The 106,331-nt window shown below is 35.1% G+C and overlaps 5 protein-coding genes and 2 long non-coding RNA genes across 10 annotated transcripts; 4 read left to right on the forward strand and 3 right to left on the reverse strand.

The window, feature by feature from the left end:
• Positions 1-15,517: 15,517 nt before the first annotated feature.
• LOC130013206 (uncharacterized) lies at positions 15,518-18,264 on the forward strand. The gene is made up of 6 exons (XR_008788568.1): positions 15,518-15,704; positions 16,179-16,256; positions 16,533-16,590; positions 16,953-17,049; positions 17,467-17,575; positions 18,138-18,264. It is a non-coding gene; the product is annotated as an uncharacterized LOC130013206 (long non-coding RNA).
• Positions 18,265-18,689: 425 nt separating this feature from the next.
• On the forward strand, positions 18,690-24,144 carry LOC126824404 (xanthine dehydrogenase/oxidase). The gene is made up of 12 exons (XM_050553626.2): positions 18,690-18,743; positions 19,113-19,181; positions 19,422-19,484; positions 19,766-19,910; positions 20,257-20,424; positions 21,262-21,338; positions 21,510-21,603; positions 21,706-21,818; positions 22,109-22,293; positions 22,556-22,718; positions 23,175-23,385; positions 23,960-24,144. Exons 2-12 carry the CDS (start codon positions 19,125-19,127, stop codon positions 24,142-24,144), a joined length of 1,461 nt encoding a protein of 486 aa, XP_050409583.2. The 5' UTR covers positions 18,690-18,743; positions 19,113-19,124.
• A 580-nt stretch (positions 24,145-24,724) lies between these two features.
• Positions 24,725-41,777, forward strand: LOC126825127 (xanthine dehydrogenase/oxidase). Of its 4 annotated transcripts, XM_056101935.1 has the most exons (18): positions 24,725-24,837; positions 25,937-26,155; positions 28,462-28,525; positions 28,609-28,678; positions 28,831-28,918; positions 29,237-29,323; positions 30,508-30,699; positions 31,560-31,705; positions 32,106-32,187; positions 33,228-33,323; positions 34,174-34,302; positions 34,528-34,599; positions 35,043-35,095; positions 36,423-36,537; positions 37,246-37,332; positions 38,225-38,392; positions 39,016-39,183; positions 40,279-41,777. In XM_056101935.1, the coding sequence occupies exons 4-18, from the start codon at positions 28,665-28,667 to the stop codon at positions 40,327-40,329; spliced, it is 1,548 nt and encodes a 515-aa protein (XP_055957910.1). In that variant the 5' UTR covers positions 24,725-24,837; positions 25,937-26,155; positions 28,462-28,525; positions 28,609-28,664; the 3' UTR covers positions 40,330-41,777. The 4 variants fall into 4 exon arrangements, with proteins under 4 accessions (XP_055957910.1, XP_050410577.1, XP_050410578.1 ...); XM_050554620.1 differs by lacking the exons at positions 24,725-24,837; positions 25,937-26,155; positions 28,462-28,525; ... (3 more) ...; positions 30,508-30,699; positions 31,560-31,705 and adding an exon at positions 31,463-31,559; XM_050554621.2 differs by lacking the exons at positions 24,725-24,837; positions 25,937-26,155; positions 28,462-28,525; ... (2 more) ...; positions 29,237-29,323; positions 30,508-30,699 and having other exon boundaries at positions 31,479-31,705.
• Positions 41,778-57,708: 15,931 nt separating this feature from the next.
• LOC126823771 (PAN2-PAN3 deadenylation complex catalytic subunit PAN2) lies at positions 57,709-72,386 on the reverse strand. The gene is made up of 15 exons (XM_050552741.1): positions 72,336-72,386; positions 70,917-71,385; positions 69,713-69,882; positions 69,141-69,261; positions 68,436-68,513; positions 67,558-67,676; positions 66,739-66,883; positions 65,731-65,872; positions 64,733-64,809; positions 63,690-63,817; positions 62,219-62,391; positions 61,062-61,222; positions 60,114-60,242; positions 58,581-58,730; positions 57,709-57,942 (listed from the first exon to the last, which is right to left on the reverse strand). Exons 2-15 carry the CDS (start codon positions 71,172-71,174, stop codon positions 57,709-57,711), a joined length of 2,085 nt encoding a protein of 694 aa, XP_050408698.1. The 5' UTR covers positions 71,175-71,385; positions 72,336-72,386.
• Positions 72,387-74,572: 2,186 nt separating this feature from the next.
• On the reverse strand, positions 74,573-76,857 carry LOC126823568 (uncharacterized). Its single transcript, XR_007681222.2, has 3 exons — positions 76,679-76,857; positions 76,132-76,207; positions 74,573-74,945 (listed from the first exon to the last, which is right to left on the reverse strand). It is a non-coding gene; the product is annotated as an uncharacterized LOC126823568 (long non-coding RNA).
• Positions 76,858-81,881: 5,024 nt separating this feature from the next.
• LOC126824162 (uncharacterized) lies at positions 81,882-90,491 on the reverse strand. The gene is made up of 6 exons (XM_050553344.2): positions 90,338-90,491; positions 86,539-86,663; positions 85,354-85,468; positions 84,925-85,058; positions 84,144-84,220; positions 81,882-82,987 (listed from the first exon to the last, which is right to left on the reverse strand). The coding sequence occupies exons 1-6, from the start codon at positions 90,401-90,403 to the stop codon at positions 82,890-82,892; spliced, it is 615 nt and encodes a 204-aa protein (XP_050409301.1). The 5' UTR covers positions 90,404-90,491; the 3' UTR covers positions 81,882-82,889.
• A 3,481-nt stretch (positions 90,492-93,972) lies between these two features.
• LOC126824405 (synaptonemal complex protein 3) lies at positions 93,973-98,624 on the forward strand (the record flags this gene model as incomplete). Its single annotated transcript, XM_050553627.2, has 7 exons — positions 93,973-94,136; positions 94,422-94,456; positions 94,750-94,867; positions 95,474-95,573; positions 96,729-96,827; positions 97,509-97,613; positions 98,270-98,624. Coding segments are annotated over 7 exons (675 nt in total), but the record flags the coding sequence as incomplete, so codon positions are not given.
• Between the last annotated feature and the right edge of the window lie 7,707 nt (positions 98,625-106,331).

Raw genomic sequence — 106,331 nt, forward strand, 5'->3', positions numbered from 1 at the left:
GCACAACACAGGCGGTTGTGGCGCGGACGATGAATGTTTTTCAGTCTGTCATAAGCAGGCTATGGTCCAGATACCGTGATACACAATCTGTACAGGACAGACCACGCTCAGGTCGACCAAGGGCGACAACTCAAGCCCAGGATCGATTTATCCGTACCTTGGCCTTGAGAAATCGTGTCATCACAGCAAATCAGATCAGCGCTCGTCTTCAAACAGACACTGGTGTGAGAGTGATTGGCCAGACGATTCGGAATCGACTGCATAGGGGTCACCTTCGCGCCCGACGTCCTCGCGTGATCCCTTGTTTGAGAGATCATCACATTCAGGCAAGACGTCGTTGGTATAGGGATCGTCAACACTGGGATAATCGACGCTGGAGCAATGTGATGTTTTCAGATGAGTCAAGGTTCACTGTTGATTTTTTGGACAGACGTAGGAGGGTGTGGCGTCGTCGAAACGAGCGCTTCCAAGACGTTAACGTCATCAGACATGATCGATTTGGGGGTGGTTCTGTTATGGTGTGGGGAGGCATCACTGTTGCTGGAAGAACGGCTTTACATGTTGTTGCAGGGCGTGTTACAGGCCAGTACTACCGGGACAATATCTTGGCAGTCCATGTTGTGCCGTTCGCACGACGTCATGGCCGCCGTTTCATCTTCCAGGATGACAACGCAAGATGTCACAGGGCCAGGATCGTTACAGGTTACCTCCAACAACAGAACATCACCACATTACCTTGGCCAGCACTGAGTCCCGACCTCTCCCCCATCGAGCATGTCTGGGACATGCTTGGACAGAGGTTATGTCAACGTCAACAACGTCCTGCCAATGTCCAAGAACTTGCTGCTGCGTTGCAACAGGAATGGGACAATCTGGACCAAAATGACCTTAGACGTCTCATTAGGAGTATGCCACGTCGGATCAATGCTTGTTTGGCAAACAGAGGAGGATTTACCCGTTACTGACTTGGTTGTGATGCTGTGGTAACTTTGCTGTTTGACCCCGGGTATCATTTTACCCTTATAATGGTCAGTCTGTGCCTTACTTAGTCTAACGATCATTTGGAATAAATCGATGAATGTGAACTTCATTTCATTTTGTCATTTGTTTCTTCGTCAGTTTCATTAGGTGACTTTAATAACACTTAAAAATCAAATATCCCCTACTTTTTTTGAATAGTATATATAAATAGATATTATAAACCAGTGAGAATGGTTTTAGAGTTATGTATGTTTTGTATATAAACAGATATAATAAACCAGTAAGAATGGTTTTAGAATCATGTATGTTTTGTATATAAACAGATATAATAAACCAGTAAGAATGGTTTTAGAAAGAGATGATGATATGATAACGACTGGAACCAGACATCCTTTCCTCGGAAAATATAAGGTAAATATTAATTGTTCCCACACCCTTAAGGACTGTAGAATACAGTAAGTAATTGAAATCTTACAGAAAACAGTACACCATATTGATACAAGATTGGATTAGATCAATAATGTGCAGTATCATCCTCCCTAAAAGGCTTTCAAATTTAAAATCCATGACAAATTAGCATAATATACCGTGGACATCACCGAATTATATTAATCAAACTAGGACGGTATTTAGACGCAAATTTTAAAAAAAGATTAAAATGAATGATACAAAACTCTAAATTGATTTCGGCAAATATAAAATATGAAATGAAGGGCAAGGGTTGGTTTGTTCTTGCATTCAAATATCCCAGCTGCTTTACGTCAAATTGTATATGTATACGTGTATTTTTAGGTTGGATTTTCAAGAGAGGGTCGTATCACGTGTCTTGAATTGAATCTCTATAGTAATGGCGGTAATTCAATGGATCTTTCAGTTCCGGTGAGTATGGTGGAAGGGAATACACGAGACAAAAATACACCCATTTGTGAGCGATCATCCTGCGTATTCCTTAGTCTTATAAAGTTATATAGAAAACCTTGACAAACACGTACACATACTCTTATGAAATGAAATACATAGATTATTTTACTTGCCAGACAATTACACTCGTATTTGGGTTAATATATATTTTAGAATTCAGAACTTTCCCTCCAAATTAGTCATTGGCTGATTTCTCATTTTGTAGAGGAGCACATGTTGCAAATTAGATGCCGCAATTAATTGTTACAAATAAGAAATTCCAAATTTAGGGCGTGATCGGATTCTTCAGCCATCATTTCGGGTAGCATGTAGCTATCATCTCGTATAGCAAGGCATCACTCAGAAGTGGTATTGAAGTTCACATATATGTATTTCGCCAAGTCAAAACATATTTAGTGTTCTAATGTAAAGACAGTTATCATATAATTAAGCAAAATTATACGATTTAAGCACCTTCATGAAAAATGCGCTGACTGGTGCTAAAAAAAATCCATTATAACGTGTTCGGGTATCTTCGGTACGAAACACAAATTGTTTTGTTTTTTTTGTTTTTTTTTGTAAGAGTTTTTATTATTACGTGTTTCGGAACTTCGGTACGATACACATTTTGTTTTCTAAAGTTTTTTTTGTAATTTTAGAGTTTGCAGCCAAAACGTTGCGTGATGTAAACATCCTGGCATCGTACCTTTTTTTAGGACTGATCTGAACTATCTATTAAAGTAGCTAAATCTCTAACTCAATATCATCCAAAACCTTCGACAATGAAAACACGAATTATTTGTCAATTTTAATCAACATTGGTGTTGTGATCTTACCGGGAAAAGATGGGTTTCTGATATCCAATATTTAAGACAAAATTTTACAGTTGGTACACGAATCGTGTACCATAATGCGTCTCAGTGCAATTTGTGACAAGCGACTGGGAAGAACGAGGTTAGACATATTCCACAAGTCATGTCAAACGGTGACCTCATATTCTTCTCTGGAGAGCATGCGCAATAAATACTATCGGTGTAGACAGGAATAACCAGACGCTAGAGATTGCCATTAGATTGAGACTTCTGGCGTATTTCGCCGAACATAACTGTTTTGAAATTAGAGTAAAAACGGAAACGATTGAATGTAAATCAGTTTTTTTACATTCATATTACATTATTATATGTGTTGCCACCCATTTGTGCCAATTTCTAGGCCCAAAATATTAGCGATTTAGCTCCTTTACATATGAATTGGGTCATTTTTGACAAACCGAAATGGTTTTACGGATAGGTCAATACAAATGGCCATATATCTGTTATTTCAACAGATTTTCGTCGGGTTTTCAGTTTTGGATTCTTTGGACAAATCCAATGGCGGTTTTTCGAAATTCGAAAGTTTGCTAAATTTTAGAATCAAAGGCTTTCGAAGGCCATTGGTAGGAATTAGGAACACATAAATGCCTTCAAAATGGCATTTTACAATTTTTTGTGATGGCTTCCGGAAACTTCCGGTATAATTCCGAGGCCTTCTAATTTTTCCTGGACATGCATAGTTCTCTCAATTTGAAAAACAGACTAAAAATGACATAATATGGTGGTGTTAGCTCCAGATATTATATTCATTTTTCAGGGACCTTGTTCCATAACATTTTCAACCGTCTGGCCACCATATTGGATTTTACAAAAAAGCTTCAAATCGATATTTTGATTTAGATTTTGAAACCCCTTTTTTTGTTTTGAAGTTTACCGACAATAAAGCTTGCGTCTGAACACAACTCTGTAGAGCGCTTGATAATCCCACATTACATCGTCTGTTTCATCTTACACTCCATGCAGTGCGCTATAAGGGAAATTTCACCCCTAAATGACATATTTTTAAAGTCATATAAATGGCATATTGTATCTTTCATTATAAAATACAGTATTTTACTTATAACTTACAGGTTTTAGACGGTGCTGTATTTAAATCAGAGAATGCTTATAAGATTCCAAATTACCGAGTTACAGGCCATGTGTGCAAAACAAACATAAGATCAAATACAGCTTTTAGAGGTTTTGGTGCAGTACAATCAATGTTTATCATGGAGAATATAATGCAGCATATTATTGATGAAAATAACCTTGAGTCAACTAAGGTATAGATGGTAACTTTATTTTTTTTTAACAAGATTTACAGGTTGTGGGGAAGCGGGACGCAACAGTTACAACGCTTACAAAATTCCAAATTTTAGAGTTAGGTGTCTTGCATGCAAAACAAACATTCGATCTAATACAGCTTTTAGGGTTTTGGTACAATCTGTTTCACAGAGAATTACGAGTCTTCTCTAATATCTCTGTAAAAGATGACTGCCTTTAACACGTGCCCTCACAGCACGCGGCGTCCATCATTGGCTGAATGATGCGTGTATTGTTTTCATAACACGTTACTGCTTCGGGCAGAATGCTGCCTTTTAGTCATTTTAATACCACATTAAATAGGAAATAATTTTTACCTACAAATACGTCAAACGTCTTTATTTGTTTTTCTAATACATCAAAAAAATATTTTAGAATTTAATTTGTCGGTGGAAAAAAGTTAATATTTGAGACTCATTAAGTCGCATTGATGTCATCCTTATCAGTGATTGTAGCGGCTTAGCGATTATTCCCTTCTGATCAGTGTGGTTTTGGTACAGTACAAGGAATGTTTATTATGGAGAATATAGTACAGCATTTTATTGATGAAAATAACCCCGAATCCACCAAGGTATAGATAGTAACTTTATTGTTCTATCCATGTTACAGTACTTACAAGATTCCAAGGTTCGCTGGCTTATAGATAATGGAAACGGTAACGCGAATCATAAAAGGACATAATCTAGAAAATTTAAATATAATTAATCTATAAACCAGTAAGTGGTAATATTCTACTATTAAAGCTAGATCTCGGTATTTAATATAGGACAAACATATGATTCGTTCGTCATTTAAAAGTGAATATTTAGTAAAGATCTGACATTTTTGTATTATCTTTGTGTAATTGCTATTACTGGTGAAAAACATTTGCTGCCTTAAAACAATAATTTCAAGGCCGCAAATGTATTAATGCAGCAATTGTTTTATGCTGCCATTGTTTCAAGGCAGCATTTAAACAATTGCTGCATTAATACATTTGCGGCCTTGAAATTAGCTTTAAAGGACAGTTCCCCAGATATGTTTGCTGAATTAAATATGTGAATAGTTTAAACCTCTATCCTCTATCCTGGGTTTTCTCCGGGTTCTCCGGTTTCCTCCCACTGCTAAAGAACCCTACTGAAATAAAATTAAACCATATGTTAGTCCCGAAATGACCTAGTTTGTGTCGAGTGGACGTTAAACCCCCCCCCTCTCTCTCTCTCCCTCTCTCTCTCTCTCTCTCTCTCTCTCTCTCAGTAATTGTCCTTACCGTATGTAATCTAACGTGCCCGTACAAGTTTTCCTTATCGTATGTATTCTAATGTAGTCGTATCATATCAGTACTAGTTTTCCTTGTCGTATGTATTCTAATGTATTCGTACCATAGTAGTACTAGTTTTCCTTATCGTATGTATTCTAATGTAGTCGTATCGTAGTAGTACTAATTTTCTTTACAGTATTGGCACTATATAATGTAGTGTATTCATATCATACCGGTAGTGATTTTCCTTTCAGTGGTATCATATCGGTAATAGTTTCATTTAGCTGATCTTTCTTCCAGGTTCGTGAATTGAACTTTATTCGAGAAGGAGATAGGACTCACTATAACCAAATCGTAAAAGATTGTAATTTACGATCATGCTGGGAGGAATGTTTACGACAGAGTGATTATTATACACGTAAAAATCAAGTAGGAGAGTTTAATAGGTACAGTATATAAATACCTAGTGAGTATTGATTATGAAGACAGAGAGAGAGAGAGAAAAATGGGGTTTAATGTCCACTCGATACAAACCAGGTCATTTCGGGACTAACATATGGTTCAATTTTATTTCCATAATTCGCTTGCGCGTAGGGGTCTTTAGCAGTGGGAGCAAACCGGAGGACCCGGAGAAAACCCACAAAGTTGGACAGGCGACCCTACTCCTTGTCACGTACAACCCGGGATTCGAAACCACGCCAGTTGACTCAATGACAGGTCTTATGATACAACCCGCACGTGCTAACCATTCAGCCATCCAACCCCCCGATTATGAAGATTGTTATAGTATTGATACTGCACATTAATATCAGAACAGTACAGTCTATAACTATCGTTAACAGTTATTATTATTATTTACATTACAAAAGAGTATAATATTGTCAACAGTTATTATTTATACTGCCACACAGTCTATAACAATATCGTTAACAGTATATTGTTATTATTTACATGACAGTACAGTCTACAGATATCAGTGTACTTTTATATTAGAACGCTGAGCTGGTTATTCTGTGATTAATCTTCTATCCAGTCTCATTCGGTTTCTGAAATCAAGTTTCAAACCCATTGGTGTCATGCATGGACAGTGTATACTAAGTCTTTATAAAACACCTAATTACAGTTTTTATTCGATGAAATCTCATAGCTTACAAATTGTTGCTGCACTGTTGTGTTGTAAATGTTTTTGGTTTTTTTCCTTTAGAGATAACCGATGGCGCAAACGAGGAATTTCCATCATACCCGTCCAATATGGTATTGGGTTTGACATGGCCTTTCTGAATCAGGTCAGTTTAGTTGTAGCAATAGTCGAGCAGTTAGAGGACTGGCCCCGGATTCAAATCTAGATGATTACATCCCCCTAGTATTTCCACGTGCGATCACAGGAAATAATTAACCGTATAACTGAAATATTTTGTGGAAGAGACGTTATTGTCCTCGCAGAATTCATTTTTGGAAGGTTGTTCTTCTTGTTCTTTGGTGCGACGCTCTTAAAAAAAAAGGCCTCATGCTCCTCCAATTCAAGTACCATCGAATTGATAAACTTCTACCTTTGAAATGAAATCACAATTCCAAGATGCTGGGTTATTTTATTCCCGTGGTTGGCAACCTTTATTTAAAATAATTCATGATTTTTCTAGGCTGGCGCACTGGTTAATGTTTACACTGATGGATCGGTTTTGTTAACACATGGAGGAATAGAGATGGGACAAGGTCTTTATACCAAAATGATACAGGTGCAACATTCTTTTGGATTAAATGAAATATTATATTTTGTGATTTGTTAACTCCTACCTTTACAGACAAATGAATATAGTTAATTTCATATAATATCATATACAAAAATAACCTCTGGAGCTAATTATCCAAAATTCCAGAATCAGTCAAAGTTCTCTCCATTAAGACTTAAGCGCAAGAACAGAAATGTATTTTGATATATATAATTTTGATATACATAACTTGAATATACATAATTTGGATATCCACAACTTGAATATACATAATTTTGATATACATAACTTGAATATAGATAATTTTGATATACATAACTTGACTATACATAATATAACATGAATCGTTTTTGTCTTCAAGGTTGCAAGTGCTGTTTTAGGTATCCCTATGGATAGGATACATACTAGCGATATTAGCTCCAGTATTGTTCCGAACACTTCACCAACAGCTGGTAGTATGGGATCTGATCTAAATGGGATGGCTGTTAAGGTATTTGAACATCCATTTTAATTGTATTAACTTCGGCTTAATAAAGATACATTCCCGCGTCTTTTTCAGTCATTTTTATCTTAGAAAGTGTTGTGCGTCTAACTCTTCATAAAGTTTATCAACTTGTACATCAAGCGCTCAATGTTCGCGTGTGACCCTTGACATCACGCGTGCAGAAATTCCTAATCGTCGGACTGTCGATTAGGGGAACCCTTACATTTTTGTCCTGTATACGCCCCATGGGTGTTTTCGGGAAATCCAGTATTTTTCTAGTAAGTTTGGATATCTCTACTTTCCATATATACCAAAATTGCCATACTTTTATTGGAAATAACCACCCGATAAATACTTTTCTGGGAACTCGTCTTTAATATTTAAAAACGGAAAAATAGTGGTATAGCTTTTGTCCCCCACTTATCGAAAATTACATATTAAACCAACACAGTTTTACCAACACTTCATTTTACCTAATCAAAGATGTTAATCTCCTGTAGATAACAAGTTTGATCTTAAACAGTCATGCATTCTAATTATATATTATAAAATGTATAATTTAATATATATAATTTTATACGTGTAGGGGGGGGGGGTGGCCGAATGGTTAACACTTTCACGCTGTATCGTAAGGCATGGCATACTGGCGTGGTTTCGAATCCCCGATTGTACTGGACAAGGAGTAGGGTCGCCTGTCCAACCTCGTGGCTTTTCTCCGGGTCCTCCGGTTTCCTCCCCCTGCTAAAGTGGACGTTAAACCCCATTTCTCCCAGTCTCTCTTTATGCGTGTAATTTTATATGTATAATTTTGATAGATAGCTTGTGAGAAGATAAGTAAAAGATTAGAGCCGTATAAAAATGAGAAAGGATCAACTTGGAATGATTGGGTAAGTTACAATAACTGTATATAGGTATTCTCAAATTCTGTAAGTTTGAAAAGCAGTATATATATTATCATACTCTGTAAGTTGAATATCAGTATATATATTATCATACTCTGTAAGTTAAAAGTATTATCTATTATCATACTCTACAAATTAGAATGTCAGTATAATTTTTTTAACTTACTCAGTTTTATTGAATGACGTAAGCATCAAGATGGAATGCTTTAATTGGATTACAATTTAGTGTAAAGTCAGAAAGCATTACCGAAAAGAAATTATATTTTAACTTTAATTAGATTGGGTATTGTCACGTTCTTTAGACATATATAGAGAATCTCATACGAGTCTTTTTTGATATCAAAAAAGACGAATAGGAGATTTTGTTTATCCCACAATCCTTTCTTACATGCACAAATAAATATATATAATTCTTTGCGATAGATTTCATTTTTACTGAACCTGATTACATTACGGCGTAGTAATACATCATTTTTTGACAGCAATTCAACCATTTGCAAAGTCCTTTATATTGACCCACATTTTCACGTGGACGTGTATTGTCGTCGTCCCTGTCCGTCCACAATTTGTTTGTGAACACTCTACAGGTCACAATTTATATCTGATTTTGACGAAACTTGAAATATAGGTCTATATATCCCAAAGATCTCCGTTCCTTTCGATATTGGCATGCATCGGACCATAACTTCATTATGGCCCCTGATTGTACGAAAAATCACGTTTTTAGCACGTGGACACGCTAGAGGTCACAATTTTCATCCGATTTTTATGAAACTTGGAATCCATGTTTATATTCCAAAGATCTTGGTTCCTTTCGATATTCGCAATTTTTATCTGATTTAAAAAACACGTTTTAGTATATCACCGTTACACTTTAATGATGGTTTATGAATTTTGTGAAAATCGGACCAAAACTGTCAGACAAAATGGCCGCCCCATGTACGCAAATAGTGTAAACATCTGGTATATCAAGGTTGTGGAGATCCTAGAGGTCAAAATTTTGATCCGATTTTGATGAAACTTGAAATCCATGTTTATAACACAAAGATCGTGGATCCTTTCAATATTTGCGCATATCGGGTCGTAACTTCCCGACCTTGTACAAAAAATCGCGTTTTTAACTTGAGGTCCCTCTAGATATCACAATTATTATCCGACTTAAAAAAACAAATTCTAATATGTCACTGTTACACCGTAATTTTGGTTGAGTTTGAAATTCTTGAGAATTGGATCAAAACTGCCGGACAAAATGGCCGCCCCTTGTACTCAAATAGTGTAAAAATATGGTATATCAAGGTAATGGACACTCTAGAGGCCAAAGTTTTTATCCGATTTGGATGAAACTTTAAATATATGTTTTTATCATAAAGATCTTGGCTTCTTTTGATAATCACACATATCCGAACGTAACTTCATGGATTATGGCCCCGGATTGGCCGAAAAATCGCATTTTTAGCTTGTGGATTCTCTAGAGGTCACAATTTTTTTCCGATTTTAAAACCGTTTAGATATATCACCATTCCACCATAATAAAGGTTGAATTGGAATTTCGGGAAAATCGAAATGAAACTGCGCGACAAAATGGCCATGTATAAGTATGCAATACAAAAGCCACAATTTTTACCCGATTTTGATGAAACTTAAAACATATCTTTATATTCCAAAAATGTCAGTCCCTTTTGATATTTGCGCATTTCAGACCATAACTTTCTGGATTATGGCCCATGATTGTACAAAAAATCGTTTCTGTTTTTAGCTTGTTCTCTGTCCATCTCTTGCAAAATGTATGCGTATCCAGCCTGGCAACCGCTGGCAATATAAAGAAAGTTACTGTAGAATGTGTTATTGGGTGATAAATATCTTTATTAATAATCTGTCATTATTATCACCATCGCCTATTGGCCAATATTATAACGGTCCCATATACCCATAAATCTCTTTATATTTCAGGTAATGAAAGCTTATACTGATAGAGTGGGATTATCAGCAACTGGCTTTTACAAGTAATTTTTTATTTTATTTACACTAACATAAGGAATTATAGCCGCGGAGCTTTAGAAGCAGCAAATGATTGAATCCCACTGCATATTGATGCGGCAATGATTTTACCTATTTTAGATTACCCAGATCACATTGTTTTTGATGCGGCAATGATTTTACCTATTTTAGATTACCCAGATCACATTGTTTTACCTATTTTATATCAACAAGATCATTCAGATCACATTGTTTTTACCTACCTAATTTAGATCACTTTGTTTTACCTATTTTAAATCACATAGATAACATTATTTTACAACATTTGTTTTACCTATTTTACTTAATTGAGATCACATTGTTTTTACCCAATTAAGATCACATTGTTTTTACCCAATTAAGATCACATGTTTTTACCCAATTAAGATCACATTGTTTTTACCCAATTAAGATCACCAAGATCCCATAGTTTTGACAACCTATTTTAAATCACCTAGATCACACTGTTTTACCTATTTTGAATCACCTAGATCACACTGTTTTTACCTGATTTAGATAACCTAGATCACATAGTTTTTACCTATTTTAGATCACCTGGAGCACGTTATGTTTACCTATTTAAGATCACATAGAACACATTCATTTTTTTTTAACCATTTTAGATCCCCTGGTTTAGGTCATGACCCAACCACAGACAGCAACAATACATATCTCTACCAGTCTTATGGAGCTGGTTGTTCTGAAGTAGAAATTGACTGTTTAACGGGAGATCATGCGGTAAGAATGTAATTAATATAACTTATACCATTCTTATGGAGCTGGTTGTTCTGAAGTAGAAATCGAATTTTTTTAACGGGAGATCATACATTACAAGGCTTGTAACAGAAAAGTTATAATTAAGCTTTTTGTTGTATACAATATTTTCTTGAGACCCTTTTAACATATAATATTTGACCAAATTGTATACAATATGTAATCTCACTTTGTTCGACTTGTAGGTTTTATAAGAGCAACATCTCTACAATTTTAAGACATTGTATTAACTCATTTCAGGTGCTGAGAACTGATATTGTATTTGATGTTGGTACAAGTCTAAACCCTTCTATTGATATAGGACAAATAGAGGGCGCCTTTGTTCAGGTATCTCTTTCTTCACACTTGTCGTTCTCAATTTTAAAAATGTCTAAACAATTTTAAAATTGACGGCCCGTATAAACTTTAAAGGAACAGTGAAAGGTGGTTAATTTTTTCTGAAAGTCTCCGAGAAAGAATTATCCTAGTGTTGCACACTGTCTGAATTTCTGTGGTACTTTTATTAAGAAAGCTTTATTATAGGCCAAAACAAAAGTAAACTGTTAAAGTCTCGGTTTCTTTATCAATTTAGCAAATTCCATACTATTCTCTAGTGCCTTGAAAACCATGTCTATATCTTTGTCCACATTATAGTGATAACCGATGGCAGCGAGTATAGCAACTCATACAATTAAATAGTGGAATTCTTTAAATGGGATATGTAATCACGTTAAGCAATATACAGATTATTTTCGAAGGGCTCAATATTTTGATCTAAAACTTGCATACACGTCCTTCGGGCTATTAGGCTTTTCTCTCTGAAATCTGGGACAACTGGTTTAAGGTTTCGATTGATCAATAATATCATTTTAATAACAAAAAAAATGGCGGTAATCTTTGCCCGATTTTTACATACATCGTAAGTAATGTAGTCGACTTTAACACAGATTTAAATTGCATTTTCCAGACAGTTTTTTTTTACAGACAATGATAAATGCTGTGCTCGATGGGATTAATTTCCAATAAAAGCGAACATCTGAAATTGGATGTAAATATAGTCAATCATGTTATAACTTTTCTGAATGTAGACCGACTTGATAAGACATACATTTTATTAGGCGTTAAACCCCCTTTTGACACATCTCATGTCTTGGGGGATTATAAGCCTTAATAGCGTTTGTTTAACATCAATGGCGTATAATGGTTTATACATGTTAAGATTATGTTATTAAATATTATATGTAATAATATTTACAGGATTACGGTTAATGTTATTAAACATGATGTATTATGGCTTATACATGTTAAGATTATGTTATTGGACATTATATATAATAATATTTGCAGGATTACGGTTAATGTTATTAAACATGATGTATTATGGCTTATACATGTTTGAAGATTATGTTATTAAATATTATATATAATAATATTTACAGGGTTATGGTTTATACATGCTAGAAGATTATGTTATTAAATATTATATATAATAATATTTACAGGGTTATGGTTTATACATGCTAGAAGATTATAAAATATCACCATCTGGAAATTTGATAACTAAAGGACCTGGTAATTATAAGATACCATCTGTTGGTAATATACCACGACAATTTAATGTTTCTCTGCTTAAAGATGCACCGAATACTAGGGCTGTTTATTCTTCCAAGGTAAGTAAAGCACACTGAACTTTTTTTCATTAATTAAATGTTGTATATTTAGTAAGGATAGATACGAAGTCAGTGGTCCTTTTTTATCCATACATTTGTAATAATTTATAACATCTTGATCAAAGAAATAAAAAATTATTGACTGAAAATATATCAGTGAGAAAGGCAAATGTTCTTTCATCCGTCTATATTGGTGGTCTAAATGCCCATACTCCAAAACCTATTTGCATCGCTCTGTCCGCTGCCATTTTGTTCTGAATAGAAATCCGCGTTTGCATTTACTTATATTGCAAAGACCATTCACGCTGATGCCCTATTTTCTCGGCTTGGTTAACTAACTGTTTGGCCATGCTGAAAAATAAATGCCATCATCTGAACCAGCATTCATTAAAATTTTTCAGGCCATTGGAGAACCACCATTACTCTTGTCTGTGTCTGTTATCATGGCAACCAAATCGGCCATTATGGCTGCTCGACATGAAACTGGAAGGAGAGGACACTTCCGGTTAGACAGTCCTGCTACTCCTGATAATATTAGAATGGCTTGTCAAGATGAATTTACTAAACAGGTATGACATCCACATACGCGTGACCATAAGAGGGTTTCTCCGTAGTGTTAATAGTACTCAGTCATGGGGGTACGCGGGTCAAGCTGCAAAGACCTACGTAGATAGTAGTTTTATCATTACTCTAGGGGGAAAAAATGGAATAAAATACTAATAATATTTAAAATCGTTTCTGAGGGTCTGAACACGTTACCGTAACTGAATAAACATATATCACCAAATTTTGTTTTAATTATGGCCTGATAATATGAATATCTGACTTATGATTTGCATACAATTAATTTCATGCCTTAATTTAGTTTTTTTTCTATGATTTTAAACTACAGTAAAGTTGTGTTGACTAACTTGTGAAAATTGAATTTATATATAAATTTTCTGAATTTTAAATGTTCATATTAGAAATGTCCAACGATTGCTTATTTCGTATCCTTTTTTGTTATCAATTTAGAATTTATTTTTTGGCGCTTTATTTCAGTTTCCACCAGCTGAAAAAGGAACCTACAGACCCTGGAGTGTGAAGCTTTGATTATTTTAACATTGTGCAATTATTCTAATTTCAACCAATGAAATCCAATCTATCTCTTGGTATGGGCTTTCACGATGTAATTAATTTGTGCAAAGTCATTATTTAAAGATCATGATTGGTTTGTTTGATCTGTATGGTTGTAGATCATATAATAGAGATCTCCAAATTAAATCATTACTCGACGATCTAGGTTTGTTTTATAAAAGGACTAATTGTATGTTGCTCATCTGTTCCAATAATTACTTGATCAATATAATACAATCATGGGATGTTAGTCGTAGAACTATATCTAAGTTAAAATATATTAATTTTTTTAACATGAATTTTATTTTGAATATCATTTTAATTATTATGTTCCAAAATATCGTATATATATCGCTATTCAGAATTATGTATACTTCACTTGACCTGTTTATTGATAAACGGTCAATATGTGTAGGATAAAGCACGAGACTGAGGTTATGCTGGGGAAAGAAAGGCTGAAGAAAATAACCCGAGAAAAAGAAAAACCGATGCCGGTAGGGTTTTTTTTCTGAAGTCTTTTTTCCTCAGCATAACCGAAGTCGAGGACTTTATCTTGCTTATAAACCGTCTATGTTTACATGTACGCAAGATGAGAATATCCCAGAATTCCCGCAAGAAAAACCTTAGATCATGTTTTCTTATGGAAAAAACCTACCCTGGAAGAATAACCCGTTACAGGTTTAAAGAATAATTTGAAGAATAACCCCAAATTTACCTGTATATATAAAAAAAAAACCCGACTTTCAGACCGCAAGTTATTCCGGGCATAGAATATACCCCAAAGGTCAAAGAGATTTACCGTTACAGGTTTATAATATAAAATGTTAGCACAAAACAGAATATATGAACAAAATAATGAGTCTATGAACGATGAATCTTAATATAGGTGATGCCGTAGATCATTAACTCACCTATAAACAAAATATGCTCCCACAGATTATCAAGATCTATGTCACGGGTTGTTTTACTATTTGCAACGTGAAGAATAATTTGTTTTGTATACAAGCAGATTTATAATTGTTTTAAGTTTATAATAAAGATTTTGATAGTGGATAATAATTTGATGTACACGAGTTAATTTTTAATTTCACTCAAATGTGGGGTGCAGCAAGGTTCGGCTCTATGGTCACTTAATTTAAACTGCCCGTTTTGTGGTGCTATCCAGTCAAAAGGGTAATCAAACTACAATGTGTATGCATTGCGTGTATAGAAAAGTGCTATTAACTAGCACTGACTGTTAGCTCAAAAGCTCTCGACGTGATTTAAGCAGTTGTATTAGGCGACTCTATTTATGTAAAAATGACCGGACTAATCGTGGCTGAATTTACGGGTGCAGTGTGGTTTCGAACCCAAGGAATAGGGTCGCTTGACTGACCAACCTCGTGGTCCTCCGATTTCCTTCCACTGCTAATGACCCCTATTCCCCAGTGAATCATGGAAGTAAATTGAACAATATGTTAGTCCCGAAATGACCTAGTTGTGTCGAGTTGACCCCCCCCCCCCAGCACACACACACACACACCAACACACACAAACATAACACACCGTATATCTACGTCCGTGCGACAATAATATTATAAAATTGATTATATACATAACAACACAACAACCCGCTATGTCATACTTAAACTAAATGTCAGACCCTCCGGGTGACAAAGTCCAACTACATGAATTAAAAATGGAGTAAGCAATAAGGCTAGCTGTAAACTATACAAGGCTTGTACATTACTGATTAAGGGTAGGGACTTTTTGTTTTTAAACCTTTAATTGCATACTATAGGTTGTATCGATTTAATTTGATGCAAAATTTGAATAAATAAGTTTTACATGCTTGACCATTCAATCAAATGAAAACTTATCACCGGATTTAACATCATGGCATTTATATGAAAACATTAAAATGACACGATCCCTTTGGTTTGGATTTAGAAGAAGGCGTCGAATTGTGTTCGCTGCCAAGTTAGAAACCTGTTTGCATTAAAAATGGTACATCTGCAGATAAAAACCAATTTTGTGTTTTGTCAACAACCAAACTTCCACTTTTATTCTGATGAAATCGTCAAATATTTTACAGATCAATAATCAGAGTAACACAAAAAATATCAACCCTTTATTTTGGAGTAAAATAATCTGGACGTTAAACTCCGTCTCATTTCATTTCATTTCAATCTATGCAAGCTCTGTATAGTTTTGACTATTATTGGTTATACAGATCCTGTCAAGAACAGAGTAAATTGTTATGGAGAATCAAACAGGACATAATCTGGTTTTCTATGTAAATGGTGAAAAGGTAAAACACAAATATACTATTATCATGTCCACTAGATACAGACATTTTAGACGTGAATGGCATGGACATACTCCAATAGCTCTCAAATACAAAAACAACAGATAAAAGTACAGTTTAATATAGGGAATTGTGAAATAATTGTTAAGTTAAAAACTAAAATCTCACATTCAATTCACTGCAAAGAATTTGTCAAGTAGGAATGCAAAATCTCATCTGTTCCACCCAGGGCTACTTTTAAGAATATTTACATCTTTGTTTTGAATTCAAATTCTTCAGATAACGGAAAGTCATCCAGACCCAACATGTACCTTATTATACTACCTTAGGAAAAAGTGTATCCTTTTCATACTACAAGTTCCAGTAGCGGCGAAAGGATACTGTGCTTAAAATGTCTTACTTCTCAAGACATAAGCCATACCAAAATAAAACAAAGATAAAAAAACGTTGTTAAAGGTTGTTCTTCATACAATATGGCAACGCCCAAAGAGCAGACATATGAGAACACGCTATCATCCATTTGGAAATAAGCAACACAAATAACAAATATACTAGTATTAATTTGTCTGATCAGCACGACACCAATTTGTAAAAAGACATCACTGATATCAGGATCTAAACTCAATAATGATATGAAACATCAAAATGATATTTAACCCATAAATAAGAGCAGGTAAAAAGAATCCTTAATATAAGCAGTAACTCTAACTGGTACTAAGTTAGTTTGTGGTGAAGGAGGATGTGGTGCCTGTACTGTTATGATATCAAAATATGATGATAAAAACAGCACAATTCGGTATCCTTTTTTCAAAAATACTATACTACGCCTCCAACCGAATTGAATCTTGTAACATTCCAAATAAACATGCATACCTCGGAGTCTTTGAGCGGTCAATTGTAAAATTTGAGTTAATTTCTTATCATTTCTCCATCAATTACAATTAAAAGACACCGGAAGAACTAGTCTTTGCTTTTTATTAATTCATTTCTTTTGAAAACTTATGAATTTGAGATACGAATTAGTTTCACCCTATAGGAGCATTTTTACATGAAACAATGCAGCTTGGACTGGAATGGTGTATTTGTTTTTTCAAGATGTGAATGATCAATTTCATCTGAATCCATGTACATTTATGTTGCAAAATGAATAGTTTAATTTGATGAATTAGTTTACCGTTAATTTTATTTCTAAGTCCTTATGAAAGTGATTCAGACATTTTTCAGTAAATGCGTGTTTAACACCAGTTTGTGCTGTACATGGTTTAGCTGTTACAACTACCGAAGGTATTGGTAGTCTTCGTACACGATTACATCCAGTACAGGTACGATATAACATTATTATATACTAGTATATAATAATATTACAAGATTACATACAGTACAAGATTACATACAGTACAGGTACGGTATAGCACTAGTTTATAATAGTATACGATTACATCCAGTACAGGTACGGTATAACAATATTAGATAGTTATAATACGAAATTACATCCCGTACAGGTACGATAAACCATACTAGTGTATAATTATACTACAATATTACGCCCAGTACAGGTACGATTTTCAAATAACTTCCTAACAACCAATTTTTATAAGGATATTAATGGCGTCCTATATTTTGTGTTTGGTTCAGTATTTTGTCAATAAACTATTAATGCTTATTGCGTTATTATGGATGTAATGAGGAAACATTCTAAAAGCTATCATAAATTTGAAGACTGAGTGGTCGATTACCTTAAAGAAAACTTTTCATTTTACAGACAAAACTCATAATCTATATAAGACCCCCACCCTCCCCCGTGCAGTAATTGAGCTAGATTTGTAGAAACAATCGACGTGGTTCATAAATGTATTATATGTTTATATATTATATTATTTATAGGAACAGATAGCTAAAAGTCATGGATCACAATGTGGTTTTTGTACACCTGGCATGGTTATGTCTATGTACACTTTGTTAAGGAATAATCCACAACCTACGATGTTACAGATAGAAAAATACCTAAAAGGTAAGTTACTTTATAAGATAATATTCTTAGATATGAAGTTATTTTGTTAAGCCACCCTAAAATCACTACAGCTGTAGTTATATGTCTTAGATTTAATGAATTTACAATTTCACTTTATTTTTGCGATAAACACCAAGTTAAAAAATACGAAATGAAAGCGCATAATTATGAATCAGAATGTTGAATCACAAGCAGTTTTTTTTTTGTCGTAGTCCTGTGTGATTTATTGTTTGAACCAAAAGAATAGGACCCAAAAATTATCCTTGTTAAACCCGGTGTTGAGTGTTATATTTCTATAATAACAGTTTTGTACGCCTTTATATAAACTTTTATGCAAATTGAAACAGAAATAAATTAATTTATGTCTGTCTTTTACTGTAATACAGTCGACATATTAGGTTTTTGTTTGTATTATAGGAAATCTGTGTAGATGTACTGGTTATCGGCCAATACTAGATGGCTATAGAATATTTTCTAAGGTGAGTAAACAAAATCCATATTACTATTTACTCTTTCGAATTCATTCTACTCAGAAGATGTTATTTTAAAAGATGATTACAACAAATGCTTCAAATGAAATGAAATTGGGTTTAGCGTCCTACTTTTCTACTCCAGCATTAAAAGAAGACGAAGGTAATGAAATTTCTTTGAGTGGCTATATATTAAAGACGAAAGAATGACGAATAATTTGTCATTGGTTTCTAGAGTTTTTTTAACTCTGCGTGGATTGTGCTAATACTTTGACAAGATTTCGCATTCTTATCTATATCATCACCACTACATTTCAATTTTTAAAAGTCCTATATTGATGGACATGATATCGATAATTTGCTGTGCTTTATTTCTAGGATAGATGTGGTATGGGGGAGAACTGCTGCCAAAATAAAGCCAAAAACGATAACAAAACAGATCAGGATGTAAGTAAATGTAGACGTGATTAATCCAGGTAGAGTATCCATGTAGGGGTATATACGAGCGTATATCAAGCTTCTCTCATTTGAACATCTTACATTTCTGTCATATTGATATTTTAAAATGCTACATCTGATAACGGAAGCTTATGTATAATTTTCTGTACCAAATTTTAAAGGAGGGCCAGGTGACAACAGAAAGTTGTTCTGTCTAATAATGGACCAATGTATTATCTATATTTTCAGGCTAATGTTTATACATCACCTTATGATCCTACACAAGAACCAATATTTCCACCTGATTTAAAGGTCAGAGGTCTATTTTTTTTTTAAAAAAAAAATTGACAGTGGAGACGACGTTTTTGTTTGGGGTTGTAGACATACCCTATTCAGATTAACCTAATTTAGTGAAAAAACACAATACAGGATGTTCATTGGTCGAAAACTAACTGCATAAAAATAAAAAAGAAATGGAAATTTAAACGTGGGGATCTAGAAGAGGTTGTGGGGAAAATATATACATCATCACCCATTTCGTTTTGATAAAAAGTATACCATTTGATTCGGGTTTATATTTTATGTTATTTAAGATTAATTTTGAAGAATATAACAAGAAAGCCTTGATGTTTAAAACTAACGAAGTGAAATGGTATCGACCGGTGACTTTAACTGATTTATTAGAATTAAAAGAAGAATATCCTGATTCTAAGATAATTATAGGCAACACTGAAGTCGGTAATTATTTTGAAGTTACCCTTATAATATAATGATTATTATTTAAGAACGAATACGGAATATTACCAATTAGTGTAAATTTCATTTCCATCTTTAGATGTTGGAGTAAGTAAAACATGTTTTAAATCATTTTAAAACTCAGTGGCTCTAGAAAGCGGGTTGTTCTTTTTTTTTACTAAAATATGCAATAAACCGAATCTCCAGAAATTAATTGAACTTTACTGTATAGTACTGTAATTTGTACATAGAGGTATATTTATCTACATAATTACACAGTTCTAAATTAATGATATTGTTCTTTACGTTGAATCGTATATTCATATACCTACGGGTGTCTTTTTTCAAGGTATAGAATCTAGGTTTAAAAATATGAAGTATTCAGTATTAGTCAACGCCAGTCATGTACCTGAATTAACAGATATAAAATTTACTGAAGATGGAATTAAATTTGGTGCCTCTGTTACATTATCTAACGTAGAAGAGGTTCTGGAAAAGGCTAAGGGGGATTTGCCAGGTATTAAACATTTTGCTAAATGCAATGTAACGTAAGTACAGTGAGGACGGATGTTACTAAGATGTTCACCATGAGTAATAGATTTTTTGATGTTTCGAAGAATTGCGAGGAAGGTGGATGTGGAATTGAATACCTACCTCGAATTTCTTTGAGTCGCAAATAGTGTCATTAATCCTAACCAATATCCTAAAAACAAATTTTAATGAACGATGAACGTCTTTTAATAAGGCCAATAACCACTATAATTTAGAACCATAAAATTGCCAACATAAACCATTAAAGTAACTCTCTCTTCTGTAACATTCTTATGGATTTTGTGCCAGAGACTGGGTATGTTTATTCCTTCCAGAACATATGATGGTACTTGGCACTGGACTAATCTGGGGGAACCTCGGATGATGTCCTGTGGTATGTCCAGCACAAATTATTCTTGAATTTACTTTGAAGTTGTGATTTAGTGTTGGCAGTTCGTGTATTGTTATGGTTTTGTTTTTAAGTAGAAGGGGGGTTGGATGGCCGAATGGTTAGCACGAGCGTGCTGTATCATAAGGCCTGTCATTGAGTCAACTGGCGTGGTTTCGAATCCCCGGTTGTACTTGACAAGGAGTAGGGTCGCCTGTCCAACCTCGCGGGTTTTCTCCGGGTCCTCCGGTTTCCTCCCACTGCTAAAGACCCCTACGCGCAAGCGAATTATTGAAATAAAATTGAAACATGTATTAGTCCCGATATGACCTAGTTTGTGTTGAGTGGACGTTAAACCCCATTTCTCTCTTTTTTTAAGTAGAAGTATGCGTAAGTATCACTAAACTGACGTGTGTTTGCTGCTATTTATTTCAGAAGAGAAAACAAGGGTTTTTACAGCCGTAATTGAAATGTTAAAATGGTTTTCTAGTAAACAAATAAGAAACACAGCGGTAAGTTTGATCTAAATCCATGAATCGTATTATTAATTGTACGGTATATATTATTAGTCTTTGGAGAATAATTGATGGTCATATGAATACCAGTTACTAGCTGGAATATCTTGTTACTGAATTCTACTGCATTTTCCGTAATTTGATATTATGTATATTTTATTTTACAAGAGTATTGGAGGAAATATAATGACAGCAAGTCCTATTTCTGATTTAAATCCTATATTTCAAGCCAGCACCACTAGATTAGAAGTTGTTTCTAAAGGTAAGATAAATTATAACAAAATTTATACTTTAATTTTCCATTTTATATTTATTTATTTTAAGTTATATTACAAAAAACTTACCATATGTTTTAATTTTACAGGTTCAAAGTCAAAAGAACTTCTTATGGATAAAGATTTTTTTCAAAGCTACAGACAAACTATCATCTCAGCTTCTGATGTCTTGCTGTCTGTGACCATTCCCTTTTCTGGAAAGGTACTATTAAATCTAAGGATGTTTTTTTTGTAAAATTGAGGAATGACCCGTTATTGCTAAACAAAAATAAAAATTTTAGTGGGCGGACATTTCCCATGTGTGACTGATCCAGAGGATGCACATAAAGCATTCTTTGACAGCTGAAATTAGAACGTGAATTAGCGGAACACGCGACTCTAGAAATAAAACCCGGTGTTTTGTTACACTTAAAATGTCTTAAGTAATGCATTGACTGGACGTTGAACCCATAATGAATGCAATTTTAACATTATTCATAATGTTAATTTTAGGATGAATATTTTGAAAGTTATAAACAAGCTTTGAGAAAAGATGATGATATTGCTATAGTTAATGCCGGTATGAGAGTAGTTTTTGAAAATGAATCCGACATCATCAAAGAACTCTATTTATCCTATGGGGGAATGGCAGCAACAACAGTTATGGCGAAAACCACAATGCAGAAACTGATTGGAAGGTAATTAAGAAAAGGGTGTGTTTTCTGTCAGTACCTTGATTTGTTTAGGTTAGGAAGGCAGAATCTACCAATTAGTTAGTTATAAGAGCACATTTTTAAAACGGATTGTTTGAATGACTTGAAAGAGTACTAACGCTGTTCGTTTCCATGCGTCTGATTGGTTAAGTGGTATACGGTAAAATAGAAAATGGGTAATCACTAAACCATAATAAAAAAAGCTATCAATTTTGATTTCACAGGACAACCCGTTTTATTATTTCAGAAAATGGGATAATAATTTAGTACAAGTAGCCTGCCAAACTTTAGAAGATGATTTACCTTTAAATGCTGATGCTCCTGGTGGAACAATAGAATACAGAAGAACTTTAACTACGAGTTTCTTCTTTAAATTTTATTTAACAGTCGCACAACAACTATATAATAAGGTGACCTTTCTTAGCACTCATAAAATGACAAATTAATACTAAAGGTTTCATAAATATAGTGGGGCGGGGGGTCACATTCGCCTCAGTAATCCTAGTGTGTGATACATCCAATTTCATGTTTCATAACGCATTTATTACGTTCGCGCTTCTTTCAAATATGTGCATGTCCTTGTAGAATAGAATACAGTAACATGATTTAATGATCTCTGTATCCTAGGACCTGGAAATATAGAACGGTCGGTCGATTGACAAGCAGACATGGGGATTTTGCATTTGGTATATTTCATGATGATTCTCACATGAAGGTATAATCAGATGGTTTATTTGTAATTATAACTAATAATACCAGAATAAAGACAGAATCCTGTTGAACACCATATTCAACCTGTCATATAATTGATATACTTAGATCTTTAATAAGCTGTAACCATAGTAATTAATGTTAATATCACCCAGGAAATCATACACAATACCCCAATACCACGATCACATCTGAGTGCCATAGAAACACCCGAATTAGGACCAAGTACGGGAAGCCAGGTTTATGAATTAGTTGGTGCTGCTCAGAAAGATGATAATCCTATAGGACGACCTATTGTGCATACATCGGCTTACCAACAGGCTACAGGTGAAGCTGTCTATGTTGATGATATGTTACCGTTAAAGGGTAAATATTAATACATTATTTTAATATTAGTTCCTTTAATTAGGACCGTTACTTTCAATTTAATTAAGTGCGACCTTAGTAATGATGTACTGTCACTGTCTAAATCTGATATAACCTAGTATGCTTAAACAGGCATTATGCAAGTGCTAAGTTTTTTTTAGGCCTTATATAAATTATTAATTAGACATTAATTAACTTACCAAGACCATAATCAACTCTCAATGCCATGGGATGACTCTGATTTTAAGCAGATTTAAATACGTTTTGTGGTTGATGATTTAACGTAAAAATGGATAATCGACTTTGTTTCTTATCTTAACAACGGTAGCAATGGCATTCGAGGCTACATTGTAATTGTATCGCCGATAACTCAGTTCACAATGAGGTAATTTGACTGAAATTTTCAACATATCCCCTTTTCATTATCTATTTTTGAACTGTATAATAATGTTATATAATGTTATGTAATGTCCTTTAATTAAGTTGAATTTTATTGGTACTAGTATTGCTCTTCACTTCAGATTATCTTCATATACAAAAAGTATGCATCCCAGATATCTTGATCTTTTTACAGGAGAACTATTTATAGCACCGGTTTACAGCTCTAAAGCCCACGCTACCCTACTGAACATTGATACGTCTGTTTCATTGGAAATACATGGGGTCATAGGTTATATAGATCATAGGGATATTAAAGGTGTCAACTACCTGGAAGTGATTGAAGAACAGTTCCTGGCAGTCGACGAGGTAATTGTATAATACAGTAAAACCTCGTTATTCTGGATGTTAGGGTACCATGGATAACCAGGCTGCTAAAGCTGCTTCATCCTATGGAAATAATATGAGTAAATTTAATACTAGTAATTTTTTTGAACTCACATTTTCCATTCATTTTTGTTCTCACATTTTAGTTGGTTTAATTTTTAATCTCGGAATAACTGGACAGCTGAACCGTTCTCTCGTTCGTGGTCTAGTAAACTGACTTTTTGAAAGAAATGTCATCATTTATCTGATGTGTATAATATTAACGAGGCATTAATGTTCTATTTGACGTGATTTGCCGATATACATACATCGTACATGTTCAGATTAGATTGTATCCAAAATTTGGGACCAATCCATCACAGAAATGTAAACGTTTTAGTTGTCAATTTACGAGTCATGCAAATGATCTGGTGGTTTTCAAAGAAAATTGTCCCAAAGCACATAAAGTTGCACCCATATCCTATCAATTCATTTTAGAAGTACCTTACTCTAAGTGCTTGGGTGTGTGGTAAGAGTGATTATTAAAATCTACATCAAATTGCTGTATTGTCTACTTGTGTTTTATAAATAACATGTGAGGGATGTTTAATTGGAGGTATTGTAGCTACATCAAGTGAGATCGCCCGGGAAGCTAGTAAATGTGTTATAATAGAATATCAAGATTTACCAGCCATAATAACTATAGAGGTAATATAGCTTTAACCTTATTTAACTGTAGAGGTAATATAGCTTTAAACCAGTTAAGGTGTTAAAGGAATTAAGGAATAACGGTATATCAAAGCTGGATTGTAGAAAGAGGTGTAAAATAGTCGTACGTCCGTACTCAATATTTAAGGTAACTCAAAGTCGGTCAAACCATTAACCAGGTAACCTATTTATTGTACATGTATAAGTATATAAGTAAAACAATAGGACTTTGTATTCAGGCCCTCTAATGATTGACGATGATGCAATCAGTCAGTTCTCGCCTTTTGATCTTGACCTTGACCACACGATGTCCTCCGGGCATTGTGATGATTCGAATTGACCTTTTAAAATATATCCTGTATTATAACAAAAGAACCTAGTTTATTATTCTTACCTTCTCCCGTACTACAGAGATTATGGAGGGAAAGTAAGCCTAATACTCAATAGAGGGTGTTATTTTTATTCTAATGATCCCAGACTTTAACACTTCGAAATGAACAGATAGCTCAAAGTACATACAGCCGATGACGTAGTTGAATTTGCTATGGAGGTCGCCAAAGGACCGAGTTTGCTGAGGATAGCCGTGGCATGCTACGCTTAGAAATCTATTGTAGGGGGTCTGGAGCGATCACACCTTTTGTGACCTAAAGTTAGGGCATGGGGTCAGGAGGCTGTAGTCTCCAGTCTCTTAGCCCAAAACCTCACTGGCCAAATAATTATGCAAGAGCTAACTCTGCCAATTGGAGGTCTTTCTTTTTACCTCAAATGTTATCTAAATTAATAATTAGACATTAATTAACTTATCCAGACCATAATCAACTTCCGATGGCATCGCTAGCCTGCGATATTTGCTGCTCGACTTTCATTAGTTATTTAATAATGAAATGGATGATCGAGACTATGTTTTTTTTATCGTACAGACTTTAGTAATGATGATCGAGGCTAGGCCGAAATTACAATCGCTTGATTCTCGATTAATAGTGGTGGATAAATTTGACTGAAATTTTCAGGAAATTGCCTTTACATTATCTAGTTTTGAACTGTCAGCTGTTTATCTAATCTCCCATAATGTATCTTTAAATAGCGTTTTGTTTTGTAGGATGCTATAAACAATAATTCCTATCTGAAAAAGTCACCCGTGTATATAACAGGGAATATAGAAACAGGTTTTGATGACTGTGAAGAAATACTGGAGGGAGAGATACATATAGGAGCACAGGAACACTTCTGTCTTGAAACACAAACAGCCATAGCTGTACCTAAGGAGAGAGACGAAATCGATGTGTACACAGCCTCTCAAAGAATAACTTTCACTCAAGTTAGTTTCTTTAATTCAACCTGAGACTTACATTCATTGCATATTTTCGGGACGATTTCATAATGTATACTGCATATCTTAATTAAAACCACGTTCTACAATTTGAGATTTTGAAGTAATTACGGCTGCTTTATATCTGCGTGTAGGCGTATTCCGATTAGTAAAATTTATTCGTTAAATAATAAGAAATATTTTATTCATTGTTTATAAACTAATGCTAACTCTCGTGAAACACTACGTGTGGAGATACATGTTATTTATATACTCTTTAAAAAAGTAGGAGATATTGAAATGCAAATACCTATGCAGGTTGCGATATGATAAATAGTCATGGAAACTTGACATGCTTTGAGAGTATGTTCACAGATGAAGAACTTATCGACCCAACAGAACCACTGAGCAGCACATGCGACACGCAATAGCGCCATACACGTGGGAGGGGTTCATTGTCAAATTGACAGTTCAAGGAAGGGTTGATGAAAACTGCCGCTTTGCTTTCCTATCGGGTCTTGCCTAACATTTACTGTTTAGCGTATCTTTGCTTTAGTGTGTTACGTTTATTTTGCAATGAGACGTCTTCAACACGATGAAGCTCTACGTGCTATTGGCATGCTTGAAATCGGTTCTACACAGCGAGCAGTAGCCAACATGCTTAATGTGTCACAGTCTGTGATCAGCAGACTGTGGAACCGGTACCAATAAACACACAATGTTGATGATAGACCTCGTTCAGGTTGTCCTAGAGCCACTACACAAGCCCAGGATCGATACATCCGTACACAGGTCCGGCGAAATCGAGGAAAAATTGCCAATCAGCTTTCTGTAAACTTGTACCAAGTTACAGGAATTCGAGTTACATCCCAAACTATTAGAAACCGGCTTCATGCAGCCTATTTGTATGCGCAATGACAGCGTGTTGTGCCTCCATTAACTCGCCAGCACATGGCAAACAGACGTCAATTATGTAGGCAGGGTAGAAATTGGGGTGATCGTCGATGGGCGCTTGTGATGTTCTAAGATGAGTCCAGAATTACTCTGGATTTCACCGATAGGCGTGCTCGCGTTTGGAGGCGTGTAAATGAGCGTCATGCTAACGTTAACGCCAGACAGCATAACAGACTCGGGCGTGGGTCTGTTCTATATGGTGTGGGGAGGAATCAACATGACTGACAGAACGGACTTGCTTATTGTTCAAGGAAGTGTCATTCGTGTGTGCTACCGTGACCACATCCTGGCACCGATAGTTATGCCCTTTGCTCAACGTGCAGGTCGACGTTTCATCTTTCAAGATGATAATGCCCGTGCCCACCGCGCTTGTGTCGTGAATGACGACCTCTAGCGTCACCATATTGTGCATATGCCTTGGCCAGCCATGACTCCTGGCCTTTCCCCTATAGAGCATGTCTGTGACATATCGGGAGGCGTGTTCGTCGACGTCAACGTCAACCGACAACACTGCAAGAATTGGCCGTGACACTGCAAGAGGAGTGGGCCAGATTGCTCCAAATCGTGATTGGACGGTTGATTAGGAGCATGCCACGACAAATTGCCGAATGTTTGAGGATTGGTGGGGCAATTACTCATTATTAAGACAAAAATCAAAAACGTCCATTTTCACTTTTGACTGTGTATCTCTTTGCGAGTGAAATGGGGCCGCCAGATAAGCCGCCCATATGAACTGTTTATGGTCATGTGTGGGCAATTGGCCTGTTTTTAATATACACTGGTTACCTCTAATAAAAACAGCAGTGCATTTCCGCAGTTTTATATTGTTTCTGAATATCCCCTACTTCTTTTTTTGAAGAGTATATTATAAAGTTAGACATCGATAAACATATTCTATTAGCCTGTAATAACTCGTATAATGAAAATATATATTTTGAACACAAATAAAATAATATAAATAAATCTTTTGTACCCCAGTAATTTGATATAAATATAAATTTTGTACCAAAGTAATTTGATATAGATATAAATTTTGCACCCCAGTAATTTGATATAAATATACGTTTTGCACCCCAATAATATGACATAAATATATATTTTGTAGCCAGGCCATAATATGATAAAAAAAAATATGTATCTTTTAATTCAACGATATGATATAAGCATATAGTTTGTACCCTAATATATGTGATATAAATATATATTATGTACCCCAATAATACGATATAAATATATATTATGTACCCCAATGATATGATAAATATATATTTTGTACCTCAGAACATATTTTGTACCCCAATATTGTGATATAAACATATATTGTACACCCCAATAATATAATATAAATATATATTTTATAGGATTCGGTTGCTGATGTTCTTGGAATCTCTAAAAATAAGGTGAAATGTTTCGTGAAGAGATTGGGTAAGAATATTTATTTTAACAAACAGATTCATCAGTAATATCAGTATTATCACAATCTATCATTGGTCTTTTCTTACACCCAGGTGGAGGATTCGGTGGAAAAGAAACACAGAGTGGTCATGTAGCTGCATTGGCGGCCATGGCGGCTACAAAGTAAGTTTCCAAAATCAAGTTTATAGTGTAGTCAAAAACATTGTAAATATGTGGCGATATTTTGTGGTCTTGTGGCTTTTTGAACCATTTTTGTTCCCATATTTATACAATAAATAAACCAATAAGAATGGTTTTGTTTTGTATATAAACAGATATAATAAACCAGTAAGAATAATTTTAGAAAGAGATGATGATATGATAATGACTGGAACCAGGCACCCTTTTCTCGGAAAATATAAGGTAAATACTATTTGTTTTAATATGGGTACCATATACCCATATGCCTGTCATGTTCATCTCAAATGTAGTTAACTGAAAAAACGATTGAAAACTAAACAATTTGAAGAAATGCGATCAAATGTAACGTCGAAAACATGGACCAGTTTGGTGGACTATGGCTAGGTTTATAACATGAAAGAAGCTGGAGCGATTTCGTCGGACATAATATTCTTTTTCGATGTAGAACCAAACAGGAATCTCCACCACTAATTCAATATCAATTGTTAAACGCTAAGAACAATAGTAAACATATATTATTGCATCCATTTCTTTTTAAAGGTGGGCTACTCACGAGATGGTCGTATCACCTGTCTGGATTTAAATCTTTATGCAAATTGTGGAAATTCTTTAGATATGTCAGCTGCTGTAAGTATACAATTCCTTTAATATAGCCGAGGTTCTCTTTTTTCAACTACTGCATGTTCTACAATTCTACCATACAGAAAAATAGCACCTTTAAAGGCGAATGTTGCTATCCATCAATTTTACATATGTGATAGAATTGGTTAAACACATTTCAAATATAATTGCACAGCCGTAACAAAGATTTGATATTCTGGAAGTGACGCAAAAAAATAATCAGTTATTGAAAGAAAGATAGGCAATAGCTGCAAAGACGATTCTCGGCACATTGATAATTCCTCTCAAGACAAGAATTGTTATATGAATATTCAAGAGGATATATGTTTATTTATAAGAAGAACTGAATGAAGTGAGTTGGAAAACGAGATAAAAAGAAAAGGTATTCAGTACATCACCGCTAGTTATAATTTATTAAGGTATAAACAAACTAAAGTCATAATGAAATCGTCAAATCTTGTCTACTGGTCAACCATGGCACATATTTCTATGTTATAGTTATATTTGAAATCTATTTTAATTTGCCATTTCTATTGCAATGTTAAATTGATAGACAACAACATTGTCCTTCGTTATAACGTTTCATCTTAATAGGTTAAAGGTCACCGGAAAAGCATCAATTTTTTTTTTAAATAATGCAAGTAATAATTTTAGTCATTTTAGTCCTTCTGCTCATATTCTAGTCTATATTTCTATGTGCAGAAGGACTAAAATGACGTCACGGATTGCTTATTGACGGAAAGTTACGACTACCCACGGAGAACGGCGGAAATTACTAATGTTGAAATTTACCTTTTGCAGCTAATATTGACATTCGGGTTATACTTATGGAAAGGATATGTTGACATTATTACTTGCATTATTTAAAAAAATTATGAACCTTTTCCGGTGACCTTTAAGTTTTCAGTATGTTAATTCAATTTCGAAACCAATCTTTATAATGAAACTATGAGTGTAAAAGTATATAATTATAATCTGGATAAAAATCATTCTTTGTTAGAATTTATGATTTTTCAGTTAATAAATTTATATAAGTTTGGTATCCATTGATTTTATTCAATGCTATGAAACGTTTCCCCGGTCCACTCCACGCGGATTGCTCAAATTTGTGTCGTTATTTATGGCCTTTCAAATCGGTTGCACTTCAGTGGCCAGTGGTACTATATTTTATTAAATTGTTGATGTTTCAGATGTTGCAAGATGCCATGAAAAAGTGTGACAACTGCTATAACATACCAAATTTTCGAGTAACGGGACATTTATGTAAAACAAACATTCGATCAAATACAGCATTTAGAGGTTTTGGTACACTACAAGGAATGTTTGTAATGGAAAGTATTATACAGCATATTATAGATGATAACAAACTCGACCCAGTAAAGGTAACCCGATTTTGTACACATAAACAAAGTCTCGCGTCACTCAGTTTTAATTTGATAAATGTTATGCTTAGCCCATCATCCGGTCTACAAGACTATCATGAAATAACATTCGTCCAGGGGTCATAGTGGCTCGCTTGATATTATGGCACTAGCCAAAAAACCAAGTAAAAGATCCCGGTTGCGATTAGGTATTATCCGCGAACGTTCCTGGAAAAAACTCTCATGACATAACAATCATCCAAGGGGGTCATAGTAGCTCGCTGGATATGGTACTGGCTCAACAACCAAGTAAAAGATCCCGGGTACGATTAGGTATTAGCCATGAACGTTCCTCGACATTTTTCAGCCTGGTTTCAACCTGTCGGTGATGCAGAACAAACGGCGTGGCTCGCAAAAGCGTCTAGTCGTTTGGATTGCTCGAAAAATCTTTGACAGCGCCTGTCTAGACAAAACTTCCCCCATAGCACACTGCGGGGCGTATGCGCGTCTTTATTAGTCCGGTTGTGACAGAAAAGTAAAACGTTAAACCAAATCTCATTTCACCGCCTGTCATTTGTCCGATTACGTTCTACAATTTCGACATAACCATCTGGTAGGTATGATGTTTTGGATGGTATGCAGTGGTAATTGAAAGGGGAAAGTTCACACTTTTCACGTATTATCGACTTGAAGGATTTCAACATAATATAAGGAGGGAGGGGTGGGATGATACAATTTAAAGTGTCAAATGTTGACATTTTCGACTTCGTCTCCACACCCATGCGATGTCCCGAACAGCAGCTGTTATGAATATGTGTTAGATCTTTTAAAGCTACATATGAGATGCTGGGCATAATTCCTATTCATTTTGAATTACTCAGGTACGTGAACTGAACTTTTATAGAGACGGAGACCGGACTCACTATAACCAGATCATAACAGAGTGTAATATAAATTCATGCTGGGAAGAATGTTTAAAACAGAGTGATTATTATACACGCAAATCAAAAGTAGAAGAGTTTAATAGGTAATATTTTAACATTGCTTCTTAAATTTGTACGCTTACATTCGTACATGAGGCGGAATAGGTGATCATATATAGTGACATTCAATTACTTTTTTGAATTGTCAGATATCCTCTCACGGTCTCACATAAAAACTTTTGGTCTTCGAAGGAATTATTAGTGAGCAGAAATTTGCCCATGTATCTGTTATCACTCTTCACTTCGGTCAGTTATATAGCAGGATAACTCGCGTTTCCCTTTTGCGTTCCTCAACTTCCTTTTCTTGAAACCTTCATTACACATCTATCGCAGCAATGATCTCTGTATTAGCATTATATTTGGAACGTGTTTAACGAGTTCTATCACATGTTTGATAATGACTGACACCAATATTGTCCTTTAAGTGACATACATTTATTTCAGGACAAATCGTTGGAGAAAAGGGGGATTATCTATTATACCTCTAAAATATGGAATAGCATTTGGGCTTAAAATGCTGAATCAGGTAAATATTCCAATACGATAATACCCATTCCCAAAGACAATGGAAACAGGCATCGACGGAAGGAAAGGGGTAGACCTTCTGTAAGTAAGAAGTATACTTAGGTATGGAAGCCTATTCCGGCCAGTTCATAATCTTGACGTTCTCGCCACGAGAAGGCGAGATTATGAAATGGCCCAATAGTCTTCCATACTTAGGGTTATCGGTGTGATCGTTAAAAGTTTCCTTCCGTTTAAAATCCGATATATGCTGGGAATTAAAGATGTGAAATTGCGCATGGGAATAGATTCCGATACGTTAGTCTCCTCTGCCCAATTACACGAGCTTGCCTGGAGAATTTATTGAGTTATGAACAACAAGCCAAGATGACCCTTCTAACAGGGGATGTAGACAGGCCCCACTACTTTATTATATGTGTAGACTTGAAGCTGCTGGATATTTTATTAGCTTGTGTTGATGTATTTGATTTTGTAATTTTGGTGCACGATAAATTCCCATTTTAAGTTCACAAGAAAGGACAAAAGTTATAAGATTATAGGTATTCAGTAATCTGTTAAAGAAGCTAAGTCTCTAACTCAATACTTTCCATAATATTCGAAATTAAAGCACGAATAAGAATTCAATATAGATCAATATTAATCAATATTGATGTTGTTATCTTGTCGTGAAACTATAGCATCCTAATATCCAATATTTGAGACACAATTATGGTTCCAGGTGCCATTTTGTAATGAACAAACAAAAACATATCCTACAACATGTGGAAGTTATTAGTAATGGTTGTTTCACAAACGACAAAATAATTTAACATACGAGTAGAATGCACTAAGCAGGCGTAAACCACTGCCGTTCAATCTGAACTTCACGTATTTCACCGAACATAATTGGTTAGATATTGCATATAAATCACTTTACATACATTACTTTAATATATGCTTTTGAACCGCTTTTGTCTATTTCAAGCTTCCAAAAAATAGAGCCCTGCACCCTATAAATTAACTTTTTAATAGGTCCAATTTTATATATTTTTTTATCTTTTATAGGCAGGTGCTTTAATAAATGTTTACACTGATGGCTCAGTTTTATTAGCACACGGTGGGGTAGAGATGGGACAAGGTCTTCATACTAAAATGATACAGGTAACGAGAGTTATTATCACTTCAATAGTTACCCCGATTCAGTGATGCAGGACGGAGGGCCTGACAATGACAGCTGTCTAGTCGTTCAGATGGGACGAGAAACCAAGGTCCCGTGTACACATTCGCATACACGTAAAAGATCCCTTGACAGTTGGAATTCGATATAAGAATAGACCGTAGTGCCGCTGTCCGGGCAAAATTTCCCTAATAGCACACTGTATGGCGTATGTCCGTCTTCGTTAGTCCAGTTCGGAGCAGAACAGTTAAACCCCATTTCATTTCATTTTGCAAGTTGAAATAAATAAATATCATTAACTCTGACCTGTAAAGAATTTATAAGTTTCAGTTACAGGTACGAAAACTTTGCGAAAAATATTTGCACGACTCTGAATTTCGACAGGGTTCCACATAGCAAGTTTGAAACAACCCCAGCTAATCTCTGACCCTGAGCGTTTACAAATTTCGGCAACAGGGACAGTTACAATATGATTCGTCCATGGGTTAAGCTGAACAATCCCGGCAAGATTGTGCGTTTACAAGAACGACTTGACGGACAGGGATGGCAATAATATACCCCTACACCAATTTTGGACGTATAAAAAGCACTAGCGTATCATATGGAAATGTCTAGAACTGGCCAACCATATATGTATATAAAGGTACAACAAAGGTTCCCCTTTTATAGCATGCAAAATCAGGCTTTTTAAGAAAGTGTAAGCATGCATTGCCTTGTGTATGACACCCTTGTATTGGATTCTGCAGCGTCATAACTTTGTTTTTCTTGGCCCTATTGGGTACCTATAAACGATACCTTTAAATAAATAAAAAAAACAATCATTTCTCCCGACAGGTGGCTAGTGCTACATTGGGAATTCCAGTGGATAGGATACATATAGATGAAACTGGCACCAATACTGTACCAAATACATCAGCAACAGCAGCAAGTACTGGTTCTGATCTAAATGGAATGGCTGTTAAGGTATTTATAATTACTATTAAAATATACAAAACGTTTACAATTATTTAAAGTTTTAATTCAAACAAGCTTCAGTCACTATTAAGGGTTTCGAGTGAATAATTTTATATATATAATTTAATATTATAATTTGATATTGTAATTTAATATATTATATATAATTTGATATTATAATTTAATATATTATATATAATTTGATATTATAATTTATATGTATCATATTAATAGATTGCCTGTGAGAAGATAAGTAAAAGATTAGAACCGTATAAAAATGAGAAAGGATCAACGTGGAATGATTGGGTAAGTTAAATTTGTTGCTTAATAAAGTCATTGGTCTCATTTTAATGATTATTTAATCCCTTACAAACTACAATACTGCAAAAGCTGAATCTCTAAAATGAATATAAGTTTAATAATGAGTCAATTCTGTTCAGAATGGTTTGCGCGTGCGCGTTGTATCATAAGCTCTGTCATTGAGTCAACCGGTTGTACGTTACAAGGAGCAAGGAGTAGTGTCGCCTGCCCAACCCCGTGGGTTTTCTCTGGGTCCTCCGGTTTCCTCCCACTGCTAATGACCCCCTACGCGCAGGCGAATTATTGAAATAAAATTGAACCATGTGCTAGTCCCGAAATGATCTAGTTTGTGTAGAGTGGAAGTTAAACCCTCTCTCTCTCTCTCTCTCTCTCTCTCTCTTCAGCGATTTTAAGTTCTAGCTTTGACATAAGGTTTTATTTGCTTGTAGGTTCTCAAGGCTTATTCAAATCGAGTCAGTTTATCAGCCACTGGATTTTACAAGTTAGTTCTGTTTTATATTTTAACAAGTGTGGCGGCTGTGCAAAAAAATTATGTGTCAATCTGATCTATATTTCGTTTCGTTTTTTATACGCCCACGTGTATCCGTTCACATTTTGTTTGTGGAAAATCGGACTCAAACTGCCCGACTAGTCGCTCCCCTGTATGGAAATACTGTAAAAGTATGTAATACCAAGGTTGTGGGTCCTTTAGAGGTCATAAGTTTTTTCCGATTTTGATTAAACTTTAAAAAAAATATCTTTATCCCAAAGATCTCGATTATGTTCGATATTAGCGCATATCGAACCGTAACTGTCTGGATTATGGCCCCTGATTGTACGGAAAATCGCGTTTTTAACTGATGAACCCTCAAGATTGCACAATTTTTATTTGATTTTAAAAAAAGTCCATATACTATTATCACCGTTATAGCATAAGGTCGAGTTTTGTGAAAATCGGACCGAAACTGTCCTTGAAAATGATCGCTCCACATTACGCAAATAGTATAAAAGTGTGAAATACTAAAGTTGTCGACCCTCTAGAAGTCACAATTTTTATGAAACCTAAAATGAATGTTTAAAACCCAAAGATCTCGATTTCTTTCGATATTGGTGCATATCGGACCGTATCTTCCTGGATAATGGCCTCTGATTGTGCGAAAAATCACATTTTGAGCTTTGGACACTTCAGGGGTCAGAATTATTTTTCGATTTTGATGAAACTTAAAAGATATGTTTATATTCCAAAGATCTCAATTCCTTCGATATCGGCACATATCGGGCCGTAAGTTCGTCGATCATGAACGCTGACTGTACTAAAAATCACGTTTTTAGCTTGTGGGGCATCTAGAGGTCACAAGTTTTATTTGATTTTAACAACAGTTTAAATATATCACCGTCACACCATAATTACGGTTGAATTAGAATTTCGTAAAAATTTTGATGAAACTTAAAATACATGATCTCGGTTCATTGTGACATTGACACATGTCGGAGCGTAACATCCTGGGTTATGGCCCCTGATTGTACGAAAAGTCTCTTGCAAAATGTAGGTGTATCTTGCATGGCAACCGCTTGTTTATACTTTCGAAGGCCCCATCTACATGAATTTCCTGGTGCAGTAAAAACAAGTTAAACAAAAATTTTAACTATATAAAAAGAAATGAAATAGGATCTGCGTTTTAGTCAGATCGATTATATGTTTAAAAATATTGATGATGAATGAATGAAATGAAGTTTAACGTCCTACTTTTTTGCAAAAAAAAAACAATTGATTGGAATTGTTGTAAAATAATGAATAAAAATAGTTTCTGAACATTGTTATATTTCAGGTCACCTGGTCTTGGCCATGACCCCGATACTGACAGTGATAATTCGTTTTTCTATTATTCGTATGGCGCGTCTTGTTCCGAAGTAGAAATAGATTGTTTAACTGGTGATCATTCCGTAAGTCAATAGAAATTTTCGTTATCATTAATTTATTTTAAAGCATTAATGCCGTGTGTTAAAGGCAAAAATGGAGTATATTTGAAGATGATGCAAATTTCCAACGACATCAATAATCAATATCTCTGTAAAGGATGACTGCCTTCGACATGTGACGTCACATCACGCGGCGTTAATCATTGACTCAATGGCGCGTGTATTGTTTAATTGAGATATTACTGGTTCGGGCAGTGCATTTTACTCATTTTAATACCCATTTACACTAAATAGGAAATATATTTTACCTACCAATACTTCAAACGGTGTTACTTATTTTTCTAATACATAAAAAAAAATGTTTTAGAATTTAATTTGTGGGAAGAAAAAAGTTAATATTTGTGGCTCATTAAGTCGTGATTATCAGTGATTGTAGCGGCCTTGCGAATATTCACTGCTGATCAGTGTGCAACATCAACAGAAGTGTTACTCTTTCTCTCGGGACTGTGAAATTTTGTTAGACCAATAATAATTATACCCAATGCCGTGCATGGCAACTGTCGTACTTGCAAGTAAAATGTTATTGACGTGGATTTCGAACACGTTCCCGCATTTACATGTATATGGAATGGACATTCATTTCCCCTGGAAATATTATTCTACCGCATAATCCATATACTTTCTCCATCTGTACTGAGAATAGAAACATTCATATTTTGTTTTATTTTAAAGGTGATACGTACTGATATTGTAATGGATGTAGGGTCAAGTTTAAACCCAGCTATTGATATAGGACAAATAGAGGGCGCTTTTATACAGGTATTTTAAGACGATCTAAGATAATTTATTACAACAGGAAAGTTCAAATTCGACATATTTATGGACAAAGGCGTGTTAGTTCACGCCCGTCGGGACAAAATTCATATTGGGAAGGGGGTGGGGGCGGAGCAGCACTCCATCCCCTCTCCCGGTTTCGATCACCAAATGATACGAATAAGACACCTCAAGTATTATTTGATTATTTTTAAAATTAGATATAATAAAAAGTTATTGGTGATAGTCATAAACCTGTTTTAACGACAGGTTTTAAGTTAAATGACGATACACATGTTTTATATTTGTGCGTTTCGTGTATTGTGTATAGAAGATGGAGTTTTAAAGTAAGAGGTAAACTAAAGTTATTGTTTTCAAAATTGAGTTTCTTGAACAAGTTTAGATATAAATACTTATCAAGTTAGCCATATCTCGGCTTTGTGCTATTAAATATTACGTATAATAATGTTTGAGGGTTATGGTTTATGTATGTTATATAATGATACTATTTCCAGGGTTAAGGATTATCCATTTAATTATATATAATAATATTTACAGGGTTATGGCTTATACATGTTTGAAGATTTTGTTATTAAACATTATATATTATATTTGCAGGGTTATGGTTTATACATGTTAAGATTATTTTTATTAAGTATTATGTGTAATAATATTTGCAGGGTTATGGTTGATGTTATTAAACATTATGCGTAATAATATGTGCAGGGCTATGGTTAATGTTATTAAACATGCTGTATTATAATATCTGTAGGCTTATGGTTTATACATGTTAGAAGATTATGTTATTAAATATTATATATTATAATATTTACAGGGTTATGGTTTATACATGTTAGAAGATTATGTTATTGGACATTATATATAATAATATTTACAGGGTTATGGTTTATACATGCTAGAAGATTATAAAATATCACCATCAGGAACTTTGATAACTAAAGGACCTGGTAATTATAAGATACCATCTGTTGGTAATATACCAAGACAATTTAATGTTTCTTTACTTAAAGATAAACCAAATACTAGAGCTGTTTATTCGTCAAAGGTAAGTTATTGTGTGTTTCAGATATTGTGTTTATATAGCGTGGGTGAACCTTTCGATACGTCTCTATAGGTTAAAGATATGGGGTTGTCAATTAGCCATTTTCGATACAATTTTTGCCTTTATGAAAACATAGACCACAATAATTAAACAATAAAAACAAGTATTTCGTACAGGCGCCGTAATGCCGCGATGCCGTGTGAAACAGCTTACGAAATATATTTACTGATGTCGAGGATTGTTTAACATTATATCAAATCACGAGCTAAGCGAGAAAAAGAACCAAACATGCCCATACAGGCCCTCCATGGTCAGACGTTCACAAGATGGGGACGACAATGAAAATTAAGAATGGCCAGTAATGATTAAATTTTGGGGAAGCACCACTCGTCAAGCTTAGAAAACCTGTATTTTCATGACATAGTGAAATGTTCAGAAAAAAAACCCCATGATTTTTTTAAAAAGAATTTAGCGCCTTTTGGTTGTTGCTTGGTCTATTCGACTGATTGTATCTCATGTAGTCATGTGTGTTCGTAGTTAAAGATTGCTGTGTTAGTTCTGTGGTATTTCACCGAACTCGCGACTTTTAACAGTCACTTAATATTGTATAATTCTATTCCACGCAGGCTATTGGAGAACCGCCATTGCTACTCTCTATTTCTGTTTTCATGGCAACCAAATCGGCCATAATGTCTGCTCGATATGAAACCGGAAGGAGGGGTTACTTCCGGTTGGACAGTCCTGCCACTGCTGATTGTATTAGAATGGCGTGTCAAGATGAATTTACAAAACAGGTATTAAATTTGTTGTAATGGTTTATTGAAATATATCTACTGTCCAAGATACCTGGACAGGGGTCTTACTAACAGAAGCATTTAGTTTATTTTTAAATCAGATGTCTATAAAATTTAACATTTAGACCGAAAAGTGATATCTAGATTAATTGTCTTCCTTTGGCCTGACGGGCTCACGGTGGCTAAGTGGCTAAGACGCTGGCTCGCTAGCCCGGAGGTCGGTGTTCGGTCCCTGCATTGGCCGATAAAGTTCATCCATATTTTCCGGCGTAGTTCCCCCTTGTCAGTGATGCAGGACAGAGGGCCTGACAAGGACAGCTGTCTAGTCGTTCGGATGAGACAAAAAACTAGGTCTCGTGTACGCATTGGCGTGCACGTAAAAGATCTCTTGACAGTTGGAATTCGAAAGAGTAGACCGTAGTGTCGCTGTCCGGGCAAAATTTCACTCATAGCATATTGTATGGCGTATGGCCGTCTTCATTAGCCCAGTTCGCAGCAGAACAGTAGGACGTTAAACTCCATTTCATTTCATTTCCTTTGGCCCGAGATAAATTTACTACCAATTATTTCAGAATTATTGGGCGTTGAATATTGTTGCTTTAAGTAGAAAAAAATACAGAATAACATAAACACAATAAGTATTCTTCCTCATTTAGCTATAAATTAGGAGCCACAGTGACTCAGTGAGAAAGACGTTGGGTCGCTAACCTGGATGTCCCGTATTTGATCACGGTGTTAGCCGAGAGAGTTCATCGGGTTTTTCGGCGTTATCTTTGCCCATCCTGGTCAGAGGGCCTGGCAAGGGACAATGTCTAGTCGTGCGGATGGGATGACAAACCGAGGTCCCGTGAACAAATTGGCTTGCACGTAAACGAACTCTTGACTGTTGGAATTCTCAATAAGAGTTGGCCGTAGTGTCGCTGTCTGGGCAAGATTTCACTCATATCACACTGTATGGCGCATGCCCGTCTTTATTATCCCGATCAGTGCAAAACAGTGGGCCTTTAAGCTCCATTTCATTTCAGCTATAAATTAGTAACCTTCCCCGGGGGAAATTAAAATATTTCTTTAATAATGATATTCTGTAAATTTCAGTTCCCGCTATCCCAAGAAGGAACACACAGTCCGTGGAGTGTTAGACTTTAAAGTCCAGATAATATTGCTTAGCTAGATATATGCTATTGTATAGTAAATTTGTAATATAAGTTAAATTGTTCCAATAGTTTAGATATGTAACCTAGTAATTCTGTAAATATATATCGTCAGTACTTATGCCTACCATTTTACTTGCAAAACTGTAAAGACCACTTGCCATGTTTTTTGAGAATATTGTACCGGATCAAAACGCAACACTGGTGTAATCTACGTGGTGCGATGAAATGGGGTTTAACGTACGACTTGCCGCACACGCCGGAATAATGAAGACGGACTCGTGGTGCACCTAACATTTAAAAATAAGCGAATGTACTTCGTGTCCCAAGTGTAAACAATTGCATTCGTTCAAAGATTACTCTCAATTACATATAATGTTTTAAATTCGAAATCACCAACATGTACAGATCGCACGGGGTTACTTCCCCTTGATTGTGCTATCATGCTTTTTTAACCGTATTTCAATGTGTTTCAGGACGGCATACGGTCCTAGATCATTCGTCCAATGAGCCTCAGTAACATCGCCAGGAATAACCGAAGTCCCCATCCTTCCATTAATATTACACAAGGCACACCAGTTGTACCAGAAACCGACACCGTAAGCATGTGCACAGTTTGTGGGACTTTGGTCGTTGTCATGGTCATATGTTGTAAATCCCTGACCTACAAGATTGTACAACGAATCTCCGAGATCGTTGAACCCGCTGACGGCTTCGGAACTAGAATAATACAAAGCATATTCCATACTCTCATTTTCAACTCGAAATTTCACGAACTTTCTAAGGTACGGTGTCATAGCCATTTCATCAATCATATAGACATAGGCATCATGGGATCGACCACTTGTTATGTCATGAATGTGGTCTAAACCAAGCCAGTGGGTGTGATTTAAAAAGCCAAACCCTTGCTTATATTCTTGCCAGCTTTCGTTAAAATTTTCATTGTTATATTCATCGTTAAGTTGAATTAATGTATAGCCACCATCTTGCATTCGGCAAAAAACCTCAAAGGACGAGGGAGCAGAAGTGGGTTGAATCTCAAAGATACCAATCTGATTTGTATAGTGACCGGACTCAAATCCCTCGGAACAATCTGTAAAATAAATAAAAACCAATATGTCCGATTTAAACTAACATGATTCATGAAGCAGTGAGTGGATTGGGGCGCACTTTGGAATATACCTCGGATAAGGAAATGTAAAAAATGAAATGATGTTCTCCTCCGACTGGGTTAATGAAGACGAACATACGCCATATTACAGTGTGCTCGTACGTAACTAACGTACGAAAATAATTGGTGGCTAGCTTTTTTTTCGCACGTATACAGTGAATGGCCATTTTGCTCAGTAATCCCAGTCAGAATTTGGCTTTTTTCTAAATTTGCGTTAAAGTTTAAAATATTTGTTTTAGAACTGAAATAAATTAATTATTAGTCAATCCCAACGCTAAAAACATCAACAGAATTGATTGTGTATATCTGAAATAGACACGAGCGACGCACAAAATAGTGCCAAGATGGCAGCTACCATTTGCAGACGCTGTCATTGAAGACGTCAATTATATGAGTTGTAGTGTTATTTTTGTGAAAAATCATTAGAAGAAGAGAGAACATGTTGGGACTGGACGAATTATATAGTCTTTATGGGTGCAAAGGAAACAATGCTGAAGATAAACCTATTGTTTACAATGTAACGTGTTGACGTCATTGACGTCAATGGCATGACCTGTGATGTGTAGATCATGCGATATGGATATCATGGCTATTGACTGCGTCTGAGATACATCTCCGCAGGTAGCGTGTCTCAGATGTTCAGAATGCAGTGTGTTATGATTGAAATTTTGCCCGGACAGTAGCGCTACGGCCTTCTCTTAGTGATAGTTTGAATTGGAAATAAGAGTAGGCCGTAGTGTCACTGTCCGGGCAAAATTTCCCTCATGGCACACTATATGGCATATACCCGTCCTCATCATTCCAGACCGTGCAGAAAAGCAGGACATTAAACCCCATTTCATTTATAATATAATAAACTGAACAACAGTTTAATCCCGAACCAATATCTTATTAATGATAAATTCCGCCGGCAGTCGTGATCCAAAATATATAGATACCTTCATACGTGAAATGGACAATCGATGGTGTTACCTAAATTAACGCACACATTAAAATAATTATGGTGGTTGACGCTCTGTAATAATTAATTCGTTTAATTTATGGTGGGCTTATCGGGAAATTTGAGTCAGAAATAGAAAATCCAAATGAGCTCTCCATTATGACTGGTCGCATTAGGACACATTAACGAGATAACATTCTAGAATAAAGGGCAAATCTAGAATTAAAACTACCAAAACAAACCTAATCCAACCATCATGTTTCATAAATTACCCAAATGGTTCAATCCTATAACGTAAGTCACGGTCATTTTCGATTTACAGTATATTAATTTCTATTTCTTCTTTGTGCGTCTACGCCCGTCCATTTTAAAGGGACAATAACACTCTTGCTGCCTTGACAGCTCCAGAAAATAAAAAAATAGCCTTATTGTAAGTACTAGATGTGTTAGTGTCCTACCTGTTGTGTAAATTATCCATTAAATCCTATTTTACTTATCCAGAGGGTTTAAAAATATATTTAAATCCAAGTCACATTTGAAAAGCTTTACGTCAGGCTTTTCAAATCATTTAGTTGAATTTTTCCAATTTTTAAAATTAGATGTGTTAAGATGAAATTTGTATCATCAATTAATTGGAATATTGTAAAATAGTACAATTTGTTGACCAGAATAAAGATTGGGACATATTATTCAGTTACAACAAGAGTGAGCCTTTAAGCTACACAGTTTTAATCCAGGGGTGACCCTGTGTGATTTTTTTCAATTTTGTTTTGATTTTCTGGTTTAGTCTTCCTGGGTTTTCTACAAAATTTTAGTTTTCCTTTTTGTTCTTTCTAAATAAAGACTCAAACATCAACGATTTGTAGTAAATATTACATGATTTAGCAACAAATTTAATAGGAAGAAGAAAAAGAAAATCAAATTTTTTGAAAAATAGGAAAAATAAAATAGAAAATATTTTTTTTTCTCAAAAAATCACATTCAGAGGTACCCATGTATTTCTTAATCTTTTAATCTGACATACTTTGAAAATTAGAGCTGTTATTGATCCAGCTGACACTGTTTGGAAAAAAAGAGCTTTCATTTGGCCGTAAATAATGAACAATATATTTTTACTCACCCATCATTAGTTTCTCACAGTCAGATCCTATATACCCTCCAAAACAAACACAATTTGAGTTAATTCTAGAACCACCATTTTGACACGGAGGTGGTGAAGATAGCTGTGGAAATACAGATTAAAAGAATAAGGTTTTAATTTGTGCTAGAATTGTTTTAGTGTACAAACACAAACTCGACTAATATATATAACTACATGGACAGATTATCCGCTATGCTAGAGCCTAAATATTTATAGCCAAATCATCTTTATACGACTAGTTATGACAACATATATCCAACTACTGTCAGAAATCTTAAATGGACACCCCAATACTGCGACGAATGAACTCCTCGGTTACTAAAAGTACAGTAGTGATCCCCAAGCAACAAACTTGGCAAGACTGTAATGAACAGTTTTTTAAAGTCCAGGGCGCATTTCAGATGGCAGCCCTCTATTAACAGGTTACCATATATAAATTAACAATTAGCTTACCTTTCTCATATGACGAACATCTGAAGGGAGCGTCACAACTGAAGTATAGTCGTATTCATCCGGAGAAATTTGATAGAGCCGGCAGCTGTTGGTGGTTTTGTCAAAAGCAGCGGTTTTACACGATGCTCGGCGATTACACTCATCAAAACAAGACATCAGACTCGCAACTTGATTTGTCCAAAAAGCTTCATTTACAACATTCGACGAAGTACGGTTACAAAATGGCGATTGATCAAAATACGATGAAACAACTTGGCCACTCGACCAATGAACAAACGCAGTAAAGATAAATCCAAGCAAAAGCAACATTTTCCTTGAAAAAATAGGAACTTCGTTAGTTTCTGCTGATCTAAAATGTTGTTCTGGGACAAAAAGACGTCTATGGAATATAAGTCCCTTTGAACTGTTTTTATCCCGAAGTCAAATAACCCTTTCATATATTGCTCGGGATAAAGAGAGCAGTACTTAAAGCATCCATATTCAATATTTCATTTGGGCGATTCGTGATCACCGATTCGATTTATTTTAAAATAGTCTGTAAAAAATGTTGACCAACACGTTTAGGCTATAATACAGAACCTACTCTTAAGGATATTAATAATTGATTGCTTACAAATGCAAATAAAACACTGTTTAGTACTATTTTATAATAAAGGGTATAATACTAGGTACATGTATCGTCATTGATCTCAGTTATTGGTATTCTATGAATAGTTTATACAAATCAATGGTTGAAGCTTATTGTCTTGTCATCTTCCCTTCGGCTGACAAGATTTTGTAACAAAGGTTTCTTTAAAGTTTTTAAAAAGTCAAAAACTATGTTCTACTGTGTTTAGGTATCTGAACGTAAAAGTGGGAATGTTTCTAAATAGGATAGAGTCGAATAGCCAAATAATCCATGTCTACAAATTGAAAAGCAATCACTAAGGCCTCTACCTTGAACCCAGGACAAATGGATTGGCTCACAATATTCGTGAACGAGTAAAAAAATATAATTTGATACGTTTCATAAATAAAATATTCTTCAACGCCCGAGTTCAATGGAGATGGGAAAGAATTTAAATAATGTCAGAAGGCTTGGTTCGTGTCATCACCAAGTTAAGTTGCCCCATACTCCTCGCAGTGTTTCGTTTGATTAGACCTAATCTCACTTAACACTGCTGTAATGGAAGCAAATTCCTGTTCCAAACTATGACTGGTCAATAGTCCAATTAACAACCAATAGCTAACTGCATAACTATATCATTACGCTTTAAACAGAGCTCCAAATTGGACCAAATATGTTTACATAACGTTACGACATGACTCACGATTTTATTACGCCCAGTTAACCAGTGCGTACAGAATATTGATGAAAAACTAATTGCGTGACAAACGAGACTATCAAAACGGATACAATGTAAACAATACTGTTTGGAGACGAACGATGCTTTAACCGTTTTTAATACTTTAAATCACTGTCCAAAGCTTTAGGGAAGACCTCAGATTGGACGGGAAGAATAGACACACTCCCTTAAAAACCCAAGTACCAGAAACCAATCCAGCAATGGCCAGAGAGGGATTTCTCGGGCCATTGCTCCGGGAATATGAGTTGCCCCTGTCCTGACTTCACATTAAATGAGGGCGAACAAATATAGTAGCATACGAACACGCCAACACTTGAGTTGCAATACTGAATATTTGATGACAGTTTGTCAAGCGTTGACTACAGTTTGGCCCTACGATATTTTCGGTGCCACGGGTTGTAACGTGGTGGGCGGCAGTGGGGTATATATGGGCAGATTTTTTGACACGATTAGTTCGCCACTGACAACTGCAACGACTAGACGTTTGTCTCTACAGCAGATTGCAGCCTCCAGGAAGACTGGGCCCTTGCAATCGGCCAATCCATGAGCGCCCCCTCGCTCTGTAGATAATGGAGAATGTCATCACTCACCTCGTGGCCCAACTCCAACTCCTCCAACTTAGGACTCACATGCTAGATGCTACAGAAGGAACCCACATCAGTCTGTGCCGCTTGGAAAAGTTGGAGTGGCTACATGATGACCTGGGCCCCAGCTTCTATGCTCAGTCCTTCAGTCTGGCGATGGGATTGGTGGCCGTGACAAACCGTAGTTCAACCATGGCAAACCTTTAGCAACCGTTGATCTCCGTAGTGGAACTTTCATGGTAAACCGTACCAGATTCTCCAATGAACCTAGTGACACCGCAATATTGCCGTGAATTAACCTAGCACGGCAGACCTGCGTTACCTTACAGCAGTGATATGGTCTTTTCCCGGTGATGTTAGAGTGGCACGACAAATAGCTCTTTTGTCATTGTTTTCCACAGTTCGCCCCAGTGATTTTAAACTTTTTTAAAACCTATGGTTGGCCCCGGGATTGTACGGTCTTGGAACTGATACAAGCGGTTGAACCCAGTCCATAGCACCACCAGGACCAGGTATGAATGGGGCTTAACAGATAGAGGTGTCAACAATATAAGACTCAATTAACATGTGGACATTTAAAAACATTTCCGAACATTCATTTTTTTTTATTCTTTTACAATTTAAATACCATGATACAATGTGTAAGAGAAACTTTTATAAATCACCGCTCCATAATATCATCTGCTCCACCATACCTTCCACGACATCTTCTCAGGTACTGATAAATGCTGGATAATGGGGAATGATTATTTATAAGTTGATACTTTATAACAATAGAGCCATCTTTCACAAATGGTGGACCTAAAGAGTCCATTATCTGATAAAATAATTTCTTTGATAAACAAATTCATTCAAAAATGAGAAAGGACACTTTGGTGAAACATGATGGTCTGAATGAAAAATTACATGAATGATAATTCAGAGAGGACATACTAACGAGGCAGATTTTACATGAAATATGAGAAGCACTTATATGTAGATTCTATTCTTAACTAATTACATCCTGAAGTTACTCAGAGAGGACACACTAACGATTTGACATAATATATGAGAAGCACTTATAGGTAGATTCTTGTCTTAACTAATTACATCCTGAAGTCACATGAAAACAACTGTCATAACAACATGGACCACAACATGAAATGGTGACAACATTTAATTGATACTTCTTTACAATAATATCTCTGATCCACAGAATTCTTGCAAATATCATGAGGAATAGGAATAATTCTGAGGTCCTGACCTGTCCACATAGCAACACCTGTCCCTCGGGTTTCATTAATGTTTGTGACTAAATGTCACTTTTATTCCCTGACAGATTTTTGATTCACTTTAATCAGGTTTTCGATTCTGACCTATGATAAGCCGTCACATTTGTTTTTTCTCCATCTTAGCTAAGCTTTAGCTACCCGAAAACTTTCATAGCAAAGGCTTTACAGTTTGAATTCTATTTTCTATAACAATGCCACTGTCGTATCTACAGAGTCTTCTTCGATATCAGGAATCTTCCATTGTGTCTTCCGTCCTACTTCATACATTTCTTTGATTGATGCCTGCACCTTTTCTTTACTTTCATCGTCAAGTTCTTTATATTTCAAATACAGTCGTAGAGCTGTACGGGCATCTTCTACAGAATCATGGGTAAAAGACTGGATGTTTAGTTCTGAAATATAAAATAACCAATTTCTTGAAAAAGCAAATCTGTATTGACAATAAATGTTTGACTATTCATGTACGAAAAAAGTTATATTGTGTTAAATTCCTGACCATCATACATTAGACAATATGTAACCAAAGCAAATATTTAGGATAACCAGAAGAGTGAATATTAAAATTATTGAGTATTATATCTTTTAACAGAGAAATCAATAGATCTTTGCAATGTTACATTAAGACCATAACCATTATTTATGAGCCTCTTTAAAAGTGAGTTACTTCCCTTTAAATTAATTATCAATTATAAGTTGTCTCCCTTGAATCATGTCATTTTTTTTGGCCTTAATTGACTGTAGACAGGTCCTACCAGTATAATTTCTATTTTTTAATTGGCCTTGTAATGATTTGAGACATTTATGACTATACTTACTAAGATAATAAGAAGCCAGGAACTTGAGTGATATCATTCTTTGTCTAGGTAAATGAAATAATTCCACTGTATCAATAACTTGATTCTTTGGAACCTGAAATAACAATAATTACATCAGATATCCTCCATGAACTACTTTATGTTAATGCCTAATTGAGGGTTGTGACCTGTTTAAAAAAAAGTAGAACTAACTACTTTCCAGAACATCATTAACAGAATAGTGAAGTTACAATTAATATAACGAGAAAGAATTATTGAAATAAAATTGAACCATACGTTATTCCCAAAATGGCCTAATTTGTGTCGAGTGGACGGTAAACACATTTCTCTCTCACTCTCTTCAAAATGTACACAGGTGGCCCTAGGTTTTTCATATCTTCGGACGGACTAGGCATTACTTTACTTGTCAGTCCTGATATTTTTCTCGGCACACACAGCAGCATAGGCCATTATTTAAAGGGCCAATCCTGATAATTTTTTGGAGAATAAAACCGCTTAATTTTGTGTTAAAATGCCTTAAAACCCTCTACCTACGAGACGAGCAACTAACTAAATATTTGTGATACGTTTGCAAACAACTTAAACCCATCAGTCTTCATCTGGAAATGGAGACCGGAGTCCCAAACTGTATTATACGGTGTCTGGATAAAACCATACCTTTTGTTTATAAAAATAATGTGTAGGTAAAATTTACCGTCCGCTATCAAGTACAGCACATGGGTCATTCACTGTATAGACCTCTCAAGAAACGGGAATCGATTATCACGTCACCCAACGAAAAAATTGATCCGAAATCTTAAAGGGTTACGTGTCCGGATAATTTTGAGCTGAACTTTTGAGACAAGGTCAATACACCATTCCTATATATTTTGGTGCTTAAATTTCATGCCTACTCGGACTTTAATTTTTGAGACTCTTTTCTAATCGGGATAGTCCCTTTAAATTTATCCTAGTCGATAGTCAGCACTCCGAAAACCTATCAATACTTACTAAAATATTGATAACACGGAAATCTTTCTTTAATCCATGTCCTATAAATATAACGCCCACATCAATTAAATACCGCAGTTTCTGGTACGTTGATTTTAATGTAGTTAAATGCTTGGTGGAAAAATTGGGGTCAAGGTCGCCTGGCTTTATTCCTGAATATTGGGTCAAGTAATCAACAACCTGTTACATAAAAAAAATAAAAATAAACATTGATTAAAATCTTATAAAAAATTAAACATTTAAAGAGCTCTAAAATCAATATTATCCATAATATTCAACATTAAAAACACGAACCAGAATTCAATATTTCAGTCAATATTGATGTTATCTTACCAGGAAAATATGGGGTTCCTGATATCCGATATTTAAGACACTAACCAGTACAATGGTATGGCATTGAATTACAGTTTAACCCCCAATTCGAGTGATGTTTCAACTAGGATTATCTGGTCTTCTAGGAGTTTTATAAAGACTAAAGAATCATGTTTGAAATGCCAACCAGTAATAAACAGTAATTTTACTACATAGAATTTGGTCCTCAATATTCTAAAACATATTTTGTCCTCCCCAGAATGTTCAAATCTTGTCAGCATATATCGGTGTTATATTTCTTCGAAAAAACTGGTAGTCATTAAATATTAATCATAATATTCTTCATGTCTACTTTAAACATATAGATGTTATATTTCTCTCTTCACGAAAGTTGCCCTTCATTTAAAATCTGAACATTAGTTATTTAATACTGGTTAAATCTAAACACTGGTTAAATCTAAATATTGGTTAAAATCTGAATATTGTTTAAATGTGAAAGATTACCTGTTCCAGATTAGTTATGTGATCATCTATAAATGGTGTACTCTGTGAAGGTCCTTGTCTGAAATCAAACATGATATTACAATGTTAATTACAAGACAACAAGTATTAATTAACCTTTGTAATCAATAACTGAGGTTAAAATATGTCATCAAGAATATTCTATCTTACCCATGTATACAAGTTATTCTTGCCACTGACATATGAGATGGTTTAATCGTAGATTTCGTTCCATCACTCCTTAATTCAGCTTCTTCCTGTAAATATATAACAAAAAAAAAAAAATAAACATAACATAGGACGATAATATCTTCTATTTGTTTGTTTAAATATTTTGATTTACAGGAGAAATCCAAAAATAAAACTTGTTAGTCAGGGTTGAAGACTCTTGCAAACCTTTACCCTAGGCGTGAGCCATGGTGGTTCAATGGATCAGGCGTTGGCTAGCTAACCAAGGGATCCCAGATTACATGGAAAAACACATATTTACAGGCAATTGTAAAGACCAATTAAAAGGCTGTAGAATGATGGTGAAATTACCCACATTATCTAACATATGTCCATGATGTTGGTAATTGTGACTGTTTTACGCCTAAAAAGAATGTGTATAAAATGAATCTTTTACCTCTTTCAGGGATATAAATTCAGCATCTAAACCAATTAAATCACCTTTTTTAGGTAATTCATCAGGTTGTAGAGGACTGAAAGTTATTTTACGTCTTTTAGGATTCACTAAACCATGATCATTGAGTAATACATCAGCTGTTATGGGATTTACAACTGTAAAAAATAAAATCAAACATAGGTTAAATTCTAATATTTTAGATCATCGACTCATCGAGTAAATGAAGATAGTAATTTATTCTGGAAGTGGAATATTACTGATGTGAACTTCAAGCTGATACGTGAATTTAATATGGAAAATTTTCAAAAGGTGTACATATTTGTCGTTGTTTTTGTGGTAATCACATACCTTAAAATACGACACTTCGTAACAAATTACCAAGAATTATTTTTGTTGAAGTCAAGTTATATTAAAGGGAATGGAAACTTATAATTAACCGATTTCCTACAGACCTCATTTGACCCAATTTTGGCTGGTTCATTTCAAAATGGATTAAGAACCCTGGTTAAAACATGTTTATTTTCACTGTTTTGGCACTGTTGATATGCAAGATATATCCTCCAATATTTGTATGTTCATAATGTCAGTTAATATAAACAAAAGTCACTTGGGTTTTGCCAACTAATGAGGTTGTTTATGAGAAATGTGTGGTTTTGTAGGATACAGTAAGTAGATGGCTTTACTATGATTACACTTAATATAGACAAGACTAGTTTACTGAATTATTGAATTAATCACAATAATGCTACTTTTACATAGTGATGCAAGTAATGATTTATTTACGACCTGAAAAGCATGCAACCTACAGACATATTCTATCCAGACATGCTCTATCCAGACAGCATATCGTGACAGCATCGTTCGTATGGGACAAGATGGGTGGGAGGGGGCACAGGGTGGTATTTATAGTGCTACCTCAACACCCAAATATTTGGGTGACTGAAAATGCGGAAAATTACTACACTTCTATCTATTCGGCTGAACACTTTTTGAACATTAGAGGTCAAATTCAAAGAACAATCCCCAGGAATAAAATAATATAAATGTCAGTTTCTAACTTCCTAGATCTACAAAACTTGTTCAAGTATGCCAATCAATCTTACTAAAATTATCAGTATTAATATCCTTCAAAAAAGCTGTGAAAGTCATTTTTTGGTTTATTTAGCTAAAACTGTGTTTGGTGATATTCGGCAAAAATAGAGAAATTCAGGCACTCAGACCAGTGCTCCAGCACCAATTCTCACCACCAAATCATATACTACTGTACGCATATATACTTGAAGACAAATCTAAAATAAATGTGTAATCAATATTTACCTTTACATTTATGGAAATCAGTGATATTACGTCTGATAAAGTATAGAACACATGGAATCTTCCAGTCTAAGTTCATCTGTGTTACTTCAGGCTAACAAATAATAATACAATTCATATTTAATTTATAGTTTATCTATCACCATGACAGTATAATGAGAATAAATTAAGATATCCTGTGGAACATTGGTCAAACACTACCCAGTATCCGAACTGTACAGAAATAAAGGATTGACAATTATCAAATATTTGACTTCAAATCTTATTTTTAATACATTATTTTTGTATTGTGCTGGAGCCAGTGTCAGCCTAGAAATTTACAGGGGTAACTATCAACTTGAGTGCAGAGAGAATCAAAATTTTAAGATCTATATGACTTACAGCTGCCCTATTTCTAATACATTTCAGAGAACGTATGGCTCCTTAATAGGGAGGAACCCTATTTTAACAAAGTGAGACAAGTGGCTTCGAAGAAGTACTTAGTATAGATTAAAAGAGCTAAACCTTTCTGATTCAGAAATAAAAAGTATGAAATTGGGTTTCTTCGAACCTGATGTGTTGTTTTGATTATTGATGGGCAAACCCTAAACAAGTACATTTTTCATTTTAAAAAATGGTGCAGAAGTAGGCCTATATACTAATTTTAGTCAATTTTTGGAAAAAGCGAAGTTTCATGGAGGATTCTCTTAACATTATCAAGCAAATTAGTTGTTTTGTGTATATGACTTTACAAGATTTTATTCCTTCTGATCGGTAAATTTAATTGATCTATTTAAATGGTTTTTCCCTACTGATATATGATTAATTAGTTGTTACTTGTTTTTGTATATAAACCTTCTGTATATTATATTCATTATCATTTGCTTGAAAACGTTGAGAGAACCCTCAATGAAACGTTGCTTCAATTAAATAGTAAATGTGTTCCTTATTATGTTTATTATTATATCTTATTCTGCTCAAAGATGTAAAATTCTCACCCAACAAAACAAATCCACACATAAAATCTAAAGAATCCAATTAAATCAACAATGTTATTTTGACCAAAATCAAAAGAGATTTTAAAGAATTTATACATGTATCAACTGTGTTCCAGTTTACATTAAGAAAAAAAAAGGAAGTACATGTTAACTTACTCTTTCAACTGGTTCTATACAGAAGTCATTAATATGATACCACTGTGTACAAGGTACTCTTTCTTTACGCATGTGATATGGTTCACCCACTTTAATATGGCTGACCAGATTACCACCTGTTGTTTCATCTTTTATAAGAGAAACAATTGCTAGTAATTCATAATATTTGGTAAAATGATCAATTTTCTTTGGCAAAGTTTCCTGAAAAATGTTAATATAGAGAGTACAAATTGTTTAAAATTTTGATAAAATGAAATCTGTACATCTAAACTGGTCCTATAGTAAATCTTACTCAATCTTTATGTAATATGATAAGGGGAATATATATGCATGCATATGAATTTTCATTTTAAAAGCAGGTTTAATAATACATTGCCTGTCTGACAATATCCATAACAGTATCCCCCCCCCCCCCCCCCCCCCGAGCTGCTACCAACACCTCAGTCTAGTTTCATGGAAGTCTTGCACATGTTGACATGAACGTAAAAGAACCTCTTGACAGTTGGATTTCGATATTAGAGTAGGCCATAGTGCTGCTGGCCGATCAAATTTTCCAAAATAGCACAATGTACAGTCTATCCCCCTGCAGAAAAGTAGGACGTTAAACCTCATTTCATTTCATTTCTGTAAACACATAACACACTAGAGTGTCAATTTCTTAGAAGGGCCGTGTCAGAAGTCATGCACATACGTTTATATAACAACAATAGTACAGGGGACATTACTGAATACATGGTAAATATAACAATGTTTTTTATTGTCATTACAATACAGGTGAAATTTTTTATCTAAATTAGAAAATAAAATAATTACCTCATCTGTTATTTGTGTAATATCCAACTTCGAATTCTCTAGTTTTATTTTTAAACCCAATGGTATCCAGCTGACTTGATTCTCTTCTTGTTCTAACTGATCTAACCATTCCTCCATTGGATCACTTAATAAATAAATAATAACAGACTTTGATTAAAATAAATAGATCTTAAAGCAATTCTTTTTTAATACTTAGTTTCAAACGTTAAAATTTAAAATCACTAGCAAAAATAAATTTGTTAATTTCACAGGATTTTATATGTTGATACTTCCTGTTGGATGAAAATCTGTCTTCATTGAAAATTTACATCCAGTGTAACTGATTTTATACCAATAATTTTACAACCAGTGAAATCAATTTTACACCGACAATTTTATGTTCAGTATTGAGATATAACCGATTTTATACCAACAATTTTATGTTCAGTGTTGAGATATAACCGATTTTATACCAACAATTTTATGTTCAGTGTTGAGATATAACCGATTTTATACCAACAATTTTATGTTCAGTGTTGAGATATATTGTGAACACACTAAGCCACAAATTTGAAGTCCAGTGTAGAGATATAACTGATTTTGTGCCCCACTGTAAACATAGTAAACCAAAAATAGATCTAATATTAGTAAACCAGGCAAAAGGAACTTCAGCTGTTTTTATTTTAGATATAATGTATAAACTTACTCTGTTTCAGGATGTCTAAATTTACAATCTTTACGGAAACAAGCTCTTCCATATCGACATCTTGTTTTATTGACCGTTGCTCTAACCGGTTCATGGGGAACTCCTTCTTTCTCACCATCTTGTTCGGGACTCAACAGCTAAAACAAAACAGAGAGCAAAAAATGGGGTCAAATGTCCATTCAACACAAGTGGATAATTTCATGAATAACATACTTTACATCTTTATTTCATTAAATATGCATGGACACGGCACATCCGTGACAGGGGAAAAACACAGAGAACATAGAACAAAGTTAGACAGACAACATACAGTCATGGTATCAAAAGATTATTCAGCCATCTACTATGGTAGTTTATCAAAACTCGCAAATATGATAGTAAGTATACATAGACAATTCAGTGACTCAATTCTTGCTACTGACATCACAAGACATAGATCACTTTGAGTTCAAAGACGTCTTTGAGGAACAGATGAATTCAGTGACACACATCATTTTGGGACCAAAGATGTCTTTGAGGAACGGATGAAACAAGGCTTGATGACATTTTATATTGCAATCACTCAGTGTGGTGTCAATGATTGCAAATATTTAGACTAGAATCTGACGGTGTTGGTCTGAACGAATGAATACAAAGTTGAGGATGAGTACAGACAGATCCATGCTAGGAGAATGAGAGAGCTGGATGATAGAAATTACTTGAGGCAGGATCAGATACCAAATTCTGGGATATACCAGTACAATGCACACACATGTAGTTCTATACAGGACAAGAAGTTTATAATTGATATGATAAGAGTTTCATCACCTCTTTCTGTATGTAATTATGTTAAACATAAATTTAAATACCTTAATTTGTGTTTTCCAGAACTGAAAATCTCTTTTATTTTCCATCTGACAATTTAAAGCAATCACGTCAGGTACATTTTGTAGAACTTTCTTCTGAGTCTGTATAAAGAAAAATTCAACACAAATACAAGTCTCAAACAGTTTCTTTTGTCTAATCACACATTCAAATCTTTGGATATGTATTTGAATTTTGGCTGGTACATCTGATTTCTCAGTGGAGGAGAAAACGACACATACGTTGCATTTCCCATAAAGGTGTTATTGAATGCATGTCTTCATAGGTTTTTTTTGCTGATCATTAGAAATACCATTTGGAGATCAAATGAGTGAAATATACTTTTAATAGTATAGATAAATTGGACTAGATACAGATTTACATCTTTATAATAGGAAACGACACGTATAACTTCACAAAGTTAAATTGTTTTTAATAAATACATACATGTGGTTGATATTTATGACATTCATTACACCATGCCTGCATTACATTCTCTGACATCCAGCTATATTTCAACACATCAGACATAGTGTAAGATTTGGGAGGATCATTTGGACCTGAAATTAAATGTTTGAAAAAAAAAAAATATCATACGATTCCTAATGATTGTTCAGACGTCAATTACCCAAAAGGGTGTTACATAACTGTATGTAAACAGTATTATATAGTTGCGCTATCCGGAAATGAGAACTACGCCATCAACTATTCAAAAGTTCTGCTTTAAATGTACATGTGATATGTAACCGTGATAACTAACTAACCATGACTACAAATGAATGAGAAAGTGAAAGAATACAAATTGAAGAACACACAAATTTGAAGACCATTCATGGTTTATTTGTATAAATAAACAACTTTAAGCTATTTTTTTAAAATTAAACCATGACAATAAAATGGAAATCATATTTGTATCGGCGCCATGGTGGCTCAGTGAGTAAGACGTTGGCTCGCTAACATGGAGGTCCCCATGTTCGATCCCTGCACTGGTCGAGAAAGTTCATGGAGATTTTCTGGCGTTGTTCTCACTTGTCAGTGGTGCAGAACGGAGGGAGTGGCACAGCATATAGTTGTTTGGATGAGACAAAAACCTGAGGTCCAGTGTACACATTGGCATGCACGTAAAAGAACCCTTGCCCATTGGAATTTGATATAAGAGTAGGCTGTAGCGCCGCTGTCCAGACAAAATTTCCCTCATAGCAATCTGTATGGCGTATGTCCGTCTTCATTAGCCCAGTTGAAACAGAACAGTAGGACGTTGAACCCCATTTCATTTCATTTCATGTCTGTATCAGATGTCGGTAGAAAATATAATCATGATCCATATTTACCTGCCGGAGTAATATCTGGATATGATAAATTAGTCAAAGTTGTATTAACATCTCTACTGGTCTCCACACCACATCTACATGTCAATATAGTCCGAGTGACCATACCAAATAGTTCCGTTATAATCGATTTCTCTTCTACTTTTCTGTAAGAACATATTAAAAACAATAAAGTTTATTTTTGCAAAACTTAAGATGAATTTTCTATATGAAAAAACACCATAAAATAAAATGAATCAATTTGTATACCATATATATTAAGTTAACACTGACAACTAAGACTGAAATGTGAAAATGGGAGTCCCAATATTTAACAAAATAACCCACTGCAATGACAGATGTAACTTGAGGCTTTGGTAATGGCAGTAGTGAAATCAGGACTATTTTATGGTGGTGTATTTTCAAAGCAAGTAAGTATATTAGTTTTTCTTAAAGAAAAGGTGTTCTTTGTGAATAATTAATGAAATCTTGTTACAATAGATCCTATACAACCACATTAAAAGTGAGCATATAAAAATGATTGTGACTTACTTAGGTTGGGTATTTTCTTCAGCTGTCTCACTACCAACACTTTCTTCACTTGTTTTACTCCTAAAATATACAAAATACACAAAATGATTTCAGACCAGAATAACAACATCAGCTAATCTTTGCTTGATAAAGACAAGAGAACCTTCGTCGAAACGTCACCAGAAATAAACTTCTAAGTAACTTGTATCACTATAATTTGCATTAGGTATCATGTAGTCGAGCTGTTTTAGCAGGAGTTGTAGAGTATTCCATACTTGGATTCAATCAAATTAAAAAAAGAGGCCAATCAAAATGATGAAAAAAAAATTTCAATCCATCATATCTTTGTGAATACTCAACATAATTTAACCATTTAGATATTCCTTTTGGAAACACATCTTCCACAATATTGTATTTTGTAATTGTTAAAAAGTATATCCCTCAGATGGCATCGCGAGTTATTTATGGTCTTGTCATGTTAATAAATGTCTAATTAATGGTTTATATAACATTTAAGGGCCTAAAGAAAGACCTTCAATAGGCAGATTTAGCTCTTACATAATGTATGTTTAATTCATTTCATTAAATAAAACAATATCTTACGTAGCTGTAGCGGTTTCATCACCATTGCTTTCAGCAGCATCACTCTCTTCTTTCTCCTTTTCTTTTAATTCTTCTTTTTTCTTTCCCTTTTTTCTCTTTTTTCTAGATTTACTACTGCCAGCTGGCTTTTCTTCTTTTTTTTCAACTTGGGGTGGTGAATGGGCCTGAGTCTGAGCTTGTGGCTGCTGTTCTTCTTCAGGCATTATTGGCTCTTCCTTGTAACAAGTTTCCTGAAAAACAATGTCACCAATCATTAAACAATTAAAATATGTGACAAAAACATTTTTACTACTGATCGTCAAAGAATTCTACCTGCCATTTACTAGAAAGAGTTCTTTAAATGCTAAAATCACCATACGTTAATCCAATTCTTCAACTAGATTTTTATGCCTTACGGAAATGTTCGCCATGATATTTTCTGTTACTGGGTAATCTGGCAAAATTTAATCCTCATATAATCAACTGGTGGATTAATGATATGACTTCCATCAGATGCTTAAAACCAATAGCTTATGGACACCTAGTATTAAATTTGGAGATTTTATGTTATGGAGACTGTATATAAAGACATTACAGCACAAGATGAGACCTTTGGCAAAAAACTTAATATAAGTGGCTGATATATATTTCTAATAATGCCAGTATTTATAATTTCTAATAATGCTGGTATTTAGAATTTCTAATAATGCCAGTAGTTATTATTTCTAATAATGCCAGTACAGTACTTATAATTTTATAGTTTTAAGTCAAAAGTACTTTTTATAAAAGCAAGTCAATATTCACACTTTAAGAGCTATCTCCCTGCCCCAGCAATATGTTTTGTGTTATATTCATTTTTCATACATAATTGTTCGTAGATGATCCTTACTGAATGTATTTGTTGATGGACAAATCTCTGCCAACTCTGTATTAATCTTGATAGATTAGCACGACCAGCTGACTCATCTGCTTCACTTAAAACAAGACCCAGTGCTGCTACTTCTGGTATCGTACGGAAAGCACGAAGAAAATTACTTGCCTGTAATCAAACACCAAAACTAAATGATATATGTCGGTTTATTACATTTAGAGGTTACCTTTGTGTTTATGTGTAGTAAAAATTTATTAATGATGTACAACAAAATTCTTTAAAGCCAAGGTTTAAAATAGAGAGAGAGAAATGGGGTTTAATGTCTACTTGACACAGACTAGGTCATTTCAGAACTAACATATGGTTCAATTTTATTTTAATAATTCACTTGCGAGTAGTCTTTAGCAGTGGGAGGAAACTGGAGGACCCAGAGAAAACCCACATGGTTGGACAGGTGACCCTACTCCTTGTCAAGTACAACTAGGGAATCGTAACCACGTCAGTTGACTCAATGACAGACCCTATGATACAAGGCACACACGCCAACCATTCGGTCATCCAACCCCCCAGGTTTACAATAACAGACGAATGCACACCCCACTAGCCGCTTTCTGAACATGTTCCTGAAACAACGACTGCGAGTTTCACAACATCTGACCGTTGCTTGTTTACTTCACAATTCCCGAACTTATAGCTATGTTATCTACAGACTCGTGAGCAGTAGCGTCCAATCAGAGGTTGTGACATCGCGACCTCCACGGAAACCTTGACATTGAATGAACCTTGAACTTTGCAACTCGATTATCACAGGTAGACATTTTAGCTTGAAAGCGCGAGACCTGGTATTCGCGACGATCGAGGAATCTGATAGGCTCACAAGTTGGGCTTGTACCCAATCGAAATTAGTGCTGAAATATGTAGGGTATTACGTGAAGGCCTTGATAAGATGTACGTAGTTAAAGCGAGATCAGGCCTTCTATTGTAGATGCTTTCTGAAGGACCACATAGTGATGATCAGTGAAAGAAGCTCTTAAATCTTGTACATGACTACCCTAATATTCCCAGACAAGGGCAAAAACTTTATAGAAAATCGATGCACAACTTTGAATTTCAATAGAAGAACAGCTAAATATTCTCATAAAATAGGGTATGTATGAGATGCTGGCATATTTAGAAATTTCTGTTAAGAGTTATGTTGTTAAGAAGATAACAAAATGAAATGTGGTTTAACATCCTACTTTTCTACACCAACATGGCTAAAGAAGACAAGCAGTGTGCTATGACGGTAATTGTACCTGGACAGCAGAGTTTCCGCTAACTCTCCATTGAATCCTAGTGTCAATGGTTCCGTTTTTCGTATCCATCCTAATGACTAGATATTTTTTGACCTCTCTCCTGCACCACTGATAAGGGGCAAATATGCTGGAAAATTCTGAGGAACTTTCTTGGCCAACACAGAGATGGAACATGAGACCTCCTGGTTATAGTGAGCTAGTGATTGAAGGATTAGGATAATATATAAATAGTTAATAAGTACATATAGTTATTTACCTGACAAGTCTGACCAGCTTGACAATCTAACATATGGAATAAAAAACCCAATTCACAGGCTAAACAAAATTCTTTCTGACATAGATGACTAATTAACGCACATCTTAACGGTTCAATAAAATATAAAACCTGAAATATATAAATAACACCAGTAAAAGTAAAACATAATGGGCAGAGTATTCATTTTTATAAGATTAAACTTGTCTGTATAATAATAGCATTTCGAAATTTAAGAGTCATTAGCACCAGTCTTCACCAGCTGACACAGAAATAATGCTTGATTTGATGTCATTTAATTTGACTTAAAAGAGAGAAAAGAAAGGAAATGGGGTTTAACATCTGACTTAAAAGAGCAATCAAATTAAAATTATGGTTTAAACAACACATGAAAGGAAAAGAGAGAGAGAGAGAGAGAGAGAGAGAGAGAGAGAGAGATTAACACATGGTTCAATTTTATTTCAAAATTCCCTTGCGAGTAGGGGTCTTTAGGAGTGGGAGAAAACCGGAGGACCTGAAGAAAACCCATGAGGTTGGACCGGTGACCCAACTCCTTGTCAGATACAACCCAGGAATCGAAATGAAATGGGGTTTAACGTCCTACTGTTCTGCTCCTATGGTGGACTAATGAAGATGGGCATACGCCATACAGTGTGCTATGAGGGAAATTTTGCCTGGGCCGCGGCACTATCGCCTACTCTTATATCGAATTCCAACTGCCAAGGGATCTTTTACGTGCATTCCAATGTATACACGGGACCTCGGTTTTTCCTCTCATCCAAAGGACTAGACAGCTGTCCTTGTCAGGCCCTCCGTCCTGCATCACTGACAAGGGGAAACCACGCTGGAAAATCTGGATGAACTTTCTCGGCCAATAATGCAGGGATCGAACACCCGACCTCCAGGCTAGCGAGCCAGTCCTGAGGTATAAAAGATAAACTACGTATATACCTGTAACATAGCATTACAATAAGCATTAGGAATGTGAGTCTCTAATCCTGCAAACTTTGTTTTATTGTAATGACGGAAATCAAAATCAGCCAATCCCAGTTTAGAATACTTCATCTCTAATTTCTTGTATGTTCTTGGAATCAAGACAAAGGCTTCCTCTCCTAAAAATACAAAACATATAATTAATATACTTACAATAATTTACAAGAATTTAGAACTTAAAGATGGGTTCCCAGAAAAGTGTTTATCGGGTGGTTATTTCCAATAAAAGTATGGCAATTTTGGTATATATGGAAAGTAGAGATATCCAATCTTACTAGAAAATACTGGATTCCCCAAAAAACACTCATGAAGCGTATACAGGACAAAAATGTAAGGATTCCCCTAATTGACAGCCCGACGATTAAGAATTTCTGCACGCGTAATGTCAAAGGTCACACGCGAACATTAAGCGCTTGATGTACAAGTTGATAAACTTTATGAAGAGTTAGACGTACAACACTTTCCGAGATAAAAATGACAGAAAAAGACGCGGGTAGTGGATAATCCGAGAATTTAATTAGGATTCGATATTTGTAAGAAACAGTAAGTGATTAAAGACAACATCGTCTTATGTATGCAATGAGTTCTCCTCTGACTTCCAAGAGAGGTAAGTCACGTGACGTAAACATGACCTGGTTTGATCGCATTTTTATAGCAGGGCATTCCTTCGCAATTACAATGTTTGAGAAGGATTTGAAGCATAATTATGACAAATTAATTAGTTTGAATATGTTTTGGGTCCATATATGCCATTAAATCACTCAGTTTGTACGCGGGAACCCATCTTTAAGGTCCAAGAGTCAGGGGTGATGACAATATTCTCCACTGTAAAATGCGGGTGTATAACAATCCTGATTTTTTTTTTCTTTGTGTGATTTACTGTAAATTTTAGAGCCCCATGTTATAGCACACGATCAGCCTTTCTTCTTCTTCAGTAAATCATCATTATGTACAAAAACATAACAATATAGTTAACCGTATAAGCAAAATCAATCTAAATGTGCTTCAGTGTTTTGATATTTTATAGAAAACTTTTTGGGGGATTTGATTCTCTGTGGAGGATCAGCCAAATATATGTAGAATGTCATATTGTAATATATGTATATATATCTCACCTCTTCCTAATGGTGATTCCGGAACGCTTGATTTATTTGTTTTTTTGTTTTTTGACAGTTTGTATGGAACTTGGTTCCGACGCTCTTTACCAGGATTCTGTGCATATCCAGCATTATGATTATTATAAACCTTAATAGCTCGTAATATTTCTGGATCAATAGCTTTTGGCTTCCTGAAAAAAATCATCAAAAGAAGTTTTAAAAAATGTTATAAATTTTTTTCAAACCCTAAATAGTAAGTGCAGGAGGACAGCACTACACACAAACAAAACCTATAAGACAAACCCTGCAACGCACAACAAACAAATATATCAAATCAAGTGAAAGGGTCCTGTGTCTACTGTGCTGTACAGTCAATAAAGACACTAATATTTATTTTGAATGTATGATGTTTCTGCAAAAGAGTTTTTATTAGCATAAAACCTTACCCCGGACCTTGCCACAAGTAAAGGAATGACATGGTGAGTGCATATAATTAATCATGGATAATGATTTATGTGGGTAGCCATTTCCAATGTTGAGAGGGATAGAGAGGGTCTGATGTCCACTCGACACAAACTAGGTCATTTCAGGAATAACATATAGGGCAATTTCATTTCCATAATTCACTTGCATATAGGGGTCTTTAGTAGTGGGAAGATACCAAAGGACTCATTTAAATAGTCATTATAATATGTTCTGATATATCGTTTAAACAGTCATTATAATATATTCTGATATATTGTTTAAACAGTCATTATAATATATTCTGATATATCATTTCAACAGTCATTATAATATATTCTGATATATTGTTTAAACACAGTCATTATAAAATATTCTAAAATATTGTTTAAACAGTCATTATAATACATTCTGATGTATCATTTCAACAGTCATTATAATATATTCTGATATATCGTTTCAACAGTCATTCTGATATATTGTTTCAACAGTCATTATAACATATATCGTTCCAACAGTCATTATAAAATATTCTGATACATTGTTTAAACAGTCATTATAATATATTCCGATATATTGTTTCAACAGTCATTATAAAATATTCTGATATATCATTTAAACACAGTCATTATAAAATATTCTGATATATCGTTTAAACAGTCATTATAAAATATTCTGATACATCATTTAAACACAGTCATTATAATATACTCTATCGTTTAAAAAGTCATTATAAAATATTCTGATGTATCGTTTAAACAGTCATTATAATATTCTGATATATCGTTTAAACACAGTCATTATAAAATATTCTGATATATATTGTTTAAACACAGTCATTATAAAATATTCTGATATATCGTTTAAACAGTCATTATAATATATTCTGATATATTGTTTAAACAGTCATTATAATATATTCTGATATATTGTTTAAAAAGTCATTATAATATATACCTGTATAATATACCTGTATAATTTAAACAGTCTAACAACCAGTATAATATATCATTTAGTCAATACTAACCTGTATATTTTTTGAGCAAGATGCATTGGCCAGTCTGAGATAAGATGGCCATTAGTAGGATATATCATAGGTATTAAGGAATAAGGTGTTCTCTCATCCATTATATGGATAAAGTCTATATGATCTACCTGCAACAATAGACGATAAGATATAAAATGGGCCTAAAAATGAATTTATTTTTGCAAAAATCTGTCAGGATTATAGTCTTAATCATATGCAAATTGTCTCTGTTTCGACTGTGAGGAATAATAGTCGGGACAAAATAGCTCCAAATTTGTATACCAAGATTAAAGGTAAAACATATCATGTTCTCATACGATTTATGTTCTCATAGGATTTAGGATCAGTTAAGAGCAAAAATATATCCATTGATAATTGAAAAAAGAGAGAGATCAATTCGGGACTAATACATGGTTCAATTTTATTTCAATAATTCGCTTGTGCGTAGGGGTCTTTAGCAGTGGGAGGAAACCGGAGGACCAGGAGAAAACCAATGAGGTTGGCCAGGCGACCCTACTCCTTGTCACCTTCAACCGGGGAAATGAAACCCCGCCAGTTGACTCAATGACAGACCTTATGAGAGAGAGAGAGAGAGAGAGAGAGAAATGGGGTTTAACGTCCACTCGACATAAACTAGGTCATTTCGGGACTAACACATGGTTCAATTTTATTTCAATAATTCGCTTGCGCATAGGGGTCTTTAGCAGTGGGAGGAAACCGGAGGACACGGAGAAAACCCACGAGGTTGGACAGGCGACCCTACTCCTTGTCACGTACAACCAGGGAATCGAAACCTCGCCAGTTGACTAAATGACAGATCGTATGATACAGCGCGCGCGTGCTGACCATTTATGTAGCCTTGTTAACAGAGAATTTTTTTACATTTTGGCATCTAATTTCATTTGTTGGCAAAGTTTTTATAATTTATTTCCAAGAAATTCATGTCAAGCAACATATGTTCATGAAATTGTACCGAAGTTTAGGTAATTTGGTGAGAATATTCATGAATTTTGATTTTTTTAATATTTGTGCAAACAACTTACAGGATCGGCAAATTCTATGGCTTCAGGTTCAAAATTAAAACAAGCATGATCTCCTGTAGAAAATAAATGAATATAACCTGAAAGAAAGAAAACAAATTAAATTAAACATGTTATCATGAAAATGGTATAAAATAATGTGCATTTGAAGCTATATCATATACAGAGTAGAAATCACACTATGAATTTAACCCTTTAATTACATGGGATCCATTCACCCAGGGTTATCGCTCTACACAAATCTTCCTTGGGGCCTGTTGACTGGGCACATTTTAGGCCTAGAAGAACATAGAGACCACAGTTAACCACAAAGATCAAAAGCAAATTGTTATCACAGTAGGACCTGATTACCAGGTCCAATTCTATTATTAGAATATAGAAATAGGCTCAGTAAGTGGGTGACCATTGTAATCAATAACAAAAGAGTTATCTTTAAAGGGCATTTAGTGAAAGCGATATATATAATAACAGACAGCTGTATGGACAACATTCACTAGGCTTATTATATAACTGCAAAGTTTCAATGTGGGTACTCTCACCGTCATTGAAACATTGCAGTTAATAAACCTAGTGAATGTTATCCATAAATCTGTCTGTTAACAAAAGGGTAAACAACTATTTTAGGTAATCTGTCCTGCATAAGTCCCAAATTCAATAAAAATTGCTTCTAAAATGCCGAGAGTTTGTAAAAGATTATTGGAATTGGAAGAGTATGCAGAACAATATATATATATTGCTAGACATGTTCAAATGTAGCCATCCAGATATAACAGCATTCTACATGCCCCATGTTCTGTGCATTATTGGATGATTGATAATCAGTATTTTTTCTGCCAAAAAATTGTAATCCTATATGCATATTCTCAAAAGAAAATAGAACTGTATCAACAAAAGCGATCGAAAAATGTTTGTGTTTTGGTCAATGATTTGCTGACGTTAGATCAATCACGCACAGAATATGACACAAGCAGAATCTGGGTGTACTGTTGTCTATAACTTACTGGAACTGTCTCCAAATGCCAAAGCTTGACATGATTGAGATATATCAAAACTTGTAATGGCAGCACCATGAGAGTTAACATGATATAACATCATATTTGGTGGTGTCATGGCTGTTGTTTCTATCACCTGGAAGCTTCCACTCTGTAAACATTATATTTCACTAAATATGTTCATGACATTATAGTTATACAAGAACATAAATTTTGGGGACAAAGACTATACTATCAATGTAGAGAGATGATATAATACACCTGGCCACAATTTCACAAAACATTCTCATATTTACGAATTTACTCAAAACTGTTTGCCTTATTTTAACTCAAATATAGCCCTTTATAAAAAATTTAATGTTTTAATATATCAAATACATCAATAAGAAACTATGTGCAAATTTTTGTATTTCTGGATTAAAAATGTTTCTCATAAACAGTGATTGAAAGTTGAGTAAATTCTTAATTTAAGTCAGAGAATGTTTTCTGAAACCGGGGTCAGAACTAATAACAGTTTCAGTATCTTAGTTATACAATGTTGAAGTGATAATGATTCAATCAAAACCTCATTTTTCATATTAACATTTCTTTAAGCAAATAAGAAAACATAACATTGTTTAAATTTCCAATGTAATTGTTTTAACGTTCTACTGTTCTGCACAGACTGGCTAATGAATACGGACATACACCATACAGTGTGCTATAAGGGAAATTTTTCCAGGACAGCAGCATTAGTACAGCCTACTCATATATTGAATTCTAACTGCCAGGGGATCTTTACGTGACACGGTATCCTACTTTTATATTGAATTCCAACTGTCAGGGGTTCTTTTGGGTGCACACTAATGTGATCACAGGACCTTGGTTTTTCGTCCTATTCGAATGCCAATGTAAAATGTTGGCATGTGTAAAATGTTGGTATATGTAAAATGTTGGTACAAGGACCCTGTGTAAAATGTTGGTACAAGGACCCTGTGTAAAATGTTGGTATATATACTGTATGTAAAATGAAAATACCTGAGATACAACAGCCAATCTGTTAGAATAGGCAGACACAAATCTAACAAACATGGGATCTATAGGTATCTGTATCGGTGCTACAGCTCTCATAACTCTCATATCATACACCTTTATAAATCTATCAGCTGTCATAGCACCCATTCTATAAAATACAAATATATTTTGCACAATTTCTGATCATTCCGTGATATACAGCTCTTATGTTCTAATTTAAGAGATGCACAGATTTTATAGTGGCTCTTAACACCTGACAAATAATCCTGGACATGAGGCACCTGTCACAGACGTTGTCAAGTATAAATTATCCTACTATCCTACAACATATATACATATTAGTGACAAACTAGTTATTTCAATCTTTTAGAGTCAGATAACATCAGATGCAGATTTTTCAATAGCCTCGCATATGGACAAAAACTGATCATTTTCCATCAGTTTTAAAGTACATCCAATAATGAGAGACGGAGAGAAATGGGGTTTAAAGTCCACTCAACACAAACTAAGTCATTAACTAGGTCATTAACGTCCACTGGACACAACCTAGGTCAGTTTGGTTAAATTTTATTTCAATTATCTGCTTGAACGTAGGGGTCTTTAGCAGTGGGAGGAACCCAAGGACCCAGAGAGGTTAGACAGGCGACCCCACTCCTTGTCACGCACAACCAGGGAATAGAAACCATGGCACTTGACTCAAAGACACACCTTATGATACAACGTTAAACCATTCAGCCACCCAACCCCTCATCCAATAATGAAATCGAGTAGCCTGGATAAATGTGTGAGCACTACAGTCTTTGCTACTATCTATTTACTTACCTATTTGCAAAACCACAAGTAACAATTAAATTCCCCTGTACATCAAAATCTGACAGTGTTCCTGTATGAGCATCTAATACTTGTTCACCCTTCATTGACTTACTATCATAAAGTGTTACCTATATGGAGATAAAATAACAAAATAATAAAAAAAGAAACACCAGATAAACTGATATACATTGTCATACATACTTTCAGGCCTCTAGATATTGATCTAAAACATTTCAAACTGTTGATATACAGGTTTAACTGGACCAAATGCCATGCTTACGAGTATCAAAAAGGCTTTCATTTTGTTTATTTTTTTTGTATTAATTTGTAATGTCAGTCCTGAGAAAATAACTAAATGTGGGCGTGTCTTTTGGATGGCATTTGGTGGAGTTAAGTTAAAATCTGAATTTTCATGCAAGCAAATTGATTGCCGGTAGATCTCATAGCAGAACTTAATCAGTGAAATTTACTGTTGTTTGACAACATGAATTCAATAATACACCAGATCATATAGTAGACTATATTATTCTATGTGCCTTACGGTCTTTGCATGATTGGTCGAGTATCAACAGAGGACTGGATCCAAAGAAAGTTTCTCCGTATATACAGAGGCAAAGAAAACAACACTGAAACATGTTGAGATCTATTCTGTAAACACAGTTATATTTTCTTTAAAATTTAAATTCCACAAATTTCTTTTTATAATTATTGGAGGAAGGTCAGCCATTCTTCCATCTCAGATCCACATTAGCAGATCATGTTCAAAGCAAAGGGCATCAAGAAAATGATTGTACTATATAATTATGTACGTTTAATATTATGTACTATATAATTATATACGTTTTATATCTAAATTGTATCTTCACTGTAAGAATAAAATATACCACCTTTCCACTGGTATCACCAACACATAAGTATTTTCCACTCTGACGAAGAATAGCACAACCAGCATCATTTGTATCAAACTAGAAGTAGAAATATTAACAGCACTAAAATCTAATTCAGGCTTTTAGAGACAAATAATGAATAGTTTTCCATTTGAACAATATTATATTTCTCTATTTGCAATGACTCTATGTTGTCATAAACTATCAATTATCTGTGAATCTGGATAAAAAATGATACCATGATTGGTTCTGGATAGTAAGTTTAAAATTTATAATAGAAGGCTGATCTCTCCAACCACCCTATTATCAATATAACTTTTGTATTGATGTCAAATCTCTTTTCTATTTACAAATCAAATCTCACTGTATAACTTCCAGTGTTAGGATTTAACTACAAGAGTTAGGATTTAACTACCAGAGTTAGGATTTAACTACCAGAGTTAGGATTTAGCAACCAGTGTTAGGATTTAACTACCAGAGTAAGGATTTAACTATCAACATTAGGTTTTAACTATTGATCATCAATAATAAAATCCAATACTTTTGCAGAGGAGTACTAGCTTAGATCAGACACCACACATTCCTTGATTTTGTCTAATGAGTCTTTACAATAAATGACTGAGGAAGTTTGACAATATCATGTCACACATGCAACAAATATTTAATTTCATCTAAATTTAATAACCAATCTTATAAATTTCTAACCTCTTGAACTATCTGTACTTTGTTCAGATCTATTTCTATGGCTTTCTTTTGATGACCTCCGATGAGTAGAGAAGTTTGAGATGTACGTAACATACACTGCATGTCCTGCATGACTGGATCACTGTAATATTTAAATAACATTACACATACATATAATACACTTAACAGCAGCAAAGTCATCCATGCTAGTTCTAGAAGCCACTATGAACTATGTCCCATGCTTTCAAGGTAAAAATTGTGAAGAGAAAGACATTTTTCAAATTTATCATCCTTTCTAATAATTACCCCCCCCACCCCCCAAGTTTCACATAATTCTTTCTCTCAAGAACACTGTTCCGTATGCACATGTACATCTATAGACTTCCTTATAATGAGCAATCCCACGAGTTTCACAAAATTCTCTCAAGAACTCTGTTCCGTATGCATGGACAAGTAGCTTGTGAATAACACAGGTATTCTACAAATATTAATGAATACTCTGCTTCATGCACATTGCAGATTTGCAATTTACTTCCTATATATTTGCTCTAGTCTTTAATAAAAATATCACTAGTACATATTTATTTCCTTACGAGTATGTAAAGACCGATAATCCTCTTCGGACCGAACATCGTAAAGCATTTCTGGTAAGGGAGAGAATTCCTTGTTCTGTAGTCAATATTTGTCTTATTTCGTCCGTCACATGGGAACGGAAAGCTGAATATTTCTGTAAATTTAAACCACCATAAGATGCTGCATAACCCTGAAATATAAGTATATATACCAAGTTATAAGCATGAAGCATCAATGCAGCAGACGGCCAATAATAATAATTTTGACAATGAAAACAGGGGTGTCAAACTCATTTCAATTCAGGGTCCATGAAATAAAATTTTACATCAAGTGGGCCAGAGAGATATAAAAAAATTAAAAAAAACAAAGTTAACCATCCTTGAACTTTACTGAATTCTAAAAACAAAGCCAAACGTCCTTGACACAGGTAATTTTTCAAGTGGTTTCCAAATTGCCAAGATTTAATAATGAACACAACATTCTCTTGTATTACATACAACTTATATATCTATGAGTCACTATAACATACAGTACGGAAGTCAGAGTTTTACTGCAACCGGAAAACAATAATAAATGATTTCCACCTCTAGTTTCTAATAATTATCGACCGGTCAGTTTATTGAAATTTGTCCCAAGAATGACACATTTAACTCCTTGTCGGGCTGGATCAGGCCTGCTGGCTGCATGTTTGACACCCCAGCTCTACTAGAGTATCTGCATAATATTACAGTTCGGTTATTGAAGGCTGTGACTAGGATAGTGTCACACACACTTGCTCAACATTCTCTTGTATTACATACAACTTATATATTTATGAGTCACTATAACATACAGTACGGAAGTCAGAGTTTTACTGCAACCGGAATACAATAATAAATGATTTCCACCTCTAGTTTCTAATAATTATCGACAGGTCAGTTTATTGAATTTTTTCCCAAGAATGACACATTTAACTCCTTGTCGGGCTGGATCAGGCCTGCGGGCTGCATGTTTGACATCCCAGCTCTACTAGAGTATCTGCATAATATTACAGTTCGGTTATTGAAGGCTGTGACTAGGATAGTGTCACACACACTTGCTCAACATTGGAATGTCTTAATAATACACTAGGTCATATAAATGTCAACCGAATCAGTGGCATATCAGAATACAAAAGCCAGGACATTAGGGGGTAAAGGTGTATCTTTTATAATATTATGGTAATTCAAACTATATGGTACTTACTCCTTGGTTTCCAGCCCATAATAGTTCCTGTGTGTCGAAACTTAAACAGGTTATAGGATAACGTCCAACTCCATCCATCCACACACTCTGAACCTCATTAAACTCTGACTCTGGCTGGTTTCCAGGATGGAACATCTGATTGCCATGGAAATCATTTGGCATCATATTTGGGTCCATGATTCTCTCTTGCAACATCTCAGCTGGAATTGGGGGAATCCCATCAACAGTAAAAGTTGAGGGCACACCTCTAAAATCCATTTTATGTGTAAACAACTTCAATTATCCATGAAATTCTGATAAAACAAAATCCATACTGTATCCACTATCCATGTAGTATATGATACAGGTACATTTACATTTAGGCCTACCTCCAGAATGGACAAATTGTTTCAAATTTTGCACATAAATGTGGTCTCTTTTCATTAGGCCTACTCTTGTATGGCTGGTTTAACACAAATCGCATAACTCACTAAACAGAAAAAAAGGTGTTTTATCAATTAACTCGATTGCCAAAGTGATAGACAAAAGTGTTGGTCTAGGCTAGAACTAAATTTTCATGTTCCTGAAAATTTTATTAAGAGACCTTGGTCTGGATTTGCAAAAAATCTTGCGTAAGAGTAAGAGTTTGTTTGGGTTGAACCGATGTTAATGATGATGTTTCATTTTATTTACATGTAGCGCTCAAAAATGAATATTTACAATATGATGAAGCTGCATTCGTTTTAATTGAAATGAAATGGGGGGGGGGGTAACATTCTTTATGTACATGCACATTTCTTCAATAACTGAGCTAATGATGACAGACATATATACTGGCGAATTTTGTCTGGACTGTGGCACTACGGTCTATATATTCTGGGACTGGGTTCTTTTATAAGTGCACGCTAGTGAACACATAACCTCAGTTTTTTGTTACCATCCAAACGACTAGAAACTGTTTCTTATCAGGCCCTCTGTCCTGTACCACGGTCAAGAGGAAACCATCCTTGAAAATCGTAAATATGATTCTAGGCCAACCCTGGATCAAAAACAAGACCTCGAGGTTAGTGAGTTGATCAATGTCATGTAGACCACGATGGTAGTTCAACCCAGTTGAAGCTCTGGCCAAGTTTAAAAGAAAATAGTATTTAGTATTATATATTTATTGGCATGATTTCGACTGATTACTGAGTGATATATATAGCGGTATTGTATTGTGATACTGATGATGATGTGATTTTTCAATCAATGACAAAGACTGAGTAGGACTGATTTTTTTCATAATTTCAATTAATTTTATCGATTATCTAGGCCTCCTGATGTTGTTGGCGTAAACAGCTTACCGACACAACATTAAGGTTGGGGTTCAAAAAGTTTAAAACTCTAATTAATAGTGTAATACCATCATACATGTCAATCTGAGCTACAATGAATACATACTTCGTAAAATTTGCTGTTTTTGCCACCATTTTCTCTGTCCCTCTACAAAAGTTTAGAGTTATCCCCCCATTAATGCATTGCCTCATAGAAATATAGACTATTTCTATGCATTTCCTAATGTGGTTCTATTTGTTGAATGAATAACAGTAATGTTTCAAATTATCTATTTATATATATAAATTGTATAATAATACTAATTTATTCATTTATTTAGACCCAGTTTTCTACTTGTTCAAAAGTGGCTATTATGTGACAGCTGGGGTATATAATTTTCTTTTTAATTTAAAGCTAAATATATAAAAATAACCATAGGCGTACGAGCCAGGGGAGGCATGGGGGGCAGGGGCAGCTACCCCCCTAACTTTCGGGCAAGCTGACTTTTCGGGCAGACGGGTGAAGTGAAAAAAAAATTTTATTTCATCTACTTGGCAAAATAAAGTGCCCGAAATATAATAAAACACTAATTTTAGGGGCTGGAATATAGCAGTAAAACGCGTTTGCGGCCGCCAAATAATCCAAAATTTTCTTGGGGGATCCATACAAGGTCAGCTCCGCTTCTTCGCCTCTCAAAGAAAACCGGCGCCGCTGTCTATAAACCCGAAATTTTTCGGGCATTTCTAGTTTTGCTTTGTTGTAATTGAATATCACGGATTAAAACATTTTGTCTGGAGCCACTCTATTTTGTGCGACATTTCTCGGGCATCGATTATTATTTGTGAATGCAGATGAAACAGTCTGATTGGATGGTTGGAATTCAGAGTGGGATTTCGGTTACAAAACCATTGGATACTTTTGGAGTTGCTTACACGGGCTATATATATATATTGGACCAAATTGAAGTTGCTGTATTCACAGGCTGGAATAGCAGGAAAACGCGTTTGCGGCAGTTAAATTTTCAAAATGTTCTCCCAACGGTCCCGTCTTCGTGGACAGTAAATGATTCATTGGAATTCGAATCGGCCACCTTAATTAGGCTATATTAGACCACTTTGAAGTTGCTTTGTTCACCGGCTGAAATAGCAGGAAAACGCGTTTGCGGCAGTTAAATTTTCAAAATTTTCTCCTAACGGTCCTTCGAGGACTGTAAACGACGGATTGGAATTCGAGTCAGCCACCTTAATTAGGCTATATTAGACCACTTTGAAGTTGCTTTTCACAGGTTGAAATAGCAGGAAAAGTGTTTGCAGCCGTCAAATATTCCCAAATTTTCTTTGGAGGGGGGTGGGGAGGTCCATACAAGGTAAGCTCCGCTTCTTCTCCTCTCGAGGAAACCGGCGCCGCTGGCTTATCTGACAGCCCCATTTCACTCGCAAAGAGATACACAGTCAAAAATGAAAATAGACGTTTTTGATTATTGTCTTAATAATGAGTAATTGCTCCACCAATCCTCAAACATTCAGAAATTCGTCGTGGCACGCTCCTAATCAACCGTCCAATCACGATTTGAGGCAATCTGACCCACTCCTCTTGCAGTGTCTGCCGATCAAATAAAACGTAACATACTAAAGCAACCGTCCAATCACGATTTGGGGCAATCTGCCCCATTCCTCTTGCAGTGCCACGGCCAATTCTAAAGCAAAGATACGCTAAACAGTAAATCTTATGCAAGAACCGATAGGAATTGAAGTGTCAAATTGAACAATGAACCCCTCCCACGTGTATGCAGCTCAGTGGTTCCGTTGGGGCGATAAGTTCTTCATCTGTGAACATACTCTCAAAGCATGTCAAATGTCCATGACTATTTATCATATCGCAACCTTTATAGGTATTTGCATTTCAATATCCCCTACTTTTTTGAAAAGTATATTATACAACAATTTATGGTATATGGTTTACCTGGTCAAATATGCTTTAGATTGAATTACCTTGAATAAACTTAAAAATTGTAGGCCTAACATTTGTGACTCACTATTAGCAGGAAGTGTTTTATTTAGTTAGTTTCATATACACTCTATGGTTCTATTTTTAGAGTGTTTGTATTTATAATCATATAACGTATGTCCCAGTTAAAATTTCAAATCAATAATTTCTTGTGTGCTCTAAATTTGAGACCAACTTGCGTCGACAACCTATAGAGGTCTTTGCACTTATGAATGGGAGTAATATGTTAACGGATATTTGTGTGACTGATAAGTCTGGCGGCAGTTTTATGTACGCGCTGTGGGCGATCAAGCTAAGTAAAATGCAGTCAAGAGTCGTTCGATAAAATATGGCGTGTAAAAGGAAAGAAAACAGAAAAAAATCAAATTGTTTATTTTCAGCTTTTCTATTATATTCTATTATATTATATTATTCTAGTATCAATAGGCAAAGCAGTGTCGAGCTTTATGGCCATGTCGTTGTGTCCAGCGCTCCTCATTGCAGCTATTATTCTTGGTAAGACATCATGGCCTCTATGGAACAGTATGTCCACAAGATTTATAGCTGCATTGAAATTTCCATCGGCCGTCTTTTTTCTTTCTACTTGATCTTTATCGTCATCGCTAATGATACGACAAGTAATAAACTGACCCAGTATCTTGGGGAGGTCAGCTTTGAAATCATCCACCAGTTGCATATAATAGTCTGTCCATATTGTGCAATGTGAAGCAATCATTCGACCATACTGTACTGAAAAAGAAAAGAATTTAAAGCTTAATAATGCATTATGTAAGATTTAGATAAAGAGCTGACAGTCTTTGCTATTAAAGTTAAAACATATATAGATAATGAAAAGTGAATATATTGAAAATTTCAGTCAAATTACCTCAAGTTATGGCTGTTTGAAAAATATTTTCCTAGACTTTGAAGTGTTATAAACCAATTAGGTTCATAAAAAACACCCCCACAAGCTAACTTTACGTCGCTTCGCTGGAAATGAAATGGGGTTTAACGTCCTGCTGTTCTGCTCCGAATTGGGTTAATGAAGACGGGTATACGCCATACAGTGCTATGAGGGAAATTTTGCCCGGACAGTGGCACTACGACCTACTCATATATCGAATTCCAACTGTCAAGGGGTCTTTTACGTGCACGCCAATTTGTACACGGGATCTCAGTTTTTCGTCCCATCCAAACGACTAGACAGCTATCCTTGTCAGGCCCTCCGTCCTGCATCACTGACAAGGGGGAACCACGCGGGAAAATCTGGATGAACTTTCTCGGCCAATGCAGGGATCGAATACCCGACCTTCGGGCTAGCGTCTTACTCACTTAGCCACCGTGCCCCCGCGCTTTGCTGGAACTGCATGTCACGGAACACTGACAAATTGACAGGGTTCATACAGTGACGCTATGGTCACGCGTGGTTGTATTAAATAATTGAAAGGTTTTTTCTGATTTCTGGGGAATTATGTGTGGTAATAGAATACGTGCCAATATATAAAATAATTGAAAGGGGTCTTCTTAGTTCTGGGGAATTGCGCATAACGGAATGCAAAAATATTTTTTTGAAAATAATTACTAACTATAGTCATATTGTATGTCACAGTGAAAGCGTATTTCGGGAGAATGCTCTATTTGTTACCGCTTGGATATACGGTGTTTCCCACTGGCTGGCATTATGAAATTTGTTCTAGTTTACCTAATGATGATGGTATTTACTAATATACCACTATTCGTTACTCAACTTATTATAGATTCAAATATTAAGCTAGACATAAATAAAAAGATAGTTTGATAGATAATAAGCACCCCCCCCCCCCCCGAGGCAGCTCAAACATAGAAAATATTACAGTCCATAGCAAACAGTCAAAAACCACCCAACTCTCAATTATGCCGACAGTCTTTAAAATTCGTGTAATAAACGAAGGCTTACCCTGGTTGGTAGAATTATTACCCTGGACGGTACAATCAGTTTTTTCTGATGTTAACTGAGTCATTTTTTTATCACCCTGAAAGATGAGATCAGACTTTCAACTTTGGAATTCATTTAGCCTTTGAATTTATAATTTTATATCTAAAATGGATGGATTTTACAATATTGACTACTCGACAGAACAGAACCCAATATAATCAGAGTATAATACAGATCCTGTTAAGTTTTTATGGTTTAAATTTCATCTTACGTGGCGGTACGGTTCGTGATAAAAGGCCTTGTATTTTGCCGCCGATCCGAATATTGTTTTTTTTAATTATGCTGACATTTTCGACCATAAACAGGTCAAGATCGTGAGGGTGAGGGTTGGCGCCGATTTTTTTTAGAACCACCTCGTCCCTGCCGTGAGAAATGAAAGAATTTTTATGATTATGACGAATGTCCATTCCGTCTATTATATATACTACTTTCTATTTGTCTTATAAACAACTATTATACTCTTAATAAATCAGTAGAGATTCGGCTTCTTAAAAATGTTGATACTCACCATAATTACAGCTGTCTGTCTTTAGCAACTGACTTATTTCTACCGACTAACAAGTTTATATGCCCGTGTTATACAGGCCCACTATAAGAAGATATTTTTAAAAGTTTGTTTCTATTTCCCTGATTTTGTATAGGTAGGGGCGTATTAGCATATCTGAGTCATGACTTGGTCTGACCCAAACAACATTTATTTTACACCAGGAACAAGATCCCTTTTTCAGATAATGCCATTATTACTAATACTTAAAATATTAGAAAATATAATCTACTGGAATCAACACATACTTTATCACCCAATGTTCTCCTAAGTAATTGAAAATATAGACCACACCTATTTATTTAAAGTATATATTCCCAAATAATATGGCAGAAATTACACGAAATATGGGTCAATAATAATCTGTTCATAAATCTTACCAGAATAAATCAATGTTTTTGTATAATTACACAAGAAAAGTAAAAGAATGGAAAAATAATTATACATATTTAATAAACGTTTCAAATACCAGAAGTTATATTTCATACTTAGAAGCGAAAACTAAAATAATTTTAATAATATACAACACAGTAGATGGATACAATATTTTAAAAATGAAACTAGACATTATGTTTCTATAATTTACAGGGTTTCAAATTGTATTATTACGCCTTTGTGGTCTTTTCAGTCTAGCTCATAACCCGTAGCAGCACGTACGGTCGGTTTTGAGCTATGCTTAAAACAACAATAAACGGCAGATTAGGTCAACATTTAATTAATCATATATACTATTCAAAAAAAGTAGGGGATATTTGATTTTGGGGGCATAATACTAAAATATGCAAATGACTACGAAAAAAGTCACTATAGAACCTAACAGAAGAAACATTTCCAGTTACATGTGACGCCCAAACGCACCAATAGCTACCGCATGGAATGCAGGTGATGCTTGGGATCATCATGGGGGTCCAACCCAAGATTTGCACGACTCTGACTTTGAATGTTACAGTCATTGTGGCATTGAATTCCAGGGTGGAAACATCAGTTCAATTGTTTTAGTGACCAGAAAACAAATTTTGATATGCGTTGGCTTACCCAAAATGAAAGGTTACGTGCCCTTGGCAGGCTATGGTCCAGATACCGTGATACACAATCTGTACAGGACAGACCACGCTCAGGTCGACCAAGGGCGACAACTCAAGCCCAGGATCGATTTATCCGTACCTTGGCCTTGAGAAATCGTGTCATCACAGCAAATCAGATCAGCGCTCGTCTTCAAACAGACACTGGTGTGAGAGTGAGTGGCCAGACGATTCGGAATCGACTGCATAGGGGTCACCTTCGCGCCCGACGTCCTCGCGTGATCCCTTGTTTGAGAGATCATCACATTCAGGCAAGACGTCGTTGGTGTAGGGATCGTCAACACTGGGATAATCGACGCTGGAGCAATGTCATGTTTTCAGATGAGTCAAGGTTCACTGTTGATTTTTTGGACAGACGTAGGAGGGTGTGGCGTCGTCGAAACGAGCGCTTCCAAGACGTTAACGTCATCAGACATGATCGATTTGGGGGTGGTTCTGTTATGGTGTGGGGAGGCATCACTGTTGCTGGAAGAACGGCTTTACATGTTGTTGCAGGGCGTGTTACAGGCCAGTACTACCGGGACAACATCTTGGCAGTCCATGTTGTGCCGTTCGCACGACGTCATGGCCGCCGTTTCATCTTCCAGGATGACAACGCAAGATGTCACAGGGCCAGGATCGTTACAGGTTACCTCCAACAACAGAACATCACCACATTACCTTGGCCAGCACTGAGTCCCGACCTCTCCCCCATCGAGCATGTCTGGGACATGCTTGGACAGAGGTTACGTCAACGTCAACAACGTCCTGCCAATGTCCAAAAACTTGCTGCTGCGTTGCAACAGGAATGGGACAATCTGGACCAAAATGACCTTAGACGTCTCATTAGGAGTATGCCACGTCGGATCAATGCTTGTTTGACAAACAGAGGAGGATTTACCCGTTACTGACTTGGTTGTGATGCTGTGGTGACTTTGCTGTTTGACCCCGGGTATCATTTTACCCTTATAATGGTCAGTCTGTGCCTTACTTAGTCTAACGATCATTTGGAATAAATCGATGAATGTGAACTTCATTTCATTTTGTCATTTGTTTCTTCGTCAGTTTCATTAGGTGACTTTAATAACACTTAAAAATCAAATATCCCCTACTTTTTTTGAATAGTATATATATACTGAGCGCCATGGAAAACGCATCACTTAGTTTTTCGTATAACAAAATGATCATGTAAACATATCTTATTTATTTTGCTTCTTATTGTGAACAATATTCAAATGGGAACACATCAATAACAACACATTTGTACACTTATGGATGTTTAATCTGTAATCAACGGTACAAAGTCAGAGGGGTCAAAACCAAAAGTACGACACAGATGTCAGTAGCGCGTGTGTCCTCCACGGGCTCTTACGCAAGCTGTGCATCGACGTCGCATGGAATTTACCGATGTTTGAAAGAAGGCCTGGGACAAATTGTTCCATTCTTGGACAAGAGCAGCTTCTAAAGCAGCAATGGTGTGCATCTGTGGTCTCCGATACAGATGGCGTCCAATCTCACCCCAGACATGTTCTATCGGTGCCATGTCGGTCAGTCAAAGAAATTGATGTTGTTAGCAGCCAGGTAGTCCATACTATAACGGGCGGTATGCGGACGTGCATTATCCTGTTGGAAGTGCTGAAGTTGTGGGTGCATCATCACGGTAGGCTACAGCATTAACGATGTACATTTGTATTTAGCAAACTAAGGGAAAGGGGATACTCCAAACGCTATCTACGACGTATAAAAAACAACACTCTAGCTGAGCTTGCCGCCAAAGAAACAAATAATATACAATCAGCAGTTAAAACCAAAATTTGTGGCCATCCAAGATGTCAAACATGCAAATCTTAAACATATCCGACCTTTTCCATAACAAAACATCTGGCACAAAATTTCATGCAGAAAATGTGACAAGCAATACGTAGGGGAGACTCAAAATGCACTTAGGGAAAGAATTAACGGTCACCGGTCAGACATAGTCACCAAAAAAGACAAACCTGTCTCAATTCATTTCAACCAACCAAATCATGACATTTCTGATCTCATGGTCACGCCAATAGAAAAGACCAAGAGCGACTTTGAAACTTCAGAAGAAATTAAAACGTTTAGGCTAACAAGAGAAAAATTCTGGATTGACAAATTGAAAACAACAGCCCCCCCCCCCCTAAGTTTGAATATTCATACGGCTAGCGCAATAGCTCCTTTTGTAGTTCCCTTTAGCGCAACAGCAGCAAGTGCATCCAAAATCATCAGAAAACACTATACTGATCTCCAAGAAAATCACCCGGAAATATTCACACAGAAACTTATAATTGCATATTCTAAAAATCAAAATCTGAACGACATCCTAGTGCACAGTAAATTAGATTAAATAAGACCAGTCTCCACCCTGACCCAAAACAAACCATATATCAAATCCTATCCCTAGCCGTTAGTAAATAAAATCAGTTAGATATAAGAATCCCTAGCCCTAACCCGGTGATGTGGAACAAACACGATTTTTTTAGAAAATCCAATCCGTAGTAGGAAACACACTAATGTGGCTCTCTCCCGAGAGCCTAAAATTTATTTTCTTTTTTCTTCAGAAACAATAATACCAGAATACCAGAAGCACCACCCAAGGAAGATCATTAGCGCCACCAACACCAATAAACAGTGAAATCGCCTTTATATATAAATCTAATGTATTGTATGTATTTTTAATAAAACTAGGAAATATCACGAACTAATTTTTCATCATCCTAGGTCAGTGCTTATGTGGAAGTTCCGATCCGATATGCGCGAATATCGCTAAGAACCAAGATCTTTGGGTTATAAACATGTATTTCAGGTTTCATCTAAATCGGATCAACATTGTGACCTCTACAGGGTCCACAACCTTGATATACCATAATTATGTTTATACTATTTGCGTATGAGTGGCGGCCATTTTGTCCGGCAGTTTTGGCCCGAAATTCGAACTCAACCAACATTACGGTGTAACGGTGATATATACAAACGTTTTTTTTTTAAATCGGATAATAATTGTGGACTCTAGAGGGACCACAAGCTAAAAACGCAATTTTTCGTACTATCAGGGGCCATGATTCAGGAAGTTACAATCCGATATGTGCGAAAATCGAAAGGAACCAAGATCTTTTGGTTATAAACATTTATTTCAAGTTTCATAAAAATCGGATCAACATTGTGACCCCTAGAGGTTCCACAACCTTGATATACCGATGTTTACACTATTTGCGTAGAGGGGCGGCCATTTTGTCCGACAGTTTTCGTCCGATTTTCACGAAATTCGAACTCAATCAACATTACGGTGTAACGGTAATATATTCGAACAGTTCTTTTAAATCGGATAATAATTGTGACCTCTAGAGGGACCACTAGCTAAATCGCGATTTTTCGAACAATCAGGGGCCATAACTCAGGAAGTTACAATTCGATATGCGCGAATATCGAAAGGAACCAAGATCTTTGGGTTATAAACATGCATGTCAAGTTTCATCAAAATCAGGTGAAAAGTGTGACCTCTAGGAGTCCACAACCTTGATACACCATATTTTTACACTATTAGCGTACGAGGGGCGGCCATTTTGTCCGGTTTAGACCGGAATAAAATTGTGACCTCAATAGGGTCCACAAGCTAAAAAAACGTATAATCAGGGGCCATAATTCAGGAAGTTAGGGTCCGTTATGCACGAATATCGAATTTAGTATAATAGGTCAAAATTAATCTTTTAATGATTACCTATACACCTGGGGGGAGGGGGGCAGTTCACAAATCCAAGTGTCAAAATTATGGTCTGGTTTGCTTAGCAAGTTGATGTGGATACGTTTTGCACAAAAACATCACTTTTTTCCAGATGCTACCCATTATCTTAGCTTTTCATTTTTGATAGGCACCAATAACTCCAAATATATTATATATGGCAGCCATCTTGGATGTAAAGCTGATATTTATCAATATCTCAGCTTCTAAACCTCTTAGGATCACAATCTTAGTGTCTAATCCTACATTTTCAGGATCAAGGAATACCATGATACCATCTAGAAATGGCACCACCTCCACTTCCTCCAAATGACGTGAACATATCAAAAAATAAACACGATAATATAAAAGATTTTTCAATTTAATAAATAAAAGTTTATATAATATATGCTTGATAAAAAGAATAAAATAATGAATAATATAAACAATTAATGTATGCTGAATTATAATAATGAGAAATGATTCCGATACACTGAATATTAATGGCTTTATAAATGATGGTTGACAATGATGGTTCCTTTTCTCATATAAATTGATATCCACAACTTCAACATTTAAGGAATTTAATGTAACCGTTAGCTAAGCCTGGTAGTAGACTATAACGATAATAGTAGCCTGACTATTGCCAATGGTAGTTCAAGATGATTTACCACAAACTGAATGAAATTAATGCATGGGTAAAAATCTGATCAACCAGTTATTAATAAATTCATATATGTGGTAGCTTTGGATTTATTAACAAATACTAAAAAGTACTTTAAGAATGCAGCCCCTTCATGAGGTAAGGGTTAAAAAGTATCCTCTGATTTTAACTCTTAAGTCAATCAAAATGCTGAATCCTTATATTATTTACTTTATGTAATAAGGCTGCTCCTCATTTGCAGTAATTTCACAGTTCCTCAGTATCCAAAATATCTAGGATAAAATAACAGGTTACTATCATAATGAATACATTCCAATGTATACACCTTTATACAAGAATAGAGTATTTGATACTTGCTGCCTCTGAAAACTTAACCTAGAGAGAGACGTGTACAGATGCAAGCTATATTTTAAAAATTGCGTAATAATTTATTTAATAATATATGTTAATATTGCATTCTGATTTCAAATATTATATGTACCAAAAACAACTTTTGTGAATTCTAACATAATTTCATATAAGCAAAGTTACTCTTACAGAAACAATTTAACCATGTTCCAAAGACTTCAATCCAAAATGTTATTTTTAATCCATATTCTTAATGTCTCGAAATAGATAATGTGTAATTTAATAAGTTATCCTATATTTAGACCCATTCCCATTTATTATGATAAATGCATATATTGCTTGTTTTTAACTATCATATTATTAATCATCATCACTATCATCACTGTCATTCTTTGACTTCTTGAAACCGAAAATTGTTTTTTTCTGTGGTAGTTCATCTTCTGGTACCGTTATGACCCCTGAAATCACAAAAATGATAAAAGTTAATCCTACAAAAATGATTCTAACCCCGAAAGCAACAGTTTGAGTTTATGCCCTCTATCTAAAAAATGCATTAGGACAATGACCCTGTTAGGACAACTGTACTACTTGCTAAAGCTATTTGTTAAGGCTAGCTCAATTTTCGTCAAGGTGGCTGAGATGTAAATAAGGTTAGGGCACGTGATTGTTGGCGAGATTGTAGGTTAGGGTAACTCCGGTAACTATTGGGGCTAGGTCCAGGGTTAGGGTAACCCCGGTAACCATTGGGGCTAGGTCCAGGGTTGGGGTTGGTATAAGCACTAGCCCAGTTTACATCTCGTGACCTTTGACCAAACTTGAAATGTACCTTATCAAATAGATCTAACCCTGTACTACTAGCAATCCATTTAGTCACAGTTTTCAAGACAATGATACCAGTTTTTCAAAGATAAGTTGGTGGATAACAGTGCTTATGTTAACATGGACAGTGGTTAAAAGCACAGTAGGATTTCAAAATGCCTACTCTTAGCTATAAAAGGCAACTGTTATCTTTTTATTAGGTGTTTAAAGATACTTTCCCGCATAGAAACTGTGTGATTTGATGATATATTTGGACTAAAAACATATTCAAACTAATTAATCTATCAAAAATTTGCTTCAAATCCCTCTCAAAACTTTGTATTCCTCGCAGTATACTGCAAGCTATCAATAAACTGTTGTTAGATGCCATGTTTGTCATCTAACTTCAAAGTCAAACATGTCTTCAAACATTTGCTAAGAGTTACAACTCATTAAGTAATTATCAGATAATCATTAGAATTTGTTTGGCCCATGCTAACTTAATATCTTGGATTTAGCTGTTCAAGTTATCAAATATCATTGAAAATCAATATACTTGTTCGCCTCGAGACCTTAAACTCTATGTATCAATCTAAAGTCAATCGAAATGATTTATATAGGCGTAAACATGGTGTATAAATATAAAATCAATCAGATGATAACTATGGTCTGGAAAGCATCCACAAGATTTTTTAGTGTGATCAAGGGTCATAACTCTGGCAATATCATGAGTAAATAGGTTCTAGAAACTGACAATAATCTTGTTTACTAAAGTTGATATTTCTTACATAGGCAGATTAAAAAGAAAATAATTACCTGAATGTCCTAATCTCATTTCTAAAACTTGAGTACTGAAATTATCAGATGTTCCTAATTCTTCAAAACCAACGATTCTGAAACAGGAATAAAAACATTTTGAAATATAAACACAGACATTTTTTAGGCTGGCTGAAGAGTGATCAGTTGTTCAATTGAACTGTAGCGCTATCATGTAGCTCAATGCAAAGGGATAGATTTATATGAGAGATTCTTAGTAATATATCTTTCCTTCTTTTCTGAAACATTAGAAGAAAGGGTTACTCCTAATGCCTCATTATAATACTATTATTTCAAAACGAAAACACGTTAGCCAAAACTAGCAAAGTGGTTCATCTGCCAGCGTACAATTCGAAACTATAATTTTGTCATTCAAATGATAGAAGATATATTCTTATATGGTGATAGACAATGATAAACATGTAACATCCTGTTTACTAATGAAAATGCTTTTTGATTGACCAATCACCCTCATTGTTACAAATAACATAAAACATCTCAACTTGAGTGAATGTAAATTAAAAGGCCAGACATGAGTGCTTGTAATGTGCAGATCTGTCAAATATAAAATTGAACAATGGACACTTATGTTCCTACTCCTAATCATCCTTTATTGAATGTTTGTTGTTTTATCCAGAAACTGTTCTAGACGAATAGATGGTGATGAAATTACCCTAAAATTATTCAAAGAAAAGATTCACAGAAAAAGTTCTGGATGATACATGCATGTAGCTATTTGTCAGACATTCATTTGTTTTTATCAGTTTTTTTTTCAACTTACCTATCACATACTATTCCTTTACGGAAACAATAAACTGCTGGTAAAACCTGGACTTTTAATCTCTCCACCAAAAACTTTGCTGTTTCAACATTTATTTTGGCAAATTTAGTTTCAAAGTACTTTTGACTAAGTTTCTAAATAAAAAATCATAGTTAGATAAAAAAATAATAAAGGTTTGGGAAGTTTAACTCCAAAATTCCAACTATAATTTTATTGGCTGTTCTATGAATTCAACTCTAAGTACATAAAGAAATCAAGCCTCTGGGTTAAGCCTCTGGGTTTTAAAATTTTTCTTGAGGTTCATAAAGTTGAATTATACATTTTGAAATTCTTGTTTACTGAATGTCTGAAATACTGTAAATGGTCGACACCATCAATTAAAAAATAGCTTATAATTTTATGCATTTAATAAAATTATGTCAATATTACCTCTAAATGGGTGTCCATAATGGCACATCTTCTAAAATCACTGTGATAAAAATGCACTACACATTTATCTACCCCTGTTGTAAGGTCAAGAAATTCTCTGTCACTCTTTAAATCTCTGAAATATTGTGGAAGAAATAAGTTTAAAATGACATAGGTAATTGATTTGGCAATTATACAATGGCATATTCAGATATACATGAGTATGTGTTCTGTTGTAGATACTGCAAGTAAGCCGAAAACGAAATTAAGATTAATCAACAATCTGACATATTACTTCATTAACCATTAATGCTACACAAACAATGGTGACATGGTGGGCAGTTATCTTCCCTTTGAAATGAAATTAAATGGGGTTTACCGGTAATTTTTTACTTTTCTGCCTCGACGGGGCTAATGTAATGTAAGTCGTTTCAAAATTTTTTGAACTGGTTAATTGGTCGTTAAAAACCCAACTGCAACCGATTTATTCACATTTATTGTTGTACCACAGAAAAACTTGGTGATACATGATTTATCACAAATGACAAGTAATTTCTGGAACGGGTTTACCAATTGCAACCGAACTGTGACCGGTTAACAGGAATAACCGAGTAGCTGTTTACATACTTACTACAGCCTACCACCTTAATTTTAAATTCCAACTGTCAAGGGTTCATTTCATTAAGTGCATGCCAGATGGGACCTCAGTCTTTCGACGCACCCAAATGACTAGACACTTCCTTGCCAGGCCTTTCATTCTGTACTAGCTGACAAGGGCCTTTCTTTTGAACTGGCTCCTACATCTACTAAGAAGTAGGCTTTGGGACAAAATAAACATTTTACCATTGGTACACGGATTGTGTACCAGAATGCACTTCAGCACCATTTGTAACAAGGGACTCAAAGAATGAGCCTAGACATATTCCACAAGTCATGTTAATCTGTGACCTCATATTCTTATCTGGAGAGCATGTGCAATAAATACCTGTGTAGACTGGAATAACCAGACCAGAGATCGCCATTTGACTAAGACTTCTCGCGTATTTCGTCGAACATAACTGATTTGAAATTAGAGTAAAAATGGAAACAACTGAATCTAAATCAGTTTATAATACATTCATTATTATACTTGTTGCAACCCATTTGTGTCCATTTCTAGCTGTCAAATATTAGCGATTTAGCTCTTTTAAATATGGTTTAACTTACGTGTATATTCCATGTTGTTTGTCTCTCATCTGAACATAATCTCTGGCTTGTTGTTTTAAGTTTTCCAATCGTGATTCACGGAGATGTCCTGGAAGTTCTTCATTTTCTAATTCTTCCCATAATTTCTGTTTTTAAAAAAAAAGTAAGAAACAAATAATGCGGAATTCAACAATGCAATTAAGATATAAGGTGTCTTAGAGGGGCTAACAATTAATGTCACTTGGATATGGATTCCTTGACATATATGAAATTTCTCAGACGAAAACTGACAAATAAAGTGACTTGGTTTCAAAGCCTTATAATTCTGATTATCTCTTGACTTTTAATGTTTGAAGAAATATACATATAATTAGCTTGTTGATAAATTGTGCTGAAAAGTAATGTATTATGAATATTCTGCTCAAGAAATATTGAATTGTCAGGCCACAATTCGTTATCATTTGATCATTTTAACACTGGTTACAGGTGGGTTTTTCCAACATGTAGGGAAAAATGAATATCATTATTTTGAGACAGAATTGATAGTTTTTGAATCGCAAAATTTTTGTAAGATTATTACAAATGATCATTTTTGGTGAACAAAGAAGAACAGTTTTAGAAGAGAGGTAGGAGTAGAGGTGGAGCAGTTTGTACATTTAGAGAACGTTCTAAAGGAACTATTCTAGATTTAGATAAAAAAAACTTACCACTCGTTATTAATTTTAAATTAAAACGTGATGATGTGTATAATTATTAGGCTACTATGTAGTATGTGTATCGAAACGTAGCATGTTAATAAATTCAGAAGTAGTATATCCATGTAAGTGTTTTTAATTTGTGAAATCTACCTCTTTATGTCTTATAAGGATTACACACATGTACCGGTAATGCAATTTGAAAATTTGGATAAAATATCATAAATTAGTAATGGGTAGACTGTGTGTGTGTGTATTTTGTGAAAAATAATAATAATAGTTTGGAATCTTTAGACATGGCAATGGCCTTAAGATGTAACTTACATTAAAGATGCCTCACCGCATACAAATTGGGTGATTTGATTACATATTTGGACTAAAGTCATATACAAACTAATTAATCTATCTGAAAATTGATTCAATACCGCCTAACCATTTGATCAAGAAATAACAACCGCTCCCTAAGTCAAGCTGGCGGAAAATAAACCATCTCCATCGGGTTGCCAGTTAGTGATACCGACATCTTTGCCTAGTGCTTGCCTCATCGGTGTGTTTTCGGGGAATCCGGTATTTTTCGAGAATAATTGGGCATCTCTCTACTTTCCAGTTATTTATTTAATTTATACCAAACTTATACCATACATTTATTGGAAATAACTATGCTATAAATACTTTTGTGGAAATGTATCTTTAATAAAGAAATTAAGTTTGCCAGGTGAAACTAAAGGCATCAAATCCAAGCTGAAAACAAACACATCACTCCTCGACTGTGCAATGTGAATGTCAATATTTATGAATATAATCCCATTGAATGGCCATTCCCAACACTGTTTAGATACTTACTGTCTGAGTCTTGGTAAATTTTAAACGGATTTCTTCGATTATGAACAAACTACTTAACTTTGGTTATTATAAACTTACCTGTGTGTTTGTAATGAACTCCCATTCGATAAAATCCATTGCACAACTAATTATCACAACGATGAAAACAAGTTCTCTCTTGAAAAATTAAAATATCACAAACTTTTCCCAGAAAAAAATACCAATATGGAAGATGGTTACGTCACTCTGCGGAAGATATCATTTCGTATTAGGGGTGACAGCATAGGTCGAAATTCAAGTACAATTACGACAAGAATCCATGACCACTCGGACCAAAGACCACTCGGTTCAAGACCAGTCGGACCAACTGATAGACCACTCAGCCCAAACAAATAGACTACTCGGACCATACAAAAAGACTATTCGGACCCAACAGAAAGTCGACTCGGACCAATAATAAAGTGTTGTTTTAATAAATTGATAATTGTGTTTGTTTTAATATGATTACTCGAACCAATAATAAAGTGTTATTTTAATAAATTGATAATTGTGTTTATTTTAATATGACTACTCGAACCAATAATAAAGTGTTATTTGAATAAATTGCTAATTGTGTGTGTTTTAATATGACTACTCGAACTAATAATAACGTGTTGTTTGAATAAATTGATAATTGTATTCCAAATCGCAAAATATCGAGAACCACACTTGTAGTCACGTTTAAAAAGGGGCATATAAACGTCCGGTCTTCGTATTATTATGTGCTGTTTATATTAACGCATCAAGGGCGGATAACTTGAAAACGTGTCTCCCCCCCCCCCATATATAGTAACCCAGGGGTTAGTGGGGTAGAAGGGAATGAAACCACTGGGGATACCGCGAATGTGGAAAAAGTAAAATTAGGCTATCAGACAAGAACAGTATACCCGTATATGTAGAAACTGTCAAAAGTCTGGACATACCGAGTCTCATTGCAAGAGTAAAGAAAAATAAGATTGATATTTTTTTTGGCACCATTATTAATTAATTTTAAAACCAATCGTTGATTTATTTTCCGTACACAAAATTGAACCAAACAACTCTAAATATACGAATTCCGTATAAGAATTATTTGCTTCTTTGTATTGTGATTTAATAATAAATAAATAGCATATTGCCTAGCCTTATAATATAATTTAATTGGTCCGACTGGTCTTGTTTTGGTCCGACTGGTCTTAGTCCGAGTAGTCTTTGGTCCGACTGGTCTGGATACCTACGACAATTGGCATTGAGTTTGAGCGTTCGCACACATAACTACCCGCATTCCTGTATTTAGTTACCGTCTTTTACATTCTAGTAAAATCTCTGCAAATTTTATAGCTTTACTTTTTGAAATATTTTGTTCTAATTATTTGATTAGCGACTCGGATGGGATTATTTACTTTTGAACACGCATGCCGCTCAAACACAACTATACATTCGTTTTACGGGCTTTATCACACTTCGGTCAAAACTGTCGAATCGAGAATTAATGTTCCGCTTCTTACGGGGTCATACGGGCTTAGTAGCATTATATACCCACCCGGGCACCTAATAGACACGCTGAGGGCTGCCGCAACACGCTTAAAGATGTTACTGAAGCGGTTATTATTCGATCGAAAGAATGCGTATAAAATTAAAAATACACTCAGAGAATTCGGAGGTAAGCTTCATGATCCTTGTTAAATTATTTATAACATAAAGAAGATAGGATATTTATAGTTTATACATGACTTTATTTTTACGAGTATCCGTGCAATCAGTGATATTTTAATTGTGAAGAAAATTTGATAGACTGGCGATCAATGGTTTCCATATAAATCTCCTATGTAATTGCCTTCAATTGATATTTTTCGTCGCCCAAACCCATATACGATCAAAATGATCGCGCTGTCAAACTATCTTTCAATGTTAACCAACCCCCGCAACAGGTATATTGGATTCGACCAATACGTCACGAAGACATTGTTGACATCGACTCGGTCGAAATTACAAGTAAATTTTCAAATTTTTCAAGAGAGAACTTGTTCTCATCGTTGTGATAATTAGTTGTGCAATGGATTTTATCGAACGGGAGTTCATTACAAACACACAGGTAAGTTTATAATAACCAAAGTTAAGTAGTTTGTTCATAATCGAAGAAATCCGTTTAAAATTTACGATGGTTCACACAGTAGTTCTCGTCGCTATTTCACACAAGTCTCCTCGGCGCTTGATTTTCTACTAATTTCGCTATAATTACAGGACAACATAGTTGTATATAATAAAAAACAACATTTACTTACATCTTCAACCAAAGATTGGTCGTCTAAAATTTCATTAGCTTCGATAACAGTTGTTTGAGCAGCCATGTCTAAACAAAACACGCACCTGGTAATGGGCAGATAACTCTACGTCAATTTCTGTACTCTTCGTTTACCAGACTGAATAAAATATTTAACGGTGAATGACAATAGCGTTGTCTGTACAGTATCCAAGGCAGCATTGTTATTAAACAAATTAATTAATCATCATCAAACAAATCAGGGCGTATTAATCTGATTAATGGCATTAATGCGTCTCTAAACAACGTTTCCAAAGTCTTTAGATTTGATCTTATTTATAACAAACCTATCTTATCTTAATTAACACTCGTTATTAATTTTAAATTAAAACGTGATGATGTGTATAATTATTGCTATGTAGTCGGAGTAGTCGTAGAATGTATTCCAATTGCATGATTGCAATGAGCAAAACCAAAACATAGAAAAGTAGGCCTACCGAAACAGCACACGCAATCCATAAAGTAAATTATGTCTTGACAATTAGGGCTTATTAAATTGTATACGTCACAGCAAAGTTTTAGGAATAATATTTATACGCCAAAATTAAAACTATATAATATACATGCGGCATATCTAATTCAATTGTCTAGCAATGTTTGATTTTGAAAGCTAATATTCGCCCAAAAGTTAAAAGCTGTGCTTGGTGGTATATAATTACGTAATAGTAATGACCTATTTTGCAACGCGGTAGTTGACGTCAGAAGGGATTGGGTCAACCCATCGTCTGCTTCTGAAAGTCCGAATCACATTCACAAGAACGAGGGAAGAAAGAGACACGTTATTTTGCTGTACGATGCCCAAACAGGGTAAAAAGTCCGCTGAACGGATAGAGAACGAAGTACAGCAGAAAGCTGTGGAAGATTTAAGCAGAGAATCACCCGAACCAGAAAGCCCCGACAGTAGCCCAATAGGCCTACACGAGAGAGGTAGGCTAAGCCTAAGCCGCTAGTAAGCCTAAATTTAAGTAGGCTACTAGAAGCCTTACTTAGGCCTAACCTAAGCCTAGATTACTTTTTAGCGTTGACTTAGAAAAAAAAGAAAAGATATAGGCTAGATCTATTCTATAGCCTAGTCATTATATATAGATGCTATATACCCATTTAATTTGTTCTTGCATCTTTTTTAAGGAACTTATAAGTTATCTCCTGGCTAGGCCTAACTTAGTAATTACTTAATTAATTAGTAATATAATTAGAAGTCTAGGCTAGTAGTAGTACCGGTAATAAATTAAATAATTTATATTAATTATGACGAAAGGTCTCCTCCCGCTTAGCCTCTAATTTTATGATATTTTTTTTGTTCGTTCGTTTGTTACGTGATGGTTTAACTAACTAGGGCCTATTGACGCCCGCTTCTATTGACGCCCGGGTGCTATTCTAATTTCTATTGCAGACAGCTGGTGTTTCCTACAAATCCCGGCAAACGGTGCGCGTGGACGGATATGGCCGGGGTAGGCTTAATAAGTAATAATGGCAATGATCTACAATGGCTACATACATTTTGATTTTGAAAATTTGAAGTAGGCCTATAGTCATGCTATGGTCACATTAACTCATTTAAAAGTCATTCGGAAGATTTCAAAAGTAATGAAAACGTAATTAATATACTTTAAGTACATTCCAAAAAGCGTGTTTTATTTCAGTTACTTTCCAATTACAACAAAGAAGATAATACCGTACCGCACCGGTATAGGCTATGTAGGCTACTGTTTAAAAATTAAAAAAAAAAAAAACAGTCTACATAGAAAATATAACTTCTTCTTCAGACATAGCTCTCCACATAGTCTGACGTAGAAATGAAATGAAATGAAATGGAGTTTAACGTCCTCCTGTACTGCTCCTAACCTGGGCTAAAGAAGACGGCATACGCCATACAGTGTGCTATGAGGGAAATTTTGCCCGGACAGCGGCACTACGGCCTACTCTTATATCGAATTCCAACTGCCAAGGGATCTTTTACGTGCACGCCAATGTGTACACGGGACCTCGGTTTTTCGTCCCATCCGAAGTCTGACGTAGATTGTAATACATAATTCTATGCATGGTTACTAATAAATATATTATTGTATATGTTTTAGTAGTTTTACAGTCATGCTGAAAAATTTCCCAATTTCCTTTTGCATTGATTTAATTCATGTCATACCCAAAAAAAAAAAACAAAAAAAAATGAGCTCACGCGATTTCGTTGATGCTCCATGGCAGAAAAATAAGGTTGTCTTTTTTAATGTCAAAGTAATGGGTAATGGTAATTAATTACTTTTAATGTACCGGTAATGGATAATTATGGTAATTAATTACATACGGTAGCTAAAAATGAGAAAGTTAGCTTATTTGTAATGATTACAGTAAGTATATTTCAAAAGTAATGTTAATGTAGCCTAATTGATTACATTTATTGGCAATGTAATGGCCCCAGCCTAGGAAACGGGAGGACGTGGAAGAAAAATCGTCGTACGCATCTCCTTGAGACGCATGCCATCGAACTTTATCTCTGTGCAACTGCATCCATTGCATTTTGGGGAAATTAGCAAATTTTCTACTTACCTTTGGGCTAATCCACTCTAGTCTAAATTAGATGGACGTAGATTGATTATTTAACATTTAATTACGAAAACACAAAAAAATATCAACGGTAGTGGTAAATAATCTCCCGGCTTGGATTCAATCGGATTAAAAGGGATTCGGTATGAAAAGATTCAGCGGAATTCAATGGTGGTGCTAGAGCTTCCTTGGGGCCGGACGTTGCATGAAAATGTTCTTGAGAAATCCATATATCTTTGTAAATACTGAATGGAAATGGACCTTATTTGGGCTGATAGATTGTAGATTGGGATTGACAATCCCACAACCAAGCGACTTCCAGAAAATATAATTACTAGAGTAGAAGATGAAGACAGTAATTGTCAACCAAGTTCAAACTCAAACATATTTTGTTGAATGTAAAGGTCTAAACGTACTTATAAAGATATAGAATATAAAAATGTGTAAAGATCTTGAAAGGGGAACTGAATATATAATATAAAGCAAGGCTGACACTTGCACGATTCCGTGGCACGCATTGGCACGACTCGAGTCGTGCCAGTGCGCAAACTAGTCGTAAACTGGCGTGAAGTGTTCGTAAACCCGTCGTGACTGCGTGCCATGTCGGGACGAGAATTTTGAAACGTTCAAAATTTTGGTCACGACAAAATTTAGCGACCGGGTCGTGAACTATGCGCAAACTGTTCGTGAACTCGTCGGGACGATGCGGGAGGGTGCGTGACAGTGCGCGCCATGCCACGACTGTCTCTTCCCTGCAATGATTGTGTTTCTGACATTCAGCATGTTGTCTCTTCCACAGCCAATGACCAGGGGTTGGGGAGGCCTCCTTTTTATATGGCGTGCCCAAGTCGGCACGACACCGTCCAGATTGCGCAAACTCGTCGTGCCAATGCGGGAAGTGCGTAAACAATGCGCAAACTATGCGTGAATTCGTCGTGCCAGTTCGTGTCAAAATGTGGACACTGATGGGCACGCATTCGTGAACTCGTCGTGAACTATGCGTGAACTAGTCGTGAACAGTGCGGGAGTCTCCCAGTTTGTGCCCCAAAATGGCACGACTTGCCACGACAAAATAGTGGCCAAAAGTCGTGCAAGTGTCAGCCTGGCTTAAGCTTAAGCTTAACCTTGTTGATTTCAGATGGAGAAACACCGATTGTTGCCAGAGGAGGTGGTAAGAAAAGACCTTTACCAGACGAAGAAGGACATTCTGGAGACTTTGGGTAAATTTTATAAAAATTTCGATTAGGAGAATATCACCTTCTAGTCCCTAGCAATCTAGTCTTGCAAATTCCCATCAACTTATTCAGTCTACGATTTATTAGCTGTTGTATGCACAGACAACGTATGTTATGAACTCGAAAGCAGAATAATAATTGCCTAATCGATCGAAATATAATAATGAATTCAAGAAATTTCAAATAGAGCTGAAAGACAATAAGCGTCTCTAACCAGACTTTAGTAATGAGTCTTATATTATATAGCTTTTTTTTTGCTTTTTTTTTCAGATCAGAAATGCAAAAAATGTTGGAATGCTTTGGAGGTGATATTATTTAATTATTTCTAGGATTAGTTTTGGTAACTCTAAGGCCCATATTTTCGAACAGTGTCTAAAATAATCTGTGATTAGGTCTAATCAGTATCAAGCTAGTGTCCACCTAGAAGCTATTTACAAGTTATAAATACAAATGCTAAAATTTGAATACATCATCTAATTCCAATTTGAGAACTGGATCAGGATAAAGGTTTCCAACACGAGACTTTCACACACAATTGGTCATTTCTGTTCACAATTATTAAAGAAACGTTTGTGCTGATAACTTTCTCAATTTTTAGCTGATATCAGCAAGACACTAATTTCTAAGAGAAAACGATTGGAGCAATTAACACATAACACTCTGAGAAGCAGTAATAAAAAAGTTGAAGATATATGGAAAGCTCAACAAACCGAAAGGTAACCATTTCTAAATAATTAGAACCCACAGTTTGATGAAATGAAATGGGTGTTTAACGTCTTACTTTTCTTCACCGACTGGACCAAGAAAGACGAGCATACGCCATGCAAGGTGCTACGGCTTACTCTTATTTCGAATTCGTACTGACAAAGGTTCTATACATACTCCTGAGGATTCTATTACGTGCACGCCAATGTGTACACGGGACCTTGTTTTTTCATCTCATCCAAAAGACTATATGTTTTCCCCTGCCAGACCCGCAGTCCTTGACCACTGACAAGGGGAAACCACGCCGCAAAATCACAATGGACTTTCTCGGCAAACACCGATAAGGAGGGGCATGGTGGAGATCATGAAAACTTGGGTCTGTCACTAGAATTGAAGACATTGTTACGAAACACCACCCTTCCCACTACTGCACACGAAAACTTTTAAAAAATACCCATTTTAAAAGCTATGCATGGAAATTAAAAAATCAACTACTTTTACTTTTTTAGTCTGTGTATGTGTACTGACTTTGACCAATCTTAATATATATATGAAGGAAATGTTTAATTTAACGCTTTGCAACTTGGATGTTAGTTATGCTTATTTACACATTTCAGAGTAAAGTTACAAGAGGAATATTATAAACAAATTGGGACCGTGTTTTCACAGTGGGAAGTGGATATTGATAAAACAAGAGACCAAGAAGAAAAACTAACGGTAGAACTAAATATTTCATAAAATAGTGTGATGCTTTAATCGGCAATATCGCTTTCACCAAGAAAGTCATTTCAATTAAATATGCTTAACTCACCTCATTACATTTACAGTAAAACTAGGCACTGCCTTTACCGAGGTTGGGTTATTTTTCATGACCGTTATACTTCTCGAAAATTCCTAAACGTGTATATGTAGATAGATTTATCTGAAGTTTTGTACACAATCATATTTAAACATGTGTATGCAATTAGTATAGTCAATCAAGTAGAATAAAAAAACAAAAACAATAGAAGGAGACACCAAAGCGCCCATGCTACTACATTTGATTTTAGAGGTCGTTAAATAAAACAGAATATTTATTGACTCTATGGTAAAATGCGAGATCAAGAAGATATTCTGTCCTTTTTAGTCTGGATTCATATATGAAACAGGAAATGCTCACTGGCCCGCGGGTGCACTAGTCCGCGGGTTCACTAGTCCGCAGGTGCACTAGTCCGTCGCTATAAAAAATTATGAGTATTAAAAAAAACCAGCAGGTATGGTGGCTGATTGGGATAATGTCGTGATGTCGCCCTTCATAAGGCAACAACCCGACATCACGACATTTTAACCCGACACCACGAGATTTCACCCGACACCACGACATTTAAAATGTTGTGATGTCGGGTTAAAATGTGGTGATGTCTGCCATCTTCCTCTCAATATATAGTATGATCAAGAAAATTCCCCGGTATTTTGCAGCGTGGTTTCTCCCTGTCGGTAGTGCACAGCGAACGTTCTGGCAAAGGATAGTGTCTTATTGTACACATTGGCGTGCACATAAAAGAACCCTTTACATTTTGAATTCGATGAAGAAATGCCATTGTCCATAGAAAATTTCCGTCATAGCACCCTGCGTAGCGTATGCCTGTCTTCAATAGTCCGATTGGCTGCACTACCGAAAAGGGAAAACCACGCTGCAAGATCCTGGGTTGTCGCCTTATGATACCCATATTTATAGTATTTTTTATAGCGGCTGACTAGTGCGCCCGTAGACTAGTGCACTCGCGGATTAGGGCACCCGCGAACTAGTGAACCCCTCTCTATGAAACCACAGAACCGACAAAAACGACCCTTTGTTAATGTGCATATTATGCTCCTATATTATGATTTTAGGTTTTATTTAAACAACAACAAAAGTTATTTCAACAAGCACGAATTGTACAGGGACAGAGATTGAAGACAATTAGACAGCTACAGGAACAATTTTCTAAGGTATACACATAGGCATAGAATGTTCTCCAATCCAAATTCAGATTGACTGAATAATAATATTGTTTATTTAAAAAAATGTAGCATTAGCTTAAACTGTTATTATGCAAGAGCTAAATCTGCCTATTGAAGTTCTTTGTTTAGGCCTTAAATGTTAAATAAATTATTAATTAGACACTAATTAACTTACCAAGACCATAATCAACTCTCGATACCATCGGATGCTGGAGATTTTCAACAAATTTAAATAAATTGACAGTTAATGATTTAATTTAAAAATAGATAACTTAGACTTTGTTTATTATCTTAACAACGGTAGCAAAGACAATCGAGGCTACCCTGTTCTTCTAACGGCGATTTCGAAATTTTCAACATATTCCCTTTTCATTCCATTTTTACAACTACATGTATTATAGCCAGAACTGACAGCTCTTTATCTAATCGTACATAATGCCCTATTAATGGGACTAAGCCAAACGTATTGTGTTGATGTGTTATTTGTTTCGAAAATCGGCTTGTTTGCTAAGTTTGTTCATCATGCTATATAATTTAATTTCAGAATATTCGATTGTACATTTCATAGAAATATGACAACTTATGTCTCCAGGGCTATGGTATATAATATTACCCACAGGTTTATTTTCTCGATTGTTACTTTTAATCTTTAGAATCCTTTTTTTTCAGGGAATGGATGAATTAGACAAATGCCACCTTACTCAACAATCCTCCGTTCAGTCGGAACTCAAGAAAGAAATGGGTCTTCTTCAAAAGAAAATTCTCATGGATACTGTAAGCTCACAATTATTTCTTAAGGCGTTTGTAGAAACTAATTGTTTTTTCAACGTGAAAAGTATATTTAAAAAGTAACATTAAATTGATGCTAAAGTCTATTACGTTCGTGTGTAAGAAAAAATATTAAATTCAGGGATAAATGAGTTAACTGAAACCGATTCTCTATCTGTAGATTATATAGAAAGATGGGACCAAAGTCTACCGACGCTACATTCCGTCAGTTCTCACTAGGGAGACGTTTATTAAAAAACTGTTGACTCGATTGCCTAACTAGTTAGCATTGAGACTGCTGGGCGAATTATGTCGTCGCCCTTGTCCATGGATCAACAATTGTTTGTTTTTTTTAACGCGATAGGGGGTTATACAGTTATTAACAGATTCTTTTTAAATTTGTTGCGCAGCCTTAATGTATTAATATCCGGAGTTTAAATTAAAATGTTCGCAAACAAATGACTTTTAGGTCTGGCGGGACCGACAGGAAAAAAACAAACACCGGATGAGTTACTTGACTAGATTCTCATTGTTTTGCCTTTTGAAATCTTATTCTATGTTCACTGACAAAGGAAATTTGAGATTGACTTTGTGCAGCTAACAATCTTTTGTGTACAATTGTATTTTAAGATCTTAGTAAAGTTATTGCATTCGTTTTTCAGCAACAACAAGAAATGGCTAATGTAAGAAAGTCTCTTCAGACTATGCTTTTCTAAACTGAAAAGCATTACAAGGAATGCCAATAGAAGGAAAAAACATCACAATCTCGAGTACCTATATATACGACATTTTTGTCAGTTGTATTATAAGAGGAACCGTACGTCACGCCAGCGTTTATTAGAGGCATGATACGTTGTATAACAAAATCTTTCAACTGTTCGAACAAACTGGAGGCATGACATATTTTATCTTCTCCAATATCCGTAACCCGACACATCTTATGGAAGAGCTAGTGTATAAAACTAGAAGCCAAATGGGTTTGTTGATGTGTTTTCTTTACACATGTGGTAGTATATTGTCCTCTCCATTGTCAGTCCGTCGGGTCGTTCGTATATACCTGCTTGTACCATGGACCTTATAATGTATTATAATGTATTATAAGGTCCATGAATGTACTCACTCCGCAGAGTTAAGTAATTAATCAATGTTTATCAGATTTTCTGGAATAGTTTAAATTGTTTGGAATAAAGATGAAAGATGACAGGCGTAGTTCCATTCTTCGCCGATTTTCATGAATTGTCAGTGTTGAGTAATATGGTTCATTTTGATTTTAGCATTTTCACACAGGTAGTTATTGCAGAGTAATAGAACATATTTTAATAGTTGGTGTTTGGGTAAATCTGGTCTTTATCAATTTTGAGTGTTATTGCAAAGCAATTTCACGATTGTGATTGTTTATAAACATACATGGTAAATAACCATGAAATTGTTGTACTCACTCTACAGAGTGTCCTATTTTCAGCAGGAATGAATAGTATTGGGCCATAGATAATACCTTTCGATGACTTATGATTAAAGGATATTTACTAATGTACTTATTCCACATAGTTGAGTCCTTGACCCATTTTCATCAATCTTCAATCTCCAAACCTTCTGTTGGCTAAAAAAAACAGAAGGGTAAAATAAAATCACGAGAAAAATCTTATTACAGCGCGGAAGACAAAACTGCTGATTCGCGGGGTTTTATCTTGCTTTGTGAAATCTGCTTAACGTCAAATGCAATGTGACGAATTGTCTGCTTGTGGAATTTTCAAGCTATATTAACATAGTTTGTTGAAATATAAAAAAAATGTAAATATGAAATATATATTTATTATGAGTACAAATAATTGTAAACTTATTATTATGAAATGTGTATGTGTGTACTATTATAAAGTTGAATAAATTATTGTATGAAGAGACTTTTGTGTTTTTCTTGTTCCCCCCATCTTCTTTTCCCAGATCATCTCATTTCACATAATAATATTAGTCTGGTTTCAAGAATTTAGTCTCTAATCTGATCACAAAACTGTATTTCTAGGAAATGCCAAACTAGGGACAAAATGTATATTTAGAACAGTAATAGTAGAAAATTCCTGTTGATTTTTGTTGAATACTGAAAAGCTCTGTGGTTCTGAAACTTTGAACCCCTTTGTAGACATCACATAGAACAGTATGGTTCTCGGGTAGCGAATAATTACAGAAAAGCCAAAGGAATAATCCAAGGTAATATCGTATTGTCATATATATGATGTGGAAATTATTTATTCCTCAACGGTTTTGAAGTTTAGTGTATCTGAACAATATTTACATATTCTGCTGTGTATTTTTTACGCCCGCATTTTCATGTTAACATATATTGTAGCCAACCTTGTCCATGCGGACGTCTGTCCACATTTTGTTTATGGACTCTCTGAAATCACATTTTTTATCCGATTTTAACGAAATTTGAAATATAGGTTTATATCCCAAAGATTTCGCTATTGACATATATCGGATGATAACATCGTGAATTATGGCCATGGATGGTAAGAAAATTACGACTTTAGCTTGTAAAACTTGGACCGAAACTGGCCGCTCCTCGTCCCCAAATAGTGTAAATGTCCATAATTTTTATCCGATTTTGATGAAACTTAAACTATATGTTTGTATCTCAAGGATCTCGGTTATTTTCGATCCTGACAAGTAAAGGTTAGCAAGTTCCTGGATTATAGAAATGGTTCCAATACTGATGTCTTCCGTCCTGCTCCAGCCACAGAAGTGAGTCGTTCTAAGGACTTTCTTTGAGCAAGTTTTGTCATAAAAAAAAGTTACTGGCCAATAACTCCCTTAAAGGCTCAATAGCACTCTTGTTGTAACTGAATAATATGCCCCAATCTTTATTCTGGCCAACAAATTGTACTATTTTACAATATTCCAATTAATTGATGATAAAAGTTTCATCTTAACACACCTAATTAAAAAATTGGAAAAATTCAACTAAATGATTTGAAAAGCCTGACGTAAAGCTTTTATAAATATTTTTGAACCCTCTGGACAAGTAAAATAGGATTTAATGGATAATTTACACAACAGGTAAGACACTAACACATCTAGTACTTAAAATAAGGCTATTATTTTATTTTCTGGAGCTGTCAAGCCAGCAAGAGTGTTATTGTCCCTTTAATTTCCAATTACACTGACCCCAAACTGTACTGCACATAGCTTAACATTATAATAAACCAATTCCCTTTGAAATAAAGCTGAAATCTTAAAACTCATAAATTTAATATAATCCAACGGTTACGCGATATTTCTGTTGTTTTTAAAATGTCCGCCGAACCAGAATTAATTATATCACAAAATAATAATAGGCCTAGTCGGCATTCATCCATCTAATCCGGGTGTAATGATGGACTCGATTGGAGGAAGTTTTTGGATCAAGCCAATGCTGAAAAACGCGTACACGCATTTGTTCCATCTATTTTAGATTACTGCAATAACCTATACTACGGCAGTTATCAGTACCAGAGCCTTATATATCTATATATAAGGCTCTGATCAGTACCAATTCAAAAAGCTTGAACGCATTCAGAATGCGGCTGCGCGTTTAGGAGTAAGAACATGGCTTCCATGTAACTCATACATAATGCCACTCCTACAGAAACTCCACCGGTTGCCAGTTGAAGCTCGAAGAATTCAAAGTTTTGTGAGACCGCTCCAGTCTGTCTTCTAGAACTTATCAATATTGATCAACCCGTTTGGAATTTCGAAGTGGTGATGGCACGAAACTTACCTACCCAACTGTCCGTCCTCAACCGTCGCGAGCTTATGGTGATTATTCTTTTAGTGTATTCGCACCTAAACCATGGAACACCATACCATCTTCATTGCGAATAATTGACAATTTGATATCTACCAGTCTCTATTCTCAATTGCAATGATCCACATCTTAACATAGACAGTACTTTCCTAGGCACTCTATTTCTTATTTTACATATATAATTTTCAGTGCATATTTCGGGTTTATAAATTTTATATGACCTTAGTTTATTTCCAGTTGCTTTATTCTTGCCATTCCACAAATTAGAGTCCAGGTGTTCTTCGCTCTATTCCAGAATGAACATCATGGATTAGTTATATCACAAATATCTTAATTTTTGTTTTTAGCTATAGCCTAATCCAACGATGATTTCCGCTTTATTTATGGACAAGTTTATTGATTCTATTCCACAATATAAAAAATTATATTTTAATTATGTCGTCTCTATATTACTTTTTGTTTTACTTAATCCAATACAAGCAAAAGATGCCTTTTTGACAATATCGCGGTTCTAATTCAAGAAATATACATGATCCACAGAATTTCGTCCTTTGCGAAAACCAGTTTGTTCTTCTGGTAAAAATTCATTAGGCCTATCTCTAGCCAAGTAGAAAATCTGCTTTCAGAATATATTAAAATTTAAAGTTTTAAATCCTTGTAAGGCGATATTTGTATCATTTACATTGCTCGGGAGTTAGATCAAGGGAAGACGGGCCCCAAATGAAATTATCCCCAGTACCAACAATGAATAAAATAATAGAATAATATACATATACAAAAATATCAATAATTATTTTAATTCTGGGAAAACAACAAAATTGGTTTAGTATTTTTATTTTATTTTGAACTACATATCAGATTATCCGGCCCTGCGTGGTAGTGTATTAGGGTGAATTTCGAACAAATAGTTAATGTTTAATAAGTCGTGCTAATCCGCACAGTATTGATTCAATGAACTATACCATTTATATCTATTTCCGATTGCCTTAAACATTTCCGTTATCACGTGTCTCCAACATTCACTGTTTTACACTTCAAACTGATCTTATGAACTGTAATTAACGTCTACGGGTTATAACGTTTTAATTACCACGGTATTGTGTCTGTATAGACGGAATATATAGGATTAATGCCCTAGGTGATGCATGGTGATAAATGAATGAGCCGGGAAAAATCTTTCTGAAAAGCGTCATTAGGGTCGATCAGCTTAATACATTGCCTTTATTTGGAGACACACGTTTATGTCAATTCCCATATCCATTTGAAGCTTAGCCTATTATATACTATTAAGCATTGAACCAAGATTTGTTAACAGTAATCGCGTGCTGCACTGTATGTTGATGATTTTTAACCAAAGAATATAGTAATATTAACAATCAACAAGAGTCCTGTTTTAATTTATTCGTCACAAACATTAAAAAAATATACAAGAATTGCACATATACAGAAGAAACAACCGCCATTTTGTTTAGATTTCTACGTTTAGAAAATATGGCTTTTTCTCAGGCAAAACACAATCGTCAGTTATATTTTAAGTCTGGAATAAAGATTTGATCAGTGTAAAGAATGTTGACTTTTCTAATTTTATAGGCTTCCAATTTGTGTGGTTGTGTATTGGTATAGTTCCTGTCCACCCGTCGCACATGCACAGGTGACAATTTCAGGAAAAGTAGGTGTTCATACAGATGAATACCCCAACATACTAACCCATTGATTGTTCAAAATAGACTTTACCGTGACCTGACGACAGACAATTATGCCCCCAGTGAGTGTCCATGTAGACAAATATAACAGTCAGTAGGCGATATGAAATTGAATAGGCCATTTATTATTAATAAATGACAGGAAAATATATAATATATGTAATAACAATAATGTAACAAAAATAGACTAGAACACAAAAATACCACATTTGGAATGATTATCATGAATTTAAATACTGATTAGCTAAATACATATTTTGTTAATAAAGATGGGGTACAGTGAAGCGCCCTCTGATACATGAGAGTTAGCTCCCTTCTGTCAATCACCGTAAATACTATTTACCCCTTTGGATTACTTATGTATTTTAATGCGCGAACTGTATTCGAAATAACAAGACATACCGTGTGAATTAAAAAAGATAAATATAAGTAGTTAACAATAAATAAATATTTTTTCAAGGATTTATAGATAGGGAAATAGTATCATTAGCTAGAAAACTCATCCAATAGCGAACTGGGATAAATTTCTGTTTGGCCATTTTGTTTTAGATAATTTTATTTCATCTTTCCCTTTGGATGTCTAATCTAAGATACCATTCCCACATGCTATTTTTTTTTCACATCCGTATATTATGGTTAGTTTATTCTGTGGCTGATGATTCGTGAATTAAGAACGTATTCCAGTTAATCCAGCACATTTTTTTCTTTTGTCGGTAAGGAAAACATTTACAACAAACTAAAATCTAATTTCGACCCATTTAATAGTAATTGTCAGATTTGTCTGGCTTCAAGTTCTGTCCTATACTAACGTTAAGTATACAAAGCATTTAATATCAAGGTCCATAACTCTGGAAGTAATTATCGGAAATCATTGAAAATCAATGATTCTTCGTCACATGATCTTAATTGTTTACAAATTTAAAGTCAATCGGACACTTTAGCCTCCAGAGCGTGGACACCGGACGGACGGACAGGCAGGCGGGGGTAACGATAGGCTTAAAGATGCCTTCCCGCGTACAAACTGGTTGATTTGGTGATATATTTGGTCTAAAACATATACAAACTAATTATTCTATCCAAAATTTGCTTCCAATCTCTCTCATAACATTGTATTCGCGAGGAAATACCCCAAGATATAAAAAATCTTTTTTTAGAAGCCATGTTTGTTATGTAACTTGAATAAGGAAGGGTCCATTTTCAGAATGTATTTGTCGTTAGACATTACTTACTGTATAGTTGCTATACATATTGAAGTCTAAGTAAATTCTTGGATTATCTTCTGCCAACTTTCCGCCGTTAATTGCAGAGTCTGCTGTGGCCTACGTTTAAATCCATCTATGATTCCAAAACCATCTAACCATTCGATCAAGAAATAACAACTGCCCTATTGGCAAACAATAAGCCGTCGAGTTGCCAATTAGTGATACCCTGACATTTTTTGTACAGTGCTCCCCTCATGGATGTTTTCAGGGAATCCGGTATTTTGCTAGTAAGATAGGGCATCTCTACTTTCCATTTATATCAAATTTTCCATACTATTATTGGGAATAACTACCCTATAAATACGTTCGTGGGAATGTATGTTTATCTGTATACCAATCCAGATTTCTTAAAATTGTATTTCAAAAACATGACACTGGAATGATCTGATTTGTTTGTATCTCAAATAAACAGGTATAAACGTGATATATTGTTGTTAACTCAGCAGATTGGGGGGGGGGGGGCGGGTCAATAACCTGAATATAGCATGTTTATACTTCTTACACAAACAAAGAAGCCAGTGTGTTAGCCAGTTACCGACCTCGACCTCGGGCTCAAGTTGGAAAAACATCCGCGCTCGTGCATTGTACACAACTTTGCACGAGCCAAGGTGTTCATTTAACTTGAACCATTCTGTGCCACTCGATAACTCTTACTTATTTATTAATGGTACAAAATCTTTTTAGAGCTGATTTGGGGGAACCTTTAATATTGAGACTCCTGGTTGCAGCACAGTCAGCCCACCCCTTCCCTATAATCCGGCCCTGGTGTACTTACGTCATTATGACGTAAGAGACAAATGACCACCTAGGCTCATACTCTATAAAATCGCATGATTTGGGGTTAAATCAACAGCTGTCGGGTATATGGGAATCAGGAATGTTGAAGGCAATTTCCGACGAAAATATACAAGCTTAACAGTGCAGAAATTTTGTTCTCTCTTTATTCAAGTTTATTGATAGGATGTGTTCTGGTGGTCCTATAAATAAAATCAGAAGAAAATAAAAAGACAGCCAGTTTAATTAAAGAGTCTTCTGATACATAAAGAGAAATACGATACGTAAAAATACTTGTTTATGATTTTTCCTGTACTATTTCCCAAAATAATAGGAACCCACTGCCCTATTAGAACGTGATGTATTAATACAGACGTTTAATAGATTAAATCTATTACTTAAGGTCAAACACGAAAAAAATCCCACCCAATAAAAAATTTCGGGGTATTAAAGGAAGAGTTTCAGATATACCCTAGTGATGGAAATGGTTAAATCTGCGAGAAAGTATCTTAAAAATAAAATACAAACTTTCAGTTTCTATATATGGTTGTGAATGAGTTCTCGGCAGGGGCGTGGTGACCCATGATTTTGCATAAGGAACAAGATCCCGTCCGCCCCCCCCCCCCCCCCAAAAAAAAAAAAAAATTTATTTGTATGCGGGGGTCCTTCCCAGTGTTGCTATTAATTAGACATTTATTAACATGGCAAGACAATAATCAATTATCGATGCCACCCATGGCTCCGATTTAAAGCAGGTTAGAACGGTTCGGCCATTACCGTGAAAATGGTGTAGAGAGGCTTAGCCTCGAACAACCAGTACGGTGGTTACAATCAGTGCACCCATCTTGTCAAACCATCAAAGGCTAATATCTTCGGTCAGAATAAAGTAATTTGAATGAAATTTCAATATATTCATTTTGTATTATCAGTTTTTGAACTATTGTAGCTCTTCATCTAAATCTTACATAATGTCTCTTTAATACATCAAACTGAATGACATGATAAATATCCGCGTACAAAGGAATTTTCTTACCCAAGCAACAATAAACCGCCCAAAGAGGCTTTAAAATGATTAAATCTTTGGGCTTACAAGGAAGCTAGAGAAATGAATTGAGGAAACTAGACAAATTAAATTAATTATATGGTGAGTGGTTTGATCTGTCGAGACTCGAGACATATTTTATACCTACATTTACGTATATTT

Source organism: Patella vulgata, chromosome 6 (assembly GCF_932274485.2).
Source record: "Patella vulgata chromosome 6, xgPatVulg1.2, whole genome shotgun sequence".
NCBI lineage: Eukaryota > Metazoa > Mollusca > Gastropoda > Patellidae > Patella > Patella vulgata.

Coding starts and splice junctions, on each gene's coding strand:
- LOC126825127 (XM_056101935.1), top strand. Junction 31,706..32,105: donor AAAGTAGAAGAGTTTAATAG/GTAATATTTTAA, acceptor CATTTATTTCAG/GACAAATCGTTGGAGAAAAG. Junction 35,096..36,422: donor TCAGCCACTGGATTTTACAA/GTTAGTTCTGTT, acceptor GTTATATTTCAG/GTCACCTGGTCTTGGCCATG.
- LOC126823771 (XM_050552741.1), bottom strand. CDS start 71,174: ATGGATTTTAGAGGTGTGCCCTCAACTTTTACTGTTGATGGGATTCCC. Junction 69,262..69,712: donor TTATCGGTCTTTACATACTC/GTAAGGAAATAA, acceptor TAAATATTACAG/TGATCCAGTCATGCAGGACA. Junction 57,943..58,580: donor TCCATCAACAAATACATTCA/GTAAGGATCATC, acceptor ATTGTTTTTCAG/GAAACTTGTTACAAGGAAGA.
- LOC126824162 (XM_050553344.2), bottom strand. CDS start 90,403: ATGGCTGCTCAAACAACTGTTATCGAAGCTAATGAAATTTTAGACGAC. Junction 86,664..90,337: donor ACCAATCTTTGGTTGAAGAT/GTAAGTAAATGT, acceptor TTTTAAAAACAG/AAATTATGGGAAGAATTAGA. Junction 85,469..86,538: donor AAACAACATGGAATATACAC/GTAAGTTAAACC, acceptor ACAATATTTCAG/AGATTTAAAGAGTGACAGAG.
- LOC126824404 (XM_050553626.2), top strand. CDS start 19,125: ATGGGGGAGAACTGCTGCCAAAATAAAGCCAAAAACGATAACAAAACA. Junction 21,339..21,509: donor AACAAATAAGAAACACAGCG/GTAAGTTTGATC, acceptor TTATTTTACAAG/AGTATTGGAGGAAATATAAT. Junction 22,294..22,555: donor ATGCAGAAACTGATTGGAAG/GTAATTAAGAAA, acceptor TTATTATTTCAG/AAAATGGGATAATAATTTAG.